Source organism: Danio rerio, chromosome 10 (assembly GCF_049306965.1).
Source record: "Danio rerio strain Tuebingen ecotype United States chromosome 10, GRCz12tu, whole genome shotgun sequence".
NCBI lineage: Eukaryota > Metazoa > Chordata > Actinopteri > Cypriniformes > Danionidae > Danio > Danio rerio.
The window spans coordinates 7,083,208-7,202,625 of NC_133185.1; the positions used below are offsets into that span (position 1 = coordinate 7,083,208).

General features: G+C 39.4%; 9 protein-coding genes and 3 pseudogenes across 9 annotated transcripts; 5 read left to right on the forward strand and 7 right to left on the reverse strand.

Moving 5' to 3' along the window:
- Positions 1 to 5,419: 5,419 nt before the first annotated feature.
- LOC103911715 (uncharacterized) lies at positions 5,420 to 13,427 on the reverse strand. Its single transcript, XM_009305110.5, has 2 exons — positions 13,098 to 13,427; positions 5,420 to 10,056 (listed from the first exon to the last, which is right to left on the reverse strand). Exons 1-2 carry the CDS (start codon positions 13,400 to 13,402, stop codon positions 9,135 to 9,137), a joined length of 1,227 nt encoding a protein of 408 aa, XP_009303385.1. The 5' UTR covers positions 13,403 to 13,427; the 3' UTR covers positions 5,420 to 9,134.
- Positions 13,428 to 18,532: 5,105 nt separating this feature from the next.
- LOC141376299 (uncharacterized) lies at positions 18,533 to 25,873 on the reverse strand. Its single transcript, XM_073914385.1, has 9 exons — positions 24,253 to 25,873; positions 22,420 to 22,902; positions 21,897 to 22,262; positions 21,598 to 21,695; positions 21,432 to 21,482; positions 20,946 to 21,327; positions 20,688 to 20,864; positions 20,435 to 20,564; positions 18,533 to 20,275 (listed from the first exon to the last, which is right to left on the reverse strand). The coding sequence occupies exons 1-9, from the start codon at positions 24,377 to 24,379 to the stop codon at positions 20,266 to 20,268; spliced, it is 1,824 nt and encodes a 607-aa protein (XP_073770486.1). The 5' UTR covers positions 24,380 to 25,873; the 3' UTR covers positions 18,533 to 20,265.
- Positions 25,874 to 33,849: 7,976 nt separating this feature from the next.
- LOC141376301 (serine/threonine-protein kinase pim-2-like) lies at positions 33,850 to 35,197 on the reverse strand. The gene is made up of 5 exons (XM_073914450.1): positions 34,838 to 35,197; positions 34,637 to 34,719; positions 34,472 to 34,522; positions 34,085 to 34,404; positions 33,850 to 33,959 (listed from the first exon to the last, which is right to left on the reverse strand). Exons 1-5 carry the CDS (start codon positions 35,112 to 35,114, stop codon positions 33,935 to 33,937), a joined length of 756 nt encoding a protein of 251 aa, XP_073770551.1. The 5' UTR covers positions 35,115 to 35,197; the 3' UTR covers positions 33,850 to 33,934.
- Positions 35,198 to 37,686: 2,489 nt separating this feature from the next.
- LOC137496555 (uncharacterized) lies at positions 37,687 to 44,177 on the forward strand. The gene is made up of 9 exons (XM_068223892.2): positions 37,687 to 37,955; positions 38,947 to 39,663; positions 40,332 to 40,562; positions 40,751 to 40,848; positions 40,947 to 40,997; positions 41,302 to 41,683; positions 41,767 to 41,943; positions 42,151 to 42,280; positions 42,441 to 44,177. Exons 1-8 carry the CDS (start codon positions 37,826 to 37,828, stop codon positions 42,267 to 42,269), a joined length of 1,905 nt encoding a protein of 634 aa, XP_068079993.1. The 5' UTR covers positions 37,687 to 37,825; the 3' UTR covers positions 42,270 to 42,280; positions 42,441 to 44,177.
- Positions 44,178 to 50,159: 5,982 nt separating this feature from the next.
- LOC103911717 (uncharacterized) lies at positions 50,160 to 56,306 on the forward strand. The gene is made up of 9 exons (XM_068224058.2): positions 50,160 to 50,446; positions 51,859 to 52,341; positions 52,499 to 52,882; positions 53,077 to 53,174; positions 53,290 to 53,340; positions 53,445 to 53,826; positions 53,910 to 54,086; positions 54,210 to 54,339; positions 54,499 to 56,306. The coding sequence occupies exons 1-9, from the start codon at positions 50,317 to 50,319 to the stop codon at positions 54,506 to 54,508; spliced, it is 1,845 nt and encodes a 614-aa protein (XP_068080159.2). The 5' UTR covers positions 50,160 to 50,316; the 3' UTR covers positions 54,509 to 56,306.
- A 5,856-nt stretch (positions 56,307 to 62,162) lies between these two features.
- On the reverse strand, positions 62,163 to 71,850 carry LOC137496557 (serine/threonine-protein kinase pim-1-like; annotated as a pseudogene).
- On the forward strand, positions 65,940 to 72,113 carry LOC100536098 (uncharacterized). The gene is made up of 9 exons (XM_073914415.1): positions 65,940 to 66,210; positions 67,624 to 68,106; positions 68,264 to 68,653; positions 68,855 to 68,952; positions 69,068 to 69,118; positions 69,223 to 69,604; positions 69,688 to 69,864; positions 69,988 to 70,117; positions 70,277 to 72,113. The coding sequence occupies exons 1-9, from the start codon at positions 66,081 to 66,083 to the stop codon at positions 70,284 to 70,286; spliced, it is 1,851 nt and encodes a 616-aa protein (XP_073770516.1). The 5' UTR covers positions 65,940 to 66,080; the 3' UTR covers positions 70,287 to 72,113.
- Positions 71,844 to 100,961, reverse strand: LOC141376332 (serine/threonine-protein kinase pim-1-like; annotated as a pseudogene).
- Positions 89,342 to 94,777, forward strand: LOC137496617 (uncharacterized). Its single transcript, XM_068224042.2, has 9 exons — positions 89,342 to 89,605; positions 90,951 to 91,433; positions 91,591 to 91,986; positions 92,188 to 92,285; positions 92,401 to 92,451; positions 92,556 to 92,937; positions 93,021 to 93,197; positions 93,321 to 93,450; positions 93,610 to 94,777. The coding sequence occupies exons 1-9, from the start codon at positions 89,479 to 89,481 to the stop codon at positions 93,617 to 93,619; spliced, it is 1,854 nt and encodes a 617-aa protein (XP_068080143.1). The 5' UTR covers positions 89,342 to 89,478; the 3' UTR covers positions 93,620 to 94,777.
- On the reverse strand, positions 94,773 to 103,718 carry LOC137496558 (serine/threonine-protein kinase pim-1-like). Its single transcript, XM_073914563.1, has 7 exons — positions 103,706 to 103,718; positions 103,446 to 103,589; positions 103,245 to 103,327; positions 103,082 to 103,132; positions 102,645 to 103,014; positions 102,340 to 102,519; positions 94,773 to 95,231 (listed from the first exon to the last, which is right to left on the reverse strand). The coding sequence occupies exons 1-6, from the start codon at positions 103,716 to 103,718 to the stop codon at positions 102,389 to 102,391; spliced, it is 792 nt and encodes a 263-aa protein (XP_073770664.1). The 3' UTR covers positions 94,773 to 95,231; positions 102,340 to 102,388.
- Positions 103,719 to 105,953: 2,235 nt separating this feature from the next.
- LOC137496623 (uncharacterized) lies at positions 105,954 to 111,167 on the forward strand. The gene is made up of 9 exons (XM_073914414.1): positions 105,954 to 106,220; positions 107,634 to 108,116; positions 108,274 to 108,675; positions 108,877 to 108,974; positions 109,090 to 109,140; positions 109,245 to 109,626; positions 109,708 to 109,884; positions 110,008 to 110,137; positions 110,297 to 111,167. Exons 1-9 carry the CDS (start codon positions 106,091 to 106,093, stop codon positions 110,304 to 110,306), a joined length of 1,863 nt encoding a protein of 620 aa, XP_073770515.1. The 5' UTR covers positions 105,954 to 106,090; the 3' UTR covers positions 110,307 to 111,167.
- Positions 111,168 to 111,806: 639 nt separating this feature from the next.
- LOC137496624 (serine/threonine-protein kinase pim-3-like) lies at positions 111,807 to 119,217 on the reverse strand (annotated as a pseudogene).
- Between the last annotated feature and the right edge of the window lie 201 nt (positions 119,218 to 119,418).

Below are 119,418 nucleotides of genomic sequence, written 5' to 3' on the forward strand. Positions count from 1 at the left end.
TTCTGATTGAATATTTAAATTATCATGGTAAACAATATAGAGACAGTTGAATGAATGAATGTGCGAATAATAAACCAACTTTACCTTAATATCGACTTCATTTTCTTGTCGGCTTAGTCCCTTTATTAATCCGGGGTCGCCACAACGGAATGAACCGCCAACTTATCCAGCAAGTTTTTACACAGCGGATGCCCTTCCAGCCGCAACCCATCTCTGGGAAACATCCACAAACACATTCACCCACACACTCATACACTACGGACAATTTAGCCTACCCAATTCACCTGTACTGCATGTCTTTGGACTGTGGGGGAAACCGGAGCACCCGGAGGAAACCCACGCGAAGGCTGGGAGAACATGCAAACTCCACACAGAAACGCCAACTGAGCCGAGGTTCGAACCAGCGACCTTCTTGCTGTGAGGCTACAGCACTACCTACTGTGCCACTGCCTCGCCAATGTCGACTTCAATAGGATAAAAAAATCCTATGGAACTCAATAGCTACCAGCATTTATCAAAATATCTTTATAGATATTTATATAGGAACTATATATATATATATAGTTATATATGCACTAAAGTCTAAAAGTGAAGAATTGGTTTTAGTATCGGGTAGATACTCAAAATCAAATAATTCGGACTCGAGGGCGAAAAAACCTGATCAAGACATCCCTAGTTAAAACGCGAGTCGCTCAGGGTGCATAAGCAGCACGCACAACGCTGTGGCCGTTAGTAAAAACAAAAAGCACGTTCGGTGTGTTTGGCCCCAAAGACATCCACCTTGTTAAACATTTTTGGAATTTCTACAGAAATTACACTGAAGTTTACAGAAAAATCTGTATTGTTTCAACTTGTTGAAGTATTTCTAACTGAAAGAATCATACTATCAGCATCTTTCCCTTTTAGCAAACTAACGGTTGGAGGGGCGTGTCTAAGCATATTTCACCAAAGCTGTCAAACTGATGTCATAAGAGAAGAACTGCCATTCCAGTGGAAGCAAATGGTTAGTAGATTACCAAATTTGAAGGTCCTGTGAAGTGCCTTGAAATGTGCTTTTTTATTTGATGTTTGACGTTACCTCAACTGAAAAAATGTAGAAGGTGGGACAGAGAGTAGCTTCTTCCCGTTAAAAAAAAAAAAGCCAATAGCGTTCCATATTTATCACAGCTCTGCCAGTGAGAGCAGTTGAGCATCAAATAAAAAGCGTCTTAAAGGGGGCGGCATTTATGTCACACAACCAGCGATCGCTCTCCAGAGATTGCTGGTTCTCACACGAACACTAGGACTACACTTCTGCCCTCTTCTGGACTACATATGCATACATGCACTTCTCCCAGACACTCATGCCTGGTGGTTAGAGATAGCTGGTGAATGTGACAGAGGATGGGTGAATGAGTGGCTTATGTAGGGTTTCTAAGTCTCTGAAAGTCCTCAGGTGTGCGAATGTAATCAAGCTAGATGAGTGAGCAGGTGTGAGTGTCTGGGAGAAGTGCATGTATGCATATGTAGTCCAGAAGAGGGCGGAAGTGTAGTCCTAGTGTTCGTGTGAGAAGCAGCGATCTCTGGAGAGCGATCGCTGGTTATGTGACAATTTAATTGCTCAAGATTTAATGAGAAACTGTAGTATGAGGTGATGTGAAAGAATCGTTGATTGTTTTTGGCTAAAGTGACAAACATTGAGATATCTTTTCTACTAGGGGGTCCTGGCCAAAATGACAGCACAAAAAGTTTCAGATACAAAATTAGACACATGTAAAATATCACGTATTAAAATGAATTAAAATGTATTAATGACATTTCATTCCATAATATAGGACCATAAGAGGAAAACACTGTTTTACCAAACTCTGTACACACTCTAGGAACAGTTAAATGCCATTTATAAGAATTTCGTGTGCAATAGCTTTAGCTATAATATGATAAAAGGTTACAAATATAAGATGGCAATTCACCCAGTAATGCCCTAGTGGTGAATAGAAGCATATGCGTTTTCTCTTTTGGCACAGGGAAACCAACCAACCATTTTGTACAAGGTGATGAGTATGTGAAGATGTATTCATCACAAATCACATTGGAGCATGATATATACTGTCCCCAAAATAGTTTTAAATTCCTCAGCTCCTTTAAGATTTCTTTTAAAAAGATTAACTAGTACAGAGATCAACTGTTCACCTTAAGACTAACAATGTGCTCTAGCTAAATAAACATTGTACATTTTCATTTATGAGGACTTTAAGTTCAGCATATCCTTTTATGCAATAGAAAAACAATAAGATTTATGGTACGTGAAAATGCCAAGTATAACTCGTTAGACTACTGAACTCAAAAATTGGTAGCACTTTAGAATAACTATCCGTTATAACTAGTTAATAGATCAATAATAAACTGTTAGTTAATGAGTTATAAATGACTCGTTGAATAAAAGTTAATAGTTTGTAAAGTTATTTATAACTGTGCCTTATAGATAACTAACAGATAACTTACAATCTGTTAGTTAAAAAGTTGTAAATGACTTGGTAACTGTATTTTAATGATTTATAACCTAATAAATTAGTAATGGATCATGAACAAGCTGTTGGTAAATTACTTACTAAACACTTAAGTATCAGTTAATAATTTAAATACGTTATTGGGACGTTATTCTAAAGTTGCAGCTATTCTTCATTTATTAACTGTTAGTAAATGAGGAATAGTTGCAACTTTAGAATAACGTCCCAATAACATGCTTAAGCTAATAACCAACACTTAACTAATATATTAACTCAAACTTTACAGATCAGTTGTTTATAGTTTGTTAACCATCTTATAGCAGTGAAACTTTGTGGAACAGCAAATGGATGGAACAAGTTCAAGCTACAGAAATTTGATGTGATATTCAAAGTATAACATTTTTGTACCTTAACCTTGTTCCACTCATAAGCTTTTGTGTGCTGTATTTTACCAAAGAAACTCCACAGATGAAATGTTGAACATTGTGTTTTAAGTATAGAAACACACAGTCATCACCTGGCAGAACAGCAGTACACAACAGAAAACAAACTCATGAGGTTTTTGTGCTAAACATAAAAACTAAATAAATACTTTTTATTAAAAAAGTTTTACAAAGTTTCACTGGTGTTATTAGATGGTAAAAAACTATGAACAACTGATCTGTAAAGTTTGAGTTAATATATCAGTTAAGGATGACGCAGTGGTGCAGTGGGTAGCACGTTCGCCTCACAGCAAGAACAGTCACTGGGTTGCTGGTTTGATCCCCGGCTTAGTTGGCGTTTCTGCGTGGAGTTTGCATGTTCTCCCTGTGTTCGTGTGGGTTTGGTTTCCCCCACAGTCCAAAGACATGCGGTACAGGTGAATTGGGTAGGCTAAATTGTCCATAGTGTATGAGTGTGTGTGTATGTTTCCCAGAGATGGGTTGCGGCTGGAAGGGCATCCGCTGCGTGAAAACTTACTGGATAAGTTGGTGGTTCATTCTGCTGTGGCGACCCCGGATTAATAAAGGGACTAAGCCGACAAGAAAATGAATGAATGAATGGTGTTGGTTATTAGCTTACAGTATGTAGGTAATTGGGATGTTATTCTAAAGTTCTAAAGTAAAGTTCATTTGTTTAAATTTATTCTTAATCGTACTTAATGAGAATGGTGAGCACAATGTTTATGTTTATATTTAATTTTGGAGACTTTGAGCCACTTGGAAATCGTCCATCTTTTTCAGTCATGGCCTTTATTTTCAATGTACAGTTGAAGTCAGAATTATTAGCCCCCCTTTGATTTTTATTTTATTTTTTAAATATTTTTTAAATGATGTTCAACAGAGTAAGGAAATTTTCACAGTATGTCTGATAATATTTTTTCTTCTGGAAAAAATCTTATTTGTTTTATTTCGGCTAGAACAAAAGCAGTTATTAATTTTTTCAAAGCCATTTTAAGGAAAAAATTATTAGCCCCTTTAAGTTATATTTTTTCCTGATAGTCTACAGAACAAAACATCATTATACAACAACTTGCCTAATTATCCTAACCTGCATAGTTACCCTAATTAACCTAGTTAAGCCTTTAAATGTCACTTTAAGCTGTATAGAAGTGTCTTGAAAAATGTCTAGTAAAATATTATTTACCGTCATCATGGCAAACATAAAAGAAATCAGTTATTAGAAATGAGTTATTAAAACTATTATGTTTAGAAATGCGTTGAAATAATCTTCTTTTTGTTAAACAGAAATTGGGGAAAAAAATAAACGGGTGCTAATAATTCAGGGGGGCTAATAATTCTGACTTCAACTGTACGTAAGTGCCATATAGATGTCAAAGTTTAACATTGTACTGTAAAAAAATCAATCTGCTGCAACTATTGCTGTGATGTTATAGCATAATAACCCCAGGGGTTGCAATCCAATGGAAAAAATACATTTAAAAGGCTGATGACTGTTTATTTGCACAATTATTTATGTAACTTTTAAATATTAAGTATATATTAAATATAAGTTAAAACTATTTATATTCTGCAGGTTATGGATAAAATATGATAGTTCTAATAGTTTAATAAAATACATGAGATTTTTGGAAGTCACCAAGCGACTCCCTCCTCATTGTCTCATGACCCCCAGGGGGTCCCGTTCCCCACTTTGAGAACCACTGAACTAGATTACTAACATTTTATGAAAATACATCTTTACAGTGGAGATATAAATATCAAATACGTAACACATCATCATCATATTTATGTTGCATTGTCAACTAAAGCTGTTTTCTTTTTATTTACTGTAAACTTGATAACTTTTTTTCTGTGTACGTCTCATAAATGTTGTATTCCATTAACATTTCCAGTCTACGCAGTGAGCAAATGTTACCCGTCCTTTCTTAAGGACTACAGTAATGAAGTAAAGGTGAAATAAATTTAATAAAGTCACTGTATTCAAAGGTTTTAGCACAAATACTAAAATAATTGTACTTTAAAAACAAAAAAAGGAAAGTCAAATCTTTTGATCGTACCAATCTCAGAATTAAAAACCTCAACTGAAAATCAACATTTGTGTAACTGATTTGTGAAACTTCGGTTTTCCCCACAGTTTCAAGACATGTGCTATAATGAATTGAATAAACTAAATTGGCTGTAGTGTATGTTGTGGAAATCTGAGTGTATGGGTGTTTTCCAGTACTGGGTTGCAGCTGGAAGGGCATCTGCTGTGTAAAACATATGCTGGAATAGTTGGCGGTTCATTCCGCTGTGGTGACCATCACTGATAAATAAAGGGACTATGAATGAACGAACTATTTGTTGTATTAATGTGATGAGTTTTAAGTAGAGGTAAAATTGATGATGTAACAACCAACAGGATGAAGTGAGGGGATGCTTATGACTTTGTGGAAATCAGGTAGGCACATTTAAAAAAACAGAAGAAGAAATGACTAGTCAAGAAAATACGCCAAGTGAAGTTTATTTTAAAACAGTTCAGCTTTGTCTATAGATATTAAACCATAAAGGGTTATTCACCCAAAAATTTTAATTAACCTATGATTTACTCAACCTCAAGGCAGGATGTACTGGATATGACTTTCTTCTTTCTGATAAATCCATTCATAGTTAAGATTCAAAAAGTGTTTATACATTTTAAAATATAGATACTTTAATTAAATGCATTGATTCACTACACAAAGACTTAATTTCATCAATTAGAGCACTGTGGGGCTTGTTTTACTGTTGCATGCATGTTCTGTAGTTCAAAAGGGACTGACTGAACTTAGAGTTGTATTTTATGAGTTTAAAGAATACGAATCAATCTGAACATCCACAGATCATCATATTATTATCACCTGCCCGAACGACCAATACTTATTTTATCAAGTTTATTGGCACTTATTTGCTCTAGATAAAAAAAAAAAATTAAATCACCATAAGAGCTAAATAATACGACGCACTTTCTCACAACACAAACAAATTATGAAAATGCCTACATTTTCTCACGACACTTACAAAAAGAAAGGAACACAACAAAAATGTTTCAAGGGGACCCTAAAACTTGACGGACGCTTCTGTTAAATGTTTATTGTGCCGCGACTAGAGCACAGGGATGTTGTAGGTGATCTTTGAAAGGGGAGTTTTTGGTTTGTTTATTTTCACATCCTTTTTTCCTTGCCTTTTGTATTTTATTAGTCTAAAGATATTAATCAAAATGATATTGATTTGCGCTCATGAAGTAATTGCTTCGTACTGTTTTTCTTTTTACAAACGTCGGGTGATTTAAAAACACAAACGTTTCAGCACAATCCCTTCCTCAGTGTGTCACACATTTTTGAATAATAACATTGACAAGATTAACGCAGCAAAGACGTTTCTTTAAAAATCGCGAGCGCACAGGGCAAACTTAAGCACATTAAAAATAACCAAATCGCAGAGTTGATCACATTTTAGGGTCCACCTGAAACATCTCCACTGTGTTCTGAGCTATTTGCAAGTGAAAATACAGACGTTTTATTGATTTGTTTGCGTTTTGAGGATTTGCAACATGTGTGCTGTCAAATCGATAAAGATCGTTTTTTAATTTGTTGACATTTTTTGTAATTGTGTTGCGTTTTCTTAAATAGCAGCATGTTAAGCTCTCTCAGCCACCGTACTTAAAAGTGTATTCAATAGTTTACATGTGTATGTTGCTTCATTACAAACATACAATACACACAATATATATGTTAATAGTTAAACTAACAAAAGATGAATTTTTTCAGGTGGCACCGAATTAAGCTTATAATTGACTGTATTGAGCAATGACAAGCTGTGATGAGATTGTTGCATTACTGTTACTCTATCCAATTTTCAATATAAGAGTCCCATGTACATAAGAAAGTAGTGTGTTAAACTTAGAACTTAAAGACACATTTTCATTATTGTTTTTATCTCACTAGGAAATTTTTTATGGCCAATCAAATCCTGGTGACGGGTGTGCACATTAACCCTGATGTGCTGTTAGGGATGTTTTGATTTTGAGTCTTAATGTGGCCTCAAATTTATCTGTGTTTCAGCAAAAGGAATGATTTTGGTGACAAATCTTACTTTGACACACATTTTGGAAAATACTTTGAAATGTTTCAGAAATTCAACACTACACTGGGCAAATTGACTACCCTTTCATTATGTTTGTGGCTGTTTTTGCCCCATTGACCACCTTTATAATGACATTTTTTGATTGCAAAGCCAGGACACCATATAAAGCTTTTGACTCATAGGTCTCAAACTCAATTCCTGGAGGGACGCAGCTCTGCGGTTTTGCGCCATTCCTAATCAAACACAGCTAATAAAAAATAATCAAGGTGCTCGAAGGAGTCTTGAACACCTTCATTAGTTGGATCAGCTGTGTTTGACCAAGGTTGGAGCAAAACAGTGCAGAGCTGCGGCCCTCCGCGAATTGAGTTTGAGACCTATGATTTAAAGCCTTCTTGGTTGTTGCTAGTTTTCCCAGTCGGGAAGAGGTCAAACTTCCCTTAATATGTTTGAGAAAATAAAAAATAAGCAGCTCAGAACTCAGAACATGGTACGCGTAGCAAGTGTATTTATGCACACACACTCTAATTTGTTGGTTTTTCCTCCATAAAACTTCAAATGCAGTTAAGGTCAGAATTATTAGCCTCCTTTGAATTTGTTTTTCTTTCTTGAATATTTCCCCAATGATTTTTAACAGAGTAAAGAAATTTTCACAGTAAGTCTGATAATATTTTTTCTTTTGGAGAAAGTCTTATTTGTTTTATTTCGGCAAGAATGAAAGCAGTTCTTAATTTTTAATAGCCATTTTAAGGTCAAAATTATTAGCCCCTTTAAGCTATAAATTTTTTCGATAACTTAATTGCCTAAATACTCTAACTTGCCTATTTATCCTAATTAACCCAGTTAAGCCTTTAAATGTCACTTTAAGCTGTATAGAAGTGTCTTGGAAAATATCTAGGAAAAAATTATTTACTGTCATCATGGCAAAGATAAAATAAATCAGTTATTAGAAATGAGTTATTAAAACTATTATGATTAGAATTATGTGAAAAAAAATCTTCTCTACATTGAACAGAAATTGGGGAAAAAATTAAACGGAGGCGAATAATTCTGACTTTAACTTTAAATATCAGAAACTTTTTTGCACAGGCCTAACTAACGGCCTACTCACACTATGCCATCTGTACTGTGCCCAGGTCCGTTTCCTGGATCGTTTGAGAAGTGTGAGTGCGCTGAATCGGGCTCAAGCACGGTTCACTTGGCCGGCCCTGGCCCGGTTGGAAGAGGTGTGCCTTAGCGCGGTTCACTTGGGCCAAAGCCCGAAACTGAAAGCGAGACGTGACGTTTAAGGGGCTGTTTAATATGGATTTATTAATCATTCTTACTGTTCAGTGATCGCAAACTGCCTTAGTTTATTAAAGACGCAAACCCCTCACAGCACGACAGCTGCGCGCCTTCAGCAGACCTCCTCATTCCTGCAGCACGAGAGCTTTATGATTGTTTATGAGCGCCAAAAGTAGCGGATCTGTTTGGCGAAATATCTGACTGCGTGTCTCCGCATCCTTAAGGACTGTTTGGCGAAATATTTGACTGCATGTCACTGCATAACAAACCGACTGAAACGATATAACTAGAGAAATCTCCTCTGTGCTGCTGAGTGAGAGAGCGCGTCTCACTGAACAGCACAGCAGCGATGATGTAAGCATGAGGAGGCCCGATTGTGGTGTGAGTGCGGGCCGTCTGGGGAGATGGGAGGGGGGACAAGCGTGCTGTGGCCCGGTTCGAGGCAACTGTACCTAGTGTGAGTACGGCCTAAAGGGTTAATGGGGCCAACTGAAGATTGACAGTAAAAATCTAAGGTTTTACCTCTTCCCAACAGTCAAAAACACTAACAATCAAGAATGCCCGATTAATTGGTGTCATGGCTTTACAATCAAAAAATATCACTATAAATGGAAGTCAATGAGGCAAAAACAGCCACGAACATAATAAAAGGGTAAACAAATTGAACAGTACACAAGTGTTACATGAAAGTGTTCTGATTAAAGACAATAATCCAAATTTATCTGAAACAAGAAAGTCAAACACATCACGGATGCTTTTAGGGAGAGTTAATCAAGGGCTAGTGTTCATTTCAGGGTGAACTAACCCTTTAAATGAGCTAATCACCCCCCAGACCATTGGACACATGTTCATACTGCCAATCCACTTGTCCAGCAGGGGAGTTGAAGTACTTTTTATAAGTGTTTCGAACACTCTGTGCTTCATGGGATGCCCGATATCCCCCCATTTGCCTAAGCGGTTCGATGACCACGCAACCGCTGCCGTCGTCCTCTTGTAGATCTTGTATATTCTGTTCTGATGGACTCACGTAATTGCACAGGATACAGGCTGCTTTTACTGCAGAATCAGCAACAGCGGGGCTCACCTGTAAACGGCGCTGAAAGAATCTGAAACGTTGGCTGAGGTTGCTGAAGCAGTTTTCTGAAACCTGGCGCGCTCGGGACAATCTGCAATTGAAAACTTTCATTTCCGGGAGGAGCTGTCGCCCGGGGTATGGCCGCAGGAGGTACGGTTTCAGTGGGAACGTTTCATTTGCCACTATCACGTGATTTACCTTTCCGAGTTCAGGAGCACCAGGAAGTTCAGCTGGTGCTGGGAAGTTGAAGGCTCCATCTTGAAGTGCTTTGCCAAGTGCTGAATTTGTGAAGATGCCCACATCACTACTGCTTCCACAGCTGCCCACGTCTACCACTAGAAAGCGGTAATCGGCGTCAGTCAGAGTTAGCAAAACCACTGAAAATGTGCCTTTGTAATCGTAAAGGAACGTGGCTGAATTTCCAGGGGACTGAACAGCGATGCGTTTCCCGTCTATTACTCCCAAACAATTAGGGAGGCTCCATCGTTCTTGAAACCTCTTTGCGATGCTCCGCCACACATCTTCAGTGGGCACTGGCATGTACTCGTCTTTTAGGCAGCTCCAAATGGCATCACATGTCTCCGCAACAACCCGTGCCACTGTAGAGATGCCGAGGCTTAGGCTGGACGCAATGGTTCTGTATGAATCCCCAGTGCCGAGGAAGCTGAAATAAAAAACACACATGCAGTATTTCAAAATCTAACAATGTGTAGGCACGAATGCTGCATAGCATAATCGCATTATTATTAGACCTCCTCATATGATGGTAAAGTGCTTTGTGTGTTTGGCAATATACAGTAAAGGCTGGTGCAAGGTCTGAAATTTTCATATGCTTTTTTTTTTTGTATTTGTTATCTTAAAAATTTGATTACAGGGTTCCTACGGGTGCTGGAAATCCTGGAAAATGCTTGATTTTTAATAAAGTGTTTTCAAGGTTAGAAAAGTGCTTGGATTTTGGAACCTGCTTGAATTTGAAATTGCAGGGCTCGAAATTGCGACCCTTTTGGTTGCATATGCGCACAAATTTTTATATGTGACCTCAAAAAATATTTGGGAGCATGTGTGCCAGTGCATAAATAGATGCCGTGTGACCAGTTTTCATTGCAAAATGTTCACCACATGTGCGTGTTTATGAAGCTAATATGCCAAAACAATCTGAATTAGAATTGTTCATTTCAATTATTAACAAATGTGTAAATAAAACTGATTACTATATGCTATTAAATGTTTTAAATTTGAATTTCTTTTAGTTAAGAAATTCAAATTCAAATATTTGTAATTGAATATAATAATCAGTTTTATGAACTTACAATTATCAATAATTCAAATGAACACGATTCAAAATCAGATTGTTTTGGCATATTATTAGCTTCATACACATTTAAGAGACATTTCCCCAGAATGCATTTTTGCACCTGAAACGCCAAACCAATGACTGTAAAAAAAAAATAGCAATGCACATGTATTATTATGAACGAAATCGAAACAAAATCTGACTGTAAGCTCATTTCTTGAGGCATCAACTTGGGTAGAAAGAGACCAAACTTAAAAACAATCTTCATCCAATAACTGGACTTTTTTATTGATTTTTTTAATCATTTTTGGGTGAACTATCCCAATAAATCTATGCTCTAAAGTATTCAACAATTTCAGTTGAAAGAAGTCATATTGTGGTTTTTAAATAGGACAGTGGAATGAAATGTGAAAAGTACATACAACATATATAAACGGAATTAACTGTAGTTGTTAAGTGCTGGAAAAGCATGAAAATGCATCTTGAAAATGCTTTAAAAAAAGTGCTGAAATTTCTCCGGTTTCCTCCCACCATCCAAAGGCATTAAACAAGTATAACAGTTAAGCATTTGTCTAACCCCTCTGTTCCCTTAGTTACCGCAGTCAGGGAGTTCTGAGATCCACCGAGCTCAGGCTCCCCTCTCGCTCTGCCAACGGGAGGAAACCCCGGGCTCGAGGATCCCTTGAGCTCGGGGCTCTCTCCCGGGACAGCATGCCAAACAAGCTTTTATAACTCATCAGCTAAGTGTGAACTCTTGAGACAAGATAAAAATAATATAGTGATTGCATTTTGAAGGAAAGTAGTGGACTAAAAGTACCAATACTGAACTAAAATGTGCTCAAGGGAAGGTAAAAGTATTGAGGTGAATTGGTTTTATATTCACTCATTCGTTCAGTGACAACTTGTGGCACTCCCTATATTGTTTATCACGGCAGTTTGAATATTCAGTATGAAATAACCCGCAAATGTGACTTGAAAACAACATTAACACTGTTTATTTGACTGTAAACAATGTTGTACGTTGATAGTCACTGGCTGCTAATATGATTTCGTTATTTAGATTTTGCAAATAATACTTTTATGAAATGTAATTATTAAGGAGAAAGTCCAAATATGTGAATATAAAACCAACTTTACCTCTATAGTAAAAGTACACATTTTAAAACTACTTAGTAAATTACAATTCCTGAGAAAAACTACTCAATTACAGTAATTTGAGTATTTGTAATAAGTTACTTTACACCACTGTCTATCGTACATACAATAACATTAGGTATAGAGGTAAAGTTGGTTTTATATTCGCACATTCGTTCATTTAGAAGTCCCTATATTGTTTACCACAGTGGTTCTCAAACTGTGGTACGTGTACCACTAGTGGTACGCGGGCTTCCTTTTAGTGGTACGCGGAGGAATCAAATATATCATGTGTACATGTTACATATATTTCAAAATGTATAAAAAATGATTTATATATGAATATAAGATGACATATAGCCTATATTTCTGAGATCCAGAAATTATTATTTTTTTTTTTTAGAAAAGTAACCTACTATTTTTAACTTTTAAAAGAACATTTTAATTTAAATGTTGACATTTTTTTTGTTTGTTTGTTTGTTTTTTGCTTATGTTTTTTTTTTTTTTTACAAATAAGCACAGTCCAGTGTTAATGTTCAGACTATTTATAATGTTTAAAGTGACTGACGATAATAAATATTCTTAATAGTAGGAATTAATCTGCCACATTTTTGAACTGTGCAAAGCTGTAGCAGCTTTACTAGGCCAACTACGCTACTGTTTTTCAATACTGCTCTGCATGGTGGTACTTGGGAGAGACAATTGTTTTCTGAGGTGGTACTTATTAAAAAAAAGTTTGAGAACCACTGGTTTACCATGCTACTTTGAATATTCGACCGGAATTAGCATGCAAGTGTGGCTTGAAAACAACATTAACGCTGATTATTTGACTGTGAACAATGTTGGACTTTGATAGTCACTGGCTGCTAATATGATTTTGCTATTTAGAGTTTGCAAATAATAATTTTATGAAATTATATTATTAAGTGGAAAGTCTGAATGTGCGAATATAAAACCAATTTTAGCTCTATAAGTTACATTAGGTATACATTAGAAACAACCTTCTGAAAAAGTGTTGGACTGATCACCAAATAAACAAGAGTCGTTTCTACAGCACAGACAATCACCTTGACATATTAGAAACGACTTTATAATAAAAGTTTCATTTTTTAAATTAAAAGTTTAATACATATTTTAATGTATTAACAGTACTAGTTCAGATCGTCCAACACCACTTAAGAGCGCATACAATGACTTTAAGTTATAATACTATAAACTCATGGGGGGGACATTTGTTTATCATAACAATACACAGTTTGCTTTCTGTTTCCACTCACCGTAAACACACTGCCAAACGCTGCTCGGGGTTGATGGGTTTTCTGAAGTTTGTTCGTGATTTGCAGAGTGAAGGAGCCACCAGCTTCAGCAAACTTTCAAACTGACTGACAGACACCCTGAAATAGCGATGGAAGCGGTCGTGATACAACTTTAACTCCTTTATCAGTCTGCGGAAATCCCCGTGCACTTCTCTCTCCTCGAGTATAGGGTGCACCCAATAACGTCTCTTTCTTTTCCTCTCCTCTTTAAACAGCATAAATATAAACTCGTCATCGCTACTGCTGCTGCTGGTAGACAGATCCATCACCCAGTGTGCTTTCTGCTGTTTTGAGCATGAGCCGATTCAAGGGACTCTTCTTCTCAGCGGTTAGAGACTACAGGACGATTAGTTCAAGAGCGCGTTGCACCACCTAGTGTGCAGGCGTGAAAAAAAGTTTTTTATATTCATAAAAGATCAGCAATGTATGGAAGCCCGTTCCCGACACAGAATAAAAAATAAATACAACGTAAAAACAAATTATAAAGTCAGAAATCTAAGTTATAATGTCGATATTGCGAGTTATTAAGTCAAAATTGTGAGTTGTTAAGTCAGAATTGCGAGTTATAAAGTCAGAATTCCGAGTTATGCGGCATGTGCTATAGGTGAATTGAAAAATCTAAATTGGCCGTAGTGAAGGAATGTGTATGAGTGTGTATGGATGTTTCACAGTATATATATATATATATATATATATATATATATATATATATATATATATATATATATATATATATATATATTTATATATATATATATATATAATTTTTTTTATTTATTTTTTGCTATTGAGTGACTATAAAGTTCTAATCATTTTTAAGTGGTTAATCTGGCATCAGATTATGGCAGGTGAATTTTAACATTACTTTGATTAAGCTTGAATTTAAGACTTGAGGGTTGCCTGAGAGTTAGCCTGCCCAGGAACAGGCTAGTTTCCCAGCATAAGTTGCCAGTAACTAAGTTTGAACTATCTTTTACAAGATTAAATTTCACTGATGTTGATCCTGGACCATCAACATTCATATTCACTGATGTTGATCCTGGACCATCGAGATTCAAATTCAGTGATGTTGATCCTGGACCATCAAGAATAAATTTCACTGAAGTTGATCCTGGACCATCAAGAATAAATTTCACTGATGTTGATCCTGGACAATCAAGATTCAAATTCAGTGATGTTGATCCTGGACCATCGAGATTCAAATTCACTGATGTTGATCCTGGACCATCAAGATTCAAATTCACTGATGTTGATCCTGAACCATCGAGATTCAAATTCAGTGATGTTGATCCTGGACCATCAAGAATAAATTTCACTGATGTTGATCCTGGACCATCAAGAATAAATTTCACTGATGTTGATCCTGGACCATCAAGATTCAAGTTCACTGATGTTGATCCTGGACCATCAAGATTCAAATTCAGTGATGTTGATCCTGGACCATCAAGATTCAAATTCACTGATATTGATCCTGGACCATCAAGATTAAATTCAGTGATGTTGATCCTGGACCATCAAGATTAAATTCAGTGATGTTGATCCTGGACCATCAAGATTCAAGTTCACTGATGTTGATCCTGGACCATCAAGATTCAAATTCACTGATGTTGATCCTGGACCATCAAGATTCAAATTCACTGATGTTGATCCTGGACCATCAAGATTCAAGTTTACTGATGTTGATACTGGACCATCAAGATTCAAGTTCACTGATGTTGATCCTGGACCATCAAGATTCATATTCACTGATGTTGATCCTGGACCATCAAGATTCAAATTCACTGATGTTGATCCTGGACCATCAAGATTCAAGTTTACTGATGTTGATCCTGGACCATCAAGATTCATATTCACTGATGTTGATCCTGGACCATCAAGATTCAAGTTCACTGATGTTGATCCTGGACCATCAAGATTCAAATTCACTGATGTTGATCCTGGACCATCAAGATTCAAATTCACTGATGTTGATCCTGGACCATCAAGATTCAAGTTTACTGATGTTGATACTGGACCATCAAGATTCAAGTTCACTGATGTTGATCCTGGACCATCAAGATTCATATTCACTGATGTTGATCCTGGACCATCAAGATTCAAGTTCACTGATGTTGATCCTGGACCATCAAGATTCAAATTCACTGATGTTGATCCTGGACCATCAAGATTCAAGTTTACTGATGTTGATCCTGGACCATCAAGATTCATATTCACTGATGTTGATCCTGGACCATCAAGATTCAAGTTCACTGATGTTGATCCTGGACCATCAAGATTCAAATTCACTGATATTGATCCTGGACCATCAAGATTCAAATTCACTGATGTTGATCCTGGACAATCAAGATTCAAGTTCACTGATGTTGATCCTGGACCATCAAGATTCATATTCACTGATGTTGATCCTGGACCATCAAGATTCAAGTTCACTGATGTTGATCCTGGACCATCAAGATTCAAATTCACTGATATTGATCCTGGACCATCAAGATTCAAATTCACTGATGTTGATCCTGGACAATCAAGATTCAAGTTCACTGATGTTGATCCTGGACCATCAAGATTCAAATTCACTGATATTAATCCTGGACCATCAAGATTCAAGTTCACTGATGTTGATCCTGGACCATCAAGATTCAAGTTAAGTGATGTTGATCCTGGACCATCAAGATTCAAGTTCACTGATGTTGATCCTGGACCATCAAGATTCAAGTTCACTGATGTTGATCCTGGACCATCAAGATTCAAATTCACTGATGTTGATCCTGGACCATCAAGATTCAAGTTCACTGATGTTGATCCTGGACCATCAAGATTAAATTTCACTGATGTTGATCCTGGACCATCAAGATTCAAATTCACTGATGTTGATCCTGGACCATCAACATTCAAGTTCACTGATGTTGATCCTGGACCATCAAGATTCAAATTCACTGATGTTGATCCTGGACCATCAAGATTCAAGTTCACTGATGTTGATCCTGGACCATCAAGATTAAATTTCACTGATGTTGATCCTGAACCATCAAGATTCAAATTCACTGATGTTGATCCTGGACCATCAAGATTCAAATTCACTGATGTTGATCCTGGACCATCAAGATTCAAGTTCACTGATGTTGATCCTGGACCATCAAGATTCAAGTTCACTGATGTTGATCCTGGACCATCAAGATTCAAATTCAGTGATGTTGATCCTGGACCATCAAGATTCAAGTTCACTGATGTTGATCCTGGACCATCAAGATTAAATTTCACTGATGTTGATCCTGGACCATCAAGATTCAAATTCACTGATGTTGATCCTGGACCATCAACATTCAAGTTCACTGATGTTGATCCTGGACCATCAAGATTCATATTCACTGATGTTGATCCTGGACCATCAACATTCAAGTTCACTGATGTTGATCCTGGACCATCAACATTCATATTCACTGATGTTGATCCTGGACCATCAAGATTCAAATTCACTGATGTTGATCCTGGACCATCAAGATTCAAATTCACTGATGTTGATCCTGGACCATCAAGATTCAAGTTTACTGATGTTGATCCTGGACCATCAAGATTCAAGTTCACTGATGTTGATCCTGGACCATCAAGATTAAATTTTACTGATGTTGATCCTGGACCATCAAGATTCAAATTCACTGATGTTGATCCTGGACCATCAAGATTAAATTTCACTGATGTTGATCCTGGACCATCAAGATTCATGTTCACTGATGTTGATCCTGGACCATCAAGATTCAAGTTAAGTGATGTTGATCCTGGACCATCAAGATTAAAATTTACTGATGTTGATCCTGGACCATGAAGATTATTTTGAGTTCAAACATATAAGAATTTAAACATATAATCAAATAATACGGCTGACAGAAAACTGCAGATTGGTCAATAGGCTACATGTGTAGCAATATATTTTAAAATATAGGCAATTATTTAGGCCTATTAACATGAAATTAAATATTTGTCATAATACATTAAAATTGTGCTTGCACGTGTGTGTGTGTGTGTGTGTGTGTGTGTGTGTGTGTGTGTGTGTGTGTGTGTGTGTGTGTGTGTGTGTGTGTGTGTGTGTGTGTGTGTGTGTGTGTGTGTGTGTGTGTGTGTGTGTGTGTGAGAAAGAGAGAGAGAGAGAGAATATGCATTTACTGCCAATTGTTGCTTGCAAGGAAAAGTTTTAATGCAGTGCAGGCTTCCTGTAACATACAAAATGTGCTAAATGTAAGCACATTAGATCCATGTCCTAATTACTCCACTCAGTTTATAGCTTTAAAGTTATTATTTGAGAAATGTAGTTTTCTTCTTTATATTAGCCAGTGCTTCTTCTCCCCGTGTTCATGTGGGAGTGCTCCATTTCCCCCAAATACAAAAACATGTGGCATGCGCTATATAGGGTAATTGTAATTGTACCCTACAATTGTAATTGTAGGGTAATAATAAGCTAAATCGTCCGTAGTGTATGAATGAGAGTAAGTGTGTAGTATAAATGTTTCTATACTACACTGTTCTGTTGGCTGTTCAATCCGCTGTGGTGACCCCGGATTAATTAAAGGCACTAAGCTGAAAAAACACACACAAACACACACACACACACACACACACACACACACACACACACACACACACACATATATATATAATCAACAGGAATATAAAAGAAGATAATTTAGTTTGCATTTGTTTTGTTTGCAATCACTTATTTGAATTTAAATATAATTTTTATATTATCATTCTATTCTTAAAGTTGCGAGCATGTGTGTGTGTGTGTATATACAGTTGAAGTCAGAATTATTTGCCCCCCTGTTTATTTTTTCCCCAATTCCTGTTTAACGGAGAGATTTTTTTCAGCACATTTCTAAACATAACATTTTTAATAACTCATTTCTAATAACTGATTTATTTTATCTTTGCCATGATGATAATAAATATTATTTTACTAGATATTTTTCAAGACACTTCTATACAGCTTTAAGTAACATTTAAAGGCTTAACTAGGTGAACTAGGCAGGTGTAAATAGGCAAGTTATTGTCTAACAATGGTTTGTTCTGTAGTAGACTATCGTAAAAATATAGCTTAAAGGGGCTAATAATATTGACCTTAAAATGACTTTTTTTTTTAATTAAAAACTGGTTTTATTCTAGCCGAAATAGAACAAATAAGTCTTTCTCCAGAAGAAAAGAATATTATCAGACACACTGTGAAAATGTCCTTGCTCTGTTAATCATCATTTGGGAAATATTCAAATAAAAAATTCAAAGGGGGGCTAATAATTCTGACTTCCAACTATATATATATATATATATATATATATATATATATATATATATATATATATATATATATATATATATATATATATATATTTTTTTTTTTTTTTTTTGCTTTTAACAATATATATATAATATATAGTTGGAAGTCAGAATCCGCCATTAATAAACCTGACTTACCAAAATAAGCTTGGCTTTTTCTGTAAGCTTGGTTTATGGAATAGCCCCCATGAACTTCTCTTGGAGCTGTATACATGAAAGCTGTCAAACACAGTCCAGTTACTCAAGTCTAAACTGTGGTTCCATTTGGCTAAACAGACTCCACAACTTAGTGTTAAATCATAGTAATCACAGTATATGGCACTACTGGGTTGTTAAAGAGATTCCTTCACCCTATAATGAATATCCTGTCATCTTTTACTCAGCCCTTACTATGAGTTTCTTCTGTTATACACAAAAGAAGATGTTTTGAAAAATGCTGGAAACCTGTAACTATTGACTTCCATTGTGTTTGTTTTCCTACTGTGGACATCAATGGTTACAGATTTTCAGATTTGTATCTTCTTCAGTGTTCAACAGAGGAAAGAACCTCATCGGTTTGGAAGCACGTGAGTAAATAGTTGAGGGAGAACTCTCTCTTTAATTGAGTAAGGAGTCATTTAGAAAACTCACAGAAATGATGATCAGAGCTTCAGTTTGATTCACAGGATTTTATTTGACTTATTAGCCAACAATACATAGAAGCAGTTCATCACAAAACAATTCAAAGAACAATTCATTACAAAACAATCATGAACACTTCATTATAAAACAATCAGTCTCTCTTATGACAGAACACCAGATTCATTAATGAGGGAGAAAATAGTCGAGCAGATCTTTGATGACACTTTAGAGGAGAAAACTGTGACAGCACTGGAGTTGAAGTTCAGTTCAGTTCAGTTCAGTGTGGTTTAATTGTCACTGCTGAAAGTCCAAACACTGAAGAGCAAATCCATCGATGCGCAGCTCCACAAGTCCCAACCAAGCAAGCCAGCGGCGACAGTGGCGAGGAACAAAACTTCACCAATTAACAAAAGTGAAGGAAAAAACCTCGAGAGAAACCAGGCTCGGTTGGGTACGACCATTTCTCCTGTGGCCAAAGGTCTTGTGCAGAGCTGCGGTCTAGGCACCATTCATTACCATTATTGTCATTAATTACTCAGCTCATGTCCTTAGTTCAAATTCATGTTTAGTTCATATTGAGAACACAAATGAAAACATTTGAGATGAAATCTGAGAGCTCTCTGACCCTCAAACCGCACGTCCAGAAGAGCGCAGTGCACTGTATGTGTGTCGCACTGCTGACGTTTAACCCAGAGGCCTGCGCGACTTCCTCTCATTTAAACAAAGCGTGGGCACATCTGAGGTAAATGTCAGCAGTGAACACACACACAGTGCAGGACAGAGCTCTCATGGTTTGATGATTTGATTTCATCTCAAATCTTTTCATTTGTTTTCTGAAGATGAGGAAAGGTGTCAGGGGTTTGGAGCGAAACTTCTTTAATGCAGAAAGAAAAACACAAAAATATTAAAACAAAAATAATGACTTCAGAAGTCCTGTACTGCACTGGATGTGTGTCGCACTGCTGACGGATAACCCAGAGGCCTGCGCGACTTCCTCTCATTTAAACAAAGCGTGGGCACATCTGAGGTAAACGTCAGCAGTGGACACACACACAGTGCAGGACAGAGCTCTCATCAACACACTGACACTGAAAAGTAAGATCTGAGGGGTTTGGAATGACATGAGGGAGTAATTAATAACTGATAATGTTAGTTTAGTGACTTTAATTGTGCTTTCCACTTTCTCACTTTAGTGTTTTCTAAAATGAAGAAAAACAACACAAAGTTATTTAAGCAGTGATATGAAGGGCTGTCAAATAAGACTTGTGACTCTAAAAGAGCAGAAGAGGAAAGAACAGGAATAGCATGAAGAAAAGAAAGACTGAAGATGTAGTTTTGTGCTCGGTGTGTTCCTCTACCTCCTCTTGTTTAACTGCTGCGCAGGATTTGGGGTCGTTGGATTGAACCACCGGTGCTTTTCTAACTGATGTAACTGCAGCCGCTCAAGTGGACAGCGGGCCAAACACTGGGAAAGCAGGTTCTGGCATGCTGAAAAGTGACACAGAGAGTGTGAAATATGTCTGTAACCATTATATTCAATGCTTTTTTACTCATGACTGACATATTTTATTCTGTCACTGAGGCTGAGATTGTTCAGAGGTGTCTGCTTACCTGGAGTTAACCTGGGGTGTGTCTCAAGGGATGCAAACATTATTGAATCTTTGTCAGAAAAGGGCAATTCTGCATGCAATATATCGTACAGCACGCTGCCTATTTGCCAAATGTTTGCCGGGTCAGCATAGAATGTGGGATCCTTGAAAACCTCAGGTGGCGTGATCCCACTGGCTCCTATAAGAGAGACATTTTCAGAATTCAGTCATTTCATAAGACAATACTGTGAGCAAAGAAACTAACAAAACGCCAACTCACCTCGAAATTCACTGCTGTTGAAAGGCTCGCTGGTAATGGGCCAAGCACAACCAAAGTCGATCAATTTGAGCTGTAATCGGGGTTTCGTCACCAGGATGTTCTCCGTGTGGATATCGCCATGGAAAACTCCACGCTCAGTGCAGAACTTTACAGCTCGGATCAACTGACGAATTAACCGGCGTGCTCGCTTTTCACTAATTCGCCATTTCATTGTGATGTAATCAGCCAAGGTCCGGCTTGACTCTGGGTACTCCAAGACGAGAAGGAAGCTGCTCTCATTCTCAATCCAGTCGTGTAATCCGATGATATTTGGGCATTGCGGAGCATTCATCAACCTGAGCATCATTGCCACTTCCGCAAGCACAGGTGTGGAATGACCATCCTAGAAAGAACAACAGATTTCAAAGATATTACCAGAGCAGAATGACACAAAGTACAGAAACAAAAACTGGAAAATGTTATTGTTGTGTGAATTATTCAACTTACAATGTTGAGATATTGGTCCTGTTTAAGCTTGGTTATAGACTTCAGGGCAACCTGCGGAAAAAAACAGTCAATTTTTCAAAGTAAGTGGCAAATTAAAGCCAACAAACTATTAATATTTAATAATTAGGAGGAAAATGCTGACTGAATGTAAAAAATAGTTCTCTACCTTTTCACTTTCACGAAGTTTGTGAGATGCCACATACACCTTGCCAAAAGCTCCTTCTCCAATCATGCTGTCTACTTTAAAGTCAGACAGATCAAATCCTGAAACACACAAAAAGAGCAGGGAGATTTACTTGGATTGTCTGGTATGAAACGGATCAAATAAAAGACTAATAAATCCTTTAAATCTGGATTTAATGCAATGAGCTGAAAGCAGTAACTTCTACCAGAATTGCAGGAGTAAACTGATGACAAATTATATTAATTATGAGTTAAAGAAAACAGAAGGAAATGATGACTTACTACGAGTGGGCACAGAAGCCTCTTTAGGCTCTTCAGGCGCTGGGTCTGGCAGACATACTGACTCAGGGTCAGCGGGTTCTGCGATTTCAGGCATAATTTCAGCAGGCACTGCCTCAGGGTCAGCTTCATTCTCCAGCCCTGGCTCAGACTCTGGCGCTGACTCAGGCTCGGACTCGGACTCGGACTCTGACTCTGGCTCTGACTCTGGCTCTGACTCTGGCTCAGGTTCAGGTTCAGGTTCAGGTTGTGGTGTAAGATGCTGGACTATATCTGTGTCACAGCACAGGAAAGGGCGCGTTGCAGCCTTCAATACTCTCTTGAAGAAAGCAGAGACTCTTTTCCCTTTCCTTCCTTTTTTAGGTTTTTCTAAAATGAAGAAAACAAACAGAAACATCTCCATGAACAGAGCTGCAGCTACTAATTAATACACAACCAACAGCACAACAAATGACACTGTCTGATTTACAAGCTAAAAACAACAAAGCATAAAAATAACAGATGAACCAAATTCAGGATGACTCACCATCAGTCCCATCAATATCAGAGGGGTCTTGAACAGACGGAGGCGACTCAGGACAGGCCGAATCTGCATCCGTCATGTTCCTAATATTGGTGAGGCCATGGACACTGATTGGCTGAGGATCTTCCAAGATCTGTCCTGGCAGACACACCAGCTCAGTGTCAACATGACCTGTCAGGGCCGTTGAGGACTCAGGACGGGCCGGATCTGCTGTTTGCTTGATCCTGGAGGGGCCCGGAACACTCAACGGCTGAGGGTCTTCACAGACCTGGCCTGGCAGCCACACCGGCTCAAGGTCTGCATGTGCTGCGACGGTCCTGGAGGGACCTGGAACAGGCAGATGCTCGAAATCATCGATATCCGACTGTGGTTCAAATGGAGCCACTCTGTTCCGGCCACAGCAAAGGAAAGGGCGCTTCACAGCCTTCCATGCTCTCTTGAAGAAAGCAGAGGCTTTATTCCCTTTCCTCCTTTTCTCTGGATTTTCTGAAATAAAGGAAATGAACAGGGAAATATTAGAAAACTCTTTAACCACAGGTTCAAAATAGACAAACTGCTGTAAATTAGACATATAAAAGACAATCACACAAAACAAACAACAATAATAAATGTACAATTATAATAGAAAATGTTTGAAAACTGAAATTAATTATGTGGATTTGCAAATCATTTCTAAGATGTAAAATGACAAACACAAGCTGACAAATAGTCTGTAAGTCATAAGTCCATATTAGACATCAGGAAAAATCCTAAAATCAACTATTTAGCAAAAATAAACATCTCACTCCTGCTCACACAAAATGCAAACTATTATAAGAACTGACTTTGAGTCAATATAATACTTTTATTTGTTTGTCAGTGGGTGCTACATCTACATCTACATTCTTCCTCAAGCACCACTTCTCCACCACAGAAAAACTAATGAACCTAAATCAACATTGTTCAGCTTTCCATTAGCAATCGTCAAACTCAAAGAGAACAATTCCTCTCACTCTGGAGCTTCAGTAAGAAATCTGTGAGTAAATTATAACTTTAATCATTTAACAATTAGTCTTAGAAATCCAAATGAAAATAGAAGTCTTGCTCCAGAACTTCAGTCACAGAAACAGAGCTGTAGACATTTATTATTATGGAGGTGAAGTTGGTTTTATATTTGCACATTTTTATCATTTAACAGTTCGTATAAGTTGTTTACCAATATTGGGTCTGAAATTGCATGTAAGTATGACTTCAAATCAACATTAGCACTATTTAACTGACTGTAAACACTGTTATATGATGATAGTCATTGGCTGTTTATATGATTTCCCCATTTAGAATTTGAAACAATATTTTTCTGTTATATTATTAAGGAGAAAGTCAGAATGTGTGAATATAAAACCAACTTTACCTCAATTGTATTAATTCATCCCTGCTTGAACAAATAAAGACTTAAATATAATATTCTCACTCAGTTTGCTAAAATATAACAATTATTCCTCCACACCATCAAAAACTAAGAACATTACTGTGCAGAACTACACAAAGGATTTCAATTAAAGTAAAATTAAAATGTTTTTATCAGTAAAGTTAACAAGGCACAATTTCTGTTGAGTGGAAATGAGAAACTTAAAAGCCAGAATGTCAATACATAAAATATCAGCAGGGCTCAAATCACAGAGTCAGAAAATATTCAATATCACAACTACACTACACAATTACAAACATGAGAGGTTGAATATTTGACTTATGTCGGTAAGTCGCCTTATATGGCGATATATCAATATTATTATTATTATTATACTTTTTATTAAATAATGCGTGAGAATACACTGTTTTTGTAAACTGTCATCTCACCTGTTGGGCTTCTCATCACGGTAGGAGGTGTAGGAGAAGCCATCGTATCACTTTGATGATGGTTGACAAATACTGTCTTAATCAAATTAAGTCGAGTAAAAAACACAGCTGACGTGTTATTTGCCATTTGAGATGCAAAACAAGTCGCTAAAGTCGATAATCACTGTTCACTCTACTCGTTCGTTTGTCACTCTGAGGAATTTCTGAACTGTGTTCTGTCCTATGACGTAACGGCGTTCTATTTATGACATCATAGGTGAAGTGAGCTACATTGCTTCTTCCAGACCCTTACAACTTCAAGATATTTTTTGTTACTATGACAGTAAAACTGATATATCAGAGAACTACATTATTAACTTTTTTATTTTGTATGGAAAATATTTTATTCACAAATAAAAATTCTCCAATTCGCAGCCATCTATTTTACATCTTTTATAGTATTTGTGGTTTTTAATAAAACCCCTAGACTAGTTAATAACAAGAAAAAAGATAGATTCTTGGATTATTCTAATAAATATTTTGGAAATATCACGGATACATAAGTCCTTGTTTCCTCTTGCTGTATTTGTGTTATGTATGTATCTCTGTTTAATTTTATTTATTTATATTTTTCTCTCTTTTGTTTCTCTTTTAATTAAATTTTTTATATGTTTATATAATTTTTCCTGATCTATTATTATCATTGTTTTTTTGTGTAAAATTGGATTTTGTACGTTTATTATTGAAGTCAATTAAAAAAATACAAATAAAATAAAATCAATGAAAAAAAAAAAAATCGGTGAGCTGTGCGGGGTGATCCATAACGGCGCTCTGCTCGGTCAAGTTTTGTTGAGATCCACAACTCAGTTGTTGTTTTTGTCAGATAATAAATTTATAACAAATAAAGTGTGACACATACCCTGATGAAAGCTTTAGCAATTATTATCAAATTATATCAGAAATATCAGTATAAACTGCAGCTGTACGAGCAGCACCAGCGAAGATACATTCATTATCTTTTACCAATAAAGTATACAAACCTGAATTAAATGTATTTATCAATAAATTTACAAACATGTATTAAAGTTTTAAATCACAGTCAATAATAAGTGGACATTTGTGATTTAAATGTAAAAAGTTGAATAAGAAATATGAAGGGTTGGGCTAAAATAGTCTATAAATTATTAGTCCACAAGAGAAAGAGAAAATGTTTTGTGATTTATAGGGAAAATAACAAACTGGACCGCACAAATAACCTCACTAGAAATTGTCCATCTGAATAATAAAACAATAACAACAGTAATAATTATTATAATGTCCTTCCTTTTTAATTCCTCTCTTGTAAATAAGTCAAATTCACTGATAATGACAATCATTATATAATCGCTAAGATATGATCATTATCAGTGGATTTGACTCGTTATATAAAACACTTTTGGTGCTGGACACTTTATTAATGGTTTTGTGGTAAACAGCAGCTGCCATTTAATATTAATTGAACATTTTAATTTGATAATTTCAGTCTAATAAAAAATAAAACAAATTAAATGGAATAAAACAATAATAAAATGAAATAAATACTTAAAGGAAAATGTGAAGGATGATGATATTATTCTCCATTCATGAAATCTACAGGCATCATAAACTGCTTCCAGAACAGTTATTGGATTATTTTCTGAGGATCATATTTAATATTATTTACGCTAAATTATTGACTATTATATTATATTATTATTATATTTATTATATTATAATTAAATACAATTATTGACGATTCAGGCTAAAGCAGGGCATTACAAAAGGTCATGTGACTAACTTCCCTGTCGTCACTTCTCGCATAAATGTAAGGCCTCTTAAAATTATTCCAGAATTTTATTTAATTTCTTTCTAATTTTATTACAAAATCTTTTAATGCGCTTTTATTTTAATTGCTATAGCAACGCGTGTTGATATAAATTCGGACAAATCAAACCCATCGCAATCTGTTGGTTGAGAGACGAGGCGAGTTTGCAGAGCATTTCTGTGCGGATCCTGAGATTTCTGAATCTGTTCGAGGATTTCTGAGAGAAGACTAATTATAAAGAGCACAACTTCTTTAATCAGTTTTTATTTTAGTTCTTGTTTTCTGATTGTTTCTTTAAACATTTGTTTTTGTTGTATTTTCTAATTTTCACTTCGTTTTGTTCTTATTTTTCCTTTAATTTCCTGTTTTAAATAAATTTTCATATTTTATCTGTATTTTCTTGTTTTATTGCAGGTTGGAGGAGATTGTCCATGTCCCACATGGGTGAAGAAAGAGAGGTGAGTGTTTTTAATTTGTCATTAGTTTGTCATTGGTTTGTCACTGTATGATGCTGTACGATGATTGATTGATATGAAAAAGATCACAGAAGTTAACATGAAACAAAAATTATTAAAAAAATGTTTTAATGTTTGTTTTTATTCTTTAAAGCAATTATAATGATGGAAACTGCAGAGTTGCTCAATAAAAACTGCAAGTTTCTTCTGAAAGTGTGATGAAAGTGAGCAGTAAAAGTGTTTCTATGTGTGATTTATATTTAACCTCAAGCCATTCCAGACCCAGGAGTGCTGCTTTCACCCAGACAGCAGCTCTGGACACAGACACACAGGACGGCACCGCTGAGCTTCCTGGATATTTTCTCCTCTGCCTTCACATTTGGCTGATTCTGCATCCACAGACCAGAGGAACAGCAAGAGGAAAAGGCAAAGCAGCAGCCAGCAAACACCGTCCACCTCTTCCCGGAGACCGGCCAAACGCTCTCGCAGAGGTCAGCACAGCTCAAATCTTCCAGATCTTCTGGCTCAGTTAGGAAATGATTTGTCATTGAAGACACTGCAGCATGTTTTCTCTTCTCTCTTCATTTCTTGTGCTCTTCTGTGTTGCTGACTTGTAACTGAAGGGCCCGTTGCTGGGGCGAGGTGGATTCGGCTCTGTGTTTGCTGGGGTCCGCAGGTCTGATGGACTACCAGTAAGAGATCTTCGTCCCTCCTTCATTCAGACATGCTTTAGAAATGTTGCTGTCAGTAAATGTCATGTGTCTCCATCAGGCAGGTGTGATTTACTCTGCTTTTTCTGTCTGCAGGTGGACATCAAGTACGTGTCGAAGGACCGGACCCCCGAGACACTGAAAGTTGTATGTTTTGGTGTGAATCTGTGGTGTTTGCTGTGTTTGATTCAGTCCTGGATATAATGGAGGGTTTGTCCTGCAGGACGGTCAGGGTCGGCTGCCGCTGGAGGTGGCATTAAAGACCCACATCACTTCAGCTCCTGCCTGCCCCAGTGTCCTGCAGCTGCTGGACTGGTTTGACCGTCCCAGACGGTACGTCTTGATCCTGGAGCATCCGGCTCCTTGCCAAAATCTCCAGAGCTTCTGTGAGGAGAACAGCTGTCTGGATGAGCGTCTGGCTAAGGAAGTGCTGGGGCAGCTGATCGCGGCACTGAAACACTACGAGAACCACGGCATTCTGCACCGGGACATCAAGCCAGAGAACCTGCTGATCTCCCCACGACATCAAGCTGCTGGACTTCAGCTGTGGAGATCTGCTGAAGCGCTCGGCCTACAAATACTTTGCAGGTGGGTTTGAGTTACAGAAGGAAACGTTCTGTTGATGTTTGTGAACGTCTGCTGATCAACTAAAGGGAATTTGTCTGTACTGGAGCATTTGGAGCAGATGTTTGTGGTCTTCTTGTGTCTCTCAGGCACTCCTGCATTCGCTCCTCCTGAGTTGTTTCGCAGACATCGCTACAATGCCACTCCAGCTACAGTCAGGTCAGTAGGAGTGACGCTCTACAACATCCTGTGTGACCGTTTCCCCTTCAGAGGCGCATAGAGGGTCACGTCCAGAAGCAGACTGACCTTCCCTAGGAGCTTGTCAACAGGTAAGAGATTCAGACACATTCAGAGATGGCGTGGCGAGCGAGCAGAAGTGTGTTGTTGTGTGTTTCTGAAGACAAGGTTGTGTGTAATAGAGTGCCGTCAGCTGATTCGCTGGTGTCTCAGTGCAGCGCCGGCTGATCGGTCCAGTTTAGATGATCTTGAGCGCCTTCCCTGGTTACACTGAACAGGTGGCCACTGACATTACACTGATCTGAATCCAGCAGTCTTGGTTCGGCTTGTATTGTCAGGTTCAGTTTAGATAAACGCTTTCAATGACTTGTAGAAGGAGAGCAGGAGTGGCAGAGGAACTGAGGAGAACAGATCCTGATCCTGAACTTCCTCTACTTCATCTGTGAGCCTCTGTGTGAAGCTGGAGGAGCTGAAGACACACACACACACACACACACACACACACACACACACACACACACACACACACACACACATCAGATCAGAGTGCTTACTAGTATAGTGTGTTTTTCAAATGAGAACACGCAACGGAACAAATACATCATTCAAGTAAAATAAGCCTCGAGTGATTTGAATAATTAAAAAAGGTTATTTACACCCTGTCCAAGTTTTCTTTTTGTTTTCAAAGAAATAAAATAGATTGTATAGCCAATTACCCAAATACTGTGTCTTTACTGTTTTCGTTGAAACATAAGTCTTTAAAGCTACCTTTCATGTCCAGTAAACGGTATGCAGGGATGAGCAAAAATACATTGAAATGTGTTCTAAAATAAAATACAAAACACCTCAATATTACATGCATCAAAATAAACTACAAAATACAGCAGCCACACAGGTATCAAAGTAAAATCCTGTACTCTGAAAATACAAAATACTTTTATAAGGGAGCATGACATTTTTTTCGCAAACCTTTTATCTATAGGCATATTTGATCAATCTCTTCACCATTAAACTGACTTACTCTTTCGTTTTAGCAAACTTTTTGTACAAATTTCATACATTTCCTGTCTTACAGATGTTCTGTTTCATCACTGTAAAACCACATCTAATGCAGATAATGAGTGGGAATAAAGTACTATATCTCTTTATTGTGTTTCCATCCAGGGTGGCCAGTGAAATTGCAACAATTTGACAAATTTTAAACTGCACGAGTGTTTCAAAAACACTCTATGAAGTATTGTCGTAATCGCCACTGTAGAACCTATTTGTATGTTGTCTGTCTTGTTTTCTTGGCATCTACATCAGCAATCCACCTAAAACTACAATTATTTGCACAGTAAACTCATTATTCCAAGATGTTTTCAGTTCTTCTTTAACTGGAAGAGTCTGTTTACCATCTTCGTGAACACTAGTCATGTGCCTCATTAGGAATTGCATAGAAGACATGGTCCCAACAAAAACTGTTTGTATCTACCCCAACCAAAAACCATGGATCAATGGTGAAGTTCGAACAGCCCTATCAGTGCGAGCTTCCGCTTATAAATCCAGAAATGCTGAGGAACAAAAACAAGCAAATTACAACCTCAGGAAAACCATCAAAGCAGCAAAACGTCAATACAGAGACAAGGTAGAGGGTCAATTTAAGGGTGCTTTCACATCTGCCTTATTTAGTTCGATTGAATCGCACTAGAGTTCTTTCCCCTTTTGGTACAATTCGTTTGTGCAGGTGTGACTGCAGCAATCGTACTCGAGTGCGCACCAAAAGCGGACCAAATAAGCGTACCTGCTTGAAAAGGTGGTCTTGGTACGCTTTCAAACGAACACTGGAGCGGTTTGTTTGTGGTGAGAATATGATTCGTACTAAAACAGACCCAACCGCAAAAAAGTACTGCACCTTTTGGACTAATTCCGCTGCCTTAGGCCGATGCGCTGTGCATTATGGGATGTGGAGGAAAAATATTTGTTGACAGCACTTTACCAACAGAGAGAGAGAGAAGGAGAGGGGAAAACATTACCTGATGGATCTTTGGTAATATTTCCACAAGATGACCATGTCGCAGTTTAGCTAAATTAATTCACGCCTCCTCCTGAAGTGACGAGCGATGCATTAAACACTGTTTTCCAGCCGCGGCCGCACTTCATTTTCGTAATGTATAGTTTGTCTAAAGCAGGGATACAATCAGCCAGCGCAGTCGTCCCTCTAGAGTAAAAGGTTTTGTTTACCTGCGGGAGTTCATTGGCATTTTCCCGCATGTGAATTCTGACCAATCAATAAGCAGTTTAGGAAATATGTTCAACAACATCTGGCCAATGAGAGATGTGGATTTTGTCAGATGACTGCATTTTGGTTAGTTTCAACTGGTTCAAACCAAAGCCAGCAGTGTGGTGTGAAAACGACCCAAAGACGGCAGAAGATGCAACAATATATCATTTATTACCCTTGGTCCGGACCAAATGAAGCGGACTACAGATGTGAAAGCACCCTAACACCAATAACGCAAGGAGCATGTGGCAGGGACTTAATTACATCACGGACTTTAAAGGTAACAAATCCGTAAACATTGCCGCGTGTCTCCCGGACGAGCTCAACTAATTCTACGCCCGCTTTGAAGCCCAGGACAGCCGCGGCCGAAACCAAAACTGCCAGCACGCTCTCTGTTTCTGTCACGGGCGTAACTAGATCTTTCCGTCACGTGAACATCCGAAAAGCGACGGGCCCAGATGGCATTTCTGGACGTGTACTTAAAGCACGCGCACAACAGCTAGCGGGAGTTTTCATGGACATCTTTAACCTCTCGTTTTCTCTGTCATTGGTTCCCACATGCTTTAAGACAGCTACTATTGTGCCCATACCGAAATCAGCTAAAGCCACATGCTTAAATGACTGGCGTCCGATTGCTCTGACACCAATCTTCAGCAAGTGCTTTGAGAAGCTGATTAAAAAGCACATCTGCTCTATCCTGCCCGCTCACACTGACCCTCTTCACTTTGCTTACAGAAATAACCGCTCCACTGATGATGCAATTGCTTTCTCTCTGCACACTGCTCTGTCTCACCTGGAAAACAAAAGCACATATTTGAGAATGCTGTTTGTGGACTACAGCTCAGCATTCAACACCATGGTGCCTGCCAAGCTGGTGGTGTAGCTCCAGGCTCTGGGTCTTCACAGCTCATTGTGCAACTGGATCCTGGACCTCCTGTCAGGCAGACGCCAGGAGGTCAGAATGAACATCATTACCTCATCAACACTGATCCTCAACACTGGTGCTCCACAGGGCTGTGTTCTCAGCCCACTCCTGTACTCCCTGTACACACATGACTGTACAGCCAAACACAGCTCCAACGTCATCGTTAAATTTGCTGATGACACAACGCTGTATTATATTTCTTAATCGGTGTATAGTATTTCTTAATCGGTGTAAAGAATAACTGGATGTTTACAAAAGCATTTTGATATTGGTAAAGGTGTCTGCAACTTTTGGGAAACACCAAATCACCGTCACTGTCAAAACTTGTTCATGACTGCATAAATGTATTATTGGTTTTTAAAAAATTCACATTTTGTGCATGTCTATTATAAAACACAAATTGTACTATATATATATATAAATATATATATATATATATATATATATATATATATATATATATATATATATATATATATATATATATATATATATATATATATATATATATGGCAAGGCAGTGGGTAGTGCTGTCACCTCACAGCAAGAAAGTCGCTGGTTCGAACCTCGGCTCAGTTGGCGTTTCTGTGTGGAGTTTGCATGTTCTCCCTACCTTCGCGTGGGTTTCCTCCGGGTGCTTGGGTTTCCCCCACAGTCCAAAGACATGTGGTACAGGTAAATTGGGTAGGCTAAATTGTCCATAGTGTATGAGTGTGTGTGTGGATGTTTCCCAGAGATGGGTTGCGGCTGGAAGGGCATCCGCTGCGTAAAAACTTACTGGATAAGTTGGCGGTTAATTCCGCTGTGGCGACCCCGGATTAATAAAGGGACTAAGCCGACAAGAATATATATATATATATATATATATATATATATATATATATATATATATATATATATATATATTAGTGCTGTCAATTGATTCAAAAAATTAACTAATTGATTACACTTTTTATTTGGAAAATTAATTGCGATTAATCGCATTTAAAAGACTAAAACTTGTAATTTTGGCTATTCAAATGTAAAATTTATGTAAACGCAAGACAAAAACTATTTAAATTCAAAATATAATTGTTTATTAGAAATTTTTGTTTAACTTATAACACAGATTTCTTCATGCAATCAACATACCCACAATAAACCATCAAGATCCTGGCTTGACAGCCATATTTATATTGCAGAAATAAAAACACAAGCATGTAATGCCATTTGAATTTCAAAACAATCAATGTCAATAAAGAAAAAAATTATTTCCAGGTTGGATTATGGAAAATTATAATAATAATAATAATAATAATAAAGTATTGAATACAAGCAATTGTACTCATTGTAAAGTTGTATTGCTGTGAATTGAGAACATTAATTATAAAGTATAAACAATTTTGCTCAGTCCTCCTGGACATTCATCCAGTTGCTAAGACAGTCCAGTCCAGACATCCCAAGTGTCCTGGAAGTTGCAGGAGTATCCCGCAAATGCATAGAGACTCCCGGATGCCCACAAATAAATGATAATGTCCCAGAAATCGCGCGTCTCCCGCCCGGTCCTTAAATACATTGCACACCCCTCTCCACCGCATCCCTCCTGGCTCTTCAGGTATGTCGAGCGCAACTCACCCCCACTGCTCTTCAGGTACGTCTCGTGTGCACACGCCCCTACTCGGATATGTCACTCGCTTAACCCCTGACACAGACACACACACACACAGACAGACAACCCACCGAAGCGACTCCCTTCAGATTCAACACGCATGATCGCTCTGGAGAGCCTGGTGTTGTGATATGAATTGTTTTATACTGAAACTTGCCTTCAAAAGTGCTTCCTTGGTCTTATCCATATTTCTTTGCATGTTGAACACGTCCACCACAACAGGAAGTAAAAAAAAACTGCAACTGCGTTAATTACGTTAATTATTTTGACACATTTTAATATATTAAATCGCATGCGTTAATGCACTAATTTTGACTGCAATAATATATTTTTTACTTTATATAGAGTTAAAATAAATATTTACTATTTTCCCAAGTGTATAAAACTACAACTGTAAGAAATTAAAAAAAATTCAGTACATACTATTAATATTATCTTAGCTTGAACTGACCTGATCCAATCTAATCTCTGAGCTGGTGTGTGTGTGTGTGTGTGTGTGTGTGTGTGTGTGTGTGTGTGTCTTTAGCTCCTTCAGCTTCACACAGAGCCTCACAGATGAAGCAGAGGAAGTTCAGGATCAGGATCTGTTCTCCTCAGTTCCTCTGCCACTCCTGCTCTCCTTCTACAAGTCATTGAAAGCGTTTTTCTACACTGAACCTGACAATACAAGCCGAACCAAGACTGCTGGACTCAGATCAGTGTAATGTCTGTGGCCACCTGTTCAGTGTAACCAGGGAAGGCGCTCAAGATCATCTAAACTGGGCCGATCAGTCGGCGCTGCACTGAGACACCAGCGAATCAGCTGACGGCACTCTATTACACACAACCTTGTCTTCAGAAACACACAACAACACACTTCTGCTCGCTCGCCACGCCATCTCTGAATGTGTCTGAATCTCTTACCTGTTGACAAGCTCCTAGGAAAGGTCAGTCTGCTTCTGGACGTGACCCTCTATGCGCCTCTGAAGGGGAAACGGTCACACAGGATGTTGTAGAGCGTCACTCCTACTGACCTGACTGTAGCTGGAGTGGCATTGTAGCGACGTCTGCGAAACCACTCAGGAGGAGCGAATGCAGGAGTGCCTGAGAGACACAAGAAGACCACAAACATCTGCTCCAAATGCTCCAGTACAGACAAATTCCCTTAAGTTGATCAGCAGACGTTCACAAACATCAACAGAACGTTTCCTTCTGTAACTCAAACCCACCTGCAAAGTATTTGTAGGCCGAGCGCTTCAGCAGATCTCCACAGCCGAAGTCCAGCAGCTTGATGTCCTGGGACTCTGGAGATCAGCAGGTTCTCTGGCTTGACGTCCTGGTGCAGTTCCTTGACCAGACGCTCGTCCAGACAGCCGTTCTCCTCACAGAAGCTCTGGAGATCTTGGCAAGGAGCCAGACGCTCCAGGATCAGGACGTACCGTCTGGGACTGTCAAACCAGTCCAGCAGCTGCAGGACACTGGGGCAGGCAGGAGCTAAAGTGATGTGGGTCTTTAATGCCACCTCCAGCGGCAGCCGACCCTGACCGTCCTGCAGGACAAACCCTCCATTATATCCAGGACTGAATCAAACACCACAGATTCACACCAAAACATACAACTTTCAGTGTCTCGGGGGTCCGGTCCTTCGACATGTACTTGATGTCCACCTGCAGACAGAAAAAGCAGAGTAAATCACACCTGCCTGATGGAGACACATGACATTTACTGACAGCAACATTTCTAAAGTATGTCTGAATGAAGGAGGGAAGAAGATCTCTTACTGGCAGTCCATCAGACCTGCGGACCCCAGCAAACCCAGAGCCGAATCCACCTCGCCCCAGCAACGGGCCCTTCAGGTACAAGTCTGCGACACAGAAGAGCACAAGAAATGAAGAGAGAAGAGAAAACATGCTGCAGTGTCTTCAATGACAAATCATTTCCTAACTGAGCCAGAAGATCTGGAAGATTTGAGCTGTGCTGACCTCTGCGAGAGCGTTTGGCCGGTCTCCGGGAAGAGGTGGACGGTGTTTGCTGGCTGCTGCTTTGCCTTTTTCTCTTGCTGTTCCTCTGGTCTGTGGATGCAGAATCAGCCAAATGTGAAGACAGAGGAGCCAAATATCCAGGAAGCTCAGCGGTGCCGTCCTGTGTGTCTGTGTCCAGAGCTGCTGTCTGGGTGAAAGCAGCACTCCTGGGTCTGGAATGGCTTGAGGTTAAATATAAAATCACAAACAAAAAAACACTTTTACTGCTCACTTTCATCACACTTTCAGAAGGATTATTTCAAATGGACCGTTTTTTATTTTCTTGCTGTTGTTCACAATCACAGAGATTTTAGTGACACCAGTCTGCCAGAAATCAGAGTAGAGGCAGGTGAAGCGTGCAGGAGTAAGAATTGAGAACATTTAGAAAAAAAAGGTATAAATATGACAAACAACGAAACGCAGCTTCCTCCTGCTGTCTCACCAAAACACTCGTCAGATGATGAGCACTCTGAGCTTGTTAAGAAAGGGCCTGTTCCAATAACAATTTCCTGTGAAACGACTGCCAATTCACAAACAGAAATTACTCAGTTCATATGAAAAATTGTTGTTAAATGTTTAAAGTTATAATTTACTCATAGATTTCTTAACAGAAGCTCCAGAGCGAGAAAAATTGTTCTACCAGAAAGACTCTAGGAGGCAGATAAACGTTTGAACATTTATTGTGAATTCTTTGCATGAATGAGAGTTCGTTACGGTCCTTTCATAAAGTTCTTTGGCGTAAGCCCCGTCTATAGTGCAGAACTCTGGATGAGCTGGCAGATCCTGCCTGAAGATGAAGGCAGGGCGAAGCCAACCCCCTGAGTGGAGACGAGGCCGACCTGGTGGTGGTGGTGGTGATGGGGAGGATGGAGGGAAACTTCCGCAACGTCACCTGAATACAGCAAAACAGACTATTTAGATGAGCTTAAATACATGGCTGGCTTGCTTGGTTGTTATAGGCTGACGAGATATCTATTATGAATGACATGACATCTCAGTCTTCCTGGTAGAACCTTCGCTAAAGCTTTCATTTCTCTTTGAGTTTGACAATTGATACTGGAAAGCTGAAAAATGTTGATTTAGTTTCATTAGTTTTTTTTGTGGTGGAGAAGTGGTGCTTGAGGAAGAATGTAGATGTAGATGTAGCACCCACTGACAAACAAATAAAAAAAAAATGTTGTACATTAGGAAGATAAACGTTCCTTTAAATAGTAAAATGTACTTATACTTTACTAAAACCTACTGTGTGTGTGTGTGTGTGTATATATATATAATATATATATATATATATATATATATATATATATATATATATATCACACACACACACACACACACAGTTGAAGTCTATCTACTACCACTAAATATTAGCCCCCCTGAGAACTAACTAATTAATTAGAACTACCTGTTAACTAGGCAGGTTAGGGTAATTAAGTAAGTTATTGTATAACGATGGTTTGTTCTGTAGACTATCAAAAAAAAAAAAGCTAAAAGGGGCTAATAATTTTAACCTTAAAATGTTTTTTAAAAATTTAAATCTGCTTTTATTCTGGCTGAAATAAAACAAAGACTTTCTCCAGAGGAAAAAACTGTTTTATTTATATATATTATTAAAATATATTCACAGTATATATTTACATTTACATTTAGTCAGATGAAGTCAGAATTATTAGCCCCCTTTGAATTTTTTTCTTTTTTAAAATATTTCCCAAATGATGTTTAACAGAGCAAGGAAATTCCACAGTATGTCTGATAATATTATTTCTTCTGGAGAAAGTCTTATTTGTTTTATTTAGGCTAGAATAAAAGCCGTTTAAAATTTTTTTAAATCCACTTTTAAGGTCAAATTTTTTTTTTCGATAATTTACAGAACAAACAATCATTATACAAAAACTTGCCTAATTACCCTAACCTGCCTAGTTAAAAGAAATCTTTAATATGGTAAAGAGAAATTGGGGAAAAAAATAAATAGGAGCTAATAATTCAGGGGGTTTAATAATTCTGACTTTAACTGTATGTACACACACACACACACACACACACACACACACACACACACACACACACACACACGCACGCTTTTTGTCCTGCAGTTTATTTCTAAAATGCTAGGGTGCTGACTCTGAAGTGGTTTGAAGCTAAAAGATAAATCACACAACAAACACTTTCACTGGTCACTTTTTTCACTCTTTCTATTGGGACTTGCAGTTTTTATTGAGCAACTCAGCAGTTTTTCATCATTATAATGGTTTAGATATAAACATACATCAATATCTATTTTCAATAAATCTTTTTTGTTACATGTTAACTTCTGTGATCTTTTCATAATTAGTCAAACATCGTACAGCATTAAACAGTGACATACCAATGACAAACTAATGACAAATTAAAAACACTCACCTCCTCTTTCTTCAACTATGTGGCACATGGACAATCTCCTCCAACCTGCAATAAAACAAGGAAATACAAATAAAGTATGAAAATAAATGTAAAACAAAGTAAATAAATAAAACTGTAAATGAAAGAAAAAAACGAAGTGAAAATGAAACAATCAGAAAACAAGAACTGAAATAAAAACTGATTAATGAAGTTGTGCTCTTCATAATTAGTCTCCTCTCGGAAATCCTCCAACGGCTTCAGAAATCTCAGGATTAGCACAGAAATGCTCTGCAAAAGTCGCCTCGTCTCTCAACCAACAGATTGCGATGGGTTTAGGTTGTTTTTATATGCAGACAGAATTTATAACACGCTCAACGAACTTGACCGCCATCTTGGTTCACCCCGCGGCCTGCGCCAGTGCGCCCCCCCCCACCACTGATGACGAATAAATAGAACGAATTCAATTGCCGTTACGTCACTGGACAGAATTCAGAAATTCCTCAGAGTGACAAACGAACGAGTACAGTGAACAGTGATTTAACGACTTTAGCGACTTGTTTTGCATCTCAAATGGCAAATAACACGTCAGCTGCGTTTTTTAATCGAGTTAATACGATCACGACTGAGTTTGTCAACGAAAATCATCGAAGTGACACGATGGCTTCTCCTTCACCTTCTACCGTGATGAGAAGCCCAACAGGTGAGATGAGAGTTTACAAAAACGGTGTATTTCCACGTATTATTTAATAATACAGTAAATTATGAAGTAAAAAGTAAAATAATATTAATATATCGCCATGTAAAGTTATTAGTGTACCGACCTGAGAGGCAAATATGCAACGTCTCTTCATTGTAATGTGATTTTTTTGTGTAGTTATGGTTTTGTGAATTTTTTGTGATTAAGTATACAATCTCTTACTGGTAACAATATATATAGACTGTTAAATGAAGTAATGTGCAAATATAAAACCAACTTCACCTCCATATTAATAAATGTCTACAGCTCTGTTTCTGTAACTGAAGTTCTGGAGCAAGACTTCTGTTTTCATTTGGATTTCTAAGACTGATTGTTAAATGTTTAAAGTTATAATTTACTCACAGATTTCTTACCTGAAGCTCCAGAGCGAGAGAAATTGTTCACTTTAAGTTTGACGATTGCTAATGAAAAGCTGAAAAATGTTGATTTAGGTTTTTTAGTTTTTTTGTGGTGGAGAAGTGGTGCTTCAGGAACAATGTAGATGTAGCACCCACTGACAAACAAATAAAATGCTACATAAATTTGATTAATCATTGTGATGGTGATTGTTAAATAGCTCAAACTATAACTGGCAAAGCTCAGATTATTGACTCAAAGTCAGTTCTTATAATAGTTTGCATTTTGTGTGAGCAGGGGTGAGATGTTTAATTTTGTTAAATAGTTGCTTTTAGGATTTTTCCTGATGTCTAATATGGACTTATGACTTATCGACTATTTGTCAGCTTGTGTTTGTCATTTTACATCATAGAAATGATTTTCAATTCCACATAATTAATTTCAGTTTTCAAACATTTTCTATTATAATTGTACATTTATTATTGTTGTTTGTTTTGTGTGATTGTCTTTTATATGTCTAATTTACAGCAGTTTGTCTATTTTGAACCTGTGGTTAAAGAGTTTTCTAATATTTCCCTGTTCATTTCCTTTATTTCAGAAAATCCAGAGAAAAGGAGGAAAGGGAATAAAGCCTCTGCTTTCTTCAAGAGAGCATGGAAGGCTGTGAAGCGCCCTTTCCTTTGCTGTGGCCGGAACAGAGTGGTTTCCTTTAAACCACAGTCGGATAAAGATGATTTCGAGCATCTGCCTGTTCCAGGTCCCTCCAGGACCGTCGCAGCACATGCAGACCTTGAGCCGGTGTGGCTGCCAGGCCAGGTCTGTGAAGATCTTCAGCCGTTGAGTGTTCCGGGCCCCTCCAGCATCAAGCAAACAGCAGATGTGCCGAATGCAGATCCGGTCGGTCCTGAGTCCTTAACGGCCCTCACAGGTCATGTTGAACCTGAGCAGATGTGTCTGCCAGTCCAGGTCTGCGATAGTTTGGAGTCATTGGCTGTTCCAGGACCATCCAGGATCAAGCCAACGACCGTCGCAGATCATGTTGACCCTGAGCAGATGTGTCCGCCAGTCCAGGTCTGTAAAGACCCTCAGCTGTTGAGTGTTCCGGGCCCCTCCAGGATCAAGCAAACAGCAGATCCGGCCCGTCTTGAGTCCTTAACGGCCCTCACAGGTCATGTTGACACTGAGCTAGTGTGTCTGCCAGGCCAGATCAGTGTCCATGGCCCATCTAATATTAAGAACATGACGGATGCAGATTCGGCCTGTCCTGAGTCGCCTCCGTCTGTTCAAGACCCCTCTGATATTGATGGGACTGATGGTGAGTCATCCTGAATTCGGTTCATTTTATTTCTGCCGTCTGTTTTTTTTTATGCTTTGTTGTTTTTAGCTTATAAATCCGAAAGTGTCATTTGCTGTACTGTTGGTTGTGTATTAATTAATACAGTGCTAAACATATATGAGTGCACCCCCCACAAATCTCTCATTTAAATTCAGATTTTCTATAGGAGGCTTTATAATATTATATTTGTGCATGTACATTAGTTTAGTCAGAACTGAAGCCAAATCTGGAGCTTATCTAACAAAATAACTAAATAATGGTTCAAAAATGAGTAGCCCAAATGTATATGTTCAGGGAAAATATTCAATTAAATTTTCTAAATTAGCAAAAGTCAAAGAGAAACAAAAAATATTGACAATTTTGTTGAAATGTTGTAGTTGGTAAATTTTGCAATATTTGGCATGATATTAATTGTATTATCTTTCCATTTCTAAAGATGTTCTGTGACTAAATTATTATTTTAATAAATGAATCTGTTTGATAAATCTGTTTTGTTCAAATGCACCAATATATATTACCCAGATTCACTGAGAAATAGATAAAAACATTCATTTTCTAAATGGGGTGTACTGCATATATGAATATGCTGAGCGCTGTAGCTGCAGCTCTGTTCATGGAGATGTTTCTGTTTGTTTTCTTCATTTTAGAAAAACCCAAGAAAGGAAGGAAAGGGAAAAGAGTCTCTGCTTTCTTCAAGAGAGTATGGAAGGCTGTAACGCGCCCTTTCCTGTGCTGTGACACGGATGTAGTCCAGCATCTTACACCACAACCTGAGCCAGAGCCCGAGCCAGAGCTGGAAGATAAAGCTGACCCTGAGTCAGTATGTCTGCCAGGCCACGTTGCTAAGGAGCCTAAAGAGGCGTCTGGGTCCTCTAGTGGTAAGTTATCATTCTGTAATTCATAATTTATATAAATCAGTGATCAGTTTACTCCTGCAATTCTGATGGAAGTTTCTGCTTTCAGCTCATTGCAATAATTCCAGATTCAAAGGATAGGAGTCATTTATTTGAACTGTTTCATATCAGACACTCCCAGTAAATCTCCCTGCTCTTTTTCTGTGTTTCAGGATACGATCTGTGTGATTTTGAAGTAGGAGACTTGATTGGAGAAGGAGCTTTTGGCCAGGTGTTTGTGGCATCTCACAAGCGTAGTAAAAGAGTAAAGGTAGAGAACTATTTTTTACATTGTCAACATTTTCCTCTTGATTATTAAATATAAATCATTTGTTGGCTTTAATTTAATTTGTTGTTGTTTTTCCGCAGGTTGCCCTGAAGTGTATCATGAAGCTTAAACAGGACCGCTATCTCAACATTGTAAGTTGAATAATTCACACAACAGTGAAAATGTGCTGACCATTTGCTCATCCTTCACTTGTCCCGTACCTGTCTGGACCACTTTAAACTGAACTCAATAGCAGATATGTTGGAAACAGAGAGTTACTGACTTCCATTGTAGAAAAAGAAAATACTTATGAAGTCACTGCTTACTGGTTTATCAACATTCTTCAAAATATCTTCTTTTGTGTTCAGCATAATATGGAGCTGAGTGATTATTTACTTCGTGAACTTTGTGCCATTCTGCTCTGGTAATATCTTTGAAATCTGTTTTTTTTTCTAGGATGGTCATTCCAAACCTGTGCTTGCGGAAGTGGCAATGATGCTTAAGTTGAAGAATGCTCCGCAATGTCCAAACATCATCAGATTCCACAACTGGATTGAGAATAAGAAAAACGTCATTCTCATTCTGGAGTATGCAGAGTCATGCAAGACCTTGTATCAGTACCTCAGAGATACATTTGAGGTTGAAGAAAACCAAGCACGCCGGTTAATGCGTCAGTTCATTCGAGCTGTTAAGTTCTGCGCTGAGCGTGGAGTTTTCCATGGAGACATACACAGTGCGAACATCCTGGTGACTCAACCCCAATTAGAGCTTAAATTGATCGACTTTGGTTGTGCTCAGCCAATTACCCACAAGCCCCTCAAAAGCAATCAATATCGAGGTGAGTGGCCGTTTTGTGTTAGTTTCTTTGGTCTCAGTATTGTCTTATGAAATGACTGAATTCTGAAAATGTCTCTCTTACAGGAGCTGGACAGTACACGCCACCTGAGGTCTTAAGGCGTCGAGCATTCCATGCTTACCCGGCATACGTGTGGACGATAGGCCTCGTGCTGTATGAAATAATGCATAGACGATTGGCCTTTTACAACAGACAATCAATAATGTTTGGCTCCATTAAGATACACTCCAGGTTATCTAGAGGTAAGCAGACTCTTCTGAACAATCTCAGCCTCGGTGACAGAATAAAATATGTCAGTCACGAGTAAAAAAGGATTAAATATAATGGTTACTGTAGATATTAAAGTGATTTCATTGTGGATGTTTTGTAATTTGATGTAGTGAGATTTAAACACGTTCATGAATCTTGAGTATGCAGACATATTTCACACTCTCTGTGTCACTTTTCAGATTGCCTGAACCTGATTTCCCAGTGTTTCATCCGTAATCCAGTTAACCGGCTGCAGTTACATCTGGTTGAAGAGCACCAGTGGTTCAATCCAACGAGCCCAAATCCTGTGCAGCAGTGAGACAAGAGGAGGTAGAGGAACACACCGAGCACAAAACTACATCTTCAGTCTTTCTTTCCTTCATGCTATTCCTGTTCTTTCCTCTTCTGCTCTTTTTAGAGTCACAAGTCTTCTTTGACAGCCCTTCATATCACTGCTTAAATAACTTTGTGTTGCTTTTCTTCATTTTAGAAAACACTAAAGAAGCGAAGAGGAGAACAGCAGCATTTCCAGAATTTCACAAGACTGTTAAAGTTATTAATTACTCTCTCATGTCATTCCAAACCCCTCAGATCTTACTTTTCAGTGTCAGTGTGTTGATGAGAGCTCTGTCCTGCACTGTGTGTGTGTCGCACTGCTGACGTTTACCTCAGATGTGCCCACGCTTTGTTTAAATGAGAGGAAGTCGCGCAGGCCTCTGGGTTATCCGTCAGCAGTGCGACACACATCCAGTGCAGTACAGGACTTCTGAAGTCATTATTTTTGTTTTAATATTTTTGTGTTTTTCTTTCTGAATTAAAGAAGTTTCACTTCAAACCCCTGACACCTTTCCTCATCTTCAGGAAACAAATGAAAATATTTGAGATGAAATCAAATCATCACACCATGAGAGCTCTGTCCTGCACTGTGTGTGTGTCCAATGCTGACGTTTACCTCAGATGTGCCCACGCTTTGTTTAAATGAGAGGAAGTCGCGCAGGCCTCTGGGTTAAACGTCAGCAGTGCGACACACATACAGTGCACTGCGCTCTTCTGGACGTGCGGTTTGAGGGTCAGAGAGCTCTCAGATTTCATCTCAAATGTTTTAATTTGGGTTCTTGATATGAACTAAACATGAATGTGAACTAAGGACATGAGCTGAGTAATTAATGACAATAATGGTAATGAATGGTGCCTAGACCGCAGCTCTGCACAAGACCTTTGGCCACAGGAGAAATGGTCGTACCCAACCGAGCCTGGTTTCTCTCGAGGTTTTTTCCTTCACTTTTGTCAATTGGTGAAGTTTTGTTCCTCGCCACTGTCGCCGCTGGCTTGCTTGGTTGGGACTTGTGGAGCTGCGCATCGATGGATTTGCTCTTCAGTGTTTGGACTTTCAGCAGTGACAATTAAACCACACTGAACTGAACTGAACTGAACTTCAACTCCAGTGCTGTCACAGTTTTCTCCTCTAAAGTGTCATCAAAGATCTGCTCAACTATTTTCTACCTCATTAATGAATCTGGTGTTCTGTCATAAGAGAGACTGATTGTTTTATAATGAAGTGTTCATGATTGTTTTGTAATGAATTGTTCTTTGAATTGTTTTGTGATGAACTGCTTCTATGTATTGTTGGCTAATAAGTCAAATAAAATCCTGTGAATCAAACTGAAGCTCTGATCATCATTTCTGTGAGTTTTCTAAATGACTCCTTACTCAATTAAAGAGAGAGTTCTCCCTCAACTATTTACTCACGTGCTTCCAAACCGATGAGGTTCTTTCCTCTGTTGAACACTGAAGAAGATACAAATCTGAAAACCTGTAACCATTGATGTCCACAGTAGGAAAACAAACACAATGGAAGTCAATAGTTACAGGTTTCCAGCATTTTTCAAAACATCTTCTTTTGTGTATAACAGAAGAAAGAAACTCATAGTACTTAGTACATAGAAACTCACTGGGAACACAAGCAGCTCTGGGTTCAGGCCTGGAAGAACAGTCTTATGATGGTCAGTGTGATTTGGGCTGTCGCTTGTAGAAGCAGCTGTTCTGCTCAGTTTCTGCCATCACAAGCTGTCCAGTTCCTGTCTGTTCTTCATTGTCCAGCAACATCAAGACAAAATCTACAAAAATAACAGATAAAAGAGAAACATGTTCAATCATTATTGAAAGAAACTCAAGACACCAGTCAATTACATTACAGCACCTTTTAGAAGTAACAATAAAACCTTTTAAACACATTTCTGTCCTCAATTTAAATGTAAAGGAATAGGGAGAGCAATAGTGCTCAAAATAAATGAAGTGATTTATACGTCCTTGTTTATTTGTGCATCACTACTGACAGATATTTAGTCAAATGTTACTTGCAGTTTTTCAGTCTTGCAGTAGCCAAAAACACACTGTATGAGTCAAAATGAGTGATTTTACTGAAGATCATTAGAGGTAAAGATCATATTCCATTAATATATATACAGTTGAAGTCAGAATTATTAGCCCCCCTGAATAATTAGACTGCTTGTCTATTTTCCCCCCAATTTCTGTTTAACGGAGAGAAGATTTCTTCAACACATTTCTAAACATAATAGTTTTAATAACTCATTTCTAATAACTGATTTATCGTTGCCATGATGACAGTAAATAATATTTGACTAGATATTTTTCAAGACACTTTTATACAGCTTAAAGTGACATTTAAAGGCTTAGCTAGGTTAATTAGGTTAGCTAGGCAGGTTAGGGTAATTAGGCAAGTTATTGTACTGTATAACGATGGTTTGTTCTTTAGACTATCGAGAAAAAAATGTAGCTTAAAAGGGCTAATAATTTTGTCTCTAAAATGGTGTTTAAAAAATTAAAAACTGTGTTTATTCTAGCTGAAATAAAACAGATAAGACTTTCTCCAGAAGAAAAAATATTATCAGACATACTGTGAAAATTCCCTTACTCTGTTAAACATCATTTGAAAAATATTTTAAAAAGAAGAAAAAAATTCAAAGGGGGCTAATAATTCTGACTTCAACTGTATAAATTGTAATTAAAGATATCTATAAATTATATTTTTACTGAGCAAATCTAAAACAGACATCTCAAATGATTATTTTACTGGCAATAATAACAATGGATGCTCTCTCATGGCCAAACTGCAGCTCTGCTCATTTCATTCGGCCAGTGGAAAGCTGCTGTTTGTTGCCCTGGCTGAGTCTGGTTTCTCCAAATGTTTGTTCTTCACTTCTGTCAATTGCTGGAGTTTTGCTTCCACTGGCACATCTGACAATCTTGGATGGGGTTGCTGGAGCACTAGAGCACAGAGTCAGATGAACTAGAGATGTCTGGCTACACTAGGTTTGGTCTTTAAAAAACAATGCATTGAGCCACATTAAGCATTAAACTTGAACTAAAATGTTAATTCTAAATCCTTCAGATATAGTCTGATCCATTGTCATACAGTGCTCAGCACAAATGAGTTCACCATTTTTATATTAATTTCTCAGTTAATATATGCTGGAGCATTTAAACAAACCCTTACACAAATAACTGCAGTACAACAACAGTATATAGAAGTATAACTGCAGTAAAATAATGTACAATTGCACAATTGCAATGTAATAAAAGTATAAACACAATACTAATACAGTTCAATAAAGGTCAACAGCAGTATAAGATGCAGTAATCTGGAGTAAAAACTAGTAAACTCTGTCTTTACTGCACTTGTGCTGCTGTAGTCTAATATGCCAGTGCTGTGGTAAGAACTGAACTGCACTTGTGTTCTAAGAGGTTTGTTCTTCAACATCTTTAGGACTATTTTGTACTTTTTTCTGGGATGTGTTTTGGATTGAAGTGATTTTCTGATTAGAATTTTAAGAGTTTATTTGCAAAAACAAATAACAAAACATAACTGCAGTGAACTGAACAGTACAACAGCGACTATAATGCAATAAAGTTCAGTTAAACCTGCAGTACAACTGAAGAAGTCATTCATTCATTCATTTTCTTGTCGGCTTAGTCCCTTTATTAAACCGGGGTCACCACAGCGGAATGAACCGCCAACTTATCCAGCAAGTTTTTACGCAGCGGATGCCCTTCCAGCCGCAACCCATCTCTGGAAAACATCCACACACACACTCATACGCTACGGACAATTTAGCCTACCCAATTCACCTGTACCGCATGCAGTCATGAACAAGTTTTGACAGTGACGGTGATTTGGTGTTTCACAAAAGTTGCAGACACCTTTACCAATATCAAAATGTTTTTGTAAACATCCAGTTATTCTTTACACTGATTAAGAAATACTATGACTACTATAATAAAGAAAATCCGCTCTAAATAGAAAACTAAATAAATTGCTAAATACTCGACACATGAAAGAGTGAAGCATGCAGCCCACAACAAATGTGGAAGCCTATTGCGTATCATATTAAACAAAGGAACTGGCGTCACGTTGACGGTGATGGGGGTGTGTATTCTCTTCTCTCTCCTAAAATACACCACCAGCTCCTTGGTTTTGCAGATGTTGAGTGAGAGGTGGTTTTCCTGACACCACTGCTTCAGAGTGTGCGCCTCCTCTCTGCAGGCCGTCTCATCATTATCTGTGATTAGGCCCACCAGCGTTGTGTCATCAGCAAATTTAACGATGACGTTGGAGCTGTGTTTGGCTGTACAGTCATGTGTGTACAGGGAGTACAGGAGTGGGCTGAGAACACAGCCCTGTGGAGCACCAGTGTTGAGGATCAGTGTGGATGAGGTAATGTTGTTCATTCTGACCTCCTGGCGTCTGCCTGACAGGAGGTCCAGGATCCAGTTGCACAATGAGCTGTGAAGACCCAGAGCCTGGAGCTTCACCACCAGCTTGGCAGGCACCATGGTGTTGAATGCTGAGCTGTAGTCCACAAACAGCATTCTCAAATATTTGTTTTTGTTTTTCAGGTGAGACAGAGCAGTGTGCAGAGTGAAAGCAATTGCATCATCAGTGGAGCGGTTATTTCTGTATGCAAATTGCAGAGGGTCAGTGTGAGCGGGCAGGACAGAGAAGATGTGCTTTTTAATCAGCTTCTCAAAGCTCTTGCTGAAGATAGGTGTCAGAGCAATCGGACGCCAGTCATTTAGGCATGTGGTTAGACAGCCATTCTCCTCACAGAAGCTCTGGAGATCTTGGCAAGAAGCCGGACGCTCCAGGATCAAGACGTACCATCTGGGACGGTCAAACCAGTCCAGCAGCTGCAGGACACTGGGGCAGGCAGGAGCTGAAGTGATGTGGGTCTTTCATGCCACCTCCAGCGGCAGCCGACCCTGACCATCCTGCAGGACAAACCCTCCATTATATAAAGGACTGAATCAAACACCACAGACTCACACCAAAACATACAACTTTCAGTGTCTCGGGGGTCCGGTCCTTTGACACGTACTTGATGTCCACCTGCAGACAGAAAAAGCAGAGTAAATCACACCTGCCTGATGGAGACACATGACATTTACTGACAGCAACATTTCTAAAGCATGTCTGAATGAAGGAGTGAAGAAGATCTCTTACTGGCAGTCCATCAGACCTGCGGACCGCAGCAAACACAGCCGAATCCACCTCGTCCCAGCAACGGGCCCTTCAGGTACAAGTCAGCAACACAGAAGAGCACAAGAAATGAAGAGAGAAGAGAAAACATGCTGCAGTGTCTTCAATGACAAATCATTTCCTAACTGAGCCAGAAGATCTGGAAGATTTGAGCTGTGCTGACCTCTGCGAGAGCGTTTGGCCGGTCTCCGGGAAGAGGTGGACGGTGTTTGCTGGCTGCTGCTTTGCCTTTTCCTCTTGCTGTTCCTCTGGTCTGTGGATGCGGAATCAGCCAAATGTGAAGGCAGAGGAGAAAATATCCAGGAAGCTCAGCGGTGCCGTCCTGTGTGTCTGTGTCCAGAGCTGCTGTCTGGGTGAAAGCAGCACTCCTGGGTCTGGAATGGCTTGAGGTTAAATATAAATCACACACAGAAACACTTTTACTGCTCACTTTTATCACACTTTCAGAAGGAACGTGCAGTTTTTATTGAGCAACTCTGCAGTTTCCATCATTATAATTGTTTTAAACAATAAAAACAAACATTAAAACATTTTTTATTATTTTTTTGTTTCATGTTACTTCTGTGATCTTTTTCATATCAATCAATCATCGTACAGCATCATTCAGTGACAAACCAATGACAAACTAATGACAAATTAAAAACACTCACCTCTCTTTCTTCACCCATGTGGGACATGGACAATCTCCTCCAACCTGCAATAAAACAAGAAAATACAGATAAAATATGAAAATTTATTTAAAACAGAGGAAATTAAGGAAAAATAAGAACAAAAAGAAGTGAAAATAAGAAAAGTAAAACAAAACAAATGTTTAACGAAACAATCAGAAAACAAGAACTGAAATAAAAACTGATTAATGAAGTTGTGCTCTTTATAATTAGTCTTCTCTCAGAAATCCTCGAACAGCTCAAGAAATCTCAGGATCCGCACAGAAATGCTCTGCAACCTCGCCTCGTCTCTCAACCAACAGATTGCGATGGATTTGATTGTGTTTATATGCAGTCCGAATTTATATCAACACGCGTTGCTATAGCAATTAAAATAAAAGCGCATTAAAAGATTTTGTAATAAAATTAGAAAGAAATTAAATAAAATTCCGGAATAATTTTAAGAGGCCTTACATTTACGCGAGAAGTGACGTCAGGGAAGTTAGTCACATGACCTTTTGTAATGCCCTGCTTTAGCCTGAATCGTCAATAATCGTATATAATTATAATATAATAAATATAATAATATAATAATAATAATGCAATATAATAGTCAATAATTTAGCGTAAATAATAATAAATATGATCCTCAGAAAAGAATCCAATAACTGTTCTGGAAGCAGTTTATGATGCCTGTAGATTTCATGAATGGAGAATAATATCATCATCGTTCACATTTTCCTTTAAGTATTTATTTCATTTTATTATTGTTTTATTCCATTTGATTCGTTTTATTTTTTATTAGACTGAAATTATCAAATTAAAATGTTCAATTAATATTAAATGGCAGCTGCTGTTTACCACAAAACCATTAATAAAGTGTCCAGCACCAAAAGTGTTTTATATAATGAGTCAAATCCACTGATAATGATCATATTTTAGCGATTATATAATGATTGTCATTATCAGTGAATTTGACTCATTAAAAGGGAAGGACATTATAATAATTATTACTGTTGTTATTGTTTTATTATTCAGATGGACAATTTCTAGTGAGGTTATTTGTGCGGTCCAGTTTGTTATTTGCCTAATAAATCACAAAACATTTTCTCTTTCTCTTGTGGACTAATAATTTATAGACTATTTTAGCCCAACCCTTCATATTTCTCATTCAACTTTTTACATGTGAAGCACAAATGTCCACTTATTATTGACTGTGATATAAAACTTTAATACATGTTTGTAAATTTATTGATAAATACATTGAATTCAGGTTTGTATACTTTATTGGTAAAAGATAATGAATGTATCTTCGCTGGTGCTGCTCGTACAGCTGCAGTTTATACTGATATTTCTGATATAATTTGATAATAATTGCTGAAGCTTTTATCAGGGTGTGTGTCACACTTTATTTGTTATAAATTTATTATCTGACAAAAACAACAACTGAGTTGTGGATCTCAACAAAACTTGACCGAGCAGAGCGCCGTTATGGATCACCCCGCACAGCTCACCGATTTTTTTTTCTTCATTGATTTTATTTTATTTGTATTTTTTTTATTGACTTCAATAATAAACGTACAAAATCCAATTTTACACAAAAAATAATGATAATAACAGATCAGGAAAAATTATATAAACATATAAAAAATTTAATTAAAAGAGAAACAAAAGAGAGAAAAATATAAATAAATAAAATTAAACAGAGATACATACATAACACAAATACAGCAAGAGGAAACAAGGACTTATGTATCCGTGATATTTCCAAAATATTTATCAGAATAATCCAAGAATCTATCACTTTTCTTGTTATTAACTAGTCTAGGGGTTTTATTAAAAACATCAATTTCTATTAAAAAATGTGAAATAGAAGGCTGCGAATTGGAGAATTTTTATTTGTGAATAAAATATTTTCCATACAAAATAAAAAAGTTAATAATGTAGTTCTCTGATATCAGTTTTACTGTCATAGTAACAAAAAATATCTTGAAGTTGTAAGGGTCTGGAAGAAGCAATGTAGCTCACTTCACCTATGATGTCATAAATAGAACGCCGTTACGTCATAGGACAGAACACAGTTCAGAAATTCCTCAGAGTGACAAACGAACGAGTAGAGTGAACAGTGATTATCGACTTTAGCGACTTGTTTTGCATCTCAAATGGCAAATAACACGTCAGCTGCGTTTTTTACTCGACTTAATTTGATTAAGACAGTATTTGTCAACCATAATCATCAAAGTGACACGATGGCTTCTCCTACACCTCCTACCGGTATGAGAAGCCCAACAGGTGAGATGACAGTTTACAAAAACAGTGTATTTTCACGCATTATTTAATAAAAAATATAATAATAATAATATAATATAGCCATAAAAGCGAATTGCCGACTTAAGAGTCAAATATTCAACCTCTCGTGTTTGTAATTGTGTAGTGTAGTTGTGATATTGAATATTTTCTGACTCTGTGATTTGAGCCCTGCTGATATTTTATGTATCGACATTCTGGCTTTTAGGTTTCTCATTTCCACTCAACAGAAATTGTGCCTTGTTAACTTTACTAATAAAAACATTTTAATAATACTTTAATTTAAATCCTTTGTGTAGACCTGCACAGTAATGTTCTTAGTTTTTGATGGTGTGGAGGAATATTTGTTATATTTTAGCAAACTGAGTGAGAATATTATATTTAAGTCTTTATTTGTTCAAGCAGGGATGAATTAATACAATTGAGGTAAAGTTGGTTTAATATTCACACATTCTGACTTTCTCCTTAATAATATAAAAGAAAAATATTGTTTCAAATTCTAAATGGGGAAATATTTTAACAGTCAATGACTATCATCATATAACAGTGTTTACAGTCAGTTAAATAGTGCTAATGTTGATTTGAAGTCATAATTACATGCGATTTCAGACCCAATATTGGTAAACAACTTATACGAACTGTTAAATGAACAAATGTGCAAATATAAAACCAACTTCACCTCCATAATAATAAATGTCTAGAGCTCTGTTTCTGTGACTGAAGTTCTGGAGCAAGACTTCTATTTTCATTTGGATTTCTAAGACTAATTGTTAAATGTTTAAAGTTATAATTTACTCACAGATTTCTTACCTGAAGCTCCAGAGCGAGAGGAATTGTTCTCTTTGAGTTTGACAATTGCTAATGAAAAGCTGAACAATGTTGATTTAGGTTCATTAGTTTTTCTGTGGTGGAGAAGTGGTGCTTGAGGAAGAATGTAGATGTAGATGTAGCACCCACTGACAAACAAATAAAAGGCCAAATTAATGTGATTAAACATTGTGATGGTGATTGTTAAATAGCTCAAACTATAACTGGTAAAACTCAGAATATTGACTCTAAGTCAGTTCTTATAATAGTTTGCATTTTGTGTGAGCAGGAGTGAGATGTTTAATTTTGTTAAATAGTTGCTTTTAGGTTTTTTCCTGATGTCTAATATGGACTTATGACTTACAGACTATTTGTCAGCTTGTGTTTGTCATTTTACATCTTAGAAATGATTTGCAAATCCACATAATTAATATCAGTTTTCAAACATTTTCTATTATAATTGTACATTTATTATTGTTGTTTGTTTTGTGTGATTGTCTTTTATATGTCTAATTTACTGCAGTTTGTCTATTTTGAACCTGTGGTTAAAGAGTTTTCTAATATTTCCCTGTTCATTTCCTTTATTTCAGAAAATCCAGAAAAAAGGAGGAAAGGGAATAAAGCCTCTGCTTTCTTCAAGAGAGCATGGAAGGCTGTGAAGCGCCCTTTCCTTTGCTGTGGCCGGAACAGAGTGGCTCCATTTGAACCACAGTCGGATATCGATGATTGCGAGCATCTGCCTGTTCCAGGTCCCTCCAGGACCGTCGCAGCACATGCAGACCTTGAGCCGGTGTGGCTGCCAGGCCAGGTCTGTGAAGACCCTCAGCCGTTGAGTGTTCCGGGCCCCTCCAGGATCAAGCAAACAGCAGATCCGGCCCGTCCTGAGTCCTCAACGGCCCTGACAGGTCATGTTGACACTGAGCTGGTGTGTCTGCCAGGCCAGATCTGGGAAGATCCTCAGCCAATCAGTGTCCATGGCCTCGCCAATATTAAGAACATGACGGATGCAGATTCGGCCTGTCCTGAGTCGCCTCCGTCTGTTCAAGACCCCTCTGATATTGATGGGACTGATGGTGAGTCATCCTGAATTTGGTTCATCTGATATTTTTAAGCTTTGTTGTTTTTAGCTTGTAAATCAGACAGTGTCATTTGTTGTGCTGTTGGTTGTGTATTAATTAGTAGCTGCAGCTCTGTTCATGGAGATGTTTCTGTTTGTTTTCTACATTTTAGAAAAACCCAAGAAAGGAAGGAAAGGGAAAAGAGTCTCTGCTTTCTTCAAGAGAGTATGGAAGGCTGCAACGTGCCCTTTCCTGTGCTGTGACACCGATGTAGTCCAGCATCTTACACCACAACCTGAACCTGAACCTGAGCCAGAGCCAGAGTCAGAGTCAGATTCCGAGTCCGAGTCCGAGCCTGAGCCTGAGTCAGCGCCAAAATCCGAGTCCGAGCCCGAGCTCCGGCCAGAGTCTGAGCCAGGGCTGGAGAATGAAGCTGATCCTGAGGCAGTGCCTGCTGAAATTATGCCTGAAATCGCAGAACCCGCTGACCCTGAGTCAGTATGTCTGCCAGGCCCAGCTCCTGAAGAGCCTAAAGAGGCTTCTGTGCCCACTCGTAGTAAGTCATCATTTCCTTCTGTAACTCATAATTAATATAATTAGTGATCAATTTACTCCTGTAATTCTGGTAGAAGTTACTGCTTTCAGCTCATTGCATTAGATCCAGATTTAAAGGATTTATTAGTCTTTTATTTGATCCGTTTCATACCAGACAATCCAAGTAAATCTCCCTGCTCTTTTTCTGTGTTTCAGGATTTGATTTGTCTGACTTTAAAGTAGACAGCATGATTGGAGAAGGAGCTTTTGGCAAGGTGTATGTGGCATCTCACAAACTTCGTGAAAGTGAAAAGGTAGAGAACTATTTTTTACATTCAGTCAGCATTTTCCTCCTAATTATTAAATATTAATAGTTTGTTGGCTTTAATTTGCCACTTACTTTGAAAAATTGACTGTTTTTTTTCGCAGGTTGCCCTGAAGTCTATAACCAAGCTTAAACAGGACCAATATCTCAACATTGTAAGTTGAATAATTCACACAACAATAACATTTTCCAGTTTTTGTTTCTGTACTTTGTTTCATTCTGCTCTGGTAATATCTTTGAAATCTGTTGTTCTTTCTAGGATGGTCATTCCACACCTGTGCTTGCGGAAGTGGCAATGATGCTTAGGTTGATGAATGCTCCGCAATGCCCAAATATCATTGGATTACACGACTGGATTGAGAATGAGAGCAGCTTCCTTCTCGTCTTGGAGTACCCAGAGTCAAGCCGGACCTTGGCTGATTACATCACAGTGAGATGGCGAATTAGTGAAAAGCGAGCACGCCGGTTAATTCGTCAGTTGATCCGAGCTGTAAAGTTCTGCACTGAGCGTGGAGTTTTCCATGGCGATATCCACACGGAGAACATCCTGGTGACGAAACCCCGATTACAGCTCAAATTGATCGACTTTGGTTGTGCTTGGCCAATTACCAGCGAGCCTTTCAACAGCAGTGAATTTCGAGGTGAGTTGGCGTTTTGTGTTAGTTTCTTTGCTCACAGTATTGTCTTATGAAATGACTGAATTCTGAAAATGTCTCTCTTATAGGAGCCAGTGGGATCACGCCACCTGAGGTTTTCAAGGATCCCACATTCTATGCTGACCCGGCAAACATTTGGCAAATAGGCAGCGTGCTGTACGATATATTGCATGCAGAATTGCCCTTTTCTGACAAAGATTCAGTAATGTTTGCATCCCTTGAGACACACCCCAGGTTAACTCCAGGTAAGCAGACACCTCTGAACAATCTCAGCCTCAGTGACAGAATAAAATATGTCAGTCACGAGTAAAAAAGCATTGAATATAATGGTTACATACATATTTCACACTCTCTGTGTCACTTTTCAGTATGCCAGAACCTGCTTTCCCAGTGTTTGGCCCGCTGTCCACTTGAGCGGCTGCAGTTACATCAGTTAGAAAAGCACCGGTGGTTCAATCCAACGACCCCAAATCCTGCGCAGCAGTTAAACAAGAGGAGGTAGAGGAACACACCGAGCACAAAACTACATCTTCAGTCTTTCTTTCCTTCATGCTATTCCTGTTCTTTCCTCTTCTGCTCTTTTAGAATCACAAGTCTTATTTGACAGCCCTTCATATCACTGCTTAAATAACTTTGTGTTGTTTTTCTTCATTTTAGAAAACACTAAAGTGAGAAAGTGGAAAGCACAATTAAAGTCACTAAACTAGCATTATCAGTTATTAATTACTCCCTCATGTCATTCCAAACCCCTCAGATCTTACTTTTCAGTGTCAGTGTGTTGATGAGAGCTCTGTCCTGCACTGTGTGTGTGTCCACTGCTGACGTTTACCTCAGATGTGCCCACGCTTTGTTTAAATGAGAGGAAGTCGCGCAGGCCTCTGGGTTATCCGTCAGCAGTGCGACACACATCCAGTGCAGTACAGGACTTCTGAAGTCATTATTTTTGTTTAAATCATTTTGTTTTTCTTTCTGCATTAAAGAAGTTTCGCTCCAAACCCCTGACACCTTTCCTCATCTTCAGAAAACAAATGAAAAGATTTGAGATGAAATCAAATCATCACACCATGAGAGCTCTGTCCTGCACTGTGTGTGTGTTCACTGCTGACGTTTACCTCAGATGTGCCCACGCTTTGTTTAAATGAGAGGAAGTCGCGCAGGCCTCTGGGTTAAACGTCAGCAGTGCGACACACATACAGTGCACTGCGCTCTTCTGGACGTGCGGTTTGAGGGTCAGAGAGCTCTCAGATTTCATCTCAAATGTTTTAATTTGGGTTCTCGATATAAACTAAACATGAATTTGAACTAAGGACATGAGCTGAGTAATTAATGACAATAATGGTAATGAATGGTGCCTAGACCGCAGCTCTGCACAAGACCTTTGGCCACAGGAGAAATGGTCGTACCCAACCGAGCCTGGTTTCTCTCGAGGTTTTTTCCTTCACTTTTGTCAATAGGTGAAGTTTTGTTCCTCGCCACTGTCGCCGCTGGCTTGCTTGGTTGGGACTTGTGGAGCTGCGCATCGATGGATTTGCTCTTTAGTGTTTGGACTTTCAGCAGTGACAATTAAACCACACTGAACTGAACTGAACTGAACTTCAACTCCAGTGCTGTCACAGTTTTCTCCTCTAAAGTGTCATCAAAGATCTGCTCAACTATTTTCTACCTCATTAATGAATCTGGTGTTCTGTCATAAGAGAGACTGATTGTTTTATAATGAAGTGTTCATGATTGTTTTGTAATGAATTGTTCTTTGAATTGTTTTGTGATGAACTGCTTCTATGTATTGTTGGCTAATAAGTCAAATAAAATCCTGTGAATCAAACTGAAGCTCTGATCATCATTTCTGTGAGTTTTCTAAATGACTCCTTACTCAATTAAAGAGAGAGTTCTCCCTCAACTATTTACTCACGTGCTTCCAAACCGATGAGGTTCTTTCCTCTGTTGAACACTGAAGAAGATACAAATCTGAAAACCTGTAACCATTGATGTCCACAGTAGGAAAACAAACACAATGGAAGTCAATAGTTACAGGTTTCCAGCATTTTTCAAAACATCTTCTTTTGTGTATAACAGAAGAAAGAAACTCATAGTACTTAGTACATAGAAACTCACTGGGAACACAAGCAGCTCTGGGTTCAGGCCTGGAAGAACAGTCTTATGATGGTCAGTGTGATTTGGGCTGTCGCTTGTAGAAGCAGCTGTTCTGCTCAGTTTCTGCCATCACAAGCTGTCCAGTTCCTGTCTGTTTTTCATTGTCCAGCAACATCAAGACAAAATCTACAAAAATAACAGATAAAAGAGAAACATGTTCAATCATTATTGAAAGAAACACAAGACACCAGTCAATTACATTACAGCACCTTTTAGAAGTATCCAACAATAACTTTTAAACACATTTCTGTCCTCAATTTAAATGTAAAGGAATAAGGAGAGCAATAGTTCTTAAAATAAATGAAGAGTTTTATATGTCCTCCTTGTTTATTTGTGCATCACTACTGACAGATATTTAGTCAAATGTTACTTGCAGTTCTTCAGTCTTGCAGTAGCCAAAAACACACTGTATGAGTCAAAATGAGTAATTTTACTGAAGATCATTAGAGGTAAAGATCATATTCCATTAATATATATACAGTTGAAGTCAGAATTATTAGCCCCCCTGAATAATTAGACTGCTTGTCTATTTTCCCCCCAATTTCTGTTTAACGGAGAGAAGATTTCTTCAACACATTTCTAAACATAATAGTTTATTAACTCATTTCTAATAACTGATTTATCTTTGCCATGATGACAGTAAATAATATTTGACTAGATATTTTTCAAGACACTTTTATACAGGTTAAAGTGACATTTAAAGGCTTAGCTAGGTTAATTAGGTTAGCTAGGCAGGTTAGGGTAATTAGGCAAGTACTGTATAACGATGGTTTGTTCTGTAGACTATCAAAAAAAAAGTAGCTTAAAAGGGCTAATAATTTTGTCCCTAAAATGGTGTTTAAAAAATTTAAAACTTTGTTTATTCTAGCAGAAATAAAACAAATAAGACTTTCTCCAGAAGAAAAAATATTATCAGACATACTGTGAAAATTCCCTTACTCTGTTAAACATCATTTGAAAAATATTTTAAAAAGAAGAAAAAAAATTCAAAGGGGGCTAATAATTCTGACTTCAACTGTATACAATGGGATTAAAGATATCTATAAATTATATTTTTACTGAGCAAATCTAAAACAGACATCTCAAATGATTATTTTACCGGCAACAATAACAATAGATGCTCTCTCATGGCCAAACTGCAGCTCTGCTCATTTCATTCGGCCAGTGGAAAGCTGCTGTTTGTTGGCCTGGCTGAGTCTGGTTTCCCCAAAAGTTTGTTCTTCACTTCTGTCAATTGCTGGAGTTTTGCTTCCACTGGCACATCTGACAATCTTGGATGGGGTTGCTGGAGCACTAGAGCACAGAGTCAGATGAACTAGAGATGTCTGGCTACACTAGGTTTGGTCTTAAAAACAGTTTCAATGCATTGAGCCACATTAAGCATTAAACTTAAACTAAAATGTTAATTCTAAATCCTTCAGATATAGTCTGATCCATTGTCATACAGTGCTCAGCACAAATGAGTTCACCATGTTTATATCAATTTCTCAGTTAATATATGCTGGAGCATTTAAACAAACCCTTACAAAAATAACTGCAGTACAACAACAGAATATAGAAGTATAACTGCAGTAAAATAATGTACAATTGCACAATCGCAATACAATAAAGTATAAACACAGTACAAATAGAGTTCAATAAAGTTCAACAGCAGTATAAGATGCAGTAATCTGGAGTAAAAACTAGTAAACTCTGTCTTTACTGCACTTGTGCTGCTGTAGTGTAATATGCCAGGGCTGTGGTAAGAACTGAACTGCACTTGTGTTCTAAGAGGTTTGTTCTTCAACATCTTCAGGACTATTTCGTACTTTTTTCTGGGATGTGTTTTGGATTAAAGTGATTTTCTGATTAGAATTTTAAGAGTTTATTTGCAAAAACAATTAACAAAACATAACTGCAGTGAACTGAACAGTACAACAGCGACTATAATGCAATAAAGTTCAGTTAAACCTGCAGTACAACTGAAGAAGTCATTCATTCATTCATTTTCTTGTCGGCTTAGTTCCTTTATTAAACCGGGGTCACCACAGCGGAATGAACCACCAACTTATCCAGCAAGTTTTTACGCAGCGGATGCCCTTCCAGCCGCAACCCATCTCTGGAAAACATCCACACACACACTCATACGCTACGGACAATTTAGCCTACCCAATTCACCTGTACCGCATGCAGTCATGAACAAGTTTTGACAGTGACGGTGATTTGGTGTTTCCCAAAAGTTGCAGACGCCTTTACCAATATCAAAATGTTTTTGTAAACATCCAGTTATTCTTTACACTGATTAAGAAATACTATGACTACTATAATAAAGAAAATCCGCTCTAAATAGAAAACTAAATAAATTGCTAAATACTCGACACATGAAAGAGTGAAGTATGCAGCCCACAAGAAATGTGGAAGCCTATTGCGTATCATATTAAACAAAGGAACTGGCGTCCACCGGCGTCACGTTGACGGTGATGGGGGTGTGTATTCTCTTCTCTCTCCTAAAATACACCACCAGCTCCTTGGTTTTGCAGATGTTGAGTGAGAGGTGGTTTTCCTGACACCACTGCTTCAGAGTGTGCACCTCCTCTCTGCAGGCCGTCTCATCATTATCTGTGATTAGGCCCACCAGCGTTGTGTCATCAGCAAATTTAACGATGACGTTGAAGCTGTGTTTTGCTGTACAGTCATGTGTGTACAGGGAGTACAGGAGTGGGCTGAGAACACAGCCCTGTGGAGCACCAGTGTTGAGGATCAGTGTGGATGAGGTAACGTTGTTCATTCTGACCTCCTGGCGTCTGCCTGACAGGAGGTCCAGGATCCAGTTGCACAATGAGCTGTGAAGACCCAGAGCCTGGAGCTTCACCACCAGCTTGGCAGAGACCATGGTGTTGAATGCTGAGCTGTAGTCCACAAACAGCATTCTCAAATATGTGCTTTTGTTTTCCAGGTGAGACAGAGCAGTGTGCAAGGTGAAAGCAATTGCATCATCAGTGGAGCGGTTATTTCTGTATGTAAATTGCAGAGGGTCAGTGTGAGCGGGCAGGACAGAGCAGGGGCCTCATGTACGAAGACTTGCGTGGAAATCCTACTAAAACATTGCGTACGCACAAAGCTGTAAATGTGCGTACGCAGAAAAAAATTCAAATGTATGAAACAATGCGTACGCCGAATCTCACGTATATTCTATTGTACATCCGAATGAACGTGAAACTGAGCGCAACATGCACGAGCACAAAACCCCTCCCTGCCTCCTCCCCCGTATGAATATGCTAATGACTCTATTTTGGCAAAACCCAAGGAAAAAGCAATGGCAAAAGCATGCGAAAAGAGAAACTTTGAACCGAATGTGAATAAGAGGTGCAACTTTCGAAGGTAGACCGAAGAAAAACTGTGTTTTTTGCAAGTTTGTCCACCAGAATTAATAACAAAAGAAAAAATTGAGTGGGAGAGTTTAGCTGATGCGGTTAACACAGTTGGGTCTGAACATCGCACTGAGTGGGGTAAACAGGAAATAGTGTGATTTATATGTGTAAAATGTTGCAGCAGCCTTAACAGTCTAAGTGGCGCAGCTCGTAAAACGCATGTCAACATGTTTTGACACGTTCGAGCATGAACTCGGTTCGAATCCAGCGTCTGATTAACTCATTTTCCTTTTTTCCCCCGCTACATATCAGATTTTGCCAACTATTTATCACGAAGAAGACAAGTATGAATCATTAATAAGTCTGTGCATCATATTTTATTTGCAAATTTATTGAATGGAAATGTTTCTGATTCACGTATGCAAATTCATCTTCAGATGGCGCCTTTATAGCAATGTGCGAGCAGTAGATCGCCCCCATTACATTGGGAAAACAGGCGACCGCTGCAAATTGCGCTTTAATGTTTGGCTGGTCAACTGTATGGTATGGAAATCTTATATACCTGCTAGATGAACCTGTCTCATACAGCTGTCAATGCACGGCTCAAAGACACTTTGTAGAGAGCAATTTAACACAACTGCCTCTAGGAGTCGTTAATGGAAATAAAACAGACACGCACAAAAAACGTGCTTTATGGCTGGCGTGGAGCTGCGCACATTCCCACGTTCAGTTCATCGTTAGTAAATCCAAACGTGAGCGATTCTGAGCGTGAAACCTGGCGTACGCAAAGTTTTTGTGCGTACGCAGCGTTGATACATGAGGCCCCAGATGTGCTTTTTAATCAGCTTCTCAAAGCACTTGCTGCAGATTGGTGTCTGAGCAATCGGACGCCAGTCATTTAAGCACGTGGTTTTAGCTGATTTCGGTATGGGCACAATAGTAGCTGTCTTAAAGCATGTGGGAACCACAGACAGAGAAAACGAGAGGTTAAAGATGTCCATGGTCGGTGCCAGTGGTGTAGTGGGCAGTGCGTCGACACATGCACTCCAGTGCTCGCAGCGACCCTGGTTCGATTCCGCCTCGCGGTCCTATGCCGATCCTTCCCCTCTCTCTGCTCCCCATGCTTTCCTGTCAATACTCTCTACTCTCCTATCAGAAATAAAGGTGAAAACCCCGAAAAAATAATTATTAAAAAAAAAATTATATAAATATAATTATTAAATAAAAAATAGATGTCCATGAAAACTCCCGCTAGCTGGTGTGCGCGTGCTTTAAGTACACATCCAGAAATGTCATCTGGGCCCGTCGCTTTTCGGATGTTCACGCGACGGAAAGATCTAGTTACGCCCGTGACAGAAACAGAGAGTGTGCTGGCAGTTTTGGTTTCGGCCGCGGCTGTCATGGGCTTCAAAGCGGGCGTAGAACGAGTTGAGCTCGTCCGGGAGAGACGCGGCAATGTTAACAGAGGCGGATTTGTTATCTTTAAAGTCTGTGATGTAATTAAGTCCCTGCCACATGCTCCTTGCATTATTGGTGTAAAATTGACCCTCTACATTGTCTCTGTATTGACATTTTGCAGCTTTGATGGTTTTCCTGAGGTTGTAATTTGCTTGTTTTTGTTCCTCAGCATTTCTGGATTTATAGGCGGACGCTCGCACTGACAGGGCTGTTCGAACTTTACCATTGATCCATGGTTTTTGGTTGGGGTAGATAATGACAGTTTTTGTTGGGACCATGTCTTCTATGCAATTCCTAATGAAGCACCTGACTAGTGTTCACGAAGATGGTAAACAGACTCTTCCAGTTAAAGAAGAACTGAAAACATCTTGGAATAATGAGTTTACTGTACAAATAATTGTAGTTTTAGGTGGATTGCTGATGTAGATGCCAAGAAAACAAGACAGACAACATACAAATAGGTTCTACAGTGGCGATTACGACAATACTTCATAGAGTGTTTTTGAAACACTCGTGCAGTTTAAAATTTGTCAAATTGTTGCAATTTCACTGGCCACCCTGGATGGAAACACAATAAAGAGATATAGTACTTTATTCCCACTCATTATCTGATTAGATGTGGTTTTACAGTGATAAAACAGATCATCTTCAAGACAGGAAATGTATGAAATTTGTACAAAAAGTTTGCTAAAACGAAAGAGTAAGTCAGTTTAATGGTGAAGAGATTGATCAAATATGCCTATAGATAAAAGGTTTGAGAAAAAATGTCATGCTCCCTTATAAAAGTATTTTGTATTTTCAGAGTACAGGATTTTACTTTGATACCTGTGTGGCTGCTGTATTTTGTAGTTTATTTTGATGCATGTAATATTGAGGTGTTTTGTATTTTATTTTAGAACACATTTCAATGTATTTTTGCTCATCCCTGCATACTGTTTACTGGACATGAAAGGTAGCTTTAAAGACTTATGTTTCAACGAAAACAGTAAAGACAGTATTTGGGTAATTGGCTATACAATCTATTTTATCTCTTTGAAAACACAACGAGAAAACTTGGACAGGATGTAAATAACCTTTTTTAATTATTCAAATCACTCGAGGCTTATTTTACTTGAATGATGTATTTGTTCCGTTGCGTGTTCTCATTTGAAAAACACACTATACTAGTAAGCACTCTGATCTGATGTGTGTGTGTGTGTGTGTGTGTCTTCAGCTCCTTCAGCTTCACACAGAGCCTCACAGATGAAGTAGAGGAAGTTCAGGATCAGGATCTGTTCTCCTCAGTTCCTCTGCCACTCCTGCTCTCCTTCTACAAGTCATTGAAAGCGTTTATCTAAACTGAACCTGACAATACAAGCCGAACCAAGACTGCTGGACTCAGATCAGTGTAATGTCAGTGGCCACCTGTTCAGTGCAACCAGGGATGGCGCTCAAGATCATCTAAACTTGACCGATCAGCCGGCGCTGCACTGAGACACCAGCGAATCAGCTGACGGCACTCTATTACACACAACCTTGTCTTCAGAAACACACAACAACACACTTCTGCTCGCTCGCCACGCCATCTCTGAATGTGTCTGAATCTCTTACCTGTTGACAAGCTCCTAGGAAAGGTCAGTCTGCTTCTGGACGTGACCCTCTATGTGCCTCTGAAGGGGAAACAGTCACACAGGATTTTGTAGAGCGTCACTCCTACTGACCTGACTGTAGCTGGAGTGGCATTGTAGCGATGTCTGCTAAACCACTCAGGAGGAGCGAATGCAGGAGTGCCTGAGAGACACAAGAAGACCACAAACATCTGCTCCATATGCTCCAGTACAGACAAATTCCCTTTAGTTGATCAGCAGACGTTCACAAACATCAACAGAACGTTTCCTTATGTAACTCAAACCCACCTGCAAAGTATTTGTAGGCCGAGCGCTTCAGCAGATCTCCACAGCTGAAGTCCAGCAGCTTGATGTCCTGGGACTCTGTGAAGATCAGTAGGTTCTCTGGCTTGATGTCCCGGTGCAGAATGCCGTGGTTCTCGAAGTGTTTCAGTGCCACGATCAGCTGCACCAGCACTTCCTTAGCCAGACGCTCGTCCAGACAGCCGTTCTCACAGAAGCCCTGGAGATTTTGGCAAGGAGCCGGACGCTCCAGGATCAAGACGAACCGTCTGGGACGGTCAAACCAGTCCAGCAGCTGCAGGACACTGGGGCAGGCAAGAGCTGAAGTGATGTGGGTCTTTAATGCCACCTCCAGCGGCAGCCGACCCTGACCGTCCTGCAGGACAAACCCTCCATTATATCCAGGACTGAATCAAACACAGCAAACACCACAGATTCACACCAAAACATACAACTTTCAGTCTCTCGGGGGTCATTCGACACGTACTTGATGTCCACCTGCAGACAGAAAAAGCAGAGTAAATCACACCTGCCTGATGGAGACACATGACATTTACTGACAGCAACATTTCTAAAGCATGTCTGAATGAAGGAGGGAAGAAGATCTCTTACTGGCAGTCCATCCGACCTGTGGACCCCAGCAAACACAGAGCCGAATCCACCTCGCCCCAGCAACGGGCCCTTCAGGTACAAGTCTGCGACACAGAAGAGCACAAGAAATGAAGAGAGAAGAGAAAACATGCTGCAGTGTCTTCAATGACAAATCATTTCCTAACTGAGCCAGAAGATCTGGAAGATTTGAGCTGTGCTGACCTCTGCGAGAGCATTGGGCCGGTCTCCGGGAAGAGGTGGACGGTGTTTGCTGGCTGCTGCTTTGCCTTTTCCTCTTGCTGTTTATCTGGTCTGTGGATGCAGAATCAGTCAAACGTGAAGGCAGAGGAGAAAATATCCAGGAAGCTCAGCGGTGTTGTCCTGTGTGTCTGTGTCCAGAGCTGCTGTCTGGGTGAAAGCAGCACTCCTGGGTCTGGAATGGCTTGAAGCTAAAATATGAATCACACACAGAAACACTTTTACTGCTCACTTTCATCACACTTTCAGAAGGAACTTGCAGTTTTTATTGAGCAACTCTGCAGTTTCCATCATTATAATTGCTTTAAACAATAAAAACAAACATTAAAACATGTTTTTATAATTTTTGTTTTATGTAAACTTCTATGATATTTTTCATATCAGTCAATCATCGTACAGCATCATACAGTGACAAACCAATGACAAACTAATGACAAATTAAAAACACTCACCTCCTCTTTCTTCACCCATGTGGGACATGGACAATCTCCTCCAACCTGCAATAAAACAAGAAAATACAGATAAAATATGAAAATTTATTAAAAACAGAGGAAATTAAAGGAAAAATAAGAAAAAAACAAAGTGAAAATGAGAAAATACAACAAAAACAAATGTTTAAAGAAACAATCAGAAAACAAGAACTGAAATAAAAACTGATTAAAGAAGTTGTGCTCTTTATAATTAGTCTTCTCTCAGAAATCCTCGAACAGATTCAGAAATCTCAGGATCCGCACAGAAATGCTCTGCAAACTCGCCTCGTCTCTCAACCAACAGATTGCGATGGGTTTGATTGGTCCGAATTTATATCAACACGCGTTGCTATAGCAATTAAAATAAAAGCGCATTAAAAGATTTTGTAATAAAATTAGAAAGAAATTAAATAAAATGCCGGAATAATTTTAAGAGGCCTTACATTTACGCGAGAAGATATAATAATAGATATAATAATAGATATAATAATAGAATAATATAATATAATAGTCAATAATTTAGCGTAAATAATAATAAATATGATCCTCAGAAAATAATCCAATAACTGTTCTGGAAGCAGTTTATGATGCCTGTAGATTTCATGAATGGAGAATAATATCATCATCGTTCACATTTTCCTTTAAGTATTTATTTCATTTTATTATTGTTTTATTCCATTTAATTCGTTTTATATTTTATTAGACTGAAATTATCAAATTAAAATGTTCAATTAATATTAAATGGCAGCTGCTGTTTACCACAAAACCATGAATAAAAAGTGTCCAGCACCAAAAGTGTTTTATATAACGAGTCAAATCCACTGATAATGATCATATCTTAGCGATTATATAATGATTGTCATTATCAGTGAATTTGACTTATTTACAAGAGAGTCATTAAAATGGAAGGACATTATTATAATTATTACTGTTGTTATTGTTTTATTATTCAGATGGACAATTTCTAGTGAGGTTATTTGTGCGGTCCAGTTTGTTATTTTCCCTATAAATAATAAAACATTTTCTCTTTCTCTTGTGGACTAATAATTTATAGACTATTTTAGCCCAACCCTTCATATTTCTTATTCAACTTTTTACATGTGAAGCACAAATGTCCACTTATTATTGACTGTGATATAAAACTTTAATACATGTTTGTGAATTTATTGATAAATACATTTAATTCAGGTTTGTATACTTTATTGATAAAAGATAATGAATGTATCTTCGCTGGTGCTGCTCGTACAGCTGCAGTTTATTTCTGGTATAATTTGATAATAATTGCTGAAGCTTTTATCACGGTGTGTGTCACACAATATTTGTTATAAATTTATTATCTGACAAAAACAACAACTGAGTTGTGGATCTCAACAAAACTTGACCGAGCAGAGCGCCGTTATGGATCACCCCGCACTGCTCACCGATTTTTTTTTCTTCATTGATTTTATTTTATTTGTATTTTTTTTAATGACTTTAATAATAAACGTACAAAATCCAATTTTACACAAAAAAACATAATGATAATAACCGATCAGGAAAATATATATAAACATATAAAAAATTTAATTAAAAGAGAAACAAAAGAGAGAAAAATATAAATAAATAAAATTAAACAGAGATACATACATAACACAAATACAGCAAGAGGAAACAAGGACTTATGTATCCGTGATATTTCCAAAACATTTATCAGAATAATCCAAGAATCTATCACTTTTCTTGTTATTAACTAGTCTAGGAGTTTTATTAAAAACATCAATTTCTATAAAAAAATGTGAAAAAGAAGGCTGCGAATTGGAGAATTTTTATTTGTGAATAAAATATTTTCCATACAAAATAAAAAAGTTAATAATGTAGTTCTCTGATATCAGTTTTACTGTCATAGTAACAAAAAATATCTTGAAGTTGTAAGGGTCTGGAAGAAGCAATGTAGCTCACTTCACCTATGATGTCATAAATAGAACGCCGTTACGTCATAGGACAGAACACAGTTCAGAAATTCCTCAGAGTGACAAACGAACGAGTAGAGTGAACAGTGATTATCGACTTTAGCAACTTGTTTTGCATCTCAAATGGCAAATAACACGTCAGCTGCGTTTTTTACTCGACTTAATTTGATTAAGACAGTATTTGTCAACCATAATCATCAAAGTGACACGATGGCTTCTCCTACACCTCCTACCGTGATGAGAAGCCCAACAGGTGAGATGACAGTTTACAAAAACAGTGTATTCTCACGTCTTATTTAATAAAAAATATAATAATAATAATATAATATCGCCATAAAAGCGAATTGCCGACTTAAGAGTCAAATATTCAACCTCTCATGTTTGTAATTGTGTAGTGTAGTCGTGATATTGAATATTTTCTGACTCTGTGATTTGAGCCCTGCTGATATTTTATGTATTGACATTCTGGCTTTTAAGTTTCTCATTTCCACTCAACAGAAATTGTGCCTTGTTAACTTTACTGATAAAAAACGTTTTAATAATACTTTAATTGAAATCCTTTGTGTAGTTCTGCACAGTAATGTTCTTAGTTTTTGATGGTGTGGAGGAATATTTGTTATATTTTAGCAAACTGTGTGAGAATATTATATTTAAGTCTTTATTTGTTCAAGCAGGGATGAATTAATACAATTGAGGTAAAGTTGGTTTTATATTCACACATTCTGACTTTCTCCTTAATAATATAACAGAAAAATATTGTTTCAAATTCTAAATGGGGAAATCATATTAACAGCCAATGACTATCATCATATAACAGTGTTTACAGTCAGTTAAATAGTGCTAATGTTGATTTGAAGTCATACTTACATGCAGTTTCAGACTTAATATTGGTAAACAACTTATACGAACTGTTAAATGAACAAATGTGCAAATATAAAACCAACTTCACCTCCATAATAATAAATGTCTAGAGCTCTGTTTCTGTGACTGAAGTTCTGGAGCAAGACTTCTATTTTCATTTGGATTTCTAAGACTGATTGTTAAATGTTTTAAGTTATAATTTACTCACAGATTTCTTACTGAAGCTCCAGAGCGAGAGGAATTGTTCTCTTTGAGTTTGACGATTGCTAATGAAAAGCTGAACAATGTTGATTTAGTTTCATTAGTTTTTCTGTGGTGGAGAAGTGGTGCTTGAGGCAGAATGTAGATGTAGATGTAGCACCCACTGACAAACAAATAAAAGGCTACATAAATTTGATTAATCATTGTGATGGTGATAGTTAAATAGCTCAAACTATAACTGGTAAAACTCAGAATATTGACTTAAAGTCAGTTCTTATAATAGTTTGCATTTTGTGTGAGCAGGAGTGAAATGTTTAATTTTGTTAAATAGTTGCTTTTAGGATTTTTCCTGATGTCTAATATGGACTTATGACTTACAGACTATTTGTCAGCTTGTGTTTGTCATTTTACATCTTAGAAATGATTTGCAATTCCACATAATTAATTTCAGTTTTCAAACATTTTCTATTATAATTGTACATTTATTATTGTTGTTTGTTTTGTGTTATTGTCTTTTATATGTCTAATTTACTGCAGTTTGTCTATTTTGAACCTGTGGTTAAAGAGTTTTCTAATATTTCCCTGTTCATTTCCTTTATTTCAGAAAATCCAGAGAAAAGGAGGAAAGGGAATAAAGCCTCTGCTTTCTTCAAGAGAGCATGGAAGGCTGTGAAGCGCCCTTTCCTTTGCTGTGGCCGGAACAGAGTGGCTCCATTTGAACCACAGTCGGATATCGATGATTGCGAGCATCTGCCTGTTCCAGGTCCCTCCAGGACCGTCGCAGCACATGCAGACCTTGAGCCGGTGTGGCTGCCAGGCCAGGTCTGTGAAGACCCTCAGCCGTTGAGTGTTCCGGGCCCCTCCAGGATCAAGCAAACAGCAGATCCGGCCCGTCCTGAGTTCTCAAAGGCCCTCACAGGTCATGTTGACACTGAGCTGGTGTGTCTGCCAGGCCAGATCTTGGAAGATCCTCAGCCAATCAGTGTCCATGGCCTCACCAATATTAAGAACATGACGGATGCAGATTCGGCCTGTCCTGAGTCGCCTCCGTCTGTTCAAGACCCCTCTGATATTGATGGGACTGATGGTGAGTCATCCTGAATTTGGTTCATCTGTTATTTTTATGCTTTGTTGTTTTTAGCTTGTAAATCAGACAGTGTCATTTGTTGTGCTGTTGGTTGTGTATTAATTAGTAGCTGCAGCTCTGTTCATGGAGATGTTTCTGTTTGTTTTCTTCATTTTAGAAAAACCCAAGAAAGGAAGGAAAGGGAAAAGAGTCTCTGCTTTCTTCAAGAGAGTATGGAAGGCTGCAACGCGCCCTTTCCTGTGCTGTGACACAGATGTAGTCCAGCATCTTACACCACAACCTGAACCTGAACCTGAACCAGAGTCAGAGCCAGAGCCAGAGTCAGAGTCAGAGCCAGAGTCAGAGCCAGAGTCAGAGTCAGAGTCCGAGTCCGAGGCCGAGTCCGAGCTCCGGCCAGAGTCTGAGCCAGGGCTGGAGAATGAAGCTGACCCTGAGGCAGTGCCTGCTGAAATTATGCCTGAAATCGCAGAACCCGCTGACCCTGAGTCAGTATGTCTGCCAGGCCCAGCGCCTGAAGAGCCTAAAGAGGCTTCTGTGCCCACTCGTAGTAAGTCATCATTTCCTTCTGTTTTCTTTAACTCATAATTAATATAATTAGTAATCAATTTACTCCTGCAATTCTGGTAGAAGTTACTGCTTTCAGCTCATTGCATTAAATCCAGATTTAAAGGATTTATTAGTCTTTTATTTGATCCGTTTCATACCAGACAATCCAAGTAAATCTCCCTGCTCTTTTTGTGTGTTTCAGGATTTGATCTGTCTGACTTTAAAGTAGACAGCATGATTGGAGAAGGAGCTTTTGGCAAGGTGTATGTGGCATCTCACAAACTTCGTGAAAGTGAAAAGGTAGAGAACTATTTTTTACATTCAGTCAGCATTTTCCTCCTAATTATTAAATATTAATAGTTTGTTGGCTTTAATTTGCCACTTACTTTGAAAAATTGACTGTTTTTTTTCGCAGGTTGCCCTGAAGTCTATAACCAAGCTTAAACAGGACCAATATCTCAACATTGTAAGTTGAATAATTCACACAACAATAACATTTTCCAGTTTTTGTTTCTGTACTTTGTTTCATTCTGCTCTGGTAATATCTTTGAAATCTGTTGTTCTTTCTAGGATGGTCATTCCACACCTGTGCTTGCGGAAGTGGCAATGATGCTTAGGTTGATGAATGCTCCGCAATGCCCAAATATCATTGGATTACACGACTGGATTGAGAATGAGAGCAGCTTCCTTCTCGTCTTGGAGTACCCAGAGTCAAGCCGGACCTTGGCTGATTACATCACAGTGAGATGGCGAATTAGTGAAAAGCGAGCACGCCGGTTAATTCGTCAGTTGATCCGAGCTGTAAAGTTCTGCACTGAGCGTGGAGTTTTCCATGGCGATATCCACACGGAGAACATCCTGGTGACGAAACCCCGATTACAGCTCAAATTGATCGACTTTGGTTGTGCTTGGCCAATTACCAGCGAGCCTTTCAACAGCAGTGAATTTCGAGGTGAGTTGGCGTTTTGTGTTAGTTTCTTTGCTCACAGTATTGTCTTATGAAATGACTGAATTCTGAAAATGTCTCTCTTATAGGAGCCAGTGGGATCACGCCACCTGAGGTTTTCAAGGAGCCCACATTCTATGCTGACCCAGCAAACATTTGGCAAATAGGCAGCGTGCTGTACGATATATTGCATGCAGATTTGCCCTTTTCTGACAAAGATTCAATAATGTTTGCATCCCTTGAGACACACCCCAGGTTAACTCCAGGTAAGCAGACACCTCTGAACAATCTCAGCCTCAGTGACAGAATAAAATATGTCAGTCACGAGTAAAAAAGCATTGAATATAATGGTTACATACATATTTCACACTCTCTGTGTCACTTTTCAGTATGCCAGAACCTGCTTTCCCAGTGTTTGGCCCGCTGTCCACTTGAGCGGCTGCAGTTACATCAGTTAGAAAAGCACCGGTGGTTCAATCCAACGACCCCAAATCCTGCGCAGCAGTTAAACAAGAGGAGGTAGAGGAACACACCGAGCACAAAACTACATCTTCAGTCTTTCTTTCCTTCATGCTATTCCTGTTCTTTCCTCTTCTGCTCTTTTAGAATCACAAGTCTTATTTGACAGCCCTTCATATCACTGCTTAAATAACTTTGTGTTGTTTTTCTTCATTTTAGAAAACACTAAAGTGAGAAAGTGGAAAGCACAATTAAAGTCACTAAACTAGCATTATCAGTTATTAATTACTCCCTCATGTCATTCCAAACCCCTCAGATCTTACTTTTCAGTGTCAGTGTGTTGATGAGAGCTCTGTCCTGCACTGTGTGTGTGTCCACTGCTGACGTTTACCTCAGATGTGCCCACGCTTTGTTTAAATGAGAGGAAGTCGCGCAGGCCTCTGGGTTATCCGTCAGCAGTGCGACACACATCCAGTGCAGTACAGGACTTCTGAACTCATTATTTTTGTTTTAATATTTTTGTGGTTTTCTTTCTGCATTTAAGAAGTTTCTCTTCAAAATGACAGCTGTAGCTCCAAACCCCTGACACCTTTCCTCATCTTCAGAAAACAAATGAAAAGATTTGAGATGAAATCAAATCATCACACCATGAGAGCTCTGTCCTGCACTGTGTGTGTGTTCACTGCTGACGTTTACCTCAGATGTGCCCACGCTTTGTTTAAATGAGAGGAAGTCGCGCAGGCCTCTGGGTTAAACGTCAGCAGTGCGACACACATACAGTGCACTGCGCTCTTCTGGACGTGCGGTTTGAGGGTCAGAGAGCTCTCAGATTTCATCTCAAATGTTTTAATTTGGGTTCTCAATATAAACTAAACATGAATTTGAACTAAGGACATGAGCTGAGTAATTAATGACAATAATGGTAATGAATAGTGCCTAGACCGCAGCTCTGCACAAGACCTTTGGCCACAGGAGAAATGGTCGTACCCAACCGAGCCTGGTTTCTCTCGAGGTTTTTTCCTTCACTTTTGTCAATTGGTGAAGTTTTGTTCCTCGCCACTGTCGCCGCTGGCTTGCTTGGTTGGGACTTGTGGAGCTGCGCATCGATGGATTTGCTCTTCAGTGTTTGGACTTTCAGCAGTGACAATTAAACCACACTGAACTGAACTGAACTGAACTTCAACTCCAGTGCTGTCACAGTTTTCTCCTCTAAAGTGTCATCAAAGATCTGCTCAACTATTTTCTACCTCATTAATGAATCTGGTGTTCTGTCATAAGAGAGACTGATTGTTTTATAATGAAGTGTTCATGATTGTTTTGTAATGAATTGTTCTTTGAATTGTTTTGTGATGAACTGCTTCTATGTATTGTTGGCTAATAAGTCAAATAAAATCCTGTGAATCAAACTGAAGCTCTGATCATCATTTCTGTGAGTTTTCTAAATGACTCCTTACTCAATTAAAGAGAGAGTTCTCCCTCAACTATTTACTCACGTGCTTCCAAACCGATGAGGTTCTTTCCTCTGTTGAACACTGAAGAAGATACAAATCTGAAAACCTGTAACCATTAATGTCCACAGTAGGAAAACAAACACAATGGAAGTCAATAGTTACAGGTTTCCAGCATTTTTCAAAACATCTTCTTTTGTGTATAACAGAAGAAAGAAACTCATAGTACTTAGAACATAGAAACTCACTGGGAACACAAGCAGCTCTGGGTTCAGGCCTGGAAGAACAGTCTTATGATGATCTCAGTGTGATTTGGGCTGTCGCTTGTAGAAGCAGCTGTTCTGCTCAGTTTCTGCCATCACAAGCTGTCCAGTTCCTGTCTGTTCTTCATTGTCCAGCAACACCAAGACCAAATCTACAAAAATAACAGATAAAAGAGAAACATGTTCAATCATTATTGAAAGAAACACAAAACACCAGTCAATTACATTACAGCACCTTTTAGAAGTATCCAACAATAACTTTTAAATACATTTCTGTCCTCAATTTAAATGTAAAGGAATAAGGAGAGCAATAGTTCTTAAAATAAATGAAGAGATTTATACGTCCTCCTTGTTCTTGTTTCTTTCTCACTACTGTCAGATATCTAGTCAAATGTTACCTGAGTCAAAATGAGTGATTTTACTGAAACTCATTAGAGGTAAAGATCATATTCCATTAATATATATACAGTGGAAGTCAGAATTATTAGCCCCCCTGAATAATTAGACTGCTTGTCTATTTTTTCCCCCAATTTCTGTTTAACGGAGAGAAGATTTCTTCAACACATTTCTAAACATAATAGTTTATTAACTCATTTCTAATAACTGATTTATTTTATCTTTGCCATGATGACAGTAAGTAATATTTGACTAGATATTTTTCAAGACACTTTTATACAGCTTAAAGTGACATTTAAAGGCTTAGCTAGGTTAATTAGGTTAGCTAGGCAGGTTAGGGTAATTAGGCAAGTATTGTATAACGATGGTTTGTTCTGTAGACTATCAAAAAAAAAAAAAAGTATTTTGTCCCAAAAATGGTGTTTAAAAAATTTAAAACTTTTCTTATTCTAGCTGAAATAAAACAGATAAGACTTTCTCCAGAAGAAAAAATATTATCAGACATACTGTGAAAATCCCCTTACTCTGTTAAACATCATTTCAAGAGTTCACACTTAGATATTGCTTGACGACTGTAAGCAGGTTTGGCATGCTGTCCCGGGAGAGAACCCTGAGCTCGGAGATAGTTGAGCCCAGGGCTCCCGCCAGGTCCATAGAGCATGTAAGGGGAGTACGAGATCAGGTGGTTCTCGAGAGCTCCCCTTTTTAAAGGGAGGAAAGGAGGAGATAGGGGGTGGATGGGGGGTTTCTTCGGAAAACGAAGGTAAGGGAGTAATATCTAGCTAGGCTATTTATAGTAATTTGGAATAGATCTGATTGGCTAACTAATGAGTGTAGATTGGCGGCCAGCTGCGGTCAATTATATCACGTGCTCCTCTCGAAATTAGTTAAAAAACTTCACTTCAAGAGTTCACACTTAGATATTGCTTGACGACTGTAAGCAGGTTTGGCATGCTGTCCCGGGAGAGAACCCTGAGCTCGGAGATAGTTGAGCCCAGGGCTCCCGCCAGGTCCATAGAGCATGTAAGGGGAGTACGAGATCAGGTGGTTCTCGAGAGCTCCCCAAATGCATGAAGCTCGGGACAGCAGCCGTGTATTCGAAGAAACTCCCCAAAAGGCTTGAAATGCTATATCCGGCTGCTGGATATAGTTATTTGAAAGGAAATGTAAAGAGGGCTCCTTGGAGCAAAGGGTGACACAGGTTCCTACGGGAACCCGAGCAGAGTTGGCTTGGGCTGTGAATACTCCTGCTGGAGTAGAGACTCGGGGAGACCCCTGCGGGGGTCAGAGCCATGGGGTGGGCGGGAATCCTGCTGGAGTCATTACAAGGGAAGGGGAGTGAAGGACTCCGGCTGGAGAGGGGGGTGAAGGGGGGCAGGGGGGGGGCGGGGACTCCAAAGGAGTAATTTGCTCGAGGAACACTCCTTGCGGAGATTGAGCTGGGAGGTGGCAGCACTATATATAATTATATATTTATATGAAACATATAGATATATAAATATATAATGGGGTAATCTAGGGCCTTGGGGGGGGCGTTTTTTACTGACTCTTGAGAGAGTCGAAGCTCTTGGCTCTCCTGCGGGAGAGAGAGCTGTATGTGCCATCTCCAGCTGGAGTCGGGAAAAGGAATGGTCGGTGAAGCCCCAGCTGGAGGGTGAAATGGCAGTTGGGCGATGACCCCTGCGGGGGTCCGGTGCTCGGGATTAACTCCGCGGGAGTTAGAGCGTGAGGGTGACAGCACTATATATAAATATATATTTATATGCGTGGGTGCATATATATATACATATATATAAATAAATTTAAAAAATAAAAGATAAATGTGAGAAATAAACAGAAATAAATGAATAAAAGCTAGGGCCGGGGAGGGTCGGTGACATGGCTAGTGTCACAGCTCGGGGCTGGGTGAGCTATTTGGCTGGCTCCAGTAGGAGTCTGGAAAGATGAGGGGAAGGTGAAGACTCTTTCTGGAGGGTGACGGGCGCTATAGGTGCTCTGGGGGTGTTCCTGCGGGAACAGAGCGTGAGGGTGACAGCACTATATATAAATTCATATTTATATGCGTGGGTGCATATAGATGTGAATTTATACAAATAAAATCAAACAAAGAGAAAAATAAATAGTGCTATACTATATGTCATTGAAATGACATATAATATAAAAAGCTAAGGCCGGGCCGTGAGATGATTCCTGCGGGAATCGAAGCTCGGGGTAACGCCCCTGCGGGGGCCAGAGCCATGGGGGGGGCGGGGTCCTACAGAAGTTAGAAAAGTTGGTGGGCAGTGAAAACTTCTGTGGCAGCGGCCAGGGGGGGCGGGGGTGACGGGGGGGCTTGGGCAGGGAAAGAACTCTTACTGTAGTTGGGTGAGTGAAAAGGGGGAGAAGGCTGAGTGCAAATCAGCTGGAAGGAAGAAAAGAAATTAGATGGCTGGGTCATGCCCGTGCCCTTGAGAGACTTGGTAGTTCCTCTGCCCTCGGGAAGCTGGTATAGCTGGGTTGTGTTCTTTCCTTGTACTAGGCTCGTGCCTTTGGCCGCTGGGATAACTGCAACGGCTGGTGAGGGTCCTCTGGGCTTCCCTGAGATGACTGTGGCTGAGTCGGATGTAGGTTTTGAAGGCGTCAGAAGACCACCTTCCTAGTGTTTGTATGTGTTGTTGTGATAACCCTTTGTGTGCTGCTGTAGTGGCGGCTCCAATTCTGAATGAGTGACTGGAGTATGATTCTGATGGGAAGCCTGAGTTGGTTAGGACATATTTAAGGTGTTTTTGGAACCAAAAGCGTGTCACTGGGTGGTGTGTGTCGTCTATGAAAAGGGGGTCTAGGGGACTTGCACTTAGTGTTTTCCTGTAGTGTGTGTAAGCTAGAAGAGTTTGGAATGGGCTTGTGGGGGAGGGAATGTTGAATATGTAGATGTAATGTCCCTTTCTGGATTGATCTGTTTTACTTTGCTTAATGAGGAAAGCAATTGTTTCCTCATCAATCAAGGTCAGATCTGCTATAGTAGGGTGGATAGAGGGATCGAATTTAGATGTAACTGTAAATTCAGAACATCTTAGAAATCCAAAAAAGGCAAGAATAAACATTGCATCTAGGGTATGATCTGTATGAAATGAAAAATAGCCTTTCCTGAGTGTGGAAATGCATTTAGCTAGTATGTTGTGTGTGATGGGTAGCCTTGTGTCTGGGAGGGGGGGGCGGGTCTTCTGAATGCCTTTAATAAGAAGGCTAGTTTGTGAGTTAGTGATAGATTCAGAACTGGAGCCGTACATGAGTTTGTGAAAAAACTGAATGCCACTTAAATAGCTCTTAATCGAGTTTGCCTGGATATGTTTGTGAGAATGAAGGTAAGTGATAAATGATGTGATTGTAAGTAGGGAGAAATTGGGGAATGTAGTGTTGTATAGTGAATGGAAATGTTTGAATGTTTTCCATGCAGTGAGATAAGCTTGTAAGGTTCTTGGAGCCACCGCTTGCATAATGAGAAATATGGATGCTTGGTGCAGATCGTGCATGGGATGATTTATTGGAATATCATCTCTGAATAAGGAGGGATGGGCGTCGGGTGCTGCTCCGCCTCCGGCGCTAATTCTCTGAATTTCTGAAAATGAAGACGAGAGAGAGAGTCAGCAATTTGATTATGAAAACCAGGAACATGTACAGCAGTTAAAATAAACTGTTTTTTGGCTGAAGTCCAAATAAGGCGACGGAGAAGCGGCATTAGAGCGGGGGAGTGAGAGCGCCCTCTATTAATGCAGTGAACGACGGCTTCATTGTCACAGTGAATGAGAATGCTGGAAGCAGACCATTCATCTCCCCATAATAGGGTCGCGACGACTATGGGGTATAGTTCGAATAATGCAGATGAATATTGGTGTGATGGAACCTCTAACATTTGGGGGGGCCAATCGGATGCGAACCAGCGGCCTTGGTAGTAACCGCCAAATCCTATGGAGGGTGCAGCGTCTGTATAAAGATGGATGTCTACGGGGGATGAAATTAAATCACTATAAAAGAAAGAACAGCCGTTCCAGCACTTAAGGAAGGAAATCCAGAGGCTGAGTTCGTTTCGGCATGGATCGGATAAGGATATATTTTCTTCTAGACTCTGAACTGATGCTGCGAGTTGAAGGAGGTGAGTGACGAACGGGCGTCCTTGAGGTATGATGCGCATGGCGAAATTTAAATGTCCTAATATTGACAGCAGTTCGCGTTTAGAACATTCTTGTTTCTCCAAAAATATGGAAGATAGAGAAATGATGCGATCGACTTTCTCTTTGGGTAAAGATGCTTGAAATTTGTTAGAGTCCAAATTGATGCCTAAGAATTCTATGAAGGTGCTGGGGCCGGCGGTTTTTTCTTCAGCTAGAGGGATGCCGAGTTTGGCAAACACTGCTTTGGTAATCTCTAGGTGTTTAGCAGGTGGGGAATTTGGAGGGGAAATTATGAGGAAATCATCTAGTAGGTGGACTACGTGCGGAATGCCGTAATTGTTAGCGAGGATCCAGCATAATGCTTCTGAAAGCATGTCGAAGATTTTGGGGCTACTTCTGCAGCCGAAGGTTAAACGGACTGCAAAGTAGAATTGGGATTTCCAATTAATGCCAAAGAGATGCCAGAACTCGGGATGCAATGGCATAATTTTGAAAGCTGACGTGATGTCTACTTTCGCGAGCCAGGCGTCGCGTCCGACGAGTTTAATTAAAGAAATGGCTTGGTCTATATCGTGGTAATTCAGAGAGAATTCGTCAGGTGAAATTATGCTGTTGACACTTGAATAGGCGGAATTATGGGGAGAAGACAGGTCGATAATTAGCCGTTTTTTGCCCGAAAATTTTCTGGTCGCTACTCCAATTGGGCTGACTCGATAGGTGCTAAACGGGGGGGCAAGAAAGGGACCGATCATAAATTTATTATCGATCTCTTTCTTTATTAATTGCTCCACCACTTCTGGTTCAGCGTTAGCAGATTGAAGGTTAGGACATGCGAGGTTATAGGAAGGAAGAGTCGAAACACCGGGGTGGAATCCATTAGACAGACCTGAAATGAGAAATTCAGAAAAGTTAGGATCAGGGTGCATGCATAATTCATGGTAAAGATTAGAAATATTGACAGGAGTCGACAAATAGGATCTATGTTTTTTATTTGCTTTCCACACTTGGCAGACCACTCGAGCATGAGCGCCACCGCAGTAACTGCAAATGTGTAAGTATTTGCAAGGGTGGCGGAAACATCTGGCTGCGTTAAAGTTATTGCAAGCTAGAGATGATGGAGGGTTTTGAGAGGAGGGAGGGGGGAGAAGAGCAGGGATAGCAGAGGTAGAAGGGCGGGGTACGTAACTAGTGGATCTTGGGGTTTGTAGTTCTTTCTCAGTGGAGGGGATTATGAAGGGACAGGAAGTGGTTGGGTGAAGGTTTGAGCGGCAGACCGCGCAGGAAAGATTGCGGCATCCTAGAAAAACTCTGTTATGGAGATCAGTGTCCAAAGCCCCCCAATAAGAACACTGATTCCATTGAGCAACGCGAATAGCGCATTTTGCTGAAAATAATTTGTGATATGTATAGAAATGCGTTCCCCCATAGGAGAGTGCGAGCTCCGAAATGATAGCCATATAGTCGTTCAGCTCGCGCCTCCTATGGGGAAAGACAGAGCAGATGGTGTCTGTATAACGTGAGAAAGCTACGTGGAATTCGGCTATTGTGAGTGTGCGAGGTTGACAGCTGACTGGTGATTTAAGTGTAATGGTGAATTCGCCGCAATCCACCTGTCGATCTGCCGAGGGAGGTGCAATAGGTGAAAGGAGTGTAGAGAGGTCTATGTCTGCACCTGATAGGATGAGGTTCCTGACTGTGTTGGAGATCTGAGGTGGTTCCAGGACTAGAGCGTTATGCGGAATGGGAAGGGGTGTGGCTGTGGCTAGGGTGAAGGGGGCTCGTGCGGAAGATGTGTTAGTACAGAAAGCATTTTGTTGGGGAGGGTTAGTAATGGAAGTGGGTGCTTGGAGGGATGTAGAGGGAAAAAAGGGGGGATTAGTAGATGAAAAATTAGCAGGCAGAGGGAGAGCGTTGGAGCTTGTAGAAAAGGATTGAGTGGGAATAAGTTGGGTTGAAGAATGAGGGAGATTAGAAGAAAGATTGGGAATAAGTTGAGTTGAAGAATGAGGGAGATTAGAAGAAAGAGAGAACTGAGGAGGGTTGAGAGTCGGGGGAATTGCTTGAAGAGTCGGACTGGAGTTTTCGCTGGATTGTGGGGCTGGAGGCCAAAGGAGGGGGGTGGGAAGTCCTGGAGTGGCATAATTGTCCGGTGGATTCACTGTGTGTTGGTTGGTAGAAGGTGCTTTCTGTCCTGTAGCTTGAGGTTGCTTTTTATTAGTTTTCTTGGTTGCTTTCTTGGGTGGTCCAGGGGGGTTTCTTGAGTGCTGAGTAGCGGAGGGTTGTGGATAGGGGGTGTGGCGGGAGCGAGTTGGTCTACTGTCTTGGGGAGGCGGAGTTGGTGACGGGATGGCTTCGTACAGTTTCAGAAGTTCGGATTTATTGCAGCGGGTGGGGATGGAAATTCCGGCGTTTGTGAGTGACTGGCGGAGTTCAGAAACAGTCATTTTGTTGGATGTGATGGATGAAGATCTTGCAGAGGCGTAGGATGAAGCGGGAGACGGTAAGTTGCGGTTTGGAGATGGAGATTGCGTGCGGCGATGGGTTCTTGTGACTGTGGAGCGGATGGGTCTTCGGCCTCTGATAGGAGCCTCGGTGTTTATTTGGGTTTGTTGTTGTGTTTGGGCTGGTGTTTCCGGGAGAGCTGGTGTGTTGGTTCCTTCCATGTTGCTTGTTGATGGCTTTGATGTTGGATTGTTCTGTTTAGGTTGTGAGTTCTTTCTGTTGTTGTCGCTGTTTTGTTGTAGCTGTTGTTGTAGTAGCTGTTGTTGTTGAAGCTGTTGTTGTTGAAGCGTTAGCTGTTATTGTTGATGTAGGCTGTTGTTGCTGTTGTTGTTGCTGTTGTTGTTGCTGTTGTTGTTGTTGTAGCTGTTGTTGTAGCTGTTGCTGTTGTTGTAGCTGTTGTTGTAGCTGTTGTTGTAGCTGTTGTTGTAGCTGTTGTTGTAGCTGTTGTTGTAGCTGTTGTTGTAGCTGTTGTCGTTGTTGTTGTTGTTGTTGTTGTTGTTTGTTGTTTGTTGTCGAGGGTTTCGGTAGTTTGTTAGGAGCAGGGTTTGTCCTTGTTCTTCGGAAAACGAAGGTAAGGGAGTAATATCTAGCTAGGCTATTTATAGTAATTTGGAATAGATCTGATTGGCTAACTAATGAGTGTAGATTGGCGGCCAGCTGCGGTCAATTATATCACGTGCTCCTCTCGAAATTAGTTTAAAAACTTCACTTAAAAAATATTTCAAAAAGAAGAAAAAAATTCAAAGGGGGCTAATAATTCTGACTTCAACTGTATAAATTGGGATTAAAGATATCTATAAATTATATTTTTACTGAGCAAATCTAAAACAGACATCTCAAATGATTATTTTACCGGCAATAATAACAATGGATGCTCTCTCATGGCCAAACTGCAGCTCTGCTCATTTCATTCGGCCAGTGGAAAGCTGCTGTTTGTTGGCCTGGCTGAGTCTGGTTTCTCCAAATGTTTGTTCTTCACTTCTGTCAATTGCTGGAGTTTTGCTTCCACTGGCACATCTGACAATCTTGGATGGGGTTGCTGGAGCACTAGAGCACAGAGTCAGATGAACTAGAGATGTCTGGTTACACTAGGTTTGGTCTTTTAAAAACAGTTTCAATGCATTGAGCCACATTAAACATTAAACTTAAACTAAAATGTTAATTCTAAATCTCTCAGATATAGTCTGATCCATTGTCATACAGTGCTCAGCACAAATGAGTTCACCATGTTTATATCAATTTCTCAGTTAATATATGCTGGAGCATTTAAACAAACCCTTACACAAATAACTGCAGTACAACAACAGTATATAGAAGTATAACTGCAGTAAAATAATGTACAATTGCACAATTGCAATATAATAAAGTATAAACACAATACAAATACATTTCAATAAAGGTCAACAGCAGTATAAGATGCAGTAATCTGGAGTAAAAACTAGTAAACTCTGTCTTTACTGCACTTGTGCTGCTGTAGTGTAATATGCCAGTGCTGTGGTAAGAACTGAACTGCACTTGTGTTTTAAGAGGTTTGTTCTTCAACATCTTCAGGACTATTTTGTACTTTTTCTGGGATGTGTTTTGGATTAAAGTGATTTTCTGATTAGAATTTTAAGAGTTTATTTGCAAAAACAAATAACAAAACATAACTGCAGTGAACTGAACAGTACAACAGCGACTATAATGCAATAAAGTTCAGTTAAACCTGCAGTACAACTGAAGAAGTCATTCATTCATTCATTTTCTTGTCGGCTTAGTCCCTTTATTAAACCGGGGTCACCACAGCGGAATGAACCGCCAACTTACCCAGCAAGTTTTTACGCAGCGGATGCCCTTCCAGCCGCAACCCATCTCTGGGAAACATCCACACACACATTCACACACACACACACACCCATACGCTACGGACAATTTAGCCTACCCAATTCACCTGTACCGCATGCAGTCATGAACAAGTTTTGACAGTGACGGTGATTTGGTGTTTCCCAAAAGTTGCAGACACCTTTACCAATATCAAAATGTTTTTGTAAACATCCAGTTATTCTTTACACCGATTAAGAAATACTATGACTACTATAATAAAGAAAATCCGCTCTAAATAGAAAACTAAATAAATTGCTAAATACTCGACACATGAAAGAGTGAAGCATGCAGCCCACAACAAATGTGGAAGCCTATTGCGTATCATATTAAACAAAGGAACTGGCGTCACGTTGACGGTGATGGGGGTGTGTATTCTCTTCTCTCTCCTAAAATACACCACCAGCTCCTTGGTTTTGCAGATGTTGAGTGAGAGGTGGTTTTCCTGACACCACTGCTTCAGAGTGTGCACCTCCTCTCTGCAGGCCGTCTCATCATTATCTGTGATTAGGCCCACCAGCGTTGTGTCATCAGCAAATTTAACGATGACGTTGGAGCTGTGTTTTGCTGTACAGTCATGTGTGTACAGGAGTGGGCTGAGAACACAGCCCTGTGGAGCACCAGTGTTGAGGATCAGTGTGGATGAGGTAATGTTCATTCTGACCTCCTGGCATCTGCCTGACAGGAGGTCCAGGATCCAGTTGCACAATGAGCTGTGAAGACCCAGAGCCTGGAGCTTCACCTCCAGCTTGGCAGGCACCATGGTGTTGAATGCTGAGCTTTAGTCCATGCTGAGCTTTATGTGTTTTTGTTTTCCAGGTGAGACAGAGCAGTGTGCAAGGTGAAAGCAATTGCATCATCAGTGGAGCGGTTATTTCTGTATGCAAATTGCAGAGGGTCAGTGTGAGCGGGCAGGACAGAGCAGGGGCCTCATGTACGAAGACTTGCGTGGAAATCATACTTAAACATTGCGTACGCACAAAGCTGTAAATCTCACGCATATTCTTTTGTACATCCGAATGAACGTGAAACTGAGCGCAACATGCACGAGCACAAAACCCCTCCCTGCCTCCTCCCCCGTATGAATATGCTAATGACTCTACTTTGGCAAAACCCAACGAAAAAGCAATGGCAAAAGCATGCGAAAAGAGAAACTTTGAACCGAATGTGAATAAGAGGTGCAACTTTCGAAGGTAGACCGAAGAAAAACTGTGTTTTTTGCAAGTTTGTCCACCGGAATTAATAACAAAAGAAAAAATGAGTGGGAGAGTTTAGCTGATGCGGTTAACACAGTTGGGTCTGAACATCGCACTGAGTGGGGTAAACAGGAAATAGTGTGATTTATATGTGTAAAATGTTGCAGCAGCCTTAACAGTCTAAGTGGCGCAGCTCGTAAAACGCATGTCAACATGTTTTGACACGTTCGAGCATGAACTCGGTTCGAATCCAGCGTCTGATTAACTCATTTTCCTTTTTTCCCCCGCTACATATCAGATTTTGCCAACTATTTATCAAGAAGAAGACAAGTATGAATCATTAATAAGTCTGTGCATCATATTTTGTTTGCACATTTATTGAATGTAAAGGTTTCTGATTCACGTATGCAAATTCATCTTCAGATGGCGCCTTTATGGCAATGTGCGAGCAGTAGATCGCCCCCATTACATTGGGAAAACAGGCGACCGCTGCAAATTGCGCTTTAATGTTTGGCTGGTCAACTGTATGGTATAGAAATCTTATAAACCTGCTAGATTAACCTGTCTCATACAGCTGTCAATGCACGGCTCAAAGACACTTTGTAGAGAGCAATTTAACACAACTGCCTCTAGGAGTCGTTAATGGAAATAAAACAGACACGCACAAAAAACGTGCTTTATGGCTGGCGTGGAGCTGCGCACATTCCCACGTTCAGTTCATCGTTAGTAAATCCAAACATGAGCGATTCTGAGTGTGAAACCTGGCGTACGCAAAGTTTTTGTGCGTACGCAGCGTTGATACATGAGGCCCCAGATGTGCTTTTTAATCAGCTTCTCAAAGCACTTGCTGAAGATTGGTGTCAGAGCAATCGGACGCCAGTCATTTAAGCACGTGGTTTTAGCTGATTTCGGTATGGGCACAATAGTAGCTGTCTTAAAGCATGTGGGAACCAATGACAGAGAAAACGGGAGGTTAAAGATGTCCATGGTCGGCGCCAGTGGTGTGGTGGGCAGTGCGTCGACACATGCACTCCAGTGCTCGCGGCGACCCGGGCTCGATTCCGCCTCTCGGTCCTATGCCGATCCTTCCCCACTCTCTGCTTCTCATGCTTTCCTGTCAATACTCTCTACTGACCTATCTAAAATAAAGGTGAAAACCCCGAAAAAATAATTATTAAAAAAAATAAAAAATAGATGTCCATGAAAACTCCCGCTAGCTGTTGTGCGCGTGCTTTAAGTACACGTCCAGAAATGCCATCTGGGCCCGTCGCTTTTCGGATGTTCACGAGACGGAAAGATCTAGTTACGCCCGTGACAGAAACAGAGAGTGTGCTGGCAGTTTTGGTTTCGGCCGCGGCTGTCCTGGGCTTCAAAGCGGGCGTAGAACGAATTGAACTCGTCCGGGAGAGACGCGGCAATGTTAACAGTGGCGGATTTGTTACCTTTAAAGTCTGTGATGTAATTAAGTCCCTGCCACATGCTCCTTGCGTTATTGGTGTTAGGGTGCTTTCACATCTGTAGTTCGCTTCATTTGGTCCAGACCAAGGGTAATAAATGATATATTGTTGCATCTTCTGCCGTCTTTGGGTCGTTTTCACACCACACTGCTGGCTTTGGTTCGAAACAGTTGAAACTAACCAAAATGCAGTCATCTGACAAAATCCACATCTCTCATTGGCCAGATGTTGTTGAACATATTTCCTAAACTGCTTATTGATTGGTCAGAATTCACGTGCGGGAAAATGCCAATGAACTCCCGCAGGTAAACAAAAACTTTTACTCTGGAGGGACGACTGCGCTGGCTGATTGTATCCTTGCTTTAGACGAACTATACATTACGAAAATGAAGCACAGCCGCGGCTGGAAAACAATGTTTAATGCATCACACATCACTTCAGGAGGAGGCGTGAATTAATTTAGCTAAACTGCGACATGGTCATCTTGCGGAAATATTACAAACGATCGATCAGGTAATGTTTTCCCCCCTCTCTCTCTCTCTGTTGGTAAAGCGCTGTCAACAAATATTTTTCCTCCACATCCCATAATGCACAGCGCATCGGCCTAAGGCAGCTGAATTAGTCCAAAACGCACAGTACTTTTTTGCGGTTGGGTCTGTTTTAGTACGGATCATATTCTTACCACAAACGAACCGCTCCTTGTTTCGTTTGAAAGCGTACCGAGACCACCTCTTCAAGCAGGTCTCGATACGCTTATTTAGTCCGCTTTTGGTGCGCACTCGAGTACGATTTCTGCATTCTCACCAGCCCAAACGAACCGCACCAAAAGGGGAAACGAACTCTAGTGCGATTCAATCAAACTAAATAAGGCAGATGTGAAAGCACCCTTAAATTGACCCTCTACCTTGTCTCTGTATTGACGTTTTGCTGCTTTGATGGTTTTCCTGAGGTTGTAATTGGCTTGTTTTTGTTCCTCAGCATTTCTGGATTTATAAGCGGAAGCTCGCACTGATAGGGCTGTTCGAACTTCACCATTGATCCATGGTTTTTGGTTGGGGTAGATAATGACAGTTTTTGTTGGGACCATGTCTTCTATGCAATTCCTAATGAGGCACCTGACTAGTGTTCACGAAGATGGTAAACAGACTCTTCCAGTTAAAGAAGAACTGAAAACATCTTGGAATAATGAGTTTACTGTACAAATAATTGTAGTTTTAGGTGGATTGCTGATGTAGATGCCAAGAAAACAAGACAGACAACATACAAATAGGTTCTACAGTGGCGATTCCGACAATACTTCAAAGAGTGTTTTTAAAACATTGAAATTTGTCAAATTGTTGCAATTTCACTGGCCACCCTGGATGGAAACACAATAAAGAGATATAGTACTTAATTCCCACTCATTATCTGATTAGATGTGGTTTTACAGTGATAAAACAGATCATCTTCAAGACAGGAAATGTATGAAATTTGTACAAAAAGTTTGCTAAAACGAAAGAGTAAGTCAGTTTAATGGTGAAGAGATTGATCAAATATGCCTATAGATAAAAGGTTTGCGAAAAAATGTCATGCTTCCTTATAAAAGTATTTTGTATTTTCAGAGTACAGGATTTTACTTTGATACCTGTGTGGCTGCTGTATTTTGTAGTTTATTTTGATGCATGTAATATTGAGGTGTTTTGTATTTTATTTTAGAACACATTTCAATGTATTTTTGCTCATCCCTGCATACCGTTTACTGGACATGAAAGGTAGCTTTAAAGACTTATGTTTCAACGAAAACAGTAAAGACACAGTATTTGGGTAATTGGCAATACAATCTATTTTATTTCTTTGAAAACACAACGAGAAAACTTGGACAGGATGTAAATAACCTTTTTTAATTATTCAAATCACTCGAGGCTTATTTTACTTGAATGATGTATTTGTTCCGTTGCGTGTTCTCATTTGAAAAACACACTATACTAGTAAGCACTCTGATCTGATGTGTGTGTGTGTGTGTGTGTCTTCAGCTCCTTCAGCTTCACACAGAGCCTCACAGATGAAGCAGAGGAAGTTCAGGATCAGGATCTGTTCTCCTCAGTTCCTCTGCCACTCCTGCTCTCCTTCTACAAGTCATTGAAAGCGTTTATCTAAACTGAACCTGACAATACAAGCCGAACCAAGACTGCTGGACTCAGATCAGTGTAATGTCAGTGGCCACCTGTTCAGTGCAACCAGGGATGGCACTCAAGATCATCTAAACTGGACCGATCAGCCGGCGCTGCACTGAGACACCAGCGAATCAGCTGACGGCACTCTATTACACACAACCATGTCTTCAGAAACACACAACAACACACTTCTGCTCGCTCGCCACGCCATCTCTGAATGTGTCTGAATCTCTTACCTGTTGACAAGCTCCTAGGAAAGGTCAGTCTGCTTCTGGACGTGACCCTCTATGCGCCTCTGAAGGGGAAACAGTCACACAGGATGTTGTAGAGCGTCACTCCTACTGACCTGACTGTAGCTGGAGTGGCATTGTAGCGATGTCTGCGAAACCACTCAGGAGGAGCGAATGCAGGAGTGCCTGAGAGACACAAGAAGACCACAAACATCTGCTCCAAATGCTCCAGTACAGACAAATTCCCTTCAGTTGATCAGCAGACGTTCACAAACATCAACAGAACGTTTCCTTCTGTAACTCAAACCCACCTGCAAAGTATTTGTAGGCCGAGCGCTTCAGCAGATCTCCACAGCTGAAGTCCAGCAGCTTGATGTCCTGGGACTCTGTGAAGATCAGTAGGTTCTCTGGCTTGATGTCCCGGTGCAGAATGCCGTGGTTCTCGAAGTGTTTCAGTGCCACAATCAGCTGCACCAGCACTTCCTTAGCCAGACGCTCGTCCAGACAGCAGTTCTCACAGAAGCCCTGGAGATTTTGGCAAGGAGCCGGACGCTCCAGGATCAAGACGAACCGTCTGGGACGGTCAAACCAGTCCAGCAGCTGCAGGACACTGGGGCAGGCAAGAGCTGAAGTGATGTGGGTCTTTCATGCCACCTCCAGCGGCAGCCGACCCCGACCATCCTGCAGGACAAACCCTCCATTATATCCAGGACTGAATCAAACACCACAGACTCACACCAAAACATACAACTTTTAGTGTCTCGGGGGTCCGGTCCTTCGACACGTACTTGATGTCCACCTGCAGACAGAAAAAGCAGAGTAAATCACACCTGCCTGATGGAGACACATGACATTTACTGACAGCAACATTTCTAAAGCATGTCTGAATGAAGGAGGGACGAAGATCTCTTACTGGTAGTCCATCAGACCTGCGGACCCCAGCAAACACAGAGCCGAATCCACCTCGCCCCAGCAACGGGCCCTTCAGTTACAAGTCAGCAACACAGAAGAGCACAAGAAATGAAGAGAGAAGAGAAAACATGCTGCAGTGTCTTCAATGACAAATCATTTCCTAACTGAGCCATAAGATCTGGAAGATTTGAGCTGTGCTGACCTCTGCGAGAGCATTGGGCCGGTCTCCGGGAAGAGGTGGACGGTGTTTGCTGGCTGCTGCTTTGCCTTTTCTTCTTGCTGTTCCTCTGGTCTGTGGATGCAGAATCAGCCAAATGTGAAGGCAGAGGAGAAAATATCCAGGAAGCTCAGCGGTGCCGTCCTGTGTGTCTGTGTCCAGAGCTGCTGTCTGGGTGAAAGCAGCACTCCTGGGTCTGGAATGGCTTGAGGTTAAATATAAATCACACACAGAAACACTTTTACTGCTCACTTTTATCACACTTTCAGAAGGAACGTGCAGTTTTTATTGAGCAACTCTGCAGTTTCCATCATTATAATTGCTTTAAACAATAAAAACAAACATCAAAACATGTTTTATTATTTTTTTGTTTCATGTTAACTTCTATGATCTTTTTCATATCAATCAATCATCGTACAGCATCATTCAGTGACAAACCAAAGACAAACTAATGACAAATTAAAAACACTCACCTCTCTTTCTTCACCCATGTGGGACATGGACAATCTCCTCCAACCTGCAATAAAACAAGAAAATACAGATAAAATATGAAAATTTATTTAAAACAGGAAATTAAAGGAAAAATAAGAACAAAACGAAGTGAAAATAAGAAAATAAAACAAAACAAATGTTTAAAGAAACAATCAGAAAACAAGAACTAAAATAAAAACTGATTAAAGAAGTTGTGCTCTTTATAATTAGTCTTCTCTCAGAAATCCTCGAACAGATTCAGAAATCTCAGGATCCGCACAGAAATGCTCTGCAAACTCGCCTCGTCTCTCAACCAACAGATTGCGATGGGTTTGATTGTGTTTATATGCAGACAGAATTTATATCAACACGCGTTGCTATAGCAATTAAAATAAAAGCGCATTAAAAGATTTTGTAATAAAATTAGAAAGAAATTAAATAAAATTCCGGAATAATTTTAAGAGGCCTTACATTTACGCGAGAAGTGACTTCAGGGAAGTTAGTCACATGACCTTTTGTAATGCCCTGCTTTAGCCTGAATCGTCAATAATCGTATATAATTATAATATAATAAATATAATAATAATAATAATATAAGTCAATAATTTAGTGTAAATAATAATAAATATGATCCTCAGAAAATAATCCAATAACTGTTCTTGAAGCAGTTTATGATGCCTGTAGATTTCATGAATGGAGAATAATATCATCATCGTTCACATTTTCCTTTAAGTATTTATTTCATTTTATTATTGTTTTATTCCATTTAATTTGTTTTATTTTTTATTAGACTGAAATTATCAAATTAAAATGTTCAATTAATATTAAATGGCAGCTGCTGTTTACCACAAAACCATTAATAAAGTGTCCAGCACCAAAAGTGTTTCATATAACGAGTCAAATCCACTGATAATGATCATATCTTAGCGATTATATAATGATTGTCATTATCAGTGAATTTGACTTATTTACAAGAGAGTCATTAAAATGGAAGGACATTATTATAATTATTACTGTTGTTATTGTTTTATTATTCAGATGGACAATTTCTAGTGAGGTTATTTGTGCGGTCCAGTTTGTTATTTGCCTAATAAATCACAAAACATTTTCTCTTTCTCTTGTGGACTAATAATTTATAGACTATTTTAGCCCAACCCTTCATATTTATTATTCAACTTTTTACATGTGAAGCACAAATGTCCACTTATTATTGACTGTGATATAAAACTTTAATACATGTTTGTGAATTTATTGATAAATACATTTAATTCAGGTTTGTATACTTTATTGGTAAAAGATAATGAATGTATCTTCGCTGGTGCTGCTCGTACAGCTGCAGTTTATACTGATATTTCTGATAGAATTTGATAATAATTGCTGAAGCTTTTATCAGGGTGTGTGTCACACTTTATTTGTTATAAATTTATTATCTGACAAAAACAACAACTGAGTTGTGGATCTCAACAAAACTTGACCGAGCAGAGCGCCGTTATGGATCACCCCGCACAGCTCACCGATTTTTTTTTCTTCATTGATTTTATTTTATTTGTATTTTTTTATTGACTTCAATAATAAACGTACAAAATCCAATTTTACACATAAAAAACAATGATAATAACAGATCAGGAAAAATTATATAAACATATAAAAAATTAAATTAAAAGAGAAACAAAAGAGAGAAAAATATAAATAAATAAAATTAAACAGAGATACATACATAACACAAATACAGCAAGAGGAAACAAGGACTTATGTATCCGTGATATTTCCAAAATATTTATCAGAATAATCCAAGAATCTATCACTTTTCTTGTTATTAACTAGTCTAGGGGTTTTATTAAAAACATCAATTTCTATTAAAAAATGTGAAATAGAAGGCTGCGAATTGGAGAATTTTTATTTGTGAATAAAATATTTTCCATACAAAATAAAAAAGTTAATAATGTAGTTCTCTGATATATCAGTTTTACTGTCATAGTAACAAAAAATATCTTGAAGTTGTAAGGGTCTGGAAGAAGCAATGTAGCTCACTTCACCTATGATGTCATAAATAGAACGCCGTTACGTCATAGGACAGAACACAGTTCAGAAATTCCTCAGAGTGACAAACGAACGAGTAGAGTGAACAGTGATTATCGACTTTAGCGACTTGTTTTGCATCTCAAATGGCAAATAACACGTCAGCTGCGTTTTTTACTCGACTTAATTTGATTAAGACAGTATTTGTCAACCATAATCATCAAAGTGACACGATGGCTTCTCCTACACCTACCGTGATGAGAAGCCCAACAGGTGAGATGACAGTTTACAAAAACAGTGTATTTTCACGTCTTATTTAATAAAAAATATAATAATAATAATATAATATAGCCATAAAAGCGAATTGCCGACTTAAGAGTCAAATATTCAACCTCTCGTGTTTGTAATTGTGTAGTGTAGTTGTGATATTGAATATTTTCTGTCTCTGTGATTTGAGCCCTGCTGATATTTTATGTATCGACATTCTGGCTTTTAAGTTTCTCATTTCCACTCAACAGAAATTGTGCCTTGTTAACTTTACTAATAAAAACATTTTAATAATACTTTAATTTAAATCCTTTGTGTAGACCTGCACAGTAATGTTCTTAGTTTTTGATGGTGTGGAGGAATAATTGTTATATTTTAGCAAACTGAGTGAGAATATTATATTTAAGTCTTTATTTGTTCAAGCAGGGATGAATTAATACAATTGAGGTAAAGTTGGTTTTATATTCACACATTCTGACTTTCTCCTTTATAATATAATAACAGAAAAATATTGTTTCAAAATCTAAATGGGGAAATATTTTAACAGTCAATGACTATCATCATATAACAGTGTTTACAGTCAGTTAAATAGTGCTAATGTTGATTTGAAGTCATAATTACATGCGGTTTCAGACCCAATATTGGTAAACAACTTATACGAACTGTTAAATGAACAAATGTGCAAATATAAAACCAACTTCACCTCCATAATAATAAATGTCTACAGCTCTGTTTCTGTGACTGAAGTTCTGGAGCAAGACTTCCATTTTCATTTGGATTTCTAAGACGAATTGTTAAATGTTTAAAGTTATAATTTACTCACAGATTTCTTACTGAAGCTCCAGAGTGAGAGGAATTGTTCTCTTTGAGTTTGACGATTGCTAATGAAAAGCTGAACAATGTTGATTTAGGTTCATTAGTTTTTCTGTGGTGGAGAAGTGGTGCTTGAGGAAGAATGTAGATGTAGATGTAGCACCCACTGACAAACAAATAAAAGTATTATATTGACTCAAAGTCAGTTCTTATAATAGTTTGCATTTTGTGTGAGCAGGAGTGAGATGTTTATTTTTGCTAAATAGTTGCTTTTAGGATTTTTCCTGATGTCTAATATGGACTTATGACTTACAGACTATTTGTCAGCTTGTGTTTGTCATTTTACATCTTAGAAATGATTTGCAATTCCACATAATTAATTTCAGTTTTCAAACATTTTCTATTATAATTGTACATTTATTATTGTTGTTTTTTTGTGTGATTGTCTTTCATATGTCTAATTTACAGCAGTTTGTCTATTTTGAACCTGTGGTTAAAGAGTTTTCTAATATTTCCCTGTTCATTTCCTTTATTTCAGAAAATCCAGAGAAAAGGAGGAAAGGGAATAAAGCCTCTGCTTTCTTCAAGAGAGCATGGAAGGCTGTGAAGCGCCCTTTCCTTTGCTGTGGCCGGAACAGAGTGGCTCCATTTGAACCACAGTCGGATATCGATGATTTCGAGCATCTGCCTGTTCCAGGTCCCTCCAGGACCGTCGCAGCACATGCAGACCTTGAGCCGGTGTGGCTGCCAGGCCAGGTCTGTGAAGACCCTCAGCCGTTGAGTGTTCCGGGCCCCTCCAGGATCAAGCAAACAGCAGATCCGGCCCGTCCTGAGTCCTCAACGGCCCTGACAGGTCATGTTGACACTGAGCTGGTGTGTCTGCCAGGTCAGACCTGGGAAGATCCTCAGCCAATCATTGTCCATGGCCTCACCAATATTAAGAACATGACGGATGCAGATTCGGCCTGTCCTGAGTCGCCTCCGTCTGTTCAAGACCCCTCTGATATTGATGGGACTGATGGTGAGTCATCCTGAATTTGGTTCATCTGTTATTTTTATGCTTTGTTGTTTTTAGCTTGTAAATCAGACAGTGTCATTTGTTGTGCTGTTGGTTGTGTATTAATTAGTAGCTGCAGCTCTGTTCATGGAGATGTTTCTGTTTGTTTTCTTCATTTTAGAAAAACCCAAGAAAGGAAGGAAAGGGAAAAGAGTCTCTGCTTTCTTCAAGAGAGTATTGAAGGCCGCAACGCGCCCTTTCCTGTGCTGTGACACCGATGTAGTCCAGCATCTTACACCACAACCTGAACCTGAACCTGAGCCAGAGCCAGAGTCAGAGCCAGAGTCAGAGTCCGAGTCCGAGTCCGAGCCTGAGTCAGCGCCAGAGTCCGAGTCCGAGTCCGAGTCCGAGCCCGAGCTCCGGCCAGAGTCTGAGCCAGGGCTGGAGAATGAAGCTGACCCTGAGGCAGTGCCTGCTGAAATTATGCCTGAAATCGCAGAACCCGCTGACCCTGAGTCAGTATGTCTGCCAGGCCCAGCTCCTGAAGAGCCTAAAGAGGCTTCTGTGCCCACTCGTAGTAAGTCATCATTTCCTTCTGTTTTCTGTAACTCATAATTAATATAATTAGTAATCAATTTACTCCTGCAATTCTGGTAGAAGTTACTGCTTTCAGCTCATTGCATTAAATCCAGATTTAAAGGATTTATTAGTCTTTTATTTGATCCGTTTCATACCAGACAATCCAAGTAAATCTCCCTGCTCTTTTTGTGTGTTTCAGGATTTGATCTGTCTGACTTTAAAGTAGACAGCATGATTGGAGAAGGAGCTTTTGGCAAGGTGTATGTGGCATCTCACAAACTTCGTGAAAGTGAAAAGGTAGAGAACTATTTTTTACATTCAGTCAGCATTTTCCTCCTAATTATTAAATATTAATAGTTTGTTGGCTTTAATTTGCCACTTACTTTGAAAAATTGACTGTTTTTTTTCGCAGGTTGCCCTGAAGTCTATAACCAAGCTTAAACAGGACAAATATCTCAACATTGTAAGTTGAATAATTTACACAACAATAACATTTTCCAGTTTTTGTTTCTGTACTTTGTGTCATTCTGCTCTGGTAATATCTTTGAAATCTGTTGTTCTTTCTAGGATGGTCATTCCACACCTGTGCTTGCGGAAGTGGCAATGATGCTTAGGTTGATGAATGCTCCGCAATGCCCAAACATCATTGGATTACACGACTGGATTGAGAATGAGAGCAGCTTCCTTCTCGTCTTGGAGTACCCAGAGTCAAGCCGGACCTTGGCTGATTACATCACAATGAGATGGCGAATTAGTGAAAAGCGAGCACGCCGGTTAATTCGTCAGTTGATCCGAGCTGTAAAGTTCTGCACTGAGCGTGGAGTTTTCCATGGAGATATCCACACGGAGAACATCCTGGTGACGAAACCCCGATTACAGCTCAAATTGATCGACTTTGGTTGTGCTTGGCCAATTACCAGCGAGCCTTTCAACAGCAGTGAATTTCGAGGTGAGTTGGCGTTTTGTGTTAGTTTCTTTGCTCACAGTATTGTCTTATGAAATGACTGAATTCTGAAAATGTCTCTCTTATAGGAGCCAGTGGGATCACGCCACCTGAGGTTTTCAAGGAGCCCACATTCTATGCTGACCCGGCAAACATTTGGCAAATAGGCAGCGTGCTGTACGATATATTGCATGCAGAATTGCCCTTTTCTGACAAAGATTCAGTAATGTTTGCATCCCTTGAGACACACCCCAGGTTAACTCCAGGTAAGCAGACACCTCTGAACAATCTCAGCCTCAGTGACAGAATAAAATATGTCAGTCACGAGTAAAAAAGCATTGAATATAATGGTTACATACATATTTCACACTCTCTGTGTCACTTTTCAGTATGCCAGAACCTGCTTTCCCAGTGTTTGGCCCGCTGTCCACTTGAGCGGCTGCAGTTACATCAGTTAGAAAAGCACCGGTGGTTCAATCCAACGACCCCAAATCCTGCGCAGCAGTTAAACAAGAGGAGGTAGAGGAACACACCGAGCACAAAACTACATCTTCAGTCTTTCTTTCCTTCATGCTATTCCTGTTCTTTCCTCTTCTGCTCTTTTAGAGTCACAAGTCTTATTTGACAGCCCTTCATATCACTGCTTAAATAACTTTGTGTTGTTTTTCTTCATTTTAGAAAACACTAAAGTGAGAAAGTGGAAAGCACAATTAAAGTCACTAAACTAGCATTATCAGTTATTAATTACTCCCTCATGTCATTCCAAACCCCTCAGATCTTACTTTTCAGTGTCAGTGTGTTGATGAGAGCTCTGTCCTGCACTTTGTGTGTGTCCACTGCTGACGTTTACCTCAGATGTGCCCACGCTTTGTTTAAATGAGAGGAAGTCGCGCAGGCCTCTGGGTTATCCGTCAGCAGTGCGACACACATCCAGTGCAGTACAGGACTTCTGAACTCATTATTTTTGTTTAAATCATTTTGTTTTTCTTTCTGCATTAAAGAAGTTTCGCTCCAAACCCCTGACACCTTTCCTCATCTTCAGGAAACAAATGAAAAGATTTGAGATGAAATCTAATCATCACACCATGAGAGCTCTGTTCTGCACTGTGTGTGTGTCCACTGCTGACGTTTACCTCAGATGTGCCCACGCTTTGTTTAAATGAGAGGAAGTCGCGCAGGCCTCTGGGTTAAACGTCAGCAGTGCGACACACATACAGTGCACTGCGCTCTTCTGGACGTGCGGTTTGAGGGTCAGAGAGCTCTCAGATTTCATCTCAAATGTTTTCATTTGTGTTCTCAATATGAACTAAACATGAATTCGAACTAAGGACATGAGCTGAGTAATTAATGACAATAATGGTAATGAATGGTGCCTAGACCGCAGCTCTGCACAAGACCTTTGGCCACAGGAGAAATGGTCGTACCCAACCGAGCCTGGTTTCTCTCGAGGTTTTTTCCTTCACTTTTGTCAATTGGTGAAGTTTTGTTCCTCGCCACTGTCGCCGCTGGCTTGCTTGGTTGGGACTTGTGGAGCTGCGCATCGATGGATTTGCACTTCAGTGTTTGGACTTTCAGCAGTGACAATTAAACCACACTGAACTGAACTGAACTGAACTTCAACTCCAGTGCTGTCACAGTTTTCTCCTCTAAAGTGTCATCAAAGATCTGCTCAACTATTTTCTACCTCATTAATGAATCTGGTGTTCTGTCATAAGAGAGACTGATTGTTTTATAATGAAGTGTTCATGATTGTTTTGTAATGAATTGTTCTTTGAATTGTTTTGTGATGAACTGCTTCTATGTATTGTTGGCTAATAAGTCAAATAAAATCCTGTGAATCAAACTGAAGCTCTGATCATCATTTCTGTGAGTTTTCTAAATGACTCCTTACTCAATTAAAGAGAGAGTTCTCCCTCAACTATTTACTCACGTGCTTCCAAACCGATGAGGTTCTTTCCTCTGTTGAACACTGAAGAAGATACAAATCTGAAAACCTGTAACCATTGATGTCCACAGTAGGAAAACAAACACAATGGAAGTCAATAGTTACAGGTTTCCAGCATTTTTCAAAACATCTTCTTTTGTGTATAACAGAAGAAAGAAACTCATAGTACTTAGTACATAGAAACTCACTGGGAACACAAGCAGCTCTGGGTTCAGGCCTGGAAGAACAGTCTTATGATGATCTCAGTGTGATTTGGGCTGTCGCTTGTAGAAGCAGCTGTTCTGCTCAGTTTCTGCCATCACAAGCTGTCCAGTTCCTGTCTGTTCTTCATTGTCCAGCAACATCAAGACAAAATCTACAAAAATAACAGATAAAAGAGAAACATGTTCAATCATTATTGAAAGAAACACAAGACACCAGTCAATTACATTACAGCACCTTTTAGAAGTATCCAACAATAACTTTTAAACACATTTCTGTCCTCAATTTAAATGTAAAGGAATAAGGAGAGCAATAGTTCTTAAAATAAATGAAGAGTTTTATATGTCCTCCTTGTTTATTTGTGCATCACTACTGACAGATATTTAGTCAAATGTTACTTGCAGTTCTTCAGTCTTGCAGTAGCCAAAAACACACTGTATGAGTCAAAATGAGTGATTTTACTGAAGATCATTAGAGGTAAAGATCATATTCCATTAATATATATACAGTTGAAGTCAGAATTATTAGCCCCCCTGAATAATTAGACTGCTTGTCTATTTTCCCCCCAATTTCTGTTTAACGGAGAGAAGATTTCTTCAACACATTTCTAAACATAATAGTTTATTAACTCATTTCTAATAACTGATTTATCTTTGCCATGATGACAGTAAATAATATTTGACTAGATATTTTTCAAGACACTTTTATACAGGTTAAAGTGACATTTAAAGGCTTAGCTAGGTTAATTAGGTTAGATAGGCAGGTTAGGGTAATTAGGCAAGTACTGTATAACGATGGTTTGTTCTGTAGACTATCAAAAAAAAAGTAGCTTAAAAGGGCTAATAATTTTGTCCCTAAAATGGTGTTTAAAAAATTTAAAACTTTGTTTATTCTAGCAGAAATAAAACAAATAAGACTTTCTCCAGAAGAAAAAATATTATCAGACATACTGTGAAAATTCCCTTACTCTGTTAAACATCATTTGAAAAATATTTTAAAAAGAAGAAAAAAAATTCAAAGGGGGCTAATAATTCTGACTTCAACTGTATACAATGGGATTAAAGATATCTATAAATTATATTTTTACTGAGCAAATCTAAAACAGACATCTCAAATGATTATTTTACCGGCAACAATAACAATGGATGATCTCTCATGGCCAAACTGCAGCTCTGCTCATTTCATTCGGCCAGTGGAAAGCTGCTGTTTGTTGGCCTGGCTGAGTCTGGTTTCCCCAAAAGTTTGTTCTTCACTTCTGTCAATTGCTGGAGTTTTGCTTCCACTGGCACATCTGACAATCTTGGATGGGGTTGCTGGAGCACTAGAGCACAGAGTCAGATGAACTAGAGATGTCTGGCTACACTAGGTTTGGTCTTAAAAACAGTTTCAATGCATTGAGCCACATTAAGCATTAAACTTAAACTAAAATGTTAATTCTAAATCCTTCAGATATAGTCTGATCCATTGTCATACAGTGCTCAGCACAAATGAGTTCACCATGTTTATATCAATTTCTCAGTTAATATATGCTGGAGCATTTAAACAAACCCTTACAAAAATAACTGCAGTACAACAACAGAATATAGAAGTATAACTGCAGTAAAATAATGTACAATTGCACAATCGCAATACAATAAAGTATAAACACAGTACAAATACAGTTCAATAAAGTTCAACAGCAGTATAAGATGCAGTAATCTGGAGTAAAAACTAGTAAACTCTGTCTTTACTGCACTTGTGCTGCTGTAGTGTAATATGCCAGTGCTGTGGTAAGAACTGAACTGCACTTGTGTTCTAAGAGGTTTGTTCTTCAACATCTTCAGGACTATTTCGTACTTTTTTCTGGGATGTGTTTTGGATTAAAGTGATTTTCTGATTAGAATTTTAAGAGTTTATTTGCAAAAACAATTAACAAAACATAACTGCAGTGAACTGAACAGTACAACAGCGACTATAATGCAATAAAGTTCAGTTAAACCTGCAGTACAACTGAAGAAGTCATTCATTCATTCATTTTCTTGTCGGCTTAGTTCCTTTATTAAACCGGGGTCACCACAGCGGAATGAACCACCAACTTATCCAGCAAGTTTTTACGCAGCGGATGCCCTTCCAGCCGCAACCCATCTCTGGAAAACATCCACACACACACTCATACGCTACGGACAATTTAGCCTACCCAATTCACCTGTACCGCATGCAGTCATGAACAAGTTTTGACAGTGACGGTGATTTGGTGTTTCCCAAAAGTTGCAGACGCCTTTACCAATATCAAAATGTTTTTGTAAACATCCAGTTATTCTTTACACTGATTAAGAAATACTATGACTACTATAATAAAGAAAATCCGCTCTAAATAGAAAACTAAATAAATTGCTAAATACTCGACACATGAAAGAGTGAAGTATGCAGCCCACAAGAAATGTGGAAGCCTATTGCGTATCATATTAAACAAAGGAACTGGCGTCCACCGGCGTCACGTTGACGGTGATGGGGGTGTGTATTCTCTTCTCTCTCCTAAAATACACCACCAGCTCCTTGGTTTTGCAGATGTTGAGTGAGAGGTGGTTTTCCTGACACCACTGCTTCAGAGTGTGCACCTCCTCTCTGCAGGCCGTCTCATCATTATCTGTGATTAGGCCCACCAGCGTTGTGTCATCAGCAAATTTAACGATGACGTTGAAGCTGTGTTTTGCTGTACAGTCATGTGTGTACAGGGAGTACAGGAGTGGGCTGAGAACACAGCCCTGTGGAGCACCAGTGTTGAGGATCAGTGTGGATGAGGTAACGTTGTTCATTCTGACCTCCTGGCGTCTGCCTGACAGGAGGTCCAGGATCCAGTTGCACAATGAGCTGTGAAGACCCAGAGCCTGGAGCTTCACCACCAGCTTGGCAGAGACCATGGTGTTGAATGCTGAGCTGTAGTCCACAAACAGCATTCTCAAATATGTGCTTTTGTTTTCCAGGTGAGACAGAGCAGTGTGCAAGGTGAAAGCAATTGCATCATCAGTGGAGCGGTTATTTCTGTATGTAAATTGCAGAGGGTCAGTGTGAGCGGGCAGGACAGAGCAGGGGCCTCATGTACGAAGACTTGCGTGGAAATCCTACTAAAACATTGCGTACGCACAAAGCTGTAAATGTGCGTACGCAGAAAAAAATTCAAATGTATGAAACAATGCGTACGCCGAATCTCACGTATATTCTATTGTACATCCGAATGAACGTGAAACTGAGCGCAACATGCACGAGCACAAAACCCCTCCCTGCCTCCTCCCCCGTATGAATATGCTAATGACTCTATTTTGGCAAAACCCAAGGAAAAAGCAATGGCAAAAGCATGCGAAAAGAGAAACTTTGAACCGAATGTGAATAAGAGGTGCAACTTTCGAAGGTAGACCGAAGAAAAACTGTGTTTTTTGCAAGTTTGTCCACCAGAATTAATAACAAAAGAAAAAATTGAGTGGGAGAGTTTAGCTGATGCGGTTAACACAGTTGGGTCTGAACATCGCACTGAGTGGGGTAAACAGGAAATAGTGTGATTTATATGTGTAAAATGTTGCAGCAGCCTTAACAGTCTAAGTGGCGCAGCTCGTAAAACGCATGTCAACATGTTTTGACACGTTCGAGCATGAACTCGGTTCGAATCCAGCGTCTGATTAACTCATTTTCCTTTTTTCCCCCGCTACATATCAGATTTTGCCAACTATTTATCACGAAGAAGACAAGTATGAATCATTAATAAGTCTGTGCATCATATTTTATTTGCAAATTTATTGAATGGAAATGTTTCTGATTCACGTATGCAAATTCATCTTCAGATGGCGCCTTTATAGCAATGTGCGAGCAGTAGATCGCCCCCATTACATTGGGAAAACAGGCGACCGCTGCAAATTGCGCTTTAATGTTTGGCTGGTCAACTGTATGGTATGGAAATCTTATATACCTGCTAGATGAACCTGTCTCATACAGCTGTCAATGCACGGCTCAAAGACACTTTGTAGAGAGCAATTTAACACAACTGCCTCTAGGAGTCGTTAATGGAAATAAAACAGACACGCACAAAAAACGTGCTTTATGGCTGGCGTGGAGCTGCGCACATTCCCACGTTCAGTTCATCGTTAGTAAATCCAAACATGAGCGATTCTGAGTGTGAAACCTGGCGTACGCAAAGTTTTTGTGCGTACGCAGCGTTGATACATGAGGCCCCAGATGTGCTTTTTAATCAGCTTCTCAAAGCACTTGCTGAAGATTGGTGTCAGAGCAATCGGACGCCAGTCATTTAAGCACGTGGTTTTAGCTGATTTCGGTATGGGCACAATAGTAGCTGTCTTAAAGCATGTGGGAACCAATGACAGAGAAAACGAGAGGTTAAAGATGTCCATGGTCGGCGCCAGTGGTGTGGTGGGCAGTGTGTCGACACATGCACTCCAGTGCTCGCGGCGACCCGGGTTCGATTCCGCCTCTCGGTCCTATGCCGATCCTTCCCCACTCTCTGCTTCTCATGCTTTCCTGTCAATACTCTCTACTGACCTATCTAAAATAAAGATGAAAACCCCGAAAAAATAATTATAAAAAAAAATAAAAAATAGATGTCCATGAAAACTCCCGCTAGCTGGTGTGCGCGTGCTTTAAGTACACGTCCAGAAATGCCATCTGGGCCCGTCGCTTTTCGGATGTTCACGTGACGGAAAGATCTAGTTACGCCCGTGACAGAAACAGAGAGTGTGCTGGCAGTTTTGGTTTCGGCCGCGGCTGTCCTGGGCTTCAAAGCGGGCGTAGAACGAGTTGAGCTCGTCCGGGAGAGACGCGGCAATGTTAACAGTGGCGGATTTGTTACCTTTAAAGTCTGTGATGTAATTAAGTCCCTGCCACATGCTCCTTGCGTTATTGGTGTTAGGGTGCTTTCACATCTGTAGTTCGCTTCATTTGGTCCAGACCAAGGGTAATAAATGATATATTGTTGCATCTTCTGCCGTCTTTGGGTCGTTTTCACACCACACTGCTGGCTTTGGTTCGAAACAGTTGAAACTAACCAAAATGCAGTCATCTGACAAAATCCACATCTCTCATTGGCCAGATGTTGTTGAACATATTTCCTAAACTGCTTATTGATTGGTCAGAATTCACGTGCGGGAAAATGCCAATGAACTCCCGCAGGTAAACAAAAACTTTTACTCTGGAGGGACGACTGCGCTGGCTGATTGTATCCTTGCTTTAGACGAACTATACATTACGAAAATGAAGCACAGCCGCGGCTGGAAAACAATGTTTAATGCATCACACATCACTTCAGGAGGAGGCGTGAATTAATTTAGCTAAACTGCGACATGGTCATCTTGCGGAAATATTACAAACGATCGATCAGGTAATGTTTTCCCCCCTCTCTCTCTCTCTGTTGGTAAAGCGCTGTCAACAAATATTTTTCCTCCACATCCCATAATGCACAGCGCATCGGCCTAAGGCAGCTGAATTAGTCCAAAACGCACAGTACTTTTTTGCGGTTGGGTCTGTTTTAGTACGGATCATATTCTTACCACAAACGAACCGCTCCTTGTTTCGTTTGAAAGCGTACCGAGACCACCTCTTCAAGCAGGTCTCGATACGCTTATTTAGTCCGCTTTTGGTGCGCACTCGAGTACGATTTCTGCATTCTCACCAGCCCAAACGAACCGCACCAAAAGGGGAAACGAACTCTAGTGCGATTCAATCGAACTAAATAAGGCAGATGTGAAAGCACCCTTAAATTGACCCTCTACCTTGTCTCTGTATTGACGTTTTGCTGCTTTGATGGTTTTCCTGAGGTTGTAATTGGCTTGTTTTTGTTCCTCAGCATTTCTGGATTTATAGGCCGAAGCTCGCACTGATAGGGCTGTTCGAACTTCACCATTGATCCATGGTTTTTGGTTGGGGTAGATAATGAGTTTTTGTTGGGACCATGTCTTCTATGCAATTCCTAATGAGGCACCTGACTAGTGTTCACGAAGATGGTAAACAGACTCTTCCAGTTAAAGAAGAACTGAAAACATCTTGGAATAATGAGTTTACTGTACAAATAATTGTAGTTTTAGGTGGATTGCTGATGTAGATGCCAAGAAAACAAGACAGACAACATATAAATTGGTTCTACAGTGGCGATACGACAATACTTCATAGAGTGTTTTTGAAACACTCGTGCAGTTTGAAATTTGTCAAATTGTTGCAATTTCACTGGCCACCCTGGATGGAAACACAACAAAGAGATATAGTACTTTATTCCCACTCATTATCTGCATTAGATGTGGTTTTACAGTGATGAAACAGATCATCTTCAAGACAGGAAATGTATGAAATTTGTACAAAAAGTTTGCTAAAATGAAAGAGTAAGTCAGTTTAATGGTGAAGAGATTGATCAAATATGCCTATAGATAAAAGGTTTGAGAAAAAATGTCATGCTCCCTTATAAAAGTACTTTGTATTTTCAGAGTAAAGGATTTTACTTTGATACCTGTGTGGCTGCTGTATTTTGTAGTTTATTTTGATGCATGTAAAATTGAGGTGTTTTGTATTTTATTTTAGAACACATTTCAATGTATTTTTGCTCATCCCTGCATACCGTTTACTGGACATGAAAGGTAGCTTTAAAGACTTATGTTTCAACGAAAACAGTAAAGACACAGTATTTGGGTAATTGGCTATACAATCTATTTTATCTCTTTGAAAACACAACGAGAAAACTTGGACAGGATGTAAATAACCTTTTTTAATTATTCAAATCACTCGAGGCTTATTTTACTTGAATGATGTATTTGTTCCGTAGCGTGTTCTCATTTGAAAAACACACTATACTAGTAAGCACTCTGATCTGATGTGTGTGTGTGTGTGTGTGTGTGTGTGTGTGTGTGTCTTCAGCTCCTTCAGCTTCACACAGAGCCTCACAGATGAAGTAGAGGAAGTTCAGGATCAGGATCTGTTCTCCTCAGTTCCTCTGCCACTCCTGCTCTCCTTCTACAAGTCATTGAAAGCGTTTATCTAAACTGAACCTGACAATACAAGCCGAACCAAGACTGCTGGACTCAGATCAGTGTAATGTCAGTGGCCACCTGTTCAGTGTAACCAGGGATGGCGCTCAAGATCATCTAAACTGGACCGATCAGCCGGCGCTGCACTGAGACACCAGCGAATCAGCTGACGGCACTCTATTACACACAACCATGTCATCAGAAACACACAACAACACACTTCTGCTCGCTCGCCACGCCATCTCTGAATGTGTCTGAATCTCTTACCTGTTGACAAGCTCCTAGGAAAGGTCAGTCTGCTTCTGGACGTGACCCTCTATGTGCCTCTGAAGGGGAAACAGTCACACAGGATGTTGTAGAGCGTCACTCCTACTGACCAGACTGTAGCTGGAGTGGCATTGTAGCGATGTCTGCTAAACCACTCAGGAGGAGCGAATGCAGGAGTGCCTGAGAGACACAAGAAGACCACAAACATCTGCTCCAAATGCTCCAGTACAGACAAATTCCCTTTAGTTGATCAGCAGACGTTCACAAACATCAACAGAACGTTTCCTTATGTAACTCAAACCCACCTGCAAAGTATTTGTAGGCCGAGCGCTTCAGCAGATCTCCACAGCTGAAGTCCAGCAGCTTGATGTCCTGGGACTCTGTGAAGATCAGTAGGTTCTCTGGCTTGATGTCCCAGTGCAGAATGCCGTGGTTCTCGAAGTGTTTCAGTGCCACGATCAGCTGCACCAGCACTTCCTTAGCCAGACGCTCGTCCAGACAGCCGTTCTCACAGAAGCCCTGGAGATTTTGGCAAGGAGCCGGACGCTCCAGGATCAAGACGTACCGTCTGGGACGGTCAAACCAGTCCAGCAGCTGCAGGACACTGGGGCAGGCAAGAGCTGAAGTGATGTGGGTCTTTAATGCCACCTCCAGCGGCAGCCGACCCTGACCGTCCTGCAGGACAAACCCTCCATTATATCCAGGACTGAATCAAACACCACAGATTCACACCAAAACATACAACTATCAGTCTCTCGGGGGTCCGGTCCTTCGACACGTACTTGATGTCCACCTGCAGACAGATAAAGCAGAGTAAATCACACCTGCCTGATGGAGACATGACATTTACTGACAGCAACATTTCTAAAGCATGTCTGAATGAAGGAGGGACGAAGATCTCTTACTGGTAGTCCATCAGACCTGCGGACCCCAGCAAACCCAGAGCCGAATCCACCTCGTCCCAGCAACGGGCCCTTCAGGTACAAGCCTGCAACACAGAAGAGCACAAGAAATGAAGAGAGAAGAGAAAACATGCTGCAGTGTCTTCAATGACAAATCATTTCCTAACTGAGCCAGAAGATCTGGAAGATTTGAGCTGTGCTGACCTCTGCGAGAGCGTTTGGCCGGTCTCTGGGAAGAGGTGGACGGTGTTTGCTGGCTGCTGCTTTGCCTTTTCCTCTTGCTGTTCCTCTGGTCTGTGGATGCAGAATCAGCCAAATGTGAAGGCAGAGGAGAAAATATCCAGGAAGCTCAGCGGTGCCGTCCTGTGTGTCTGTGTCCAGAGCTGCTGTCTGGGTGAAAGCAGCACTCCTGGGTCTGGAATGGCTTGAGGTTAAATATAAATCACACACAGAAACACTTTTACTGCTCACTTTCATCACACTTTCAGAAGGAACTTGCAGTTTTTATTGAGCAACTCTGCAGTTTCCATCATTATAATTGCTTTAAACAATAAAAACAAACATTAAAACATGTTTTTATAATTTTTGTTTTATGTAAACTTCTATGATCTTTTTCATATCAGTCAATCATCGTACAGCATCATACAGTGACAAACCAATGACAAACTAATGACAAATTAAAAACACTCACCTCCTCTTTCTTCACCCATGTGGGACATGGAAAATCTCCTCCAACCTGCAATAAAACAAGAAAATACAGATAAAATATGAAAATTTATTAAAAACAGAGGAAATTAAAGGAAAAATAAGAAAAAAACAAAGTGAAAATGAGAAAATACAACAAAAACAAATGTTTAAAGAAACAATCAGAAAACAAGAACTGAAATAAAAACTGATTAAAGAAGTTGTGCTCTTTATAATTAGTCTTCTCTCAGAAATCCTCGAACAGATTCAGAAATCTCAGGATCCGCGCAGAAATACTCTGCAAACTCGCCTCAACCAACAGATTGCGATGGGTTTGATTGGTCCGAATTTATATCAACACGCGTTGCTATAGCAATTAAAATAAAAGCGCATTAAAAGATTTTGTAATAAAATTAGAAAGAAATTAAATAAAATGCCGGAATAATTTTAAGAGGCCTTACATTTACGCGAGAAGTGACGACAGGGAAGTTAGTCACATGACCTTTTGTAATGCCCTGCTTTAACCTGAATCGTCAATAATTGTATTTAATTATAATATAATAAATATAATAATATAATAATAATAATAATATAATATAATAGTCAATAATTTAGCGTAAATAATAATAAATATGATCCTCAGAAAATAATCCAATAACAGTTCTGGAAGCAGTTTATGATGCCTGTAGATTTCATGAATGGAGAATAATATCATCATCGTTCACATTTTCCTTTAAGTATTTATTTCATTTTATTATTGTTTTATTCCATTTAATTCGTTTTATATTTTATTAGACTGAAATTATCAAATTAAAATGTTCAAATAATATTAAATGGCAGCTGCTGTTTACCACAAAACCATGAATAAAAAGTGTCCAGCACCAAAAGTGTTTTATATAATGAGTCAAATCCACTGATAATGATCATATCTTAGCGATTATATAATGATTGTCATTATCAGTGAATTTGACTTATTTACAAGAGAGTCATTAAAATTTAAGAACATTATTATAATTATTACTGTTGTTATTGTTTTATTATTCAGATGGACAATTTCTAGTGAGGTTATTTGTGCGGTCCAGTTTGTTATTTGCCTAATAAATCACAAAACATTTTCTCTTTCTCTTGTGGACTAATAATTTATAGACTATTTTAGCCCAACCCTTCATATTTCTTATTCAACTCTTTACATGTGAAGCACAAATGTCCACTTATAATTGACTGTGATGTAAAACTTTAATACATGTTTGTGAATTTATTGATAAATACGTTTAATTCAGGTTTGTATACTTTATTGGTAAAAGATAATGAATGTATCTTCGCTGGTGCTGCTCGTACAGCTGCAGTTTATTTCTGGTATAATTTGATAATAATTGCTGAAGCTTTTATCACGGTGTGTGTCACAAAATATTTGTTATAAATTTATTATCTGACAAAAACAACAACTGAGTTGTGGATCTCAACAAAACTTGACCGAGCAGAGCGCCGTTATGGATCACCCCGCACAGCTCACCGATTTTTTTTCTTCATTGATTTTATTTTATTTGTATTTTTTTTTATTGACTTTAATAATAAACGTACAAAATCCAATTTTACACAAAAAAACAATCATAATAACAGATCAGGAAAATATATATAAACATATAAAAAATTTAATTAAAAGAGAAACAAAAGAGAGAAAAATATAAATAAATAAAATTAAACAGAGATACATACATAACACAAATACAGCAAGAGGAAACAAGGACTTATGTATCCGTGATATTTCCAAAATATTTATCAGAATAATCCAAGAATCTATCACTTTTCTTGTTATTAACTAGTCTAGGAGTTTTATTAAAAACATCAATTTCTATAAAAAAAATGTGAAAAAGAAGGCTGCGAATTGGAGAATTTTTATTTGTGAATAAAATATTTTCCATACAAAATAAAAAAGTTAATAATGTAGTTCTCTGATATATCAGTTTTACTGTCATAGTAACAAAAAATATCTTGAAGTTGTAAGGGTCTGGAAGAAGCAATGTAGCTCACTTCACCTATGATGTCATAAATAGAACGCCGTTACGTCATAGGACAGAACACAGTTCAGAAATTCCTCAGAGTGACAAACGAACGAGTAGAGTGAACAGTGATTATCGACTTTAGCGACTTGTTTTGCATCTCAAATGGCAAATAACACGTTAGCTGTGTTTTTTACTCGAGTTAATTTGATTAAGACAGTATTTGTCAACCATAATCATCAAAGTGATACAATGGCTTCTCCTACACCTCCTACCGTGATGAGAAGCCCAACAGGTGAGATGACAGTTTACAAAAACAGTGTATTCTCACGTCTTATTTAATAAAAAATATAATAATAATAATATAATATCGCCATAAAAGCGAATTGCCGACTTAAGAGTCAAATATTCAACCTCTCGTGTTTGTAATTGTGTAGTGTAGTCGTGATATTGAATATTTTCTGACTCTGTGATTTGAGCCCTGCTGATATTTTATGTATTGACATTCTGGCTTTTAAGTTTCTCATTTCCACTCAACAGAAATTGTGCCTTGTTAACTTTACTAATAAAAACATTTTATTAATACTTTAATTGAAATCCTTTGTGTAGTTCTGCACAGTAATGTTTTTAGTTTTTGATGGTGTGGAGGAATATTTGTTATATTTTAGCAAACTGAGTGAGAATATTATATTTAAGTCTTTATTTGTTCAAGCAGGGATGAATTAATACAATTGAGGTAAAGTTGGTTTTATATTCACACATTCTGACTTTCTCCTTAATAATATAACAGAAAAATATTGTTTCAAATTCTAAATGGGGAAATCATATTAACAGCCAATGACTATCATCATATAACAGTGTTTACAGTCAGTTAAATAGTGCTAATGTTGATTTGAAGTCATACTTACATGCAGTTTCAGACTTAATATTGGTAAACAACTTATACGAACTGTTAAATGAACAAATGTGCAAATATAAAACCAACTTCACGTCCATAATAATAAATGTCTACAGCTCTGTTTCTGTGACTGAAGTTCTGGAGCAAGACTTCTATTTTCATTTGGATTTCTAAGACTGATTGTTAAATGATTAAAGTTATAATTTACTCACAGATTTCTTACTGAAGCTCCAGAGCGAGAGGAATTGTTCTCTTTGAGTTTGACGATTGCTAATGGAAAGCTGAACAATGTTGATTTAGGTTCATTAGTTTTTCTGTGGTGGAGAAGTGGTGCTTGAGGAAGAATGTAGATGTAGATGTAGCACCCACTGACAAACAAATAAAATGCTACATAAATTTGATTAATCATTGTGATGGTGATTGTTAAATAGCTCAATCTATAACTGGTAAAACTCAGAATATTGACTCAAAGTCAGTTCTTATAATAGTTTGCATTTTGTGTGAGCAGGAGTGAAATGTTTATTTTTGCTAAATAGTTGCTTTTAGTTTTTTTTCCTGATGTCTAATATGGACTTATGACTTACAGACTATTTGTCAGCTTGTGTTTGTCATTTTACATCTTAGAAATGATTTTCAATTCCACATAATTAATTTCAGTTTTCAAACATTTTCTATTATAATTGTACATTTATTATTGTTGTTTGTTTTGTGTGATTGTCTTTTATATGTCTAATTTACAGCAGTTTGTCTATTTTGAACCTGTGGTTAAAGAGTTTTCTAATATTTCCCTGTTCATTTTCTTTATTTCAGAAAATCCAGAGACAAGGAGGAAAGGGAATAAAGCCTCTGCTTTCTTCAAGAGAGCATGGAAGGCTGTGAAGCGCCCTTTCCTTTGCTGTGGCCGGAACAGAGTGGCTCCATTTGAACCACAGTCGGATATCGATGATTGCGAGCATCTGCCTGTTCCAGGTCCCTCCAGGACCGTCGCAGCACATGCAGACCTTGAGCCGGTGTGGCTGCCAGGCCAGGTCTGTGAAGATCTTCAGCCGTTGAGTGTTCCGGGCCCCTCCAGGATCAAGCAAACAGCAGATCCGGCCAGTCCTGAGTTCTCAACGGCCCTTACAGGTCATGTTGATACTGAGCTGGTGTGTCTGCCAGGCCAGATCTGGGAAGATCCTCAGCCTATCAGTGTCCATGGCCTCACCAATATTAAGAACATGACGGATGCAGATTCGGCCTGTCCTGAGTCGCCTCCGTCTGTTCAACACCCCTCTGATATTGATGGGACTGATGGTGAGTCATCCTGAATTTGGTTCATCTGTTATTTTTATGCTTTGTTGTTTTTAGCTTGTAAATCAGACAGTGTCATTTGTTGTGCTGTTGGTTGTGTATTAATTAGTAGCTGCAGCTCTGTTCATGGAGATGTTTCTGTTTGTTTTCTTCATTTTAGAAAAACCCAAGAAAGGAAGGAAAGGGAAAAGAGTCTCTGCTTTCTTCAAGAGAGTATTGAAGGCCGCAACGTGCCCTTTCCTGTGCTGTGACACCGATGTAGTCCAGCATCTTACACCACAACCTGAACCTGAACCTGAGCCAGAGCCAGAGTCAGAGCCAGAGTCAGAGTCAGAGTCAGATTCCGAGTCCGAGCCTGAGCCTGAGCCTGAGTCAGCGCCAAAATCCGAGTCCGAGCCCGAGCTCCAGCCAGAGTCTGAGCCAGGGCTGGAGAATGAAGCTGACCCTGAGGCAGTGCCTGCTGAAATTATGCCTGAAATCGCAGAACCCGCTGACCCTGAGTCAGTATGTCTGCCAGGCCCAGCTCCTGAAGAGCCTAAAGAGGCTTCTGGGCCCACTCGTAGTAAGTCATCATTTCCTTCTGTTTTCTGTAACTCATAATTAATATAATTAGTAATCAATTTACTCCTGTAATTCTGGTAGAAGTTACTGCTTTCAGCTCATTGCATTAAATCCAGATTTAAAGGATTTATTAGTCTTTTATTTGATCCGTTTCATACCAGACAATCCAAGTAAATCTCCCTGCTCTTTTTCTGTGTTTCAGGATTTGATCTGTCTGACTTTAAAGTAGACAGCATGATTGGAGAAGGAGCTTTTGGCAAGGTGTATGTGGCATCTCACAAACTTCGTGAAAGTGAAAAGGTAGAGAACTATTTTTTACATTCAGTCAACATTTTCCTCCTAATTATTAAATATTAATAGTTTGTTGGCTTTAATTTGCCACTTACTTTGAAAAATTGACTGTTTTTTTTCGCAGGTTGCCCTGAAGTCTATAACCAAGCTTAAACAGGACCAATATCTCAACATTGTAAGTTGAATAATTCACACAACAATAACATTTTCCAGTTTTTGTTTCTGTACTTTGTGTCATTCTGCTCTGGTAATATCTTTGAAATCTGTTGTTCTTTCTAGGATGGTCATTCCACACCTGTGCTTGCGGAAGTGGCAATGATGCTTAGGTTGATGAATGCTCCGCAATGCCCAAACATCATTGGATTACACGACTGGATTGAGAATGAGAGCAGCTTCCTTCTCGTCTTGGAGTACCCAGAGTCAAGCCGGACCTTGGCTGATTACATCACAATGAGATGGCGAATTAGTGAAAAGCGAGCACGCCGGTTAATTCGTCAGTTGATCCGAGCTGTAAAGTTCTGCACTGAGCGTGGAGTTTTCCATGGCGATATCCACACGGAGAACATCCTGGTGACGAAACCCCGATTACAGCTCAAATTGATCGACTTTGGTTGTGCTTGGCCAATTACCAGCGAGCCTTTCAACAGCAGTGAATTTCGAGGTGAGTTGGCGTTTTGTTAGTTTCTTTGCTCACAGTATTGTCTTATGAAATGACTGAATTCTGAAAATGTCTCTCTTATAGGAGCCAGTGGGATCACGCCACCTGAGGTTTTCAAGGATCCCACATTCTATGCTGACCCGGCAAACATTTGGCAAATAGGCAGCGTGCTGTACGATATATTGCATGCAGAATTGCCCTTTTCTGACAAAGATTCAATAATGTTTGCATCCCTTGAGACACACCCTAGGTTAACTCCAGGTAAGCAGACACCTCTGAACAATCTCAGCCTCAGTGACAGAATAAAATATGTCAGTCACGAGTAAAAAAGCATTGAATATAATGGTTACAGACATATTTCACACTCTCTGTGTCACTTTTCAGTATGCCAGAACCTGCTTTCCCAGTGTTTGGCCCGCTGTCCACTTGAGCGGCTGCAGTTACATCAGTTAGAAAAGCACCGGTGGTTCAATCCAACGACCCCAAATCCTGCGCAGCAGTTAAACAAGAGGAGGTAGAGGAACACACCGAGCACAAAACTACATCTTCAGTCTTTCTTTGCTTCATGCTATTCCTGTTGTTTTCTCTTCTGCTCTTTTAGAGTCACAAGTCTTATTTGACAGCCCTTCATATCACTGCTTAAATAACTTTGTGTTGTTTTTCTTCATTTTAGAAAACACTAAAGAAGCGAAGAGGAAAACAGCAGCATTTCCAGAAATTTCACAAGACTGTTAAAGTTATTAATTACTCTCTCATGTCATTCCAAACCCCTCAGATCTTACTTTTCAGTGTCAGTGTGTTGATGAGAGCTCTGCCCTGCACTGTGTGTGTGTCCACTGCTGACGTTTACCTCAGATGTGCCCACGCTTTGTTTAAATGAGAGGAAGTCGCGCAGGCCTCTGGGTGATCCGTCAGCAGTGCGACACACATCCAGTGCAGTACAGGACTTCTGAAGTCATTATTTTTGTTTAAATATTTTAGTTTTTCTTTCTGCATTTAAGAAGTTTCGCTCCAAACCCCTGACACCTTTCCTCATCTTCAGAAAACAAATGAAAAGATTTGAGATGAAATCAAATCATCACACCATGAGAGCTCTGTCCTGCACTGTGTGTGTGTCCACTGCTGACGTTTACCTCAGATGTGCCCACGCTTTGTTTAAATGAGAGGAAGTCGCGCAGGCCTCTGGGTTAAACGTCAGCAGTGCGACACACATACAGTGCACTGCGCTCTTCTGGACGTGCGGTTTGAGGGTCAGAGAGCTCTCAGATTTCATCTCAAATGTTTTCATTTGTGTTCTCAATATGAACTAAACATGAATTCGAACTAAGGACATGAGCTGAGTAATTAATGACAATAATGGTAATGAATGGTGCCTAGACCGCAGCTCTGCACAAGACCTTTGGCCACAGGAGAAATGGTCGTACCCAACCAAGCCTGGTTTCTCTCGAGGTTTTTTCCTTCACTTTTGTCAATTGGTGAAGTTTGGTTCCTCACCACTGTCGCCGCTGGCTTGCTTGGTTGGGACTTGTGGAGCTGCTCATCGATGGATTTGCTCTTCAGTGTTTGGACTTTCAGCAGTGACAATTAAACCACACTGAACTGAACTGAACTGAACTTCAACTCCAGTGCTGTCACAGTTTTCTCCTCTAAAGTGTCATCAAAGATCTGCTCAACTATTTTCTACCTCATTAATGAATCTGGTGTTCTGTCATAAGAGAGACTGATTGTTTTATAATGAAGTGTTCATGATTGTTTTGTAATGAATTGTTCTTTGAATTGTTTTGTGATGAACTGCTTCTATGTATTGTTGGCTAATAAGTCAAATAAAATCCTGTGAATCAAACTGAAGCTCTGATCATCATTTCTGTGAGTTTTCTAAATGACTCCTTACTCAATTAAAGAGAGAGTTCTCCCTCAACTATTTACTCACGTGCTTCAAAACCGATGAGGTTCTTTCCTCTGTTGAACACTGAAGAAGATACAAATCTGAAAACCTGTAACCATTGATGTCCATAGTAGGAAAAAAAATACAATGGAAGTCAATAGTTACAGGTTTCCAGCATTTTTCAAAACATCTTCTTTTGTGTATAACAGAAGAAAGAAACTCATAGTACTTAGTACATAGAAACTCACTGGGAACACAAGCAGCTCTGGGTTCAGGCCTGGAAGAACAGTCTTATGATGATCTCAGTGTGATTTGGGCTGTCGCTTGTAGAAGCAGCTGTTCTGCTCAGTTTCTGCCATCACAAGCTGTCCAGTTCCTGTCTGTTCTTCATTGTCCAGCAACATCAAGACCAAATCTACAAAAATAACAGATAAAAGAGAAACATGTTCAATCATTATTGAAAGAAACACAAGACACCAGTCAATGACATTACAGCACCTTTTAGAAGTAACAACAATAACTTTTAAACACATTTCTGTCCTTAATTTAAATGTAAAGGAATAAGGAGAGCAATAGTGCTCAAAATAAATAAAGAAATTTATATGTCCTCCTTGTTTATTTGTGCATCACTACTGACAGATATTTAGTCAAATGTTACTTGCAGTTCTTCAGTCTTGCAGTAGCCAAAAACACACTGTATGAGTCAAAATGAGTGATTTTACTGAAGATCATTAGAGATAAAGATCATATTCCATTAATATATATACAGTTGAAGTCAGAATTATTAGCCCCCCTGAATAATTAGACTGCTTGTCTATTTTTTCCCCAATTTCTGTTTACCGGAGAGAAGATTTCTTCAACACATTTCTAAACATAATAGTTTTAATAACTCATTTCTAATAACTGATTTATCTTTGCCATGATGACAGTAAATAATATTTGACTAGATTTTTCAAGACACTTTTATACAGCTTAAAGTGACATTTAAAGGCTTAGCTAGGTTAATTAGGTTAGCTAGGCAGGTTAGGGTAATTAGGCAAGTTATTGTACTGTATAATGATGGTTTGTTCTGTAGATCATCAAGAAACAAAATGTAGCTTAAAAGGGCTAATCCTTTTGTCCCTAAAATGGTGTTCAAAAAATTTAAAACTGTGTTTATTCTAGCTGAAATAAAACAGATAAGACTTTCTCCAGAAGAAAAAATATTATCAGACATACTGTGAAAATTCCCTTACTCTGTTAAACATTATTTGAAAAATATTTCAAAAAGAAGAAAAAAATTCAAAGGGGGCTAATAATTCTGACTTCAACTGTATAAATTGGGATTAAAGATATCTATAAATTATATTTTTACTGAGCAAATCTAAAATAGACATCTCAAATGATTATTTTACCAGCAATAATAACAATGGATGCTCTCTCATGGCCAAACTGCAGCTCTGCTCATTTCATTCGGCCAGTGGAAAGCTGCTGTTTGTTGGTCTGGCTGAGTCTGGTTTCTCCAAACATTTGTTCTTCACTTCTGTCAATTGCTGGAGTTTTGCTTCCACTGGCACATCTGACAATCTTGGATGGGGTTGCTGGAGCACTAGAGCACAGAGTCAGATGAACTAGAGATGTCTGGCTACACTAGGTTTGGTCTTTAAAAAACAATGCATTGAGCCACATTAAGCATTAAACTTAAACTAAAATGTTAATTCTAAATCCTTCAGATATAGTCTGATCCATTGTCATACAGTGCTCAGCACAAATGAGTTCACCATGTTTATATCAATTTCTCAGTTAATATATGCTGGAGCATTTAAACAAACCCTTACAAAAATAACTGCAGTACAACAGCAGTATATAGAAGTATAACTGCAGTAAAATAATGTACAATTGCACAATCGCAATACAATAAAGTATAAACACAATACAAATACAGTTCAATAAAGTTCAACAGCAGTATAAGATGCGGTAATCTGGAGTAAAAACTAGTAAACTCTGTCTTTACAGCACTTGTGCTGCTGTAGTCTAATATGCCAGTGCTGTGGTAAGAACTGAACTGCACTTGTGTTCTAAGAGGTTTGTTCTTCAACATCTTCAGGACTATTTCGTACTTTTTTCTGGGATGTGTTTTGGATTAAAGTGCTTTTCTGATTAGAATTTTAAGAGTTTATTTGCAAAAACAAATAACAAAACACAACTGCAGTGAACTGAACAGTACAACAGCGACTATAATGCAATAAAGTTCAGTTAAACCTGCAGTACAACTGAAGAAGTCATTCATTCATTCATTCATTTTCTTGTCAGCTTAGTTCCTTTATTTAACCGGGGACGCCACAGCGTAATGAACCGCCAACTTATCCAGCAAGTTTTTACGCAGCGGATGCCCTTCCAGCCGCAACCCATCTCTGGAAAACATCCACACACACATTCACACACACACTCATACGCTACCGACAATTTAGCCTACCCAATTCACCTGTACCACATGCAGTCATGAACAAGTTTTGACAGTGACAGTGATTTGGTGTTTGCAGACACCTTTACCAATATCAAAATGTTTTTGTAAACATCCAGTTATTCTTTACACCGATTAAGAAATACTATGACTACTATAATAAAGAAAATCCGCTCTAAATAGAAAACTAAATAAATTGCTAAATACTCGACACATGAAAGACTAAAGTATGCAGCCCACAACAAATGTGGAAGCCTATTGCGTATCATATTAAACAAAGGAACTGGCGTCACGTTGACGGTGATGGGGGTGTGTATTCTCTTCTCTCTCCTAAAATACACCACCAGCTCCTTGGTTTTGCAGATGTTGAGTGAGAGGTGGTTTTCCTGACACCACTGCTTCAGAGTGTGCACCTCCTCTCTGCAGGCCGTCTCATCATTATCTGTGATTAGGCCCACCAGCGTTGTGTCATCAGCAAATTTAACGATGACGTTGGAGCTGTGTTTGGCTGTACAGTCATGTGTGTACAGGGAGTACAGGAGTGGGCTGAGAACACAGCCCTGTGGAGCACCAGTGTTGAGGATCAGTGTGGATGAGGTAACGTTGTTCATTCTGACCTCCTGGCGTCTGCCTGACAGGAGGTCCAGGATCCAGTTGCACAATGAGCTGTGAAGACCCAGAGCCTGGAGCTTCACCACCAGCTTGGCAGGGACCATGGTGTTGAATGCTGAGCTGTAGTCCACAAACAGCATTCTCAAATATGTGCTTTTGTTTTCCAGGTGAGACAGAGCAGTGTGCAAGGTGAAAGCAATTGCATCATCAGTGCAGTGGTTATTTCTGTATGCAAAGTGCAGAGGGTCAGTGTGAGCGGGCAGGACAGAGCATGGGCCTCATGTACGAAGACTTGCGTGGAAATCATACTAAACATTGCGTACGCACAAAGCTGTAAATGTGCGTACGCAGAAAAAAATTCAAATGTATGAAACATTGCGTACGCCGAATCTCACGCATATTCTTTTGTATATCCAAATTAACGTGAAACTGAGCGCAACATGCACGAGCACAAAACCCCTCCCTGCCTCCTCCCCCGTATGAATATGCTAATGACTCTATTTTGGCAAAACCCAATGAAAAAGCAAAGGCAAAAGCAAGCGAAAAGAGAAACTTTGAACAGAATGTGAATAAGACGTGCTCCTATCGGAGGTAGACCGGAGAAAAACTGCGTTTTTTGCAAGTTTGTCCACCGGAATTAATAACAAAAGAAAAAATTGAGTGGGAGAGTTTAGCTGATCCGGTTAACACAGTTGGGTCTGAATATCGCAGTGAGTGGGGTAAACAGGAAATAGTGTGATTTATAAGTGTAAAATGTTGCAGCACCCTTAACAGTCTAAGAGGCGCAGCTCGTAAAACGCACATCAACATGTTTTGACACGTTCGAGCATGAACTCGGTTCGAATCCAGCATCTGATGAACTCATTTACCTTTTTTCCCCCCACTACATATCAGATTTTGCCAACAATTTATCACGAAGAAGACAAGTAGGAATCATTAATAAGTCTGTGCATCATATTTTATTTGCACATTTATTGAATGGAAATGTTTCTGATTCACGTACGCAAATTCATCTTCAGATGGCGCCTTTATAGCAATGTGCGTGCGGTAGATCTATTACATTGGGAAAACAGGCAACCGCTGCAAATTGCGCTTTAATGTTTGGCTGGTCAACTGTATGGTATGGAAAACTTATATACCTGCTAGATGAACGAGTCTCATACAGCTGTCAATGCACGGCTGCAAGACACTTTGTAGAGAGGAATTTAACACAACTGCCTCTAGGAGTCGCCAATGGAAATAAAACAGACACGCACAAAAAATGTGCGTACGCCAGCCATAAAGCTGGCGTGGAGCTGCGCATATTCCCACGTTCAGTTCATCGTTAGTAAATCCAAACGTGAGCGATTCTGAGCGTGAAACCTGGCGTACGCAAAGTTTTTGTGCGTACGCAGCGTTGATACATGAGGCCCCAGATGTGTTTTTTAATCAGCTTCTCAAAGCACTTGCTGAAGATTGGTGTCAGAGCAATCGGACGCCAGTCATTTAAGCACGTGGTTTTAGCTGATTTCGGTATGGGCACAATAGTAGCTGTCTTAAAGCATGTGGGAACCACAGACAGAGAAAACGAGAGGTTAAAGATGTCCATGGTCGGTGCCAGTGGTGTAGTGGGCAGTGCGTCGACACATGCACTCCAGTGCTTGCGGCGACCCGGGTTCGATTCCGCCTCACGGCCCTATGCCGATCCTTCCCCTCTCTCTGTTTCCCATGCTTTCCTCTCAATACTCTCTACTGTCCTATCAAAAATAAAGGTGAAAACCCCGAAAAAATAATTATAAAAAAAATTATAATTGTATAAATATAATTATTAAATAAAAAATAGATGTCGATGAAAACTCCCGCTAGCTGGTGTGCGCGTGCTTTAAGTACACGTCCAGAAATGCCATCTGGGCCCGTCACTTTTCGGATGTTCACGTGACGGAAAGATCTAGTTACGCCTGTGACAGAAACAGAGAGTGTGCTGGCAGTTTTGGTTTTGGCCGCGGCTGTCCTGGGCTTAAAAGCGGGCGTAAAACGAGTTGAGCTCGTCCGGGAGAGACGCGGCAATGTTAACAGTGGCGGATTTGTTACCTTTAAAGTCTGTGATGTAATTAAGTCCCTGCCACATGCTCCTTGCGTTATTGGTGTTAAATTGACCCTCTACATTGTCTCTGTATTGACGTTTTGAAGCTTTGATGGTTTTCCTGAGGTTGCTTGTTTTTGTTCCACAGCATTTCTGGATTTATAGGCGGAAGCTCGCACTGATAGGGCTGTTTGAACTTCACCATTGATCCATGGTTTTTGGTTGGGGTAGATAATGACAGTTTTTGTTGGGACCATGTCATCTATGCAATTCCTAATGAAGCACGTGACTAGAGTTCACGAAAATGGTAAACAGACTCTTAAAGTTAAAGAAGAACTGAAAACATCTTGGAATAATGAGTTTACTGTACAAATAATTGTAGTTTTAGGTGGATTGCTGATGTAGATGCCAAGAAAACAAGACAGACAACATATAAATTGGTTCTACAGTGGCGATACGACAATACTTCATAGAGTGTTTTTGAAACACTCGTGCAGTTTGAAATTTGTCAAATTGTTGCAATTTCACTGGCCACCCTGGATGGAAACACAACAAAGAGATATAGTACTTTATTCCCACTCATTATCTGCATTAGATGTGGTTTTACAGTGATGAAACAGATCATCTTCAAGACAGGAAATGTATGAAATTTGTACAAAAAGTTTGCTAAAATGAAAGAGTAAGTCAGTTTAATGGTGAAGAGATTGATCAAATATGCCTATAGATAAAAGGTTTGAGAAAAAATGTCATGCTCCCTTATAAAAGTACTTTGTATTTTCAGAGTACAGGATTTTACTTTGATACCTGTGTGGCTGCTGTATTTTGTAGTTTATTTTGATGCATGTAAAATTGAGGTGTTTTGTATTTTATTTTAGAACACATTTCAATGTATTTTTGCTCATCCCTGCATACCGTTTACTGGACATGAAAGGTAGCTTTAAAGACTTATGTTTCAACGAAAACAGTAAAGACACAGTATTTGGGTAATTGGCTATACAATCTATTTTATTTCTTTGAAAACACAACGAGAAAACTTGGACAGGATGTAAATAACCTTTTTTAATTATTCAAATCACTCGAGGCTTATTTTACTTAGATGATGTATTTGTTCCGTTGCGTGTTCTCATTTTAAAAACACACTATACTAGTTTGCACTCTGATCTGATGTGTGTGTGTGTGTGTGTGTGTGTGTCTTCAGCTCCTCCAGCTTCACACAGAGCCTCACAGAGGAAGCAGGATCAGGATCTGTTCTCCTCAGTTCCTCTGCCACTCCTGCTCTCCTTCTACAAGTCATTGAAAGCGTTTATCTAAACTGAACCTGACAATACAAGCCGAACCAAGACTGCTGGATTCAGATCAGTGTAATGTCAGTGGCCACCTGTCCAGTGTAACCAGGGAAGGCGCTCAAGATCATCTAAACTGGGCCGATCAGCCGACGCTGCACTGAGACACCAGCGAATCAGCTGACGGCACTCTATTACACACAACCATGTCATCAGAAACACACAACAACACACTTCTGCTCGCTCGCCACGCCATCTCTGAATGTGTCTGAATCTCTTACCTTTTGACAAGCTCCGAGGGAAGGTCAGTCTGCTTCTGGACATGACCCTGTGTGCGCCTCTGAAGGGGAAACGGTCACACAGGATGTTGTAGAGCGTCACTCCTACTGACCAGACTGTAGCTGGAGTGGTATTGTTGTGATGTCTGCTAAACCACTCAGGAGGAGCGAATGCAGGAGTGCCTGAGAGACACAAGAAGACCACAAACATCTGCTCCAAATGCTCCAGTACAGACAAATTCCCTTCAGTTGTTCACAAACATCAACAGAACGTGTCCTTCTGTAACTCAAACCCACCTGCAAAGTATTTGTAGGCCGAGCGCTTCAGCAAATCCCCACAGCCGAAGTCCAGCAGCTTGATGTCCTGGGACTCTGTGGAGATTAGCAGGTTCTCTGGCTTGATGTCCCGGTGCAGAATGCCGTGGTTCTCGCAGTGTTTCAGTGCCGCGATCAGCTGCACCAGCACTTCCTTAGCCAGACGCTCGTCCAGACAGCCGTTCTCCTCACAGAAGCTCTGGAGATTTTGGGAAGGAGCCGGACGCTCCAGGATCAAGACGTACCGTCTGGGACGGTCAAACCAGTCCAGCAGCTGCAGGACACTGGGGCAGGCAGGAGCTGAAGTGATGTGGGTCTTTCATGCCACCTCCAGCGGCAGCCGACCCTGACCGTCCTGCAGGACAAACCCTCCATTATATCCAGGACTGAATCAAACACCACAGATTCACACCAAAACATACAACTTTCAGTGTCTCGGGGGTCCGGTCCTTCAACATGTACTTGATGTCCACCTGCAGACAGATAAAGCAGAGTAAATCACACCTGCCTGATGGAGACACATGACATTTACTGACAGCAACATTTCTAAAGCATGTCTGAATGAAGGAGGGACGAAGATCTCTTACTGGCAGTCCATCAGACCTGCGGAACCCAGCAAACACAGAGCCGAATCCACCTCGCCCCAGCAACGGGCCCTTCAGGTACAAGTCAGCAACACAGAAGAGCACAAGAAATGAAGAGAGAAGAGAAAACATGCTGCAGTGTCTTCAATGACAAATCATTTCCTAACTGAGCCAGAAGATCTGGTAGATTTGAGCTGTGCTGACCTCTGCGAGAGCGTTTGGCCGGTCTCTGGGAAGAGGTGGACGGTGTTTGCTGGCTGCTGCTTTGCCTTTTCCTCTTGCTGTTCCTCTGGTCTGTGGATGCAGAATCAGCCAAATGTGAAGGCAGAGGAG

Bases quoted from the DNA above. Each gene is read 5' to 3' on its own strand.
- LOC103911715 (XM_009305110.5), bottom strand. From the start codon at position 13,402: ATGGATCTGTCTACCAGCAGCAGCAGTAGCGATGACGAGTTTATATTT. The intron at 10,057-13,097 runs GTGAGTGGAAAC...TTTTTATTTCAG, and splicing joins CGTTTGGCAGTGTGTTTACG to CTTCCTCGGCACTGGGGATT.
- LOC141376299 (XM_073914385.1), bottom strand. From the start codon at position 24,379: ATGGCAAATAACACGTCAGCTGTGTTTTTTACTCGACTTAATTTGATT. The intron at 22,263-22,419 runs GTGAGTCATCCT...TCTTCATTTTAG, and splicing joins TGATATTGATGGGACTGATG to AAAAACCTAAAAAAGGAAGG. The intron at 21,483-21,597 runs GTAGAGAACTAT...TTTTTTCCGCAG, and splicing joins AACTTCGTGAAAGTGAAAAG to GTTGCCCTGAAGTCTATAAC.
- LOC141376301 (XM_073914450.1), bottom strand. From the start codon at position 35,114: ATGAAAGTGAGCAGTAAAAGTGTTTTTTTGTTTGTGATTTTATATTTA. The intron at 34,405-34,471 runs GTATGTTTTGGT...TTTGTCCTGCAG, and splicing joins CCCCCGAGACACTGAAAGTT to GACGGTCAGGGTCGGCTGCC. The intron at 33,960-34,084 runs GTGGGTTTGAGT...TGTGTCTCTCAG, and splicing joins GGCCTACAAATACTTTGCAG to GCACTCCTGCATTCGCTCCT.
- LOC137496555 (XM_068223892.2), top strand. From the start codon at position 37,826: ATGGCAAATAACACGTCAGCTGCGTTTTTTAATCGAGTTAATACGATC. The intron at 37,956-38,946 runs GTGAGATGAGAG...CCTTTATTTCAG, and splicing joins CGTGATGAGAAGCCCAACAG to AAAATCCAGAGAAAAGGAGG. The intron at 40,849-40,946 runs GTAGAGAACTAT...GTTTTTCCGCAG, and splicing joins AGCGTAGTAAAAGAGTAAAG to GTTGCCCTGAAGTGTATCAT.
- LOC103911717 (XM_068224058.2), top strand. From the start codon at position 50,317: ATGGCAAATAACACGTCAGCTGCGTTTTTTACTCGACTTAATTTGATT. The intron at 52,342-52,498 runs GTGAGTCATCCT...TCTACATTTTAG, and splicing joins TGATATTGATGGGACTGATG to AAAAACCCAAGAAAGGAAGG. The intron at 53,175-53,289 runs GTAGAGAACTAT...TTTTTTTCGCAG, and splicing joins AACTTCGTGAAAGTGAAAAG to GTTGCCCTGAAGTCTATAAC.
- LOC100536098 (XM_073914415.1), top strand. From the start codon at position 66,081: ATGGCAAATAACACGTCAGCTGCGTTTTTTACTCGACTTAATTTGATT. The intron at 68,107-68,263 runs GTGAGTCATCCT...TCTTCATTTTAG, and splicing joins TGATATTGATGGGACTGATG to AAAAACCCAAGAAAGGAAGG. The intron at 68,654-68,854 runs GTAAGTCATCAT...TGTGTGTTTCAG, and splicing joins GGCTTCTGTGCCCACTCGTA to GATTTGATCTGTCTGACTTT.
- LOC137496617 (XM_068224042.2), top strand. From the start codon at position 89,479: ATGGCAAATAACACGTCAGCTGCGTTTTTTACTCGACTTAATTTGATT. The intron at 91,987-92,187 runs GTAAGTCATCAT...TGTGTGTTTCAG, and splicing joins GGCTTCTGTGCCCACTCGTA to GATTTGATCTGTCTGACTTT. The intron at 92,452-92,555 runs GTAAGTTGAATA...TGTTCTTTCTAG, and splicing joins AGGACAAATATCTCAACATT to GATGGTCATTCCACACCTGT.
- LOC137496558 (XM_073914563.1), bottom strand. The intron at 103,133-103,244 runs GTAAGAGATCTT...ATCTGTCTGCAG, and splicing joins GCAGGTCTGATGGACTACCA to GTGGACATCAAGTACGTGTC. The intron at 103,015-103,081 runs GTATGTTTTGGT...TTTGTCCTGCAG, and splicing joins CCCCCGAGAGACTGATAGTT to GACGGTCAGGGTCGGCTGCC.
- LOC137496623 (XM_073914414.1), top strand. From the start codon at position 106,091: ATGGCAAATAACACGTTAGCTGTGTTTTTTACTCGAGTTAATTTGATT. The intron at 108,975-109,089 runs GTAGAGAACTAT...TTTTTTTCGCAG, and splicing joins AACTTCGTGAAAGTGAAAAG to GTTGCCCTGAAGTCTATAAC. The intron at 109,627-109,707 runs GTGAGTTGGCGT...TCTCTCTTATAG, and splicing joins CAACAGCAGTGAATTTCGAG to GAGCCAGTGGGATCACGCCA.